We start from the raw sequence: 142,306 nt of genomic DNA, 5'->3' as shown, positions 1-142,306 counted from the left end.
TGATTTAAAATACGGATTCCATATGTGAGTACTGTATGTATACATGCAAATATAACTAGTTATGATTTGGAGAAATTGTAATGTCAAGAAGAATGCATCATTTACTTTGATTTGTTTTCCTTTCAATTTTTGAAAGAATATCTCAAATAGATTTACTATACTTATGTATTTGATTTATTGTCTTTTTTTCATCAAACAAAATCAACCAAACAAGTTGTAATTGGGAAATGGGAACCTTTTTTCAGATTTTTAGAGGACAGCTTTAATAAAAAAGTCATGAGAAAACCTTTTTGACTTAAAAAACAAAAAAACAAAAAAGACAAAGACATGGAAGCGTGTGGACTGAATTTAAAAAAAAAAAAAGACCAAAAAAAGAAGCCAAACAAGGACAAAGTCAGCTTTCAGGGAGGAGTGTGACTTTTTGTGAGGGTCATAAATATTTATAAGTCCTGACTGGAGGGCAGTGAAGAGACTGCATGAACTTTTAATGAGCACTCAGGTTAAATGGGACATTTTATGTCCATAAATGGCTCATTTTAGTCTGGGTTAAACACCCACTGAATATAAATAAGGACAGAATTCTTCTTTTTAATTCTGCAGACTTCCAGAGACTTTACTACCAAATTGATTTGACTCTTTTCTGTGCAGCTTTTGAATGCTCTGTCATCAATGGAGCCATCGTTGCATCACAGCTCCAGAACCGCCTATAAACTGGATGACAGCGTATTTAGCAGTGCTTCATAGCTTTCATAAACTGCTTAATAAACGTTTTTAATGAGGAGTTTCATGCTTCAGCTTTTACTGGATGAGGATAAATCAACAGTTTTTTGTTTTTTCTGTAAAGATCCACATTAGAGCACATCCACTGGACTTAATGCATCTGTGTAAAAGCTTCACGACTTCCTGAATTGAAACTGAACTTTTTGGTAGTTACATTACGCAGAGTCACTTAATTGTGCATTATCGTTTTTTTTATAAAACAAAACAAAAAACACAGACACTTTTTGTACAAAGTACACCTTTTATTTGCTTATTGGCCACAGTCATAATTTGGTTGACCTTACAAAACTTGTTTCGGTAAGGTCATGGGGTTGGAGTGAGCGTGTCCGCTATGGTGGCCCCCGGGAGGCTGACTGTTGGACAGACAGAGAACCACTGCGGCGTGGAGAGGCTAAGGCCTCCAAAACTTCATCAACTTTTTCTTATTTTCATAATAATAATAAAAAAGATCCTTTAACTTTAAATTTGTTTTCATTTTTCCCCTCTCGGATTCTTGCGGGACAATAAGTATTTAACCCTTGTGCTATCTAGGCACTTTAACATTGGGAGTTGGGTCATCTAGACCCACTAGACAGTGCGCTGAACCTTTTTTTCTTCAATGATTTGTGATCTTCTCTGGTGTCCATGGATTACATGAAATCTTTCCACCTTTGTCATGGTAGGGAGAACACGTCAAAGTAAGGGTGGGGTCATCTAAGACAGCACAAGGGTTAAACTGGTTCATTTGTTAAAAAAAAAAATAGCATTTACTTTATTTTATTTGTTTACATCAAAACAATTAAAAAAATTATATTTTATGAATCAAGAGGAGCAGAGAAAAAACTTAAGGTATCTGCCCCATCATCTGATTATTTTAATGATTATTTTAATTTGAGCAACAAAAATTAATCTTAACAAAACGTGCAAACATTTGCTAAGATATGGCAAAATAAAGGCCGCAAAGGCATTCCTTTGCAGAGTATAGAGTCGAAAGAGACTGTTCTTTCCCAGGAGTCGAATAGAAAGTATCAGCTGCTGAGAGGGAATTGAAGTGCCAGTCACTAATATATTTTATACACCTCACTTAACGTGAAACATTTGTTTTTTTCAGTAACGTATTTTTCTATTATGCGCTGCATGTTTTGATACAAAAATATGTTATTTGTTCCTCACTTCACGTGACCTTGAGGGCGCTAGGGAGCTGTCCAGCTCTAAAACCTAAACGAAAAAGCGAATGCTCTGCCCCTGTTTTCTGTCACGTCCTCGGAGAGAGTGGTCTGAGGCCTTTATTTTACCCTTTTTCGGTCTCGGGACTCATTTTTACCCCTCTTGGTGGATTAACGTGGATATATATTGTTGCTACTTCAATGCAACAAAGATACGTTTCGGTTAAATTGTGGCATTTGATCAACTCACAAGGTAACGAATTCAGCAGTTCGACAGGACCGAACTACCAAGACCGGCCAATTAAATACGAGCAACGACGCACAGTGGCCAATCAGGACGCTGCAACAGCACAGTTGGCTTTGCTTACAAAGGGGATAAATAAGGAATCTCGGTAGAACCAGCAGTCATCTGTGTCGAAGCGGAAAGACAACATGCCTGAACCAGCCAAGTCTGCGCCCAAGAAGGGCTCCAAGAAAGCCGTGACCAAGACCGCCGGCAAAGGAGGCAAGAAGAAGAGAAAGACCAGGAAGGAGAGCTACGCCATCTACGTGTACAAGGTGCTGAAGCAGGTCCACCCCGACACCGGCATCTCCTCCAAGGCCATGAGCATCATGAACTCGTTCGTCAACGACATCTTCGAGCGCATCGCCTCCGAGGCGTCTCGTCTGGCTCACTACAACAAGCGCTCCACCATCACCTCCAGGGAGATCCAGACCGCCGTGCGCCTCCTGCTGCCCGGGGAGCTGGCCAAGCACGCCGTGTCCGAGGGCACCAAGGCCGTCACCAAATACACCAGCTCCAAGTAAACGGACTGATGTGATCCACACAAACGGCTCTTTTCAGAGCCACACACCTGATCTGACGAGTCTCATTCCTCTATGTGGAAGAATAGAAACTGTTAAATGTTCTCAATATACAGTAGTATTTCTTCTGTATATATACACTAAACCATGCTGCAAGAATATGTTGAAAGCAAAAATGATCATTCTAGTGGGTCTGTCGAATTGTTTTGACTTGTCTCCTAATTACCCTAAATCAACTGGAATTGAAATAAAACTTGGGAGATGTGAGTCGTTCTGCTTCGGTGCACTATACTTCCCATGATGCATCGGGTTAAAGCGTCTGTTACAGCGTTGCTGTTTAGCACAAGCACAAACATGGTACAGACTTTAAGCGAGCTCTGAAGTCAGGTTTGAATAAAAGTAATAAACCAGATTATAGTTAAGTGGCCAACAGATGCATTTAAACAAAGTTGAAAATAATTTATCAAATCAAAACATTGGTACATTTAACAATTTTTTTCTTTTAAAACTTAAGAACAAACTTGGAACATGTCAATCTTTTGTGTAAAATTGTTTAGGCGGGTCATTGCATTGTTTTTCAATAATTGCAGTTGCTTTGGCATAAACAAAAATTTCTATAAATCACTTTTTGGGGAAAGAAAATATTTTTTAAATTGTGTGTAAATGTGTTGCATCAAATGTCATTGTAATAAACTGGCGGTAAAATAACTACCTGGGTACATCTTCAACTAATATGAAAACTTTTAGAAATAAAACTTGTGATATTCCCAGGCAAGTTACAGACTTTAAATTGTATATTGGGTTTTTTGTCCCCTATAGTGGTTAGGTTGTGTACTGACTTTTCTCCAGTTTCGTTTTTAAATCTCTTAAGGACCAACTCCAATGAAAATCACGTTTTTGGTGGTTTTAACGTGTTCTTGTAGCACTTTTCTAATGATGGAGGACATAAAATTATTTAGGATCATAACTGTTTCCGAGTATCTCTCTACTCTGTTCTGACTCATCAACTTGCAGACAATAGATTCATTTACATTTTTGTTTTCCTCATCCAAGCTGGCATCTGGTTCAGAACTGTACGACTGAAGAGCTCCAATGTTGATGGGATGATGGGGCATTAGCGGACATTGGTTTATCTAAATTGTCCCTAGGTGTGAATGTGAGTGTGAACGGGTGTTTTAAAACCCCTGTGCTATCTTAGGCCGCATTTACACTGCAGGTCTTTATGCCTACAAATCCCATTTTCTGACTATATCCAATTTTTTTGACGACCCGCTTACATCATCTTTTAAAAGTGACCCATATCATTTACTGCATTTACACTATACAATGCTGAACTATCAAACGTAAACGTTCTGAGGACTACGTAGCAGTATTTCCACCTTCCGTGGACCTTTTACGGACTTTTGTGATTGCGGTTGTCATGGAGGCAAGGCGGCGACAGAAGGAGGCGTTGCCTTGGGCGCTCCTGAGGGGATGCACGGGAGAGGAAAAGGGAGGGCTGCTCGGCTCTCTCTGAGTTTTGAATGAAGAAGTGTTTGCAGAAGTGCTGTACTAACAGTTTGATCCAAGTGTTGAACCTTTCCTGCGCGATGACTTCTCTTTGCCGACCGTAGTCAGAAACGCACGGGAGATTTCCTCAGTGTTCACTTTTCCATTCTGAACCCTCAGCCTCCAGAGGGGGTTAAGAAAGACTCCAAAACTTTTGGGGGAGACACCTTATTTTTAATTTACGGTTCTCCGACAGTCCCCCGCTCCGCGGTCACACCCGCTCTCGTTACACACACACGCAAGTACACGCGCTCACACACACGGTCCCCATACACGCCCCCCAAAGAAATAAACGGCTTCTAGCCTGTTCCATAGCAACGGTGTCCCGCTTCATTAGTTACTGTTTGCGTCCCGACCGGGACCGGACCGGACATAACAGCGGTTTCCAACTACGGTGTGAAGCCTGAGGCTGAAAGGTAACACGCTGACAGCAAAATCAGCACAAAAGCACCTTAGTCATGTGATCTCAGTTGGTGGTGTCCTGAATTGATGTCACTGAGGTACGACTCGCATTTACTGGGGAATATCCGATTGGTTTGCTTACATGGCAAACACAAATGCACGTATCCGATTCGTTTCCGGTTTATTTCCACATATGAGAGAGGCCTGTATCCTATTTGAGAAAAACTGAATCCATGCGCTTTTGTCCTGCTTACACATTCACCGATCATATCCGATCTGTGCCACAGGAGAGGAAAAAATCGGAATTGGGTCACTTGAACCATGCAGTGTAAAGGCGGCCTTCGATGACCCCACTCTTATTTTGACGTGTTCACTCAACAATGACAAAGGTGGATAAAGGTGGAAAGGTGGAAAGATTTCATGTAATCCATGGACACCAGTGAAGATCACAAATCATTGACGAAAAAAGGTTCAGAGCACTGTCTAGTGGGTCTAGATGACCCAACTCCCAATGGTAAAGTGCCTAGGATAACACAAGGGTTACTCTAAATTGTCCCGAAGTGTTAATGTCATTGTGAACAGGTGTTTAATAAACAAAAGGCAATTGAAAAAACGTGTGGCATTTGCCAAGGTCCACAGCCTGCTTAAAGGATGGACGCTGGAAAAGTGGCAGAAGGTGGATTTCTCAGATGAGTCTTCAGTTGAATTACATCCCAGCCGCCACAAATATTGCAGGAGACCAACTGGAGCCCGCATGGACCCAAGATTAACCCAGAAAACAGTTACGTTCGGTGGTGGAAAAATCATGGTCTGGGGTTACATCCAGTATGGGGGTGTGTGAAACATTTGCAGGGTGGAAGGCAATATCAATAGCCTTAAATATCATGAAGTATTAGCTACCTCTTACATTCCCATCCATAAAAGGGGTCAAATTCTGCAGCAGGATGGTGTTCCATCGCATACTTCCATCTCTACATCAAAGTTCCTCAAGGCGAAGTAGATCAAGGTGCTCCAGGACTGGCCAGCCCAGTCACCAGACATGAACATCATTGAGCATGTCTGGGGTAGAATGAAAGAGGAAGCATGGAAGACCAAACCAAAGAATCTTGATGAACTCTGGGAGGCATGGAAGACTGCTTTCTTTGCTATTCCTGATGACTTCATTGATAAATTGTAAGAATCATTGTCAAACCGCATGGATGCTGTCCTTCAAGCTCATGGAAGTCATACAAGATATTAAATATGGATCTCACAGTAGCACTACTTATTTCACTGATGTTATGCAACATGTTTTTGTTTTTGAAGTAAATTATTTGTTAAATTTTCACATTACTCTCTGTAGGCGACAAAACTTTTGTCTTGCCAAAATGTGACCTTTCAGTGTTCATTAAATGATCAATCTTTCTTCAGTGAAGCAATTTTATTTTACTATGTTGAACATAATTTGGGAGGGTTTTAGCTTTCATATGAGACAGTTCCTAAACCAATGGATTCATTAATAGTGAGGTTATACGCTTTTGTTTCTACAAAATGGATAAGCGACAAGACTTTTGTCAGGGACTGTAGTCTTTTTTTCCCCATAGGAACTCATCCGTTTTCATCAAGAATTTCAACCAATGTTAAAAGCCGAAGAAGGATACGGACCTTCATCTATTGTCTGCAGACATAACAGTGAAAAGAACTATAAACTCTGTTTAAACCCAGAGGAACGGCTGTTAATCAGCAGAAAGGGAACACCACCTTGGACTTTGGACAGAATATGGACCCTTTTTATATTTCAGCATTACCTTTTTATTAAAACATAAATTCTTAATCATTTATTGATGACTAAATTGATTGATTTTTAATATTACTTCACTTGCCCTAAAATATATTCATGATTTTTCCTATTGAAACATAATTTGCACATATTTTTAACTTTCGATACTTGAACAGTTATTGCTATGAAGATTTTTCAAACAGTGTTGTCTATTTTACTGATATAGTATTAGTTTTTTTTTTTTTTTTTTTATCATATGCATGATTTTGATAACATCATTTGCATACATTTTAGATAACTGATCTGCATCTGCCATGTGGATAAATCATGTCATAAAATGGTCACAGTATAACTGGGTGGGATTATAGAAATTCACTTACTTTCAAGCAATATTTAATTTTGTCTAATTATCTTAAGTCTGATAAATCGTTGTCTGAATCTATGACTGATTAATGTTTTTGTGTACCATTATTTGATGACTTTAAATAAACCCATTTCAAATCAAATCACAAACTGTACCGGTATTTCAATTTTAACTTGCTCCAAAAGCTCAATTCAAAGCTAAAGTGTTGTGGAAAGACTTTGCCTTTTGGACATTTTATTAGAGAAAATAATTAGACATTTGAACTGGAGTAACTGTTTTACAACACTTGCGATACTTATGCATTTCAATGTGGGTGTATTGGACTCAAGCTCGTCAGGAGATGCGTTAGTGGCTCTTAAAAGAGCCGTTGTGTTACTTCGAGTTACGGGGTGTTTAAGCTCTCTCCCCACGGATGCGGCGGGCCAGCTGGATGTCTTTGGGCATGATGGTGACCCTCTTGGCGTGGATGGCGCACAGGTTGGTGTCCTCGAAGAGCCCCACCAGGTAAGCCTCGCTGGCCTCCTGCAGAGCCATGACAGCAGAGCTCTGGAAGCGCAGGTCGGTCTTGAAGTCCTGAGCGATTTCTCTCACCAGCCGCTGGAAGGGCAGCTTGCGGATCAGCAGCTCGGTGGATTTCTGGTAGCGACGGATCTCACGGAGAGCCACGGTACCGGGACGGTAACGGTGAGGCTTCTTCACTCCTCCGGTGGCCGGGGCGCTCTTACGGGCAGCCTTGGTGGCCAGCTGCTTCCTCGGAGCTTTGCCTCCAGTAGATTTACGGGCGGTCTGCTTGGTTCTGGCCATTTTACTGACTCGTCTGTCTTTACAGAATCATCTGCTTCAGTAGCGGAGTCTCGCTGCTCTTAAAGCCGCCGAGAAACTGACGCAGCTTAACAGATCTGGATCCTGATTGGACAGCGGCTCCTCCTGCAGCTCAACGAGACGCCTCGCGCCCGAATGAGAGCCGCTGATTGGACCCAGATCCGTTCAAAAAGACCGCTGATTTACAGAGCGGTCTCCTCCCGCTGCTCTGCTGGAAGCCTGTCCTCTGATTGGTCTGGCAGGAAACCGACCCGCGCTCGCGACCATTTAAAGCAGGCAGAGCGACTCTGCAGCTCACTTTCTCTTCTCTGTAGAATCAGATAAGAACCTTAAACATGTCTGGACGTGGAAAGACCGGCGGAAAAGCCCGTGCCAAGGCAAAGACCCGCTCCTCCCGCGCTGGTCTGCAGTTCCCCGTGGGTCGTGTCCACAGACTGCTGCGCAAAGGCAACTATGCGGAGCGTGTGGGAGCCGGAGCCCCCGTGTACCTGGCCGCCGTGCTGGAGTATCTGACCGCTGAGATCCTGGAGCTGGCCGGAAACGCCGCCCGCGACAACAAGAAGACGAGGATCATCCCCCGTCACCTGCAGCTGGCTGTCCGCAACGACGAGGAGCTCAACAAGCTGCTGGGCGGAGTCACCATCGCTCAGGGCGGCGTGCTGCCCAACATCCAGGCGGTGCTGCTGCCCAAGAAGACCGAGAAGCCCGCCAAGACCAAGTAGATCAACGATCCACCAACAACACAACGGCTCTTTTAAGAGCCACACACGTCTCTCATTCAGATCATTTTCTCTATTAAAAATTAGAATAAATGTTCTTCTGTCAAGATGATAAATGTGCATACATTTTTAGGTTGGTTTGTGGGCAACGGCAAATATAAGAGCATGGCCTCTTTACAATCCCTCCATTTGTCATTACCTGACCATTCCACGCTCAAAGGCCCACACTGAAGATTTATAATCTAGATACATTTTTGATAACCAGCATAGAACGGTTTGTTCTAAAGTACAAAGCATGAAATGCAAGTCAAGATAAATTACATTCTATTCCATAGCTCCTGAAAACACTTTCTGATTGTTCTACATCTACGTGCAACAAAGACTAGTTTTAGCCTCACATTCCATCTTTTTGACTCTAATTCACGACAGTCATATCTAGACTTAATTTAAGTATCAAAGCATTTAGCAAAACTTTATTAGTCGCAGCACTTAAGAAGCAGAAGTTGTCCAAAAATTACATCTAGGTGCTAATTCCAAATTTTCTCCTTAACTGTTCCTTTACCACTGTCTTTCCCTCTGCATGCCAACCGTCTGTGTGCCCCAGGTTGCCAACCCCTGGTTCAGTTGATAATGATATGCATGTTAAAATGTGAAATATGTGATGGAAATTGTGTATTTTAGATACAGGATGACTCTCAGCTTGGTATAGTTTGTCAGAAGTTTTCATTGTGAAATTAAATAAATTCTCCGTTGAAATGTATTGATCTTCCTTTTTTATTTACTCCACTATGATTGTATTTGTTTATTAATTTAGAATAATCATTACAGTAGTTTAAATGTATTGGACACATGTAACCACTATTTTAAACGCAATAAAGCTATTTTAAGCAGAGAACATTACAGTTAAAATGCATTTAAAAAGATAATTTTAGGCACTTCTCTGCTGTCATCTGCTGTTTCCAACAAAGAAGCAGGACCCTATTATGCAGCCGAGACGATCGGCCAATTATAAGCAAGAGATGGCACAGTTACATTTGTATGGAAAATATTTAAATACAGCTCCGCCCGTCACTTGTCAGATTATCTCGAAGTAAATTCTAAGGGAATCATGCCTGAACCCGCCAAGTCTGCGCCCAAGAAGGGCTCCAAGAAAGCCGTGACCAAGACCGCCGGCAAAGGAGGCAAGAAGAAGAGAAAGACCAGGAAGGAGAGCTACGCCATCTACGTGTACAAGGTGCTGAAGCAGGTCCACCCCGACACCGGCATCTCCTCCAAGGCCATGAGCATCATGAACTCGTTCGTCAACGACATCTTCGAGCGCATCGCCTCCGAGGCGTCTCGTCTGGCTCACTACAACAAGCGCTCCACCATCACCTCCAGGGAGATCCAGACCGCCGTGCGCCTCCTGCTGCCCGGGGAGCTGGCCAAGCACGCCGTGTCCGAGGGCACCAAGGCCGTCACCAAGTACACCAGCTCCAAGTAAACGGACTGATGTGATCCACACAAACAAACGGCTCTTTTCAGAGCCACACAATTTATCTAAGGAGCTGGTCAATTCTCTGGATTATATAGGTTGGATACAAATTCTGATTTGAGGCTTTGACTGCATTAAGCTATAAACCTTCTGTCACAAGTGAACATGTCTGAGACATGAATAAGTTTTGTGGATCTAAAGAATATATATATATACACCAAATGGTTGTGATTTGAATCAAGTGGTTCATTCGTTAAATTGGATCACTTTGATGCCACGATGGGGAAATTGATTTATCTGTGGCAACGACATTCAGAAATGACTGCAAAAAGAGACCAATTACATTCATTGAATGTTAAATGCAGCTGCAAAAGTGTAAAAAACAAACATTTTAACTGTAAAAAACATGTAAAACTTTGTGTGTGTATGTGTATATGTATATATATATATATATATATATATATATATATATATATATATATATAAAAGCAAGTACTAAAGTACACAACAAAAACAATTAAACAGAGTCCAGGGGCGAATTCCAGAAAGTAGGATATGCTAGTAACCACGGTGAGTTTGAGGTTAAGGAAGATTATAACCTCAGCTTTTGGTTCCAGAATTGGAGGTATGTTTCAGGGTATGTTGAGGTGAAGAGGTGAAGCAGCATGGTGTGTCCATTTGAATATTTAGTTTATGAAGAAGCTCAAATAATACTTTTTCCACTGTGAGAGGGTGATAAGACCACAAATAGATGTTGGAAAAATAAACATTTTACATTGATCTAACTTAATTATTTGCTAGATAGATATAAACTTTATTAATCTCCCGAAGGAGAAATCCAGGGGCCTGTTTCAGAAAGGAGGTTAAGTGTAAACTCTGAGTGCGTTAACCCTGAAATCAGGGAAACCCTGGGTTTTCCGTTTCAGAATGGGAGGTTTGTTAAACCAGAGAAAGCAGAGTAAGTCAAACCCGTTTCTGAAAGAGAGGTAACTTATACTCGGAGTCAGTGTCCATGGTTACTTATGCTGTGAACCTAACTTGGTCGGGAGCAGGTTTTATTCTCTAAACTCAAGGTTTCTGCCGGTCCCCTCCCCTTTTTAAAGACGAAGCGGTATTTTTCGCTTTAACCTTCATTGCCCACATTTCCGTCACACAGAGACGGTCTAAGTGACAAGAATGGCTTGTCCTTTTTTGGAGGACCCAATAGATGAGGAGGCTGCATTAATTCGTAGAGAATTACATTTACGTCGTGCGAGGATTTTGAGAACTATACTCGATTTATTGTCATTTCCCCATACGTTTTTGTTTGAGCGTTACCGTTTTTCGTTGCAGTCAATTACATATACAAAATGAAAACAACATTAGGTATTGCTATGTAGATGTTTCATATGTCAAATATTGTCAACAAAGCCTACATCCATGACATGCTCTAATTTGACCTGATTGAATTATGTTTTTATACTTCATTTTTAGCTGCTGCCATGTTCTTTTAATTCCTGCAGGATTGCATCTACATGAAAATGAAATCAGGGACATTGAATCAAATTAATGGAACAATTACTTTTTGGAAACACAATTTGCTAGTACTGCTTACTTTCTTAATCCCATATAAACCTATACCACTTGATCAATACAAGGGTAGACAAAAGTTCCCTTTGAAAAACACAATTGCATGTATTAATATTAAACCGACCAACGTTTGCAAGAGGGGAAGGTTAACAAAAAAGTCCTCTAAACATTATCAATGTTAAATGCATTTTCCCCCAGATTGGTTCTGTACACTATGCAGCATTTCATGCAATTACACCAGGAATAACACTTCAAAAGTACACCTAAATATCGCCATTTTTTATTTCACACCTTACTCTATTTAAAAAGTTATTACAGCCAATATGAGGTTTGAGTGAGAGTGAGGGAGAGGATGATGAGTTTATGTAGCACCCATACTGTGTAGCGGTGTACTGATAAAGTTGGAGAAATGGTAAATGTTTTCATTCTATAAGTCTATATTGTTTTCTTTTTTTTATTGTTATAAAAATGAGTATATCTACAGGCTCAAACTCAGACATATAAAAGTTCAAGAAGTACAATAAATTAAGATGGAAAATCATGTAATTGAATTTGATTAATGTGACATTTAGTTAACTATGTAAATTTGACTTGTATAAACACTAAATGAGTTTGATGGACGGAAGAAATTAGGTTGAATAAATGTAACTCAATTACTTGTTACCAATAAAAGTAACTCATTGTAGTTGGCAAATTTGGATTCCGTAATTCAGCTGGAATATCTGGCTTTCCAGCGAGGAATGATGTTTCTGTCCTTTGTTGCAGAACTATGGGTATGAACAATGAATGGCGATAGCTTTTACTACTACTACGCCTTACTTTCTAACATCTTTTTTCACGAGCAGCTACTGGTGGAGCTCCTCGTCTGACTGTGCTGACGTCCTCTGGTTACATAAAGTACACGTTTGATCGTTTAATATCATAAAAGATTTGAAAAACATGAAGGACTCAGCCTAAGAAACTGGTATGTTGACATAAGACTTGGAGTTATTCGGTAGCCAATGAGCTTCTGGATGTTGGGAATGTCTCGCCTACCCTCCCCTCCCCTTGACTGACTTCACAGTGTTTTTACTTGTCGACAGGTTTTAGAATCAAAACCGCAAAATATAAAAGCACAACTCAAAAAGACGGTGTCAAAATAAAACTGCAACTCAAAATCAGGATTTCAGAATGGCAAGAAAACAAATCGGCAACAGAGAAATATAATTGTGCTTTGAGTTATAGCTTAGGGTTGCAAGTTATAGGTTTTGGTTCTCAATTTATGCATTTTGATTCGCAGATTTGGGGTTTTGATGTGCGGTTTTATGGTTTTGATGCGCAATTCTTTAGATGCTAAATTGACACCATACAGAACTTCGTATTAATTGTTGTAAAATAAAAAAAAACAAATAAATACAAATAAATCCTAAATGCCTTTTTTGTATTTTTCATCTAAAGCGGTTTAATTAGACTCTGTGCCTATCGAGGGTCTGCAACATCATACATTAGAGTCCAAGGAGAGTGATAAAACCCTACTTTAGTGCTTAAAAATGAATGGCCATTAATTCAGGAAATTATTTCACAACAAAATTACAGCATATATGTATCAATGTCAACATTTTAGTTTAAACAGTAAGCACCTTTAAAATAATAAAAACACTGTCGGTTCAGATCTGCAGCAGATTTCCTTTAAATGTCTGTATGGACTGCGTTTCAGTCGTCAAGTTACCAATGATAGAACTGAAATCTAACGGGTATTTTATTTGCAGTATAACGCAGCTTTGGAATTGAACCGCATTTTTATTATTGGTCACATGGTGGCGTCAAAGTGCCGGTTTTCGTAATACAAAACTTCAGAGCGAACATAAAATCGAAGAAGAAAACTCCCGCCTCTGTCTTCAAACACGTCCTCGAACTACGGATAAAAAGCAGAACTCTCCAGATTGAGCTTCAAATAGTCTTGAACAAATCGACAAAGCAATGAGCGGAAGAGGCAAGGGCGGGAAAGGACTCGGTAAAGGAGGCGCTAAGCGTCATCGTAAAGTCCTCCGTGATAACATCCAGGGAATCACCAAACCAGCGATCCGCCGCCTGGCTCGTCGTGGTGGAGTCAAGCGGATCTCCGGTCTGATCTACGAGGAGACTCGCGGAGTGCTGAAGGTTTTCCTGGAGAACGTGATCCGTGATGCCGTCACCTATACAGAGCACGCCAAGAGGAAGACCGTCACCGCCATGGATGTGGTGTACGCTTTGAAGAGACAGGGACGCACCCTGTACGGCTTCGGCGGTTAGAATATTGTCATGAGTGTCCAAGTAACCAAAGGTCCTTCTAAGGACCACCCAAAGTTCTGAAGAAAAGTTGACTTGAAATTACTGAAAATCTCCTGAGACTCGGCCCATGCGTTTTATGTCCATTATACGTGAAATGTTTTATTTCACCAGTGTACTTGTAAAGAATTAATGGATACTTTTCCAGATCCTACTCTACTCTGTAGAGCAGGGGTGTCAAACTCCTTTTCACTGAGGGCCACATCAGTATAGTGGTTGTCCTCAAAGGGCCAGACATAACTTAAACATGTAACTGAATGTAATGAAAAACAAACGTAACCTCTCAATGTTAACTCATTATTTATTGTAACGTCTTAAATGACAAATACAGCTGCATAGAAAAAGTTTGTTTCTCTAGAATAAATCCGTTTACATTTGATTCAGTCAGGTTATATGGACAGTGTTTAAGTCCCAATGTAAAGTTGCCCAATCTGATATTTCAAGTCTGATTCTCCCTAGATATGAATACACACCAATTTTGATTCTTTATTTTAAGAAATTAAAAATTGTATGCTCTCGCGGGCCACATAAAATGACATGGAGGGCCACATTTGGCCCCCAGGCCTTGAGTTTGACACTTGCTATAGAGGATATATGGGCTTTCCAGTGATGTGTCACGTGATGACAGACATTTAATGAATGTCAACTGTAGTAGACACCAGAACCAGTTTAATGTCTGCGCATTATCTTTAGGAGAAAAAAGTGAAGCAGAGGATTCTACTGGTCTGTTGCGGTGAAGAGAGCTCAGCCAATAAAAGCTCTCAATTTTCCGGTCGATCTTCCTCTGTGGCAGATGGTCCAAGTAAAAGGATGGTTAGAGTTTGAGAACACATTTAATGTTTTTTTGGGTGAATATCACTCTAAAGATCTAAATATCTGATCCTTTTTTTTCTGCTTTCCCAAATTGAGTTCTGTTTTCAAAGGAATATTGTCCTGTTGTCCTCTACAAAGGACCTGTTGTAACTTAAAATAAAATATCCACAAAAAATGAAATTGTAAGGTTTTTTAGATACGCAAAAACAAAATGTAAGACTTTTCCTCGGTTTTCAGGAGGATAGATAAGATTGCAACACCTTGTGATCTCGACGGAGTTGGAAATGAAACGCTGTCTAATTTGTGAAATATAATTCGTTGCTTGGCATCTTAGGTGTGAACACGTCCTGCTGCAGTTACATTTTCTTACGGTGGCCCTGAATGTACAAATCCCTCTATGCATTAACGTAACATAAACGTCAATTAAAAAAAGCAAAACTTTTTATAAATCTAAACTTTTAAGAGAAGTTCTAAAAAGATTTGATATCTGGACACTAAATTTGCATTTTTGTGACTGGGATTATGACGTTGGTCTGTCGTGCTTTCTGAAACGTTTTATTCTTTTGGAGTTGAGATTTTGTACGTGTTGATGTTCAGATTTCTTAAGTTACTTTAGGAATTCACCCCTCAGCATTTGTTCCCCTCACGTATCCATCTGCTAATGAAGCAGTTTGAAGTGATTTATTCCAAATCTGATCAGAGGAATGAGTTGCTGACAGAATAAGTGTTGGCTCTTAAAAGAGCCTTTGGTTCTACAGGATTCTGATGATGTTTCTTCACTTCTTCTTGGCTGCTGTCTTCTTCACTTTGGGCTTGGCTGCCTTCTTAGCAGGAGCTTTCTTGGCTGCGGGGGCTTCTTCACCGCCTTCTTGGGGCTCTTCGTGGCCTTCTTGGGGCTCATGGCTGCTTTCTTGGGCGCTGCTGCGGGTTTCTTGACCTTCTTGGGAGACTTCTTAGCCGCTGCGGGTTTCTTGGCTTTAGGAGCGGCTTTCTTTGCTGCAGGCTTCTTGGGCTTCGTGCTTTCGCTCGTCTTGCTCACCTTGAAGGAGCCGGCAGCGCCGGTGCCTTTGGTGTGGACCAGAGTCCCCTTGGTCAGCAGGCCCTTGATGACGGTGTTGACGCGGGCTTTGTTCTTGTCCACATCGTAGCCTCCGGCCGCCAGAGCCTTCTTCAGGGCGGCGGCAGACACGCCGCTGCGCTCCTTGGAAGCGGCCACTGATTTGACGATCAGCTCGCTGAGGCTGGGACCGGCCTTCTTCGGCCTGGAAGTCCTCTTCTTGGCGACTTTGACCGGAGCGGCGGCGGGAGCTGGAGCTACTTCTGCCATGTTTGTTTTGCTGTCTAGTTTGTCGCTGATCAACGCTGACGCTGTATTTAAACACACCATGAGAACCGCGGAGACTCAAGCAGAGGCGGCGCGCGCGTGCAGGAGGAATTGCGGAACTTGAGTTTTCTTCCTCGAGATAAAAGAGTAAATAATCGGTTTTGGAGCAACACCAAAAACTCTGGATGAACAAACCGACAGCGGACAAGATTCTCTTGAGTTTCAGCTCATGTCCAGCTCTGAATCCATCTGTAGTTTCCTAATGGAGCCTTCAAAGGTCACCCAAACCTCCGAAAGCTGAGCGCTGCTGAGCGACTTTAGCTACTATTTTATGTCCTTGGATGTTTAAAAAACATTCAAACTTTGTCAAAAATATGTTTATAATTGGTGAACATGTTCTTAATTTTGCTTAAACTGATATGAGAGATTTCCTGTTTTTCATTCTGTAAAAAATAGAATTGAATGTTACAACTAACACAAAGATGGCAGCTGATTAAAAAACCGAATTTCAACAAAAAAAGAAAAAGGTCAAAAGAAATGAAAGATTAGCACAAGCCTGCTGTCACCAGGCCACTGTGTCACTAATCTTTTGATACACAGAAAGAGATGCAGAATCCTGCAGATCCCCCTGTTAACCTATAAGCCCTTACATGGACTGGCCCCGTCCTATATTAAGGACCTCATAGTCCCTTACCATCCGATAAGAACACTTCGCTCACAAAATGCAGGACTGCTTGTGGTTCCTAGAATTAGTAAAAGTACGGTTGGAGGTAGAGCGTTTAGCCACCAAGCCCGTTTTATGGAAAAAGCTCCCAGCTCATGGAAGAGAGGCCGACTCAGTTTCTACATTCAAAGTTAGACTGAAAACATTCCTCTTTGGACAGGCTTATTGTCAGACTAGCTAGTATTCAGAGATTATTTAACTTAATGTTAATGTGTTTAAATTAAACTTAATAACAATAACTTTTTGTTTTAAAAGGCTGCTAGAAGTTGAAGCTGGGGTAACTATGGTGCTCCGGGGTTCTGTCCTCTTTTCTCATCTACTTCTACCCTTCAGGCCCGTACACACCGGGACGAATATTCGCCAGGCGTTATTCCCCAGAGTTATTTGCCACGTTTTTTTTTATTTTTTTTAACTTGTCCTGTCCAACAGCTAGGCAGGCAGATGAGAGCTGAGGGCCTATTGTGTTGGACATATTTTACTTTAACAAGAGGGGTTATTAATCTTCAGACAAACCAAAGGTATGTCTGAATAAAAAATTTCAACCATGTTTGAAAATGTCGGGTGTTGGACTGGACGGAAAAGGAAAGAAGGGAAGAAGAGAGGGATGTTAGAGAAAGGGGGGGATGACAGTGAGGGGGGGGGGGACCATGAAGCAGCATAGACAGGTTTACTGGTTGTTTATCATTACGGTAAGGTTAAAATGTAGTACAAAAAGGGCGGGGCCTGTCCACACACACACTGAAATGTTATCAACATACCTGCTAGCTGCAAAAATGTCCACATGTCAACATGTACACACTAGACAATGATTTGTGATCTTCATTGGTGTCCATGGATTACATGAAATCTTTCCACCTTTATCCACCTTTGTCATGGTAGGGAGAACACGTCAATGTAAAGGTGGGGTCATAGGATAGCACAAGGGTTGAGCTTTAATGTAGCCAATTATAATTTCAGAACAATACATTTTATTGAAAAAATGATTTCAGAAATAAGCACCTTGCTTTTCATTTCATTCATTTTTTGTTTTTGTTTTCAGTTATGTGTAAATATATTTAAAATATTTATGAAAAAAAAGACATTTAAAAAGTTTAAGGTGCAATTTTTTTCCCCCCACAGCAGCATCACACAAAAGAAAGCTAAATCAGTTTTTATTGCACATATCGCCATAACTGGCAACTTTATTCTTTGTCTATATGCATACCATGACATTACAAGTTCTTGTTGTCTTTAATGTGCTTTGGTTTACATTTTGCGTGTGTCATGTAAAGCTTTGGTTTTGGTGGAAGTGCTCTTTCAGAAGCTTGGATGTGGCAGAAAATCCAGCAGCAGCAGGCGGCAGATGCAGAGAGTTTAATCAGCAGCTGGTTTGAGCTCTCCTCAAACCTGAAAATTCTCAAACTGAGAACAAGGAGACAGTGGGAGCCGTTTTCAACACTTTGTCTTTGGATAGGAATCATGTACAGGCCACAGTCATGACAGATGGAGCTGAAGGCAAGGCTGGATCTGGTTGTGCAGGTCTGGATGCGATCCGGGGTTAATCTGGAGGTTTTAATCTCTGTGGTTCATTTTCCAGCTTCATTTTCTTTTGTTGGAGTGTAGTTCTTTGTCGGAGCAGAGGTGGTGCACACAGGTCCTCTTCCATTCCTAATGAGCAGGTCGTCTGTGCAATCGACTCAAGTGAAGTGGGGCATTCGGCTGCAGGTTCTGTAGGAGGAGGAGAGGGGACATCGGATGGACCACATTACAGTTCGTCTTTTCACTCTGAGCGAGGAAAAGCATCCACACTGACGAAGAGGCGGCGTTGTTTGGACAGTTTAGTGATCCACAAGCGCTCGCTGAGCACAAACCCCCATCAGCTTCAGTGTACTGATGTCCAGTAGAAGAAATCTGCACCTTACTTCATTCAATGTGTTTCAGTCACTTAGAAACACGTCTGTGCAAATGTCGCTTTACATTTACTGCACAGTAACATTTAAATGTATTGAGAAATAGTATAATTAATAAAAGACAAATTCTTCTGAAAATTTTCTGTGATTAAAAAAATGTGTAATTCAGCAGACTTTATGAACGGATAATATGGAAAGGAAAGTTGTTTTTTGGTCATACAAGCCCATTGTTTTCATTGATGGGGGGGTTCAGCATCCATCCATGCAACATAAGCCATATTTACCGCTTACGTGGCCTTTGCTACTTTTGTGCGCTTCATCCTTTTCCTCCTCATGAGGGTCACCTGAGGCCTCTTCAACCCCGCGATCAGCAGCAGCAACCTGGGCCGCGACTTGGTGAGCCAGCTTCTCAGTAGCGTCCCCTTGGGAAACCTGCAAGCAGACAGAAGGAAACGTTTAAATGTTTCTTACGCAACTTGTGACAAAAACCAGGAAGGCACAGTTTGAACTCAAAACCAGTTTGAGATTCTTTTCTTTAGAAAAAACAGCTAAAAATGTACGTTACAGTAGCTCGTAGCGTGAAGCGTACTTAGCTGAAGACATTTTAATATCATTATTTCAAAATGTTTATTTCAAAAATAAAGAAAAAAGAAAAGTAATAATACCATTACCAAGCTTAACCTAAGGGAAATAAGGACAAGAAATCATCGAAACTACCATCTACAACAATGATATTAAAATGGTTGAATCTACATGCAGACTGCTGGCAGTTCATGGTGGCATTGTCTCTTAATAGAGTGACAGATGTGTGATTCATAAAAATGTATTACTTTTATTTTAGACTGGAATATAAACAGTGCTTTGCTAGGCATTAGTAAAGCAATATTTTCAAAATAAGAGTTGAATTAATAAGAACAGGAACCACCAATCCATCTGTTTGGTTGGTCTGGGAAAATAGACAGAAAACAACCTAATAAACATCGGAAGCTAAACATCAGCGAAATTTCTGAAAGAGGATTTTAAAACGTTTTTAACAATAAATTGTGTTTCAAAGATTTTATTCTGTTACCTACAGCTCATTCATGATACAAAGGTTTCACACAGTTCAACCTCAGAATGGAGGAAGAATGGTCCATCCATCCATCCATCCATCCATCATCCATCCATCCATCCATCCTCCATCCATCCATCCATCCATCCATCATCCATCCATCCATCCATCCATCCATCCATCCATCCATCCTCTCATCAGAGATGTTAAAGTTCTTTGCAGTCCTTTGTTCCCTTTCTGGATTTGCTTTTCTGTTATTTTCTTCACAAATGTATAAATAACAAGACAGACTAACTTTAAAGACAAAGAGGTTTACATCACCATACCTCTGACATGCCCTAGGAGTTTACTTAACTCTACTTCCAGTAAACTCCTTTCTACGCACCAAGACACTCAGCCTCTGACAATAGTCATTCCCAAGTTTGACAGAGAAAATCGGAGTGTCATCTCGCTCTCCGCCTCCTTCGAACACAAACTCCTCAACCGGCAGCAGCTTTTGAGAAGCAGCGACCGCTTCGTCTCTCTACAAGACCTTCTGGGCCCGATGGAAACGGGAGAACCTCTCAATTGTTTGGACTCAGTGCTGTTCCAACAAACTGAAACCAGCCAGAGAGCAATCTAGCACTGTGCAGAGGTGGAAGGGCCTTTGCTGATGCTATTGTTGTCGCCCGCTGGGCTCCATGTTAAATGTACCGAGGGTAACATTGTTTGCGTAGCTGAACCTGAACCCCCCAGCACACTCCCTCCCCTTCCCTTTCATTGGCCTCACTGGAGGGGCTTCCACTTGAACTTTTCCTCGGGGTTCAAACTCTACATCTTGATTTTTGTTTGCTTTATGTCGGATGTGGCTATCAGATCCCAGCTTCAAATCCTCCTCAGTCCAGAATCCAAAAACCATCCCTTGGTTTTTTATTCCACTTCATATTCTTGAGCTTTAGCTTCTTGAAACGATCCATCAAACAAAACCGGCGCCTTACCTTCTACCAGTTTGATAAAGGAATTTTTTTTTTTTGCATTTTCAATTATTTTCCTTTCTATATATATTTATATTTATATTTTTATTCTTCTCTAAGAGAAACCAACATCTCCCTGATGGACCCCTGCTGATTTCTTCTTGTACTGACCGATGTCGGATCTCCAAAGCTTCAGAGGAACCAGCTAACTTTGACATTCTCCTCGTCAGTCCGCCCTGCAGCAGCATTCTTAATAAGCCAGTGGCCTAATAAACAACCTGGCAGTCCATCATCAGCAATGTGACGTTTGCTCCAGCATCAAAATAACCATTCATCCCAAAACGTAGTAATCCAGGGGAGAAGTTTATTTTTACAGCCACTCTCAAATATCGGAGAGTAGAGGTACTACTAAGTTGTTCAAGTGGGTCAAATCAGATCTATAAATATAAAAAAAACAAAAAACACTTGCCCCAAATTCATCAGGAGTCCAAGTTCTCACTGTGAGGCTCTGAAATACATCGAGTTTAAAAGTTAGCGGTTTAAAGGAGGAGTCCCGATAGATGTTTCCAAATCCATTTTCCTGTCTCCTCCACTCTTCACCTCAGCGCACAACTTAGCAGTACTCCCTATCTCTGCCCAAGGAACACAACAGAAAGCAGTCCTTACCAATTGACCCCACACATTTGTTAGGTTATGCCCCCGTCGTCCCTGCAGAGGCACATATATGATCCCCACTGCAATTTTTTCCCCGAGCGCTAGAAAGTTCAGCCAGGATGCAAAAACAAATCTGCTAAATAATAGGAGGCCATGAAGCGTTCGGGTGGGGAGAGGAAGGGCGGGGCCAGACCTTTTAAAAAGAGAGGGTCCACTCAGCAGTTCTGACCGCCGCAGAGAGCCGTCCCGGCACAAACAGCCAACTCTGCCACTTCAGGCCCCCACTGCACAGCAACGGCCCGTCCTGTTTGAACCCCTCACTCAGAATTACTGAGGAAAAGTTCAAACCCAGCTGAAGAACATGTACAGTCCAGCACTTCTACAACTCACAAAATCAATGTTTTGCCCCCAAAAATGCAGAGAAAGAGTCAACTTTAAAGAAAGGTGTTTAGTTTCAAGAAATCTATCTAAAAAGTATAAACATCATATTTTGATACAATTTTAACAGAAAAAAAGGAGGAGAAAACATAAATGAAAACAGCTGTTGGTCAAATTGTCCATTAAAATGACTTTCTGAAGGAGAGATGTTAAAAGATCAATCTTTCTGCTTATTTTAATAAGTATTTTTGCCGGTACACAAATGTGGATTTTTTTTTTAACCTTGGTGCCTATATTTTAAAATTAAAATAAGAAGTTTTAGCCTTAAAATACTTTTCTGCAATAAGAATAAATTGATAACAAATATAAAATCCAGATTGACAGTTTTTTTCTGTTTTATTGTAATTAACAGAAGTAATCACATGTACTAGCGATAATGAGCCTTTATTGTGTGAAATAAAACTATAATAACAGTTGGTTTGTGTTGAAAAAAAGGGTAATAATGTTCACCAGTGACCATCTTTTTGTATTGTGTGACACAATAGATTTTAGATGAAAATTCAAATACTTTTCCTATTTTGGGGGTTTGGTAGAGTGGATAATTTGGACCCGTGATCTAAAGACATGTTTGTGGAAATCTATTTTTAAAATATTCATATCATGTTTATTTGTGTATTTATTTATTTAACTTCAATTTATTTTCAATTAAATCAACAAAACCGAGTAGCACCGTGGTTTAACGCTGAAACTCGTTCTCTTAAACAAGAAACCCGTAAGTTGGAAAGGGAATGGCGCCGCTCCGGTTCAGAGCAGTCTCTGAATACCTGGAAACATAGCCTTTTAAATTATAAAAAAGCCCTGCGTAGAGCTAGAAGCCAGTACTATTCAACCTTAATATCAGAGAATGGAAATAATCCAAGATTTCTTTTTGGCACTATTGCTAAATTAACTCGCAGTCAGAGCTCAGTAGAACCACATGTTCCTGTTTCTCTCAGCTCTGATGATTTTCTTACATTTTTTGATAGTAAAATCTCAAATATTAGACATAAGTTAAATCAAGTTATTCCTACTATCAGCCCAGAACAGGCTGAAGCGGTAGAAATGGAGGCATCCATAGAAACCTCTGTAACATTGGACTGCTTCACTGCTGTGGATCAAGCGGAAATAACATCAATTATTACGTCCTCCAAATCCTCAACTTCTCTGTTAGACCCAATTCCCACTAGACTTTTTAAAGAAACTTTTCCCCTAATTAATGATCCCATATTAACAATGATAAATGCCTCTCTGGAAACGGGTTACGTGCCACAGTCTTTTAAATATGCAGTTGTTAAACCTCTTCTGAAAAAGCCCAGTTTGGATCCTAGCATCTTGGCCAACTATAGACCGATATCAAACCTGCCCTTTATTTCTAAAATCCTAGAAAGAGTTGTAGTTAAGCAGCTTTACTGCCACCTACAGGACAACAGCCACTTTGAAGACTTTCAGTCGGGGTTTAGACCTCACCACAGTACGGAAACTGCACTAGTTAGAGTCTCTAATGACTTGTTATTGGCCTCAGAAAAGGGACTACTTTCTATTCTGGTCCTGTTGGACCTCAGTGCAGCCTTTGACACTATCGACCACGGTATTTTACTCCATATATTAGAGCAGGACATAGGGATCAGAGGATCTGCTCTCCAGTGGTTTAAATCCTATCTGTCCGATAGGTATCAGTTCGTTAATGTAAATGGCCATTCCTCTCAGTGCACTCGAGTCAACTATGGAGTCCCACAGGGCTCAGTCTTGGGACCGATCCTGTTTACGCTTTATATGCTACCCCTAGGAAACATAATCAGGAAACACAGCATTAATTTTCATTGTTATGCCGACGATACGCAGTTGTATTTATCCATGAAGCCTGACCAGAATGACCAGATAGAGAAACTGAACGCCTGCATCAGTGACATCAAGACCTGGATGACAATTAATTACCTCCTCTTGAACCCAGAAAAAACTGAGGTCATTATACTTGGTCCTAAAAACCTCAGAGATACTCTGTCTGCTCAGATAGTCTCCCTGGATGGCATAAGTATAGCCCCCAATTCCACAGTTAGAAACCTTGGGGTTTTACTTGACCAGGATTTATCATTTAAGGCTCACATATCTCAGGCGTGCAGAACTGCCTTTTTTCACCTGCGGAATATTGCTAAGATCAGAAATATACTTTCTAAGAGTGATGCTGAAAAACTCATCCATGCATTTGTTACGTCGAGGCTGGATTACTGTAACTCCTTGTTAGCAGCGTGTCCTAAGAGTTCCTTAAGAAGTCTCCAGCTTGTTCAGAACGCAGCAGCTAGATTGTTAGCTGGAACCAGCAGAAGAGATCACATCACTCCTGTGTTAGTTTCGCTCCATTGGCTCCCAGTTGATTCCAGAATCAAGTTCAAGTTCCTCCTGTTAACCTATAAGGCCTTACATGGAATGGCCCCGTCCTATATTAAGGACCTCGTAGTCCCTTACCATCCAATGAGAACACTTCGCTCGCAAAATGCAGGACTGCTTGTGGTTCCTAGAATTAGTAAAAGTACGGTTGGAGGTAGAGCGTTTAGCCACCAAGCCCCTGTCTTATGGAATAAACTCCCAGCTTATGTAAGAGAGGCCGACTCAGTTTCTACATTCAAAGCTAGACTGAAAACATTCCTCTTTGGACAGGCTTATTGTCAGACTAGTTGGTATTCAGAGATTATTTAACTTAATGTTAATTTGTTTAAATTAAACTTAATAATAACTATTTCTTTTAAAAGGCTGCTATAAGTTGAAGCTGGGGTAACTATGGTGCACTGGGGTTCTGTCCTCTTTCCTGTTTTTACTTCTACCCTTCCTCTCCTCTATTCTTGATCATAATTTATTATTTAGTTCTCCATGCCTCTGTTTGGTGCAGTGCGATTCATGTATTGTCCCTCTTTTCCTCTCCCCTCCTGGGGAGTGGGAGTGCTTCCAGACTCCAGTTGGCTCATCCGTGCTCCAGTTCCTGACCGTTTACCTCGCCTTTGCTCCTGCTCCTACACCTGGCTGTGGATCCTGCCTCTGGCTCATCTCTGGCTCGTCTCTGCTCTGTGCCTGACCGAGTACCTCGTCTCTGCTCCTGCTCCTACACCTGGCTGTGGTTCCTGTCTCCGGCTCGACTCGCGCCTTTGACTGTCCCGATAACCACGGCTGGATGAAGCTCGTCTGCTGGACTTTTATATATGTAGTTGTAGATTTAGATAAGTTAATTCTTCTCTAAGATTTCTGGTAAATCGCCTGTCCGTCCTGGGGGAGGATCCCTCCTTCATGTGGGCACCCCTGAGGTTTCTTCGTTTTTTCCGGAATCCGTTTTTTTTGGGAGTTTTTCCTTACCGCGAAGGGGGGTCTAAGGGCAGGGATGCCAGTATAGCTTAGTCAGTTTGTTAGTTCATTTTAGTATTTTTCTATTGAACTCTTTGTATTCGTGATCCTTTTGATTTCATGTTTTACTTCGAAGCCCATCGAGACGACTGTTGTTGTGATTTTGGGCTATACAAATAAAATTGAATTGAATTGAATTTTAATCCTTTTTTTTCATCTGTAATGTACATTTTGACCATTATTGTATTAAACCTACTGAGGGCACGTGTTTATGTGTGTGTATAGGTGTTTGCACCGACATGGTTTCGGCCAAATCTAATTGTTCATGTAATAATAATAATAATAAATATAATAATAATAATAATAATAATATACTTTATATAGCACTTTTCAAAATCAAGATTACAAAGTGCTGTGCAATTAACATAAGACAAAGACCAGGATTAAAAACAGTATCGAGGTGTTTGACAGTACAACAAAATAAAACACAACATGCACACAAAACAGCGATAGCAGTTAAAATCAATCAAATCACTAAAATCAATGACATCATAAGTTTAAATTTAAGACCCAGTAAAATCATTAAAAGCACTCCTATAAAGAAATTTAAAAACTGGTCGGGACTCAGCGAGTCTGATCTCTTCAGGGAGACTGTTCCAGAGTGTTGGGGTTCTTACAGCAAAGGCCTCTGTCTCCCTTGGTCTTCAATCTGGATTGTGGGATTGTTAAAAGGCCCTTTACCGAAGATCTAAGATTGCGACCAGGTACATAAGGAACGAGGAGATCGGCGATATATTTAGGGGCCAGACCACAGCGTGCTTTAACCCTTGTGCTATGCAATGGGGTCAAGATGACCATTGACGTGTTCCCCCCTACCATGATAAAGGTGGAGAGGATTTCATGTAATCCATGGACACCAGTGAAGATCACAAATCATTGAAGAAAAAAGGTTCAGCACACTGTCTAGTGGGTCTAGTTGACCCAACTCCCAATGTTAAAGTGCCTAGGACAGGACAAGGGTTAAAAGCAATCATTGAAATCTTAAAATCTATTCTAAAATGGACTGGGAGCCAGTGCAGAGATACTAAAACTGGAGTAATACAATCTCTCATTCTGGTTTTGGCTAGGAGTCTGGCGGCAGCATTTTGGACTAACTGGATTTTCATACACACTCAGCTTTGAAAGGCATGTGTAGAGTGTTACAATAGTCCAAACGGAATCACCATCTTAAGAATTCCTTTAGATAGGAGAGGGGTTATCCTGTATAATCTGATTATTTACCAGAAACACCGCTTTGACATGTGTCTCCAAATTCAAATCAGTATCAAAAATCACCCCCAGTTTGTAAAAGCATTCTTAGACAGAGACTTCAATTTCTGAGCCACACCGCTTTGGGCCTCAACTGATCCAAAAGTAATTACATTAGTTTTGTCCACATTCAACTGCAGATAATTTTGACCATCCAGGTTTTAATTTCTGCAATGCAGCTATTGAGATTCTTTAGAAGACCAATGTCATCAGGTTTAAAAGATAAGTATAGTTGAGTGTCATCAGCATAAAAATGAAAATTGAGGCTATGTCAGCGTATTATCTCCCTTCTGTGGTAGCATGTAAATTGAAAATAACAGAGGTCCGTATACCGAACCCTGGGGAACGAATGTAGTATTTGTGAGGCAAAGGAAAGTTGCACCAACTTATGTCCTACAAATGTCAGCGGGGCATCCAGTTTCAATGTTAAGTTAATGTACAGATGGTTTCAGAGGAACGATTTGAGCTTTAAGCGCAGCCCATCAAGAGTTCAAAAACCTATAACCTTCTTGCTGTGAGGCAAGAGCGCTAACCACTGCGCCACGGTGCAATTATTTTCAATGATGAAAAAAATATGTTGTTGCTTTTGAGTAGATGCTAAATGAATGTGAGTTTGGAATATTAGTGGTTTGATGCATTTTTCCATCCATAGGATATATATCTAACCTTTTGTTCTCATATTTAGTTCCATATATGGGAACAAACTGTCAACAGTCTTTCTTTTTCCAAAGTGCTGGTTATTCTACCCTGAGGTGTAAATAGTTTATGTCTCTGCTGTAACTGCTCAGCCCTCAATCCTCCCTCTATACCTTCCTGCTGTTAGATTTACTGTTAAATTTAGCCCACAAATTAGTTCAAGAGTAAATGACTCTGGTAATGGAGTCTTATTTTCATAGTCAACCTTTTCTGCCGAGACGTGACCCTTTCATAACTGTGCATCAGCAGGCTACAATAAAACTCAATTCTGCTTCATTTCTCACATTAAAAATGTTTACCGGGTTCATTGTGGGGCCTGATGACGATGGAGACCTTTTAGCCAGGAGGAAGAAATCATCAGAGATGTCAGGCAGCTCAGTGTGCTTTGTTTTCTGCACTGTAGAGGGCGTGGTAGCACCAGGGGACCACAGAGGAGGAGCAGGGAGGAGGAGGAGGCAGAAGGAGGCATGCTTCCTCTCTGACAGGAGAAAGCGCTGCTGTTTGTTCAGTGCCGCAGAGATCAACCTGGAGGAAAAGAGAGAGGGGGGGGGGCAACGGCTGGCACCGCAATGCAGATCGTCAAATGAGGAGGCGGAAGAAAGGAGAGAGAGGGGGAGGAGGAGAAAGAGCTCTGCAGAAAACCCAAGGGGAGGTTTCAGGGATTCCCTGATGGATGGAAAAGATCTAGAATGAGGAGAAGCAGCTGATGTGAACATGAGAGATGCAGCTGGAAACAGACGAAGGCTGCAGCTTGATGCATCTGTGATATGTATGGTGCTGTTTGGATTGATGCTGTCTTGACTAAACGTGTAGCTTTTACTTTTATTCAACCATCAAAGAGGTTAATATTGGATCTATTTTTTTAAGTCCAAATAATATGCTTTAAGATTTACAAACTAGAAATTTTAGTCCATCCTCTTTTGGGCACAAGGACTGACTGAATGTCCGGCTGCCTCCACCCTCTGCCGATGGTCCATAAGAAGTTTTTTAGGGAGTGATTTTTGTGCCATTATTCTAAGCGCAACATTCACTGTTTTGATTGTAAACGTTAAAAATTTTGTGAGCTTAAAAAGTAATTTTGCATCTGAAACAGAAAAAAGCACTTGAAGTTCAAAAATACTTACAATAAAAACAATGTTCACTCGATAGAAATTCTCTCTCTTCTGCGCTCGAAACAGAGCAGGGCAACGCGTTGCAAATGTGCCACGGAAGCCAGCCAATCACAGACATGAAGGTTGATGCTAATTGGTCAGAAATTCTTCCAATCAGCTGGTAGACTGGTTCAGGTTTGCGCTCGATTGGAAGTCTATGTACGTAAATGTGTGCACATGCGCGTTTTGGGTTTCCTCATTCAAAACTCTCAGGACACAAGTTTCCATGAGTGTTTTCACGGCCACTGAGCACGTGTTGCAAGTTGAACTTTGACTAAACAAGGACTCCAATTTTGTAGTCACGTATGGATTGGAGTCCCCCTTTAATATACGGAAGTGCCGACCATATGAAAATTGATTATAGAGGAGAAATTAATAATTCTGGTTTGTGCCCAACTGGCATTATATGACAACAAGTCTTTCATATGTTGGAATAGAGGCGTGAAAGAAAAACTCTGAGCAAAATTCGCGAGGTTTGCACCACTTCAACATTTTGCACCAAGCCTCTTTTAGCTGTAAATGGGGGGCACGCGCCAGTAAACAGTAAAAAAAAAAAGAAGAAGCCCCTCCCTGCCTCTTCAGTGTGAACACCGTGGGCTAAATGTACGTTCAACAATGCGCATCACATGCCCAGTGTGTGCGTAGCTTTAGACCGGCAAAGACTAAGTAACAACTGTCCTTATGGGTGAATGCGAGCTGCAGGTGGCCTTCAGGATATATCAAGACCGTAGACCACTTGGTGAACCGGTAGAGAGAAAATATGAATACAGATTTTTTCCACAGGCACTACAGAAGTAAGTGAAACACAAGTGTGTCGTTCTGATATTTCTTTTTTTAACCCCCAAAATCCTGGAGCCTGCACAAGGAACCAGTTAGTGCTGTTCCCATGATAAATGTGCCCTCCGTGCATTCAGTGTGACTGTTAGAAATGAGGAAATTAGACAATCAGACTGTAGTTTGCATGGGAATCCTATGGGAACTTACATATAGTAATAATAATAATAATATTAATTATTGATACTTTACTTATCCTACAATAGGGAAATTCTTCTCCGCATTTTGACCCATCCCTGGGGGAACGGTGAGCTGCAGACTAGCCGCGCTCAGAGTGCAACAGCTGAGCGGGGATCAATGCGCCTACCCTTCGGTTGTTGGACGACTGCCTGAGCTAAACTGCTGTCACCTGTACACCATGAGTGTGTGCATTTGCGTGCCGTCAGTAATGACTAGAGCAGTGTTTTTCAACCTTTTTTGAGCCACGGCACACTTTAACCTTGAAAAAAATCCGGCGGCACATCAGCATCCATAAAAAAAAAAGAAAAAAAAAAAAAAGGCTCATAGTCTGTTTTGATCTACAGTCCGTCTGCAATCTCACATGCATTTTTGTGATAATTGTTGCAGAAAAAGCTGGAAGTTGCAGCTGTTTTTTTTCTAAAAGATGTATTAAAAGTTAAGTTAAAATATTCAAAAACTGTTTGATGTGTGTTTGTTGTTTTAAGACGTTAAGAGGAGAGACTCATTGTGAGCTAAGACAGTCACTTAACCCAATGCATCATGGGAGATGTAGTGCCGAAAATCCGCCGACCGTAGACAGACAAACGTCTCTGAGCTTCATTGTTTTGTTCACTTATTCCACGGTCTGATACCGGATTCTATGGAAAGCTACACCGCTAAAGACGAGCTTTAGCTGGTATTTTTGTTAGAAATGAGCGACTTTTTGAGCTAAATCGAAACAAGGAAGTGAAGACTTTAACTACTTCTGATTGGTCAGACTGATGACATGTGATCAAGCCGTCAAGAATGATTGGTGGAGACAGTTAAAGGGGCGGGACTTTTCCGCAAACAGCTTTAGATGCAGCTAAATCGCGGTACCGTCATTCTCATCAAAATGTCTTAAATAGAATCAAATAAAGACAAAGTAAAAATAATTTTATGATTTTTATATTCCTAACTACTCAGTGTTTTATCAGGGCCTGTTTGGATGAACAAAGAGCTGATTTCCTGGAGATGGGAAATGTTTTAAGATCAGTTAATGAAGGCAATTTCCCACGGCACACTAGTGTTGAAAAACACTGGACTAGAGTGCGGCGTAAGGACACCATACAACAGCATCACCTGTACTTGTAACCCTTGTGCTATCCTAGGCACTATAACATTGGGAGTTGGGTCATGTAGACCCACTAGACAGTGCGCTGAACCTTTTTTCTTCAATGATTTGTGATCTTCACTAGTGTCCATGGATTACATGAAATCTTTCCACCTTTGTCATGGTAGGGAGAACACGTCAATGTAAGGGTGGGGTCATCTAAGATAGCACAAGGGTTAAATGTGTGTAACTTACATTAGCCTAACGAATACTTTACAATACACTTACCACACGCACTACAACTGTATGTTTCATTTTCATGACGTTGCTTAAGGTGAACGTACAATCATCAAGGGAGCTATAAGATAGCTGTGCTCACCTAAAGGTGTGGCCTCTACTCTCTACAATCCTCAAAAACCACCCAATCCCACAGCACCCATTTAGGTCAACTCCCCATTTGGGTGCATGTGTCTTGGCTTAAGTTTGTCAGGGAGGATGGTGGTTAGATCACCCTCCTCTGTAACCAAGGTTTTGGGGGCAGCAGGGACTTAATGAGACTCCAAACAAGTTTCTCAAAACACGTCATCGCCGCTGGAGTGACAGAAACACTCAGGCTAGAGATGGTGGATTTGTTTGGCAGGGGCACTATGGTGTCAGACTTTAGTCATAGGAATAAGAAGTCCTTAATTTGTAGCTTATTGTATTGTATTGTTGGACAGCAGAAAGCGAAATGGTGGTAAATGATGGTAGAGAGGACACGACCAATGCCAAATGTTCTGTGCTGTCATTCTGCCATCTGGTCTAGTAGCCTTCCTTTGTTCAATAGACCTCAGCGTACGCCTTAACCCCATTCTCCTGACTGTGAGAGGAACGCTGCTGTGAGCCTCAGGTGTGTCAGAGCCAATAGTAGAGGCTAAAAAAGGCAACAAAAAGATGGCGTTCTTCCATTGTAGTGGTGTCGCCTTCAGAGACTCCGAGGTTGGTTTTGTAGTTGATGCTAGAGTCCCTGCCACATCTCCCAGTGATTGTTGTATTTTTTCCTCACTGATGCCACTCCTCGCTGTAGTGAGCCTGATCTCCAGATCTGAAGGCAATGTTTCTCTAGAAAGCGGAATAATGAAACAAAGGGAAGGAGTCAAAAAAGTTCTAAAAGTTAAAGTATAAAAAGTTTATTATTGATTTTTCTTTTGCAAATCTTCTTCATCTCGATACAGTCGGATTTCCTGTCTAATGAGAATTCAAACGTCGTTTAAGCAGTAGCTTCATCCACACTGGTGCGTTCTCATTTTAAAGTTACAGCCTGAAGCTCACACCGCTTCCCAGGTTTATGTTACGTTCATGTTTCTGGAAATGGATCCATTTAAATGTGATTTATGAAAAGAAAAGACTGAGTCACAGAGCAGCTTTTGTTTTTGCTTCATAAATGGCTAGTGGACGACGACAATTGTGTGTTTCTGTGCAGCTGAGTGGAGCGAGGTGTCTACCAGATGAGCGATGGGTTTTCCTCTCTTCATTTGGAAGCATAGTTTGCAGATTATTCCTGCAGTTATAAGTGCTTTGAAAAGTGGCTCAAGCAGCTGCTTTAAGACTGTTGAAAGTAGGGAAGTTGTGTCTTTTTGTGAGTTCTTTTGCAAAGAATGAAGTAGGAGATAACTTTTGACCGCTAGAACTTCTCCTGACGGAGATGAAAGTCTGTGATTTGTTGATGATGCGGTCACACCAACATTTCTGGTGTTTCAAACTCATTGTAGAGCTGCTTTTTTGTGTTAGACAAATGTTCACTTAGAGGGATAATGCTTTTCCAAATACGTGGTCAAAATTGTTCCTGTAATTTCAAAATGAAAGCACATCAGAGTGGTTGAAGCCAAGACATTTGAACCCTGCATATGTCGTAACCATGGATACTGTTATATCACAGAAGTGCTCTTCATGCGCAGACAACATTCAGGACATACGGTTGAATGGCTGCAGGAGGGCAAAAGAAGTGGCAAGGCAGGTTTTCTGTCTTTGAACCTCAGTGTCATGCAGCTGAACCAGAACTGCTCTCCACTGAGATGGTTCGTTGCATTAATTGCATATCATTACAACACATTATCACACATCTAGATGACAACTGTGTCAGGAAAGACAGATGTGAAATCATGGGCACAGTTCCTCTTATTCACACAAATACAGCGTGATGTCATTAGATCATTACAGTTTCTATGGAAGCTTTTCTCTGTTCTCATGTTGGCTTTTTTGTTGTTTTATTAAATAAAAAAATAAAATGTTATTTAAAAAGAATCCAAAAAGAAAAGCTGTGAATGAAGTGATATGTTTGTGTGTAAATGTTAATTAATTTAGTTTCCTTTTTCTGACTAAAGGAGATTTTGGTCCATAAATGATCATCATGAAAAAAAAAAACAAAGTCTAAAGTTCATGTTGGTGTAACCTACAGGTGTAGAATGATAAAAAATCCCTGCTCTTCCATGTGCAACACGTGGATGCCATAAATGAGAAGATATGAAGTGAAATTCCTGGGGCGATCTGCTCACATCGGCGTCATCATGACACTAACTTTGTCCCAAACAGCTTTTTAGTGACTCCACCCACAGCTTCAAACACCTCCATCCTTCAGGTGTGGGTACCAAGAAGGTTTGGGGCTGTCAACTGAGTCTCCTCTTCATCTACTTTACTGACATGGAAGAATATGAGAGCCCTAAGTGCAGACACACACTCCCGTTAAAAGTTCCCAGTGTGGATCAGAAATATTGGCATTTGGAAAGCCGGGAAGTGGATCCAATGAAAACAGTTTCTTTACAGAAGAAGTGTGCTGTAACCCTTGTGCTATCCTAGGCACTTTAACATTGGGAGTTGGGTCATCTAGACCCACTAGACAGTGCTCTGAACCTTTTTTCTTCAATGATTTGTGATCTTCACTGGTGTCCATGGATTACATGAAATCTTTCCACCTTTATCCACCTTTGTCCTGGTAGGGAGAACACGTCAATGGAAGGGTGGGGTCATCTAAGATAGCACAAGGGTTAAATAAACAGAGGAACTGATGGTGTGCTGTTTTTTGTCACGGTTTCTTCATCATAAAGTGTGTTCCATATTTAGTAACTTCATTGGTTGTTCAACAAGTCTTTCAAAGTGGTAGCCACATCGAGAGGAGCCAGTTAAGCCGGCCCCCTAGGCATGTCCCACTGGGTGGAGACCTCGGGGAAGACCCAGAACACGCTGGAGAAACTACGTGTCTCTACTGGCCTGGGAACGGCTTGGAGTACCCTGTGGAGCTGGAGGAAGTGGTCAGGAAGAGGGAAGTCTGGGCATCTTTGTTTTTGCGTTAGTCACAAGTGTCTGTGAGTGAAAAGTGGGCAAACCTGTGCAGGATACACAGGTGGCCTGCATGACATTTTAAGATTATAGACCTCTCATTGAGCCCGTACAGTAGAAAATGCTTGTGTACATTTTTTTGTCTACAGGCATGCTGTGGGTGACAAGTCGAAGCCAACACTTATCCAGCATGTACGGGTAAGTAAGGGTGAAGTAGTTGAATTGCAGGTATGTAGCACGGTTATATTTTACTTTAACGTCCCAAACCCAGCGACTGTGCAGGGAGCCCTTAGTGCTGTGTACGTGATAAGAGCGTGCTTCTTGCCGGCAGCCTGACTGCTATACTACGTTCACACCAGATTGGAAACGGGCGTTAAAGCCTCCACTTCCAATGAAAGGTATGTAAACACGTGTATACGTCCATTTCGGGCTTCTATGTTCAAAACCCAAGCGTTCACGCGTAGCTACTTAAGTTTAAAAGTTTGTTTTTCGGGTTTTACGGGAACTTGGACTTTGTTGGAAAGTGCCACCCCTTTGAAATTTGATTATAGAGAAGAAATTGCAGTTTGTGCCCGGATGGAATTTTATGACGTGAAATTTTTCATCTATCAATGAAATTAAAAGCATTGAGAAAGATATGCGACACTACGACATTTCGCACCAGCCTCCTCAAACCGTAGATACATACGCTAGGATCAAGTAGTGCTTGTCCACAATATGCTAAAAGCTCGATAAAGAACATGGACGTAGTATTAGTAATGAGGGCACTTATGTATTGCACACGCCATGTATTTGCATCTTACTAACCACTAGAGTGTGGCATAAGTGCCTGCAACGTACATTATCCTTACAAATACTTCACGGTTATTTGCCACACACGACATTCCAGTTTTACAACGTTCCTTCCAGATGATCGTACGAGCCTCAAACGAACTACCAGGCTCACCTGTGCGCCTCTTAAGATGCAGCTGCTCCACTCTATGACCGTCCACGGGCCTGGAAAACCCAAAAACCCACAGCACCAATACGTGTGCATGTGTCTAAGGCGTTACACTGCTGGCCCCACAGCCCAGTCCTGGATGAGCCCAAGAAAAGTGGTAGCAGGATGGGAAATGTGCCATAAAAATCAACCTGATATGGAAGCAGAAGAACCAGGTCCAAGGAACCGTGAAACATGACCAAAACCACAAATGTCAGAGTGGCTGCCTTTGACAAAAAAAACAAACAGATGTTAGTACATGTGAGTGTAAGAGTATCTACATTGTAAGATAATCAGTAACAATGGATAATAGATTGTTCAAAAACCCTGTAATGCTGCTGCTGTTTTCACAGATATTTGCATGATTTCATGACTGAGCAAGAAAAGAGCAAACAGCAAAGTCAGTACGAGGCTAAACTTCCCCAAATGCTCTGAAAAGAAACGCAAATTCCACTTTAGTGACGTGAACTGGCTTTTTTCTTTCTCACAGTGTGTTCCTTCACATTTACTGGCAATAGAAAACAAGACCGCTGTGAAAAGTTAAGGTTTTGAAGCCTGTGCACAGTGTTGAGCTCTAGTAAGGACATTCATCAGTGATCCTTTGTATGAAGTCAAAATGTTCAGATAACGTTGGTTTGGACGGAAACCACAAAGAGACGCTAATGTGAATGAGATGACCCGATGTGAAGAGGAAAAGTCCGACAATGCTAACCTTGACCAGCGATGGAGGCTTCATTGCTTCAGTAGCAGAAGGTTGAGAACAGTTAAGCAGGCTTCATCAGAGAAAAAAAGGCATCCGATAAACGGTCATGACAAAATGCCCTTCATCACAGTGCCAGAGTCCAGCTAAACTACGGTAAAGCCAACACTTATTGCTGATAAGAGGGGGAGGTCGGACAGTCTCAAACTCTCCTGAGAAGTAAAGGTGCAAGCAGAACTGAGGCGACTCCTAACGCAAAAATAACAATAGTCATTTCAGTTCAAACAGTTGAGTGCAACAATATCAGAGGAGTCGCTGTCCTCCATGTGATCAGCAGATGTTCTTTGTTGACATCTGGAGACTCCGTTTGATTCCCTCAGATTTCAGGTCCATTTTGAGTCAACAAGCCCTGTACACATGGAAGGTGGAGCCCATCCGTGTTAAGATAGGCTGTCTTTGTCGGAATCTGGGGAAGGAGGTCGAGACGCTTCAAAGAAGCAGCCAGACGACTTCCTGGATTTGAGAAGTCCAAGCAGCTCAGCAAGCTGAGTCTCCAACGTCGCCATGCGGCTATTCAGAGATTTGATGTCTGCTCTTAATTCCTGTTTTAGCTCGAGGAAAGAGGCTTGCACGCTTTGCTCTGGTATGGAACAGAAAACCTTCTTCTCCTCAGACTGGACTGGACTCCTCTCCTGAGGAGTCCGAGCATCGCCGACATTGTCCAAGCGGAGGTCGCTCTTTGTGATGCCGCTGTCACAGGAGTCGGTTTTTTTCAGGGACATTCCATCCTGAGACTTAGTTCTATCGGGCAGCGTTTCCATGGACTCCGCCTTGGAGACGCTGCTCCACGATTCAGCTTTCACCACCGCCTCCTTGAACCGTCCCCAGCCTTTAGCTTTGGGCGGCTCCACAGACTTGCATCCGGCTATGTTACCGTTTTGGACCACAGAAGTTTGGTGAACGACTCGGTTGGCGCTCCTGCATGAGAGCGATGCTGTAGATGAGGCGGAGGTGGTAGGTGTGTCAGAGCTCTCAGTTACCATGGTAATACTGGTGGAGGCTAGTATTTGTGGCCCTCTGGGCTCCGGGTGAGCCACACCTTTCTCCACATCCCCGCTACTCAGACAGACACGCTCAGCGGCGAGCCGAGCCTCCCTCTGCTGCCGAAACCGCTGGAAGAGCCGACGGACCGGGTGGTCAGGAGGAAGATTCAGAAGAGCTTCATCCTTTCTTTTCAGCTTTTCCTCCTCTTCACGTTTCACATCAACGATTTTACGGAAGATGATCTGTTGAAAAAAATGACCAAATGAACATTGCAAAACCTAAAGAAAGTGACCTAAACGTTACAAAACATCAAGTTCCTACAAATATGCAACACAATGAAAAAAAAACAGAAAATAACCTGCTGTAAGCCTCAGTGTCAACAAACTGAGGCGGGGTTTGAATGGTCTTTATTCAGTTACCACGAAGCCTGCACCTTATGATTTCAAGTTTGACCTACCAACTGAAAGAAAGTTCTTAATATTTTAGTTCTCAAAAGACCACCAACACTGGTGTCAGAAAGGAACAACTCTCCACTGACTATTATTTAAAAAAAATTCATTTAAACTCATACACAGCCTGTCTTCATTGACCTTTTCTGTTGATTGATTCATTTTATATTGATGACAAATGTAGGTGGGGTCATTTGGATCTGATTAGAAGTACTAAAAGTGGTTTTTGATTGCCAGTTAAGCTCAGCAAACTTCTAACTTTGGTTTGTCCCTCCCAATCAGCGTATTACGGCACATGGTAGAGGTGGGCGGAGCTAACTCTGATCAATGTGGAATTTCGGGTTTAAGTTTTTAATTTAGAATCCAATGAAAGATATCAGAAATTATTATCCAGTGTATAGGTCTATGTCTTTTAGCATGTCTGGACTGAGTGACCCCTCCCAACATCCAACGTTTAGAACATTTGATTGACAGATTTCAGGTAACCCGCTTTCAAGTGGGAGGGGTGTGGACTTCGAACAGGCTCATTCCTGATTGGTGAGAGTGGTTGCCATAGAAATGATGGCTCAGACTGACACAGACCAATCTGTTTACTTGGGTGGGGGGTCCCCAAAATATCGTTTCCCCATTTCAGGACGAAGCCAGGTCTCCACATTCCATCATTTTATCACTTTTTTATCATGGTGTGCGTATATGTGTGTGTGTGTGCGTGTGTGTGTGTTGGGGGGATGTCGGCACTGTTTGTCTTGTCATCTTGTTTTTAAATTTTATTGTATTTTATTGTATATTGTATTTTATGCACAGCACTTTGAGTGACATATATTGTTGTAAAAGTGCTATATAAATAAAGGTTGATTTGATTTGATTTGATTACTGATGACATCTGGCTCTATGATGGCGGCGTCAGAAAGCAAGAAAATGCTGAATGAGTTGACTTCATTTGGTTGAAGCCAGAAATACACCATTTTCAATGAATGATGTCACATTCACTCAGCTCAGATCTAAGCTACAGTCAATGGACTGGATTTGTAAAATATCAACAAAAACAGCGAATGCTTACAAAAAAATTAAAACTACAAAACAATTAGAAATGTATTTCTATGTTATGCGTCTAAAGTCAGGGCAGATGCTGCTTCTTATTCGGCTGCTGTAACGTGTGACCTGACGCGGCTCTGAGCGCCGTGACCGCGCAGAAACAGCCCTCTGATGGTTTGGAGGCGAGAGCTGCTCTGGCAGGTCGTTTCTTTTCTCCACCACCATTACAGTGCACAGCCAAGCAGAACAGGGCACGGAGGCCTTCCAATCGATTTTACAGCAGAGGGAATGGACCAAGGCAATGAACTATCCAGAAGAAAGAGGGGAAAAAGCTGGTGGCCAGAATTACAGATTATTTTTTAATAGCTTTTTCCCCCAACTCATCTAATTCCTTTCATCTGTCAAAAATTGCTGCTGTCTTCAGAGAAACGCCTCCATCATTATACAGGCTGAAACTAACGTGTTGGTGTCATGTCTGCATGACCTCTCTAGTACGTTACGCTAACACCTTGGTTCTGGTCACACACTAATTCAATTCAATTCAATTTTATTTGTATAGAACAAATTCACAACAACAGTCGTCTCAATGGGCTTTTCGCGGATAATTGTAAGGTTAACATACAAACAAAAAGGATCATAAATGCATAGAATTCAAGAGGATAATACTAAAACTTTAACTAAACTGACTAAACTAAACTAGACATCCCAGCCCTTAGACCCCCCCTTCGCGGTAAGGAAAAACTCCTAAAAAAACAGAGAAACCTCAGGGGTGTCCACATGAAGGAGGGATCCTCCCCCAGGACGGACAGGCGATGTTTAAAGTCCAGCAAATGGACTTAAGTGTCATATATATACAGTACAATATCTGTACTGTACTGTACTGTATATATATATATATATATATATATATATATATATATATATATATATATATATACAGTACAGACCAAATGTTTGGACACACCTTCTCATTCAAATGAATGAGACCAATAATCTCCAGATCATAGGTCGACCACAGTACTGCTGCATCACTGCCATACATTTTTTAATTATAAAACGGCTTTTTAATTATTTTTTGTTTTGTTTATTTTGTTAGCTTCAACAAAAGTCCTTTACATCATGTCTGAGCGAAGACATTATGGGCTGTTGTTTGTGGGTCTTGCAGACAGACAGTTTCTCTCTGAAGTAGCTGGACAACTAAAGCAGTTAATGCCAGATGAGCTGCTGCGATAACTGGACTCTATCTCTATCATATCTCTATCGGTACCATTAGCATCGTAAAGCACATTCCAGAGCTGTTCTTGTTTGTGTTTGCTTCCCCCCATGAAGAAAGAGGTGACCCCCTCTGTTGTCAGTGCTTTCTGACTCACCCTCTTCCTCAGGTTATAGGTCAGCACCAGGTTTCTGGCAAAGTGGTTTGCAAAGTTGGAGTAGAACTCCAGAACCTTCTGCAGCTCGTCGCGCTTGATGACGTGGAGGTCGCAGTAGGTCAGCGCTCTGACGTTCGCGCAGGACTGAGCCAGCGTCATCTCCTTCCAGAACACGTCCCCGAAAACGTCACCTTTCCCTGCAAACACACACAAACACACACAAACACGTCACTGTGTAACCAAGGCCAAACGTATCTGCAAAATGAACTTCAGCAAGCACAAATAAAAGGTTTTAGGAGGAAACAGAGGCATAGTGAGGTCAGTGTCATCATTTGCATGAAGCTGTGTTTTCCATGTAGGAACCTCAGTAACCAAAAGCCTTTTTATTGTCTATGTCGTCCTGTCTAGTCTATATAGGCATAGACTAGATTGTTTTTTAATTTATTTTTACTTACTGCACCTTTGAACAAAAATGTTGCCACACATTTAAAATCTGCTAGTACCCGGTGAAAATGAATTTCGGGTGTAGTGACAACCACCCCTGCAAAAAATGATGACATCACAGCAGGAGAAACCTTTAAAAAATCATTAAAGGGAACAAAACCTCTTATGGGGCTCGGAAATATATATTTCAAAATTTACTAATGAAACCAAAACACAAATGTGGGGGATATCAAAGGAACTTTTAAAGTTATTATGGGATGGCCACAGGACCTACGGCTTGACAGGCAAAGTCTGAAATTTGGCAATTTTTACATTTCTGCACAATGTGGGAATGTGTTGCTCGCACATTTCTACCAGAATATTGTGAAAATTTAATACATGGATCGTTGGCTCAAGATGAATCAAACAATATTTTTTACAATATAAACATAAAAAATGTGGATGTGGTTAACTAAAAAACCTCAGTTACCAAGGAAATCCAAAAGTTTACCTTTGCAAATGCTTCTAAAAGTTACATAGACCTCTTTGTCAGCCCCAGGCGACCAAAATATAAAATAGTTGCTATGGAGATAAAAACAAACAGAACAGCCACCATTTTGAATCAAACTTTTTTTTTTTTTTCATTTGGTGCAGCTCTGACCAGGGTATCAGAGGCAGAGGGGGGGAACTAAGGTGAGTGTAGCACCCCCTCTGCCAGTGAGGGCGGGTCAAAGGGGGGCAGCAAAGGTGAGTAGTACCTGCAGGACAAACCATGCCTCTCGCGGCTTTATTATGGCCCGCAGCAGTAGCTATTTTTTATTGTTTTTGTTAGGGTAGGGTAGGATAGAGTAGGGTAGGGTAGGGTAGGGTAGGATAGAGTAGCGTAGGGTAGGGTAGGGTAGGGTAGGATAGAGTAGCGTAGGGTAGGGTAGGGTAGGGTAGGATAGAGTAGGGTAGGGTAGGGTAGGGTAGGATAGAGTAGCGTAGGGTAGGGTAGGGTAGGATAGAGTAGCGTAGGGTAGGGTAGGGTAGGGTAGGATAGAGTAGGGTAGGGTAGGGTAGGATAGGATAGAGTAGCGTAGGGTAGGGTAGGGTAGGATAGAGTAGCGTAGGGTAGGGTAGGGTAGGATAGAGTAGCGTAGGGTAGGGTAGGGTAGGATAGAGTAGCGTAGGGTAGGGTAGGGTAGGATAGAGTAGCGTAGGGTAGGGTAGGGTAGGATAGAGTAGGGTAGGGTAGGGTAGGGTAGGATAGAGTAGGGTAGGGTAGGGTAGGATAGAGTAGGGTAGGGTAGGGTAGGATAGAGTAGCGTAGGGTAGGGTAGGGTAGGATAGAGTAGCGTAGGGTAGGGTAGGGTAGGATAGAGTAGGGTAGGGTAGGGTAGGATAGAGTAGGGTAGGGTAGGGTAGGGTAGGGTAGGATAGAGTAGCGTAGGGTAGGGTAGGGTAGGGTAGGGTAGAGTAGGGTAGGGTAGGATAGCGTAGGGTAGGATAGGGTAGGATAGCGTAGGGTAGGGTAGGATAGGATAGGCTAGGCTAGGGTAGGGTAGGGTGGGGTAGGGTAGGGTAGGGTAGGGTGGGACTTTATTGATCCCCGGGGGAAATTGAGTTGTTACAGCAGCCAAATGAGAAATATAACAATTAGAAAAAACAAATGCCAAGAGTAAGAATAAAAATAGTAGTAAAAAATAAAAAATGGTAGTAAAAGTACATTACATGTCATAAGTAAATAAGTGAATACAGCAGCAGTTTCAGCAGTCCTACACTGTATCATTGTAGAGTCTAACTGCTGTTGGGACAAAGGAGCTCCTGTAGCTTTCCTTTTTGCTCAGGGGCTGCAGCAGACTGCAGCTGAACGAGCTACGTGTCAAGTTGTATACTGATGGAATTTTAGTGGTAAATTTAAACTAGAAACTACAGTCAAAAAATATCTGAATATCTAACAACAGGTTATCATTTCAGGAACTGCCGTTGGGGAAAATGGTGAAAAGGGAAGCCAACATCTGCCATGTGAGGAAGTGAAAATCCATGAGAAGTTAGAAAATGAAATGAGTGAAGGAGGAAAACTGAAACTGACATTTGTACACAGCAGGGAAACGGAGAGCATAAAAACTCCTGTGCAGTGAAGTAGAGCATATCTGAACACGGGCAGAGACTTCGGTGGAGAGGAGGAGGGAAAGCAGTGCAGGGGGTGGGTGGTTGTAAAAATCCTCCTTTTGTGTTCAAAAAATGCTCTTGATGGATGAAGAGCTGTGATGTCCGCAGAGACAGCAAACAGCAGGATCACAGATCCTAAGAGAGATAAATCCACGCTTCTCCAGACTAAATGACCCGACACACTTCTCATGTAAACAACAATTCCAGAGTTTCTGTAGATCCACAAAACACTAAAATATTTGAAAGGTTGCACAAAAACATCTCTCTTTTGACATGAAATGACACAAAAAAATGTGTTAATACTGAGAGTATGGACAGTGTTCACCCCCGATTTGCCCTAATGCTGACAGCTCCTGAGCGGCTGCTGCTAACGGACTGATGGAACCAAATCTGGTTCAAAATCTTTGTTTTGATATCTCTGCTTTCTTCTGAGTTCCCAAAGGTTTTTGAGATAGAGACAGAGTGGAATATGCTAACACAATTTTGATTGATAGTTAAATGTTTTTACAGGACTTGTTCCATGTCAAGTTACAGTCACAGCCTAAGGGATGAATTCCTGCTTTAACAAGAAGAAGAAAAATGGAGATAATTGTGTCAATCAAAAGTTTTTCCATAACATGAATGTGATTCTCACTTAATCTGACTTTACTCACATAAGAGAACACTTTTAACCTGTTACTTTATGTGTTTTACTGCATTTGTTTTATTTGTGTAAATAATTCTATTGAAGCGTGATTGAAAAGCAATGTCAGACTTTCACTGGTTACAATTGATTGAATTTGTATTTATTGTGAATCTAGTTATTTCTTTGACTATTGTGAGTTTTGCTGTAATTAGCTGAAAGGTACCAATGAGTTTTTCTATGTGTGTAAACAACACAAACTATAGATTTAGTTACATGTGAAAAACAACATAAAAAAACAAAGAAATTGATTAAAATTCTCCCTGTGGTGAGTTATTTATCACTTTTAGTTTCAAAGTTAAACATTAAGTAGGGCTGTTTCTATAAGTAATTTGTATTTTTCAACACAAAAATCAGCTTTTGGAGCGTTTTTGTTTTTTTGTGGAAGATTTCATATTCTATAGAAATAATTTCCACCTTTAAAAAAACCCAAAATTTTGCTAGGTGTGTTCCCATATCTAAAACAAACAAATTAAATGGATATTAAATTAATTATGAAATTGTTAAATGGACTCAATGTTTTAATAGTTACTCTCCCATAAACATTTGATTCAACTGCACAGATGTAAGCATTCAACTCTCAAATCCAAACAGCTGTTTTCTAAATAAAAGTCATAGCCAGTGGACTAAATATGCCTTAAACTAATCACATCAATAGAGAGGAAGACGTCTAATGTTTGCCACTAAGCCTGTCATCTATTGTGTTGTCGTATCACATCATAGATTAACACATGATTAGCCATTAAATTCACTTCAATGTTCTTGTTTGCTTTTCATTTGAGTATTCCTGTGTGAAAACTTGTGGGCGCGTAATTATGGGGTGGAGCATTAATCCTTCAGCCTTTGTGGGTTCTGCTTGATTTTTCTCCGGAGAACTGAAATGGACCATAAATCTTTTTAGCCTCAGAAGAACCAAAATAGCATCACAGCTAAATGGCACGTGGATCCTACTCTCAGGTCAGACCACAGGTTGGTAGTTAAGTAGAAAAGACTGGACGGCCCTTTAAAGTTCCCTCCGACTCCCTTAAGGCTTAATTCCCCTGCAGGATTTTCACCAAAAAACAGTGATTCTCATGTTTTTGAATGAACATACAGCCGTCCATTTATCAATTCAGCTCTTATATATTCTTATTACAAACCTGACTTAAATGGATACATTTACTCAGGTGTTACTTTCCTTGTAGTCTTTTTGGGTTTGGATTTACGGTTTTACCGGTTTTTGTTGTCTGTTTTCTGATTTCATTTCCTTTGTTAAGACAGGCCTCTTCTGTGTTCATGTTCAAATCTCGACTTAAAACATTTCTGTTTAGCCGTGTATATGACTGAAGGTCCTATCTGCACTTTTCCTTCCTTTCCTTCCTTGATTTTTAAATCAATTTTCAAAATGTTTCTTTTCTTTTAAAGTAAATTTTACGTTGATTATTTCTATGATGTATTGTGATTTTAATGCATTTTTCCTGTTTTGTGAAGCACCTTGAATTACTTTGAGTACGAATTGTGCTATACAAATAAACTTGCCTTGCCTTGCCTTATGCTATGTACAGAACTTTGACCAAAGCTCTTTTTAAAATAATTCACAAGTTATTCAAAAACATAATAGGAATGACTAGTGGTGTTAATAAAACACTGCAGCATTTAATTGCTGAAAATTAAGTTTGATAACGCTTAAACCAAATTGATAAGATGTGACAGATATGATAATTAAATCAGATACATTAGTTTGAAAGTTGGTTAAGAGCTCTTTGAGCTAAATTTAGCAGTATAACAGATCAATAATAAAACTAAAGCTAATTTATTTCCTAAAAGCATTTTTATACTCTATATTTACACCGAATCAATGATTTCAAGATATGAGGCAACCTTTCACGCTTTCTTCCATGCATTATAAGGAGGCTGATTATTATTCATTTTTTTTGTCATGCAGAATTCAAGAGTTTCCTTCACATTACTGGAATCTTCTGTTCCCGCTGAGTATAGTTGGCGTCGCCACCGATGAAAAGGATGAGCTCATTTAGTCAGGACTTTTCTGAGAAGCAGATGACTCTGCAGGGTTTAGTGATTTATTTATTTGAGCCTAAGTGGTTACCCTGGATTTAGAAGTGGTAGTGGGAGTTAAAAAAAAAATCTTGTCCAGCTCTCAGTTTCACTCTCAGGCTGAGAGTGCGACATTTCCTCTCTGTTCCTGCTGAGGCCGTTTTTATAAATCTCAGAGACATGTTAATGGAAAAACTTCCAGAATATTGTGCAGAACCGAACTGACATGCGATTCCTTCTCCTCTGGAAAAGACATCTCTGCTCTCATGGTGAAGGACACGTAACACGACTGGATGTGACATATTTATACATTTTTGCGCTTTTACACTCCATCAGTTTAACGGGTGGCTGACAGAGCTTTTGGATTGTGTTCAAGATCAACGTTGATGTTGTTGTTTTTTTCAGGTCTCATCAAAGACCACGGGCTCTCTATGATTCCGTTCAATGTAAATGTTGCGTCTGTGTTGACATTAAAAGCTCAAAAAAATTTCTGTTAAATAAAAGCATCAGAGATTCCAGTGACTTTATCTAGCTGTCAGTTAAGTTCAGTTATCTAAAAATATCTTTATTTATACCCAAAAGGAGAAAAAAAAACCTGTTTAAGCTATACCTGCCCTTAAATCTATCTTAAACCAGAATTTTCCCTCTTAATGGTGGACAGGATCGTTGGAATGGAGCAACCCCGCCCCCCTTCCCTTCCCTGTTGCTGAGAGCTCAGAGCAGAGAGTTTGAGGCTCAGCAAACCTCACAAATCAGCTCTTTTTCAAATGGCAATTTCTCATCTGCTCCTGACTCACAATAATTTGTATATAGAAATACTCAGAAATGGATTTTTAAAATTAATTTTCTTTACATGTGTCATCACAAAATGCCATAAGAACATGTTAAAAACACCCAAAACCTGATTTTCATCAGTGGGTCTTTAAAGAAATGCCTTTTGGGTTTTCGTCTGTTTGTTTTGTTCACTGTACTTTTTACTCTGTTTTGAGTATTTTCTTTTTGTCAAATGTTAACAAATGTCTCACCTAAAATGGCCACCACCTCATCATCCTGGATGACTTCCAGCGATCCCGACACCACAAAGCAAAGGCTGTCCACGCTCTCTCCGGCGTGGTAGATGAGGTCACCCGGCGCACTGTGGATGGTCTGGAACTCCATGGCGAGGGCTCGCAAACAGCCGTCACTGGCCAACCGAAACGCTGGGTGCTCCTTGAACACCTTCCTGTTGAGGTGGACACAGATGTCCGCCCGCATGTCCTTGGGACAAATCTGCAGCACCTGCAGGCAGGCGAGACGAACAGAAATCAAACCAAGCCAATGGAATGCAGCCTTTCTGCCTGAAGCAGGAATCTAGCCTGTATGACCTTGAAAGGATAATGAAGTTCAGCAGCCTCCAGCTAATAAATGCATATATTTTCTTTTTATAATGAATCTGGATGAGAAACAACATGTGCAATCCTATTTTTAAAACAGAACTTAAGCTAAAAAAGTATGTCATTTATCTACAGAAGTCAAAACATCACTTGGCCTGACTGTAGTTTTAGCCTTAATCACATGACCTATACGGGTGCTGCGGGTTTTTGGGTCATCCGGCCCTGAAGAGGGTCGTAGAGAGGAGTGGTCACATCTTGTTTGTTTCGCAGGTCTCTGGATGGCGCAAGTGTTGCCTCCAATTCAGCAGTTAGAAACCTAGAGCTTTTATTTGACCAGGATTTATTATTTAAGGCTCAAATATCACAGGCTTGAGGGGGAGACAGCTTTCACCTGCGCAATATAGCTAAGATCAGAAATATACTTTCTAAAAGTAATGGGGAAAAACTCATCCATGCATTTGTCACATCTAGACTGGATTACTGTAACTCTTTGTTAGCAGCGTGCCCTAAAAGTTCCATAAAAAATCTTCCACTTGTTCGGGATGCAGCTGCAAAATTGTCCACTTGTGACGTACAGGTGATGCGGTCATCCTCTAGTCGTTAGTAAGGTCAGAGGACTGGCTCCTCACTGCTACACGCAAATGCTGCAGTTGATACAGTAAGACGACCTTTCGCTCACATTATGCCCGTAGAAACGTGCGTGAACATTTTCTCTCTATAAGCTCACCGAGCAGTCTTTAATCTTAAAATTTCCTGCTTCCCCTCAACATGTTCGAACGTTTTTCACCTGCAGACACCTGTAAGAATTATTGTGACTATTACTTTGTGTTCTTTTTGCTCTCGTAACTATAGGTCAGAATGTCACATAAAGACAAAAAAGCCTAAATTAAAAAGTGTTCTGTGGTTTTGAATGTGTTTTAATTCAGACCCTGGTTTATCTCACAAAAAAGCAACTGAATCGAATAGGAGTGTAACGGTACATGTCGTTGGACCGAACCGTTTCGGTACAACAATTTCGGTTCGGATCTCTTTTGTACCGTTTCGGTTTTTCTTTTTTGTTTGTTTGTTTTCCCCCCCAAATGTATTAACTTTGCGCCGAGGCGGAACTAATGTTAACCACGAGTTTCCGCCAAGACGCTTAATGGTGTCTGCACCCGCGCGCGTTTAGGAAGGAGGGGGGGGACAGTGTGGCAGCGCAAGAATGTGTGTGCGAGAGCGCATGTTCAAGGTGTGCTGCTCAGTTTGCCGGAAAAGTAATAAAAACGGTTTCCTCTAAAAGAATGGAGACCGGTTCTTTTATTAACCCGCTCTGGAGGCTCTGAGGGTCCGAAGGAGGAAGTGAACCCCGAAGGAAGATCCACCTTCGGCCCTGGAGAGGATCTCCCCTGCGTTTTCCGACCACGGACAGAAACGTCATTGCAGGAGGTTCAACAGCTATTCGGTGACTGAAGTGACAGTGAGCATGTCAACAGTATCATGCGGACCCCCCCCCCCCATTCTCCTTAGGCTCTCCTGTGTGGGAACACTTTGGATTTGTTTGGATGAAAGGAAAAGACACATGGATACGTCAAATGCTGTGTTTTGACATTTTATTGTTACACCAAGATAGCGTATGCCACAGATTACACATCTAATCTGTTAACGAACTTAAACCGGCATCACCCGGCTGTAAAAATTGGGTCTACAAGAAAGAAAATGTGCAAGTTACTTTTTTTTTTCAGGCCAGTGTTAATTATCCAAAGTTTTTGGTTCCTGAAAGCTAACAGTTGTATTCTTTTGTATAGCAGATCAGCTACATAGGTTAATTTTATCATTGTTATATAAAACCAATAAATGCATTTGGCAAGTAATCTTTTTTTTGCCATTTTTTAACCGAAATAATACCAAAAATGTATCGAACCGAGCCCTATGAAATTCTGAACCGAACTGAATTGACATTTTAGTGGACCGTTACACCCCTAGAATCAAATAAGTCTCCCTTTCACCAAATGCTGCAAAACTGTTGTGATCAGATTGAGGAGGCACAAAGGGTGGTCATGTGGTAAAATTCCTTTAACATACTGTTCCATAAACATGTCCTGGCTGACACTGAAGGATGTTCTCCTCCCACCCAGCTGAGGTGACTTCATGTTAATACTTTATGTTTGGGCTGGGCGTCAAGATCTGTCACTCAAAGGTGATAAAATGTTCAACCTTCTCGCACTTTCCAAGAAGCAGACATTCACTTAATGAAGTCTTTACATTCTGATGCCCGGTCAGCATCAGTCTTGCAGCAGTGACCAATGCGCCCACTGCACCAGAGCCATAGAAAACAAATGCTTCCATTTAATCTATATTCCATACAAGTTTTTTAAATTGTACCTTTTTGCTCTTCTACAGTACTTTTTACTTATATATTCAAACTATGTTACTATAGTTATGAAATGCATTTAAAGACTTTAAGGAAAAAAATCACGGTAAGATTTAAAAATGCTTGTGTCCAAATTTACTCTCTATTTAGGACATTCTCTGATTTTTGAGGCTGTCCAAATCTACAATTCCAAAATCTACTGCTCTAAAAAATTCCCAAAAGTCTCAACCCTTCAAAAGCCAGTCTGCATCTATGCTCAGTAGACCACAATGCACTGCCTTTGAACGAGTTGTCATTTGAAAAAATACTGATTTTAATTGATTTTTTATACAGTGTTCCCCCGCGTATCCAACAGAAGAAACTTAACTCAAGACGCTTGTATGAGACTTTTGCGTCCGAAGGAGGGGAGCGGAGATGAAGAGCACATTGCTAAGAAATATTTCAGTTATTTCCACCGGCTCCTGAATCCCTATAACCGAAGTTTGTCCCCCTGCAGGGAGAAATGGCATCAGCTGACTCAGAAGAAGCCGAAAAATATCCTGAAACGCTGAGGAAGATAACTGCGGTGAATAACTGTTATCCGGATGAATGAATGATGGATGAAAATGGCCTATTCTGGAACAAGATGCCCTCTCTCACTTAACTGATGAAGGAGGAAGCACGGGCTCCTGGTTTTAAGGCACAGAGTGACAATTCTAATGTGCGTTACAAAGTATGCTACGGAACAGGCTATTGTTCTGAATTAAAAAAGAAAAGCTCTTCATGCTGAGCGATGTTCTTTTACACAATGTTTTACAGAGCATCGGAAATGTTTCAGTAGGGTTTTTGATGAGGAAGGATTGGTGGCGGACATTTTTCGGCCGCGGGGGTGGGAGGTAGTTATTTGTATTCGCGGGTGTCTCTGGTCCCTGATAAGGGGGAAATACTTCAAATCATACACAGCAAAAAGTGGAGTGTTGATTCAACTCCCACAGAGTTAATTTCAACACTTTTTCAGGGTTTATATAGCTCCACACTTTACGGAGTTAAATTAACATTTTCAAAATAGTTAAATCATTTAACACCGATTCAGAGTCAATAGTTTAACTCAATAAATATGTTAAATTAACACCGAGTCAGAGTCAATAGTTTAACTCAATAAATATGTTAAATTAACACCGAGTCAGAGTCAATAGTTTAACTCAATAAATATGTTAAATTAACACAGAGTCAGAGTCAATAGTTTAACTCAATAAATATGTTAAATTAACACCGAGTCAGAGTCAATAGTTTAACTCAATAAATATGTTAAATTAACACCAAGTCAGAGTCAATAGTTTAACTCAATAAATATGTTAAATTAACACCGAGTCAGAGTCAATAGTTTAACTCAATAAATATGTTAAATTAACACCGAGTCAGAGTCAATAGTTTAACTCAATAAATATGTTAAATTAACACCGAGTCAGAGTCAATAGTTTAACTCAATAAATATGTTAAATTAACACCGAGTCAGAGTCAATAGTTTAACTCAATAAATATGTTAAATTAACACCGAGTCAAAGTTCCTTTTTAACTCACTAAATTTAGACACTAAAACTACTACCCAAATAAGCGTTTTTTTAAACAATTAACTAAAATGTTTTACCAAGTACTGCAATACGATACAATAGTTGAAATTATATAACCGGCAATGAAATAATTCCCCAAAAAATGTATTTTCAAACATATTTAATATTTTACTCCCATGCAGTCAATTAATACATAACACATGACGGAATAACAAAAAAACTTTCATCTGTTGCTCCATATGAGCTTTGAACATCAAAGGGTTTGTAACATTTCAGTTCTGTTATTTTGATAACACACTTTTCTTCAGTACTTGACACTTTAAAGGCATGGTAATGTTCATCAAAGTACTCCGTAAATAATTTTTGAGTCAATAAAAAAATGGCATCATTAACTAAAAGAATGTCAAGTATTTGAATAAAGATAGGCATTTCTTCCTCCATCAAACTGCAAACAACAAGTCCAGCTCTGTACTCCACACCATTAACTTTAACCCAACTTGTTGTGAAAACATCTTTAGATTGTTCAAGAATCTGAGTGTTTACCACATTTTCCTCTCTCAATGAAAATGATTTAATTGGCCCATATTCCTTCTGTTTGAGTGCTAAGGTTTCCCAGTGATAAGCAATGGCCATCTGATGTTTTTTAGCGAGTGATTTGGTTATGTTTTTGAAATTTTTGAAACAATCTTTTAACAACTTATGTTTAGCCTCAAACCTCATAGACCAGAAAAACAACAAGGGACCAATTTTCCTAATTGAAGACGGGTAATGAATAAGTATAAGTGGAATGTTTTTTACGAGACATAATGTCTGGATGGAGTTCAAGCCAATGCCATTACCTGGACTATCCAAAATAATTTTAGTGGGACGATTTTTTCTTTCTAAAAAACCATAGTCAAAACCATAGATCCTTGAAAGCAAGTTTTGTTCTGATATGTAGTGTTTTGTGAGATATTCAAATAGCAATTTGATCTCATACTGAGCGACACCTTCAAGAAGATCATGCATTATATCAAAAGAGTAGTTACTGCAAACATGGAAATACTGCAAGGAATTTAGAGAAGAATTTCTTTTCATACCATACAGTGACTTTAAATTAACATTTTCTTTAAGAGACTGCCAATGCATGTAAACACATCTTTTCACGAAAGACCACTTTAGGATCATCCTCAGTGTACACTATTTGACAATCATCTTTTTCAACCAAACAAAGGCGACAAAAATGTCGGCTGTTGAATGACTCGTTAAAACCAAGAATGGAATGCATCCCTAGATTATCTCCAGTTATTTGTGAAATTGTTCCATATATTGGCTCATCAGAAAATGGAAGACTTATCCCTCGACTTTCAAGTTGTTTCAAATCACTTATCAGTGGTTCCAGTATAACATCAAAACCGTACTTGTGCAGATCTGGTGTGTGGAAAAGAGATACTAAATGAATGTTCATCAAGATGGAATTAAATTTTGGAGGTAGATTTCTTAAAATGAAATAAATGCAGCCAATTTTGTGAATTCCACGTTTTGACCCAAGGGGATTGGCCGTTTCAAAATCATCATAGAATAGCTGAATTTGTAAAGCATGCTTTTTGGCTGAAAACAGGGGGTGAGTATTAAAGTAACTTCCATCACAAAAGTCATGATACGCATCTGGCTCTGACCTACACTCCCTCTTCAGGAGAGCACAAATCTCTGGATTCTTACACATGAACTTCAGAGATTCCAGAACAGGGACATAAATGAAAGTATCCTTAACAGGTACCTGATCATAAGTACCCGATTTTTGATTACGTCTGGTGTCGTATCTCACTCCCAGTGTTATTTCTCTGGGCTCTACCACTCCCCATTTTAGGTTGAAGAATTTATTTCGTTTCCATTCTGTATTTAGATGAGTGAATGGGTTTTTCAATTTTTCAAAAGATTCATTAATTACAGATATGTTGGGGTCAGTTGCAGGTAAAGCAGAAATAATGGCTTGCTTTGCTTCTGAACGAAGCTCGCTTGTTAGTTCCTCCAAATCACCCACAAGTGAAGATACTAAACTGTTAGAAATGCCACTACCCTGCAGTTTGGCCACAATGGATGCGCACATTTTTTTGGATGAATCCCTGCTAAAATCTGAAACACTAGTTTCTCTACTTTCTGGAACATGGGACGAACTAGACTCTAGAATAACACTGGATGAACTTTGAGAAAGATCTGTTGAATGAAATTGGTCTTCCAAATCATGTGAAACTGGATCACTAGGCAAATTAGTAACAGCTGAAGTATGAACAATTTGTTCAACGTTGCTATGAATAATGTTAAGGTGCTTTCTAAAGCCTGCATATGTTTGAAACTGAAGCCTACAACTTGGCTGACAACAAAACAACTTGAACTTTGGTCCAGGATAATAACCATGTTCACCTCTTATATGTGAAATCAACTGCTGGGGAAAATTTTGTTGCACAGAAAACATGTGAGCATTTTGCTCAAAATGCCTTTAATTGTCCTGGCTTTAAATCTGGGTTGTGAGAAGCACCTCCTGGTTAAGGAGTTTGGCTCTCATGTCTCGAATTCTTGGTGACACCTTCATTTTACCCATATCAATGTTATAAACTGTTGTCTGCAAAAAGGTGTAGAAATTCAGAAGTGCACCATCATAAGACACACTGAAAACAAAATGAGCTTTAAAAAGTTCATCAAATGCCCCAAGGGAGCGGTTTGCCTGGCATGGGATGAGACGCTTGTCAATGGAGATGTAGAATCTGTCGATGTTCCTCTTTTCGCGACCAACGGCTAGGAGGTATGGCTGATGGTTCTGCTGGTTCTGAAGATGTTCTTCCAAACTGCAGCAAGACTGAGGTTTTAAAAGGACATTGGACACTCAAGTCAGAAATAGCACTGCACAAGTGAACACAAGCATTCTATGTTAAAGTAAACTTGCCTACAATTTGTTTCATTTAACTCTTTACCAGTTTTACACATGATCAAAATTAACAAATGTAAAATTACCTTGTGAAAGACAATAACTTTTTCAACTGCATCAGAAGCGCTGATTTTTGGAAACTTTGGTCCCCCAGGTGGTGGTGGAAGGAGATATAACAGCAACAAAAGCGAGGCCATCTCTGCATCATAAGCTATGGACAAAGAATGAATGAACAGCAAAGACTTAAAACAATGATCATTAAAAGGGCAAAAACCAATTACTCTGTTGAAAACGTTGCATATATTTAAAACTCTGCATGTCTCAAGTAGATATGTGCCGCAATAAATAGTAAAATGACAGCTAAAATAAGTTGGCGGTGATGCAATAACTGAGAAACTTAGATATGCCCCAAATAATCTGATTTAACAAACCTACATTCAAATGTACTGCAAATTCATGTACTTCATGATCTTTTAGGTCATTGAACTTTTAAAGACTTACACAAAGCAAAGTACAAAAAAAGTTATGTTAATAAAGTATTGAATTGTAAACACAAGAGAGCAAAACTCACTCATTGCCTCATCACTTCCTTGTGGACTCTCCACTGAATGCAACAACTGACGAAGCTCTGGTGTTGAAGTGAGCTGCTTGGCCTCTTTGATAACGTTGCATCTAAAGATCGGGTCCCATTTCTGAAGCAGCCGGTTGGATACCTCGTCATTAAACAAGAGAATGAAGTCTTGATTTACCTATGAGAAAGAAAATATACTATCACCACATTCTGCACATTTCAAGTAGATCTCAAAATATCATTGCATACTTACCAATCCTTTGGTATCCAGGAATCTTGGGAAGATTGACAGGATGTCAAGCATTTTGTCTGAGTCATTGATGAGTTTTTGCCGATGCTGAAACGTCTCTCTCATCTTTCGAAAAATTTGCGTAGTGTCTGTGGCATAATTGAGCAAAGACATTGCCTCCTGACAAGCATCTCCATCCAGCTGCTGCTCCTCAACTACAACAGATCTCTGGAATTTAGGGCCCCCTGAAGAAAGGAACACACACACTTTAAATAAATTAGGCCCTAGTTGCTAATAGGTAAATGCAAAAAAAATTATATAATAAAAATCAGTCCAAGAGATTGTTCAACCAATCTAGTAAGAGGAAAGTGGCTTTCTAATGTCAGACATACAAACTACTTTTGTGAAAGAGGTGACAGCATACAAACCTAAAACCATCTTTGCTCTCTTCTACTACACTAGCTGACATAAGATGACCAGTTTGCAGATGTATTACCTCCTCCTTGAGAAAGGCCAGTGAGGCTATTTGAAGTGGTAGATTCTCGTCGAATCTTTCTCTGGATGGTCTTAAGACGCCAAGAAATGTATCCTGTACTGCTTGCAGCATCATAGAAGTGTTCCTGAAATGGAAATACATTAACACTTAGTGCATTGTCTGTCATTTTTAAGAATATCAGAAATCAAAATGCCCACCCAGAACCTAACAACACAAAACATAAATACTATCTCAACGAATATTACAATAATAATTATACATACGTAGCCTTTCTCGGAGTATGGGTCTTTCAGGGATGGAAAAAGTGTCACTATCCCAAGAGCATATTCTTCTCTAACAGCTTTAGTGGGGAGATGTCTGGGAAGAGAGTCAATTGGGATTACTATAGTAATAGATAAACAGTTTTGATTCTTTTTTAAGTCTACAAAAACTGGGCACATTACCCATGTTTATCAATCATGTGGGCCACTATTATATTGACCAGCTTTCTTCTGGTAGAATCTTTAAGAGTCTGTGATGCGTGATATTCTTCAAGGACCTCTTCACCACCTGAACTGGCTCCAAGTACAGCTTCGATCAACTTAGGGAAGACAAAAATTGTAATTAAACGGCAAAAAAAAATGTTGACAGAGATATTTGAACTTTGTTCCAACCTTTTTTGCAGAAACTGCATTGATTGTTCCTTCAACTCTTGATTTTTTCCTTGGGATCTCATCTAGAAGTACAGTTGATGCACTTGCACTTGAACTGAAGCTTGAGTCAGACCATTCAGATGGAGAGGACAAGGAGCAATCAGTAAACTCTAGGAGAAAAAATAAATTTCAGAAATAAAAAAAAATGTACAGCTTCGTTCAAATGTTGCAACATTTATTGCATCTTGTTGGATTCCACATTATACTACAAATTGTTTTTTTTTTCTGTAGACTGATTTGAGAGTTCAGGTTCCACCATTTGACACTGAATTGCTTCATGTAACTGACCCTTTACATTTCTCACCATCACTTGGGAAAACTGTTAAAACAACGCTGCCTTGGCTGACAAGGTCATTGAAAATGTCTTCGTCAACTTCTGTCCCTGTTGCATCTTTGTATACTACTTTTGCGTCAGGTGGCAGGCAAAACCTCTCGATGACTGGAAAAGATGAGATATTTCTGAGAGCACCTTTTAAGCCAGCACTATTCTCACTTCACAAATGAATAAACTAATTTGGATACAAAATCACCTACACAAAATGTATTTCCTCTTCAAACGAAATTTAAAAACAAACCTTTTTCATGCAGTTGCATGAAATCAAACTGTCCATCAACTTCATCCAGCTTTACATATTTCTGCTGTTGGCGGTAGCAAACCTGCACCAGCATTTTACTGAACCATACCAAAAAGAAAAGAACATGACAGAAATAAGCATTTTTTTAGCATACAACTTAAACAATTCAAGCTAAAATTAAAAACAGTCATATGGACACAGTAATAAACCTGTCAACTATGTTATCCACTACAGAGTTTTGAAACTTTTAAAACCCATGCAGTGGGTTCCAGAATGAGGTGTGTGTGTGTGAGCCATGTAATATGCAAAGTCAATTATCTAATCACCAAGTCTGGTATATGTTAGGGTGAGCTTTCCATAAAAGAACAAAAAAATAGGGAGGGGGGGCATGCTGACACTGCTAACATGACTATCAAGACTTACCTCCTTCACTTAGGGTTTACCAGCTGAGACCCTCTGAAGCCGAAGAGCAACACCAATTGACCTACAAGAATTAGATTATAAAATTTAGTTACATTTACAATGTGGTGTAAATATTGATTAAAGCAAGGTTGGGTTATAAAATTCAATTATACTTAAGTAACCCCCCACCCACACAAAAAAATTTGACAGCCCTTACCAGCCCACAAAGATAGACTTCATAAATATTAGGTTAAATCATTGTCCATAGCTCTAAATAAAACAATTAAAATACAAAAAAAAAAACTTGTATACATTTTGCTTGTAAAATGCATTTTGCAACACATACAGAGTATAATAAAACGACATTCCCTATTTAATTTCTGGGATAATCTACGTTCACATGACATCCAGCGAGCAGGAAAGGGTGTCTGTTGTGTCTGTCTTAAAATTTTGTCCCACCTGTAAAAATTTGTTTTTTAGTATGTAGTAACTTTTTGCAAAGTGACACTAAAAAATTCCTTCCTTCCACAGGACAGATGCAATTTTGAGTACGTTTTTTTAAGGGATGCCACAACTGGTTAAAAGTCAAAAATAGTTTTTTACATGATTCAAGCATACATGAAACTTGCTAAATAGTAAATAAATAAAATTATATAAATGCAGGAAAACACATTTTCCTAAAATGTAAAATAGTTATCTAAAACCCCTAACTGCATTCACACAGAACGTAATTTCGTGTGTCTGTGACCAAGTTAAGGCTTGCTGTTCCTGTATTAGTTCGAAAGGGAGTAGGCCTAAGCAAACAGGTGGCTTTATCATGTCTGTCTGTCCGCCAAGGTGGATGTGGAGCGCTCCAGCCCCATGGGCCCTGTGGAACAAACTGGCGACCTGTCCAAGGTTTCCCCCACCTTTCCTTAACAGTAATCTGACGTGCTCCGGCAACCCCGCTGCTCCGAAAGGGATAAAGCGGGTTAAGAAGATGGATGGACGGATGGATGGAATTGTGACGTTGAGTCGCCATTTTGGATTTGTACTTCACCTGCTAATCGAGTCCCCGAAAACGTCAAGTCCCAGAGACGAGTCCCAGATTGTTTAAAAGCCACAACCTCGCCAACGGTCTTTTTTTTTTTTTTTTTTTTAAACTCAGGCCGCGCCGCTGAAAACACACTGCGCTCAAATCGCGCCACAGATCCTCTACATTAACTTAACATTGAAACTCGAAGTCTGTGTGTGTAGCATTAGCTGTTAAGGTAAAGCTGCATTTACAACATTTGTGCGTGTAGTGCATTACAGAAGGCCACGGACGGGTTGGATGAAACCGCTGCGTGAAAGCAGCTTAACAGCAACAAAAAAGCGTAGAAAAGTTATACAATTCTCTCTAGATACATTATTGTATATACTAAGGGCCATTTAACAGTATTTTTTCCCCATAAATTAGTTTAACTTACCGCTTGTGAAGAACTTTTTCCAGCACTGATGAAATTGCCGCAGCTCATGGAAAATTACCACGTTGCACTTTCTTGCACAGGGTTTCCGAGGCAAAAGCCCAGGGGCCTTGACTCTCTATAGTGTCAAATGAACTTCACTTGGCCAAAATAACTCCAACACTGAACATCATTTGAATCGCAATGTGTTAAAATAACACTTCAAGAGTGTCAGCACCTTGTACTTTCTTGCACAGGGTTTCCGAGGCAGAAGCCCAGGGGCATTGACTCTCTGTAGTGTTAAATTAGCCTAATTTGGGTAACACTGATAAATAACCCCAACACTGAACACCATTTGAATCGCAATGTGTTAAAATAACACTTCAAGAGTGGAAATCAACTCTGGTTTGTTTAACACCGAAATTTCAACTCTCCAGTTTTTGCTGTGTACGTGTTTTCATCAGCAGCACACAGTGGATTTAAAAATATATATAAAAATGTTCGTTTTTTGTTTTTACTTTGACAAATGGGTGACGTGGTATTTGCTGTTAGAAAAAAATTGGAGGCATGGTGTTCGTATTGTCTTAAAATCCAGGGCACTGGATAGTCCCAAACTCTATAGTTTCCCTAGGGTTAGGGAGTTATGAGAGAATTCGGACAAAGCCACAAAAGTAAATCCCAGTTTTGAAGCTTTACTTCTGTATTTTCTGGTTCTTCAGCTTTAAAGTAGTTCTTTCATTTCTAGGCTCAGGAGGAAAACAAAGTTAATCAAGAAGCTCTCAAGGATCATCCATGAGCAGTCACACAAAGAGTTTCAAACACTTTCCCTCCACACACAAACCTTGTCAGTGTCGATGCCTCTGGTCATGGACCAGGTGGATACGATGTAGTCCATCACTCGCTCACTGAGGCCTTTGGGAACCTGATAGAGTTTGAGGAAGTCTCTCACACTGTTGAGCATCTCGTGGTAGCGGTTGGTGTTGGCGTACATCTGCTGGAAGATGGTGGTGACGTTACCAAAGATAGTCGCATAAAGCAACGCTGCAAGCAAGACGAGAATGAACAGCGGTTTAGTTCATTTGTTGCATGTATTTCTGCCAATTTAATAAATTCGAAAGAAGACAGAGAAAGAAAATGGATTACAGCTTAAAAAAAAAATTAGCCAGGATTAGACAGATAGTTTTGCGGACATAAGATGATTTTTTTTGTTTTGCTGAATTTAGCCTTAAACAGATTTCACTTAGGCTTTAGACAGGATCACTTGAAATTTTAGTGGACCCAGACCAAAACTAAATCAGCTTTGAACTGTTTCAAACAAACGGGAGACTCCAAGATCTGATTCATGCCTTCATTTCAAGCTGGCTGGACTGCTGCTACAGCTTTCAGCCTACAGACAAAGACTCAAACGATCTAATCCAGTCACCAAACAGGTTCAGCTCTGGACACCTGAGACTGAGACCACGTTGCTGGACTGTTTCATGACAACAGACTGGGATGTGTTTAAAGCTGCAGCCACTCTGGAGGACTCTTCTGTCAGCATACAGGATTATGCTGGTTATGTGACCGGGTACATCAGCACTTGTGTGGATGGAGAACATCATGCCCACCATCCAAGTCAGGAAGTTTCCTAACCAGAAGCCCTGGATAAACGGCCACGTACTTCACATGCTGCGTGCTCACTCCACTGCATTTACATCTGGCAATGAGTCCGAGTACAAAGCTGCGAAGTACGGCCTGCAGAGAGTGGTGAACACTGCGTCAGAGATCACCAGGACTCCTTTGTTCTCACTGGAGAGCATCTACAAACGTAAGATCCGCAGGAGAGCTACCTCCATCATCAAGGACCCCACCCACTCGCAACGAGGTCTGTTCACTCTCCTCCCCTCGGGACGGAGGTACAGGAGTGTGAAGTGCAGGACCACCAGACTCAGGAACTCTTGCTTTCCCTCAGCAATCAGACTCCGTAACAGCTGACAGGAGTCTGGAAGAATAAACTGCAGCTTGCACATCCTCATTGTTCGCTACTGTTTATCATCACCGTTTTTGCACATTTAGAATTTGCACGACATCTTGTGTGTTTTTTTGTGTGTGTATGTTTTGTGTGAATTTTCAATTTCCTGTATACTTTTTTGGCATTCGGGGCAGACAGCAAAGTAAGAATTTCATCGTGCAGGGAAACCTGTTTCTTCATATGAGAATAAACTTTTGAATCTTTGAATCTTGAATCTTGAAAAACCCACTTTCAATGCATTCTTGAACGCGCATCACATGCCCGGTCTGTACGTAGCTCTATCCAGCGTACAACAGCCTGATGAGCGCAAATTTTCACTACATGCATTTAGATTAAGTTTAGTCCTTTGTTAAAAGCACTGCACTCTTAATGTGCCTTGATTGCATTGTAGTTTCTTTTTTTTTTTCTGAATGCAGCAAAGCTTTCTAATGTCAGGTGCTGTGCAGATAAAACCCGCTTTGCCTCTATTTGAACATGAAATCTCTTGGAGGTCTTGAACCTTACACTTACGATGGACCCATTCCAACCTCTTAGCTGCCAAAAAAACCTACAGAAAGCAGACCCTCTAAAAGCAGGGCTTCCTCCTGCAATCAGTCTACAACGCCACACTTTTCCATGACGACACAATCTCCCGACAATTCAAAAGCATAGATTTTGACAGTTTCCACAAAATATTCAATCTGTAGTTATGTGGCAAAGGCCATTTCCATTTTTTGATATATTTTTAATTTTTTTTGTTTTGGTGCAGAACAAAGGTTAATCTCTGATGTTGCAGGGGGAGAAGAAAAGAAAACCAAATGAAAGAGGCTATTTTCTCATCCAGAGTCTTCAGATTTCATTGAAAGCAGATTGCGCTGGCAAAGGCTACGCTTTTATTTTTGTATGTTTTGAAAATATTGGGCATCAGTTTCATGTTACGATGACAAAAATATATTTTTTCCCAGGACACAAGTAAACAGTACACCAAGCCTTAGTCATAACTGCCCCTATGGGTGGATACAAGCTCTCGTGAACATTTCTTACACTTTGCTGGTGTGAGTTACATTCATTAGACACAACATATCCAACAAAACAGCAATATATATATATATATATATATATATATATATATATTATAGCTACAGTAACTGTTATTACTATAGCTCTTATTACAATTTTAAACCACCATTACTTTTGCATGCTAGCAAAATAATCTCTCAAATAATACTAGAATCTTTCTTTCACTTTTGGCAACCCTCTCAATCCAACTGGACTTGGGACCGGCACAGCAGCAGAGAAGGGAATAGGGAGCAGCCCGGAATCGAACCCAGGTTTCATAGACAGAAGGCGCTGCAAACCAGCACGAGCTAAACCAGCCGCCACTTGTATAATAGCTATTTTTAACAACAGTGTAATGCTTTATTCAGTAGATCATTTGAAAATTGTTTTTAGTTTTTCTAATTTGTTTTTTCGCTCTAAAAAAGCTTATTTTGCACTACACACAATCTGACTAAATTATTCCTAATTCAAGAACTTGACTGGAGTACAATAGATTAGATTATCTGTTAACCCTTGACTCCAAGAAAGTGTCATTTTTCACAGCCCTCAGCCACTTTTGTTCTCAGGAGTTTGATAGTAAGAGATCTCTGGTTGCAGGTTTAATGAATGTGCACGCCGTGTCCTTGTCAGTATTGACGGATTAACCGTTACTCCTCACAGCCCCAGCTCAGCGCATCAATACAGAATAGTGCAGTCCGTCACTGACAAGCCTCCACCTCCATCACAGCCTGGAAGCTCAACGGAGACGGGGACAATGAATCGATATCTGCCGCTCCATCAGCAGCAGAACACTGCTGTCATGTACTCTGAGCGCAGACACAGCAGCTCAGATTGTGGCGCTGATTGCAGATGTCACAGTCGTTACAAAAGACCAAGAGTGACCTTCAGAAAGGTATTGCACTCGCTCAGCACAGCAGTGGAGCCAAGCTGGTGCTGAACCAGCAGCAGCAGGACCAGAAGCACAGCCAAGTCTGAATCTCCACTGCTGAGAGGCGAGTGGCTTGCTTTGATCTTGTTCTTTTCATCAAAACAATAAAAACATTATTTTCGCGGTTTTTTTTCTCACTTTTCCCTGTTAGTTTTTACACCCTCAACATGATTTTTAGGCAAGTGATTTATTATTAAATGTTTTTTATCTTTTAAACCTGCTTTTTTTTAATTATTTCTAAATAATCCAGACATGTTTATTGTTTAAAAACACACTCCAAAGGAAATCATGATGTTTTTAATATGTTCTTGATTCATTTTTCTCATGATGGAGGACAAATATAAGAAAATTCAGATTAAAAATTACATTTCTGAGTATTTCTTTATTCAAATAGTTGTGAATCTGAAGCAGATGAGAAAATGCAATAGAATAGATTAGAATGGAATTATCTTTATTTGTCATTGCACACTTGTACAATGACAGAATGACCGGCCGTCCCCCAACTCCCTCTGGATGAAGCCATCTGCTGTTTTTAAACGTGTAGTTGTAGAGTTTGATAAGTTAATTCTTCTCTAAGAGTTCTGGTACATCGCCTGTCCGTCCTGGGGGAGGATCCCTCCTTCAGGTGGACACCCCTGAGGTTTCTAAGGGCAGGGATGTCCAGTTTAGTTTAGTCTGTTTAGTTAATTCAGTTTAGAACTTTTCCTATTGAATTCTTTACATTCATCATCCTTATGATTTTATGTTTACTTAACAATTACCGGTACGAAGCCCATTGAGACGACTGTTGTTGTGATTTTGGGCTACACAAATAAAATTGTATGGAATTGAATTGAATGAAATTAAAAAGCTATCCCGTTTTCCAAGTGCAGAAGGCAACAACAGTAAAATATAAAATAAGTATAAAAACAAAAGGCTAGATCTTGAAAGCAGAATCAGGAGAATCTGTCAATCAAATGTTTAGAATATTCAATGCAAGACCACCTCTTTTTATAGGGGCATCTGATTGGTCAGTTTTTAAATTGATTAATGTGCAGAAAAAATATCACGAAAAAACAGAGGATTATGCAGAACATGTTGAAAAAGGTATAAGAGCAAGAATTGTTATCCTGAGCAATAAAATGACTAAGTAACAGCTGTTAATTTCTCTATAGAAGTCTTCCTGAGGCCGCGGGTACTTCCAGTTTGAAAGGGGTCACTCAGTCCAGTTTTCATATATAGTCAATGTATGCAACCCTTATTTCTTATTGTTTTGATAAATATTAAATGCAGATCCTGATGAACACTTTAGGTCCACTAAGGCATTTTGTTTTACAAGCTTTTGTTTCAGGAGCAAAATTGTCCATGTATTCCTAATTTTCCACATTTTCCTAATGTGAGCCCATCCCAATGTCACAACAAGTATTACAACACTTACACACACTACAGTATGCTAATAACCCAAACTCTCTTCCCGGGTCCCAGATGCTGGCTGTCATGGCAACAGATTCCTGTCAGCCCCCAGCCGCTCACAGCCACTTTGAGAGCCAAGAAGATGAGGCTGTGTGTGAGGAGGGCTTGGACCAAAACTCAGCCTCCTTTGAGTGTCCTCCTAAATCTAAATAGTAAGGAGAGGCTTTTATCAGGCCTGCACTGCAGCCCTTAAACTGTCTCAGAGAAGGTTTCTAATAGGAGCTCCGCAGGGATAAACTGTTGAGAGAAATCCCTGTCCGGTTTAGCTTCACTGAAACTAGGTCAGAAGTTTACTTTCAAAAGCCTCTCTGTGCCCCCCTGATCTACTTTGAAGGTACATTTAACCACAGAAGTTAGAAAATAACAGTGCATTTTTGAAATAAAAAATAACATTGATTTACATCTTTAAAAAAAAATTGAGGCATTAAAATAGAAATGTAAGCCTCCTTTTTGATTTCTGCGTCTCCTGAGAGGTTGGATGTCTGACTGTGATCCAAACCAACAGACTGCAGGTCATGATGGAACCCGATGTGACTGTGGATTCCGATCAAGGAGACACATTGTCAACATTAAGGCTCTTCATGCTTAGACTCTGTGAGGAAATGACTTTTTCTATACATGTGCTCTGAGCTCTGGAAGACTTCCACATACTGTCTGTCTCCCTTCACTGTCAGCAGTTATGTAACATGTGGATGGCACAGAAGAAAAGGTCGTGAAGACGTGACAGCCTATAGTACTCATTACATGAACAGATTTATATCAATTAGAATGTTTTATTAACATTACTAGACTACAACATCACAATTATGCAGAAAATAAAAGGGGAAAAAACTGAGAAACTAAAACCATAGAATTCATCCATCCATCTGCGGGACCAACTAAATCTCTGGAGTCAACCCAGCAATTGTTCGGCGAATGCGGGGTACACCTTGAACAAGTCTGCTGCAGTGTCACATGCACACCTATGGGCAATTTGGACTGTAAGAGGAACTGGAGTTCCCAAGAAAACCCACACGTGCACATGGAGAACATGCAGGTCTTCTTGCTGTGAGGCGAGAAAGCTAACCACTGTGCAGCTGTGCAGATGTAGCTATGAAATATACTATTCTTGTGAGAGAACACATAAAGAAACCAACACAAAACTACCGTAATTTACGGGTTATAGAGCGCACCTGATTAAAAGCCGCAACTACCCAATTTAATGAAGTTACGTGACCATTTACACACACAAGCCGCACCAGTATACAAGCCGCATGTTGTTACCGCCACTTTCGGCCGTCATTGTTTAGCCTGACCCGCAGACTGTACTTCTGGCTTCTGTCTCACTGAGGGAGGAGTTAACAGAGCGTCGACTCTTTCATTTGAACACATCCACATCTCCCAAACAGCATGCAGCTCACTTCTGTTCACAGGTTCCTCAGTCGGGAAATTTACCCCCGCGATTCAATCAATCAATTTATTATTTGTATAGAACTTATAAAAGCCAAGGCAACCAAAGTGCTTAACATAAAATCCAATAAAATCACAAACAATATGATGCAATAAAAAAAACAATAACAATAAAACAATAAAATCAATTGAACAATAAAAGCAACAAAACAATAAAAGAATAAAATTAATAAAATGAACAAGTCCCACTAGATACGCTCACTGGAGTTAAAAGCCTGAGTAAAAAGATGTGTTTTTAAAAGAGTCTTAAAATTACTGACAGTTCTAGCAAACCTCACAGAATAGGGAAGAGCATTCCAGAGTTCAGGACCTGCAACTGAAAAGGCTCTGTCTCCCCGAGTCACAAGCCGAGTCCTGGGAACCACTAAAAGCATTTGATCTTCAGATCTTAGGACTCGACATGGACGATAAACATGCAAAAACTCAGAAAGATACTGAGGTGCCAGACCATTCAGACATTTAAAAACCAAAAGTAGAATCTTAAAAGTAATTCTAAAAGACACAGGCAGCCAATGAAGTGAGCGTAATATCGGTGTTATGTGCTCACATCGTCTGGTCCCCGTTAACAGGCGGGCCGCTGAATTTTGAACCAGCTGGAGACGGCGGAGCAGAGACTGATCTATACCACTGTACAGAGAGTTACAGTAGTCCAGTCTGGAAAAGATCAAAGCATGCATCACTTGTTGCAAAGCGTGAGGAGGAAGATATGGCTTGACTTTGCTAATTAGCCTCAAGTGATAAAAACTAGACTGGACTACAAGACTGACCTGTTTGTCAAATTTAAAATGCCTGTCAAGGTTTACCCCAAGATTTCTAATGAACGGAGCATCTGAAGGGTCCAGGGGGCCAACAGCACTACAGCAGCCTGTCAGCAGGTCAGACTTTCCAAAAACGAACACCTCTGTCTTGTTTTTGTTGAGACAGAGGAAGTTCAGCTCCATCCAGGACTTGATGTCTGCTAAGCAGTTCTGCAATCTGTCGAGAGCCTCCGCTCCTCCAGATTTTAGGGGAAGATAGATAGATTCCCCACTTCCCATGAGTCTTAGGGGCTTAAGGCGGGGCTAACCCCCAGGTCGCCACACTGTGTTGTAGATTGAGGAAGTATAATATATGTGCTGAAACCGCGTGCCTGTTTAAGAAGGAGCAGGGATTGGCAGCGGAAGGAGGGGAGAACGAGAGAGCAGCTCTCCTCTCCGACAGCAATATGGTAGTAACAGGGCTGGTTAAAAAAAACATACCCGAAAAAAAGAGCAGCGGTGACTTAAAAGCGCACGCCAGAAGTTTCCTTCTACAACAGTGACACACTGTTGCTCCGGGGACGCCGCGGTCAGGGTAGTTTAAACATGCTTCCTGGAATACCCCCCAGGTCTACTGGATTTTGCCTCCTTCATCCATCAGTTCATTCCTTTTCATAAAAAATGCAACATTTAAAAAGACTCCATTAAACATTTTCAGAAAACCCCTCATTTTAAGGGGCTGTATCCAAATTTTTGTCATAAAAATATTATTCTTCATGTTTTTGGGGGCATTTTTCTGATATTATTTGCTGTAATTATTCAACTCTGATCAAGATGTGGTGTTTCAATCCTAGAAAAATAACTGTTTGTTTAAAATTACTAGAGAAGATGAAATATGAATTTATTGCAGTAGATTTGTTCAATCTAATTTCACTACGTTTTTGTAAAAAACGTTAGTAGTTATTGAAATTAATTAATTATTGTTGCCTTTTACTCTGTTGGTAAGAGTTAAAAGGCAACAAAACTAAAGAAAAGGTTTATTAAAATCCCCTTAAGATGGTCAACATCCAAAATAATTCGTACAAGTTGTTCAGACAGCTTGGAAATGGTATCCAAAACGACGTTATTTATGACAGTATGGCTCCCTGGAAGTACAAAAATAAGACATCCAAAAAGTACCGCTAATGCTTCAGAGAAGTATCACAATCTGTGATGTTGAGTCACTTTTGTTCAGGTTTGAATGATCAGTGCCGTTGCCTCCAGCTTCCCAGCTCGATCCGGCTCTCTCCTGTGCGACTGGATGTTTACAAACAACAGAAGAGAACAGGGAAGACTGAGACGCCAGCAGATATGGAGAGAATAACTCCACTGCATGACACGGGCTGTCAGGTTTCATCACATCACAAAGGAAAAAGGCCGTTACTTTGATGTCATGAATCTGGAAGTATCTAAAAGATTAATCACTGGCAATTAAAGAAATCTTAAAGAGAAGCCGTTACGGCTTTTTTTTTTTTTTTAAAGCAAGCTATCGACACAAAGATTTACACAGAAGCAGCCGTAGTGAGATTTCCACTAAAGATTTGAATTTAGGGTAAAATAACAGGTTAGTAACCTGACTGGAGGTACAAGCAATGACATTGACTAATAAACAGAAAAATAGTTAAAAGATTACGTTTTTCTTTAAAAAAATGATTGGGGCTCTGACCATAATTACGACGGAGTATTAGGGCCACCAAAAAAAAAAAAAAAAAAAAAAAAAAAAAAGCCACCAAAAAAAAAAAAAGTAAAATTACGAGTTTTTATCTCGTAAATTTAGGAGATAAAAACTCGTAAATTTATGAGAAAAAACTCGTAATTTCACAAGATTTTAAGTCTCTGCATACTCACTTCCACTTAATATCGTAAATTTACGAGTGTTTTTCTCATAAATTTACGATATTAAGTGGAAGTGAGTATGCAGAGCAGCAGGTGAACGCCGTGCAGCAACAGAGCAGACCGACTAAACTTTGTTGAACAGGTGAGCTGAATGAGCTTGAACGTTCCAAATATCTGGAACCTCATTTGTTTGATTTACAATTTATTAAAGTTTTATTTATTGATGGTTGGTTTGCAGGATCCCTGCAGCCCGATGAAGCCATCGGTGTCCCTGCAGCTTTCCACTTCAATCCTTTCTTCCTCCACCCAAAACAAGATCTCTACGTTTGTGTGACGCTTCCGACTGAGGAGGAGGATCACTTTTTTTGGCATTTTCAACGTTTTAATGCTAATATAATATATATAGACTATATAATATATATAGACTATTTTCATTCATCTTTGTTGTTTAATGATATAACGGGACGTTTACTTCCGCATTGGTGTTCGGATCTGATGACAGGTTCATGACGTAAGGTGACAGATGAACTTCAGGGTTTGTGAATGAAAAGGAGAATAAAAGCTGCAACGATCCTCTGCACCCAAACGGGTCTCTGAGCTCCTCATTTTACATTTGAAACTCCGCTTTACTGACACTGAACCCCGGAAAACCGGCTCCACTGACAATAATCTGATTTTGAGTCGCCAAAAGTTCAGAATCTCTTTGTTTTAAACCGATAATAAACCTGGAAATAAAGCTTCACAAAAGGCTCCACATCTTTCATCTTCAAGCGATGCTCCGATAAACGGACAACTTCGGTGTTTTCTCCTTGTTAATCTATGACTTTTTTCTCGTAAATTTACGAGAAAAAAACTCGTAAATTTACGAGTTTTTTTCGTAATTTTACTTTTTTTTTTTTTTTTGGTGGCCCTAATACTCCGTCCGACGGAGTATTAGGGCCACCAAAAAAAAAAAAAAAATTAGAGCCACCAAAAAAAAAAAAAAGTAAAATTACGAGATTTTATCTCGTAAATTTAGGAGATAAAAACTCGTAAATTTAGGAGATAAAAACTCGTAAATTTAGGAGAAAAAAAGTCGTAATTTTAGGAGATTACAGTGGAAGTTAGCATGCAGAGCAGCAGGTGAACGCCGTGCAGCAGCAGAGCAGACCGACTAAACTTTGTTGAACAGGTGAGCTGAATGTTTATTGATAACGTTCCAAATGTCTGGAAGGTCATTTGTTTGATTTACGATTCATTAAAGTTTTATTTATTGATGGTTGGTTTGCAGGATCTCTGCAGCCCGATGAAGCCGTCGTCGGTGTCCCTGCAGCTGTTCGCTTGAATCCTTTCTTCCTCCACCAAAGACAAGACTCTACGTCTGTGTGACGCTTCCGTCACACAAAAGGAGGAGCACTTTTTTTTTGGCATTTTCAACGTTCCAAAGCTAATATAAAACACTATTTTCATTCCTCTTTATTGTTTTATGCTGAAACGGGACATTTCATCTGCAGGAGGGGGCGTTTGTAACACTGTTTACTTCCGCATTGGTGTTCGGATGACAGGTTCATGACGTAATGAGACAAATGAACTTCAGGATATGTGAATGAAAAGGAGAATAAAGGCTGCAGCGATTGTCTACACCCAAACGTGTCTCTGAGCTCCTTATTTTACATATTAAACTCCGCTTTACTGACACTGAACCCCGGAAAGACTGCTACACGGAAAATAATCTGATTTTGAGTCGCCAAAAGGTTCAGAATCTCTCTGTTTTAAACCTATAATAATCCGGAAATGAAGCTTCACAAAAGGCTCCACATACTTCATCTTCAAGCTAGGCTCCGATAAACGGACAACTTCGGTGTTTTTTCCTTAATCTACGACTTTTTTCTTGTAAATTTATGAGATAAAAAGTCGTAAATTTATGAGATAAAAAGTCGTAAATTGACGAGTTTTTATCTCCTAAATTTACGAGATAAAATCTCGTAATTTTACTTTTTTTTTTTTTTGGTGGCTCTAATTTTTTTTTTTTTGGTGGCCCTAATACTCCGTCGTACCGTCGTACATAATAGACCTCTTATAAAAAAATAAAAATGTCTCATCATGTGGGGTCAAAATCATTTTCATGAAGAACCAAAAAAAAAAAAAAAAAAAAAAAAAAAAAGATGTATTTACATCCAAATCCTCAGTCTGGTTTTGTGATCTAAGACTCTAAAATACTGGAAAGTCTTGTAAATGTCCACAACATTATTTGGTTCACGACAACCAGCCTAGACCGATATACAGTAATTTCCGGACTATAACCCGCTACTTTTTTCCTGCGCTTACAGTCGTGCGGCTTATTCAGTGACGCGGTTATAATTGGCGGCCGCCATGTACGCATTTTCGGACACAGTGAATGGTTTGTATTCTCCATCTAACACCAAGCACAAGTCATTTGTTTTTCAACGCACCTCTAAGCAGCCAAACAGCATGGACTTGACTTCAGGTCTTAGACACTTCAGTCATGGTTCAACAAAACGAAACACGCATGCCCGGCCGCATCCCAGAATCCTTTGGTGCCATTAGACCCAACGTGCACGTGATCGCCACTACAATATCATGAAGCTTTCAAGTTAAAAGCAATCGTTAAAAACAGCGTGAAAAAATCCACCATCACCATCGGGTTTGGAAAAGCCGGTCAGCTGCGTGACGGAGAGAACAGCGCATGCTCAGGAGTGAATTTACCTCTGAGTCATAGTGACTCAGCTGGCTGCACGTAAATATGTGAGAATAACATCAGCCTTTATTTTGTCGGGACACGACTGGAAACACAAATTGACGTGGTCGTGTTAACGGTTTCTAAGGACTGAGCGGAGTTTTGCATTGAAACGCTCACAGCCTCCGTGTGAGCTGGAGACTGCGTGTCGTGTGAGCTGCGGGGCCGATGGCAGTCTGAAGGCTCCCACACGTAACAACGCATCCGCCCCTCATACACAAAACGTACAGTATTAAGTCCGATTGCTCTGCACAGACACGATTTGCTCCGTTCACCGGTGCAATGGGGACGAAGCGCTCCTCCTTGAAGCCGCCCTGGCCAGAGCTGTCGGAGTAGATAGGAAGGGGAGACAAGGAGTGCGCGGGAGCCATGAGGCGTCGAGCCATTCTGCAGGCTGCAGCCAGGGCTTACTCGAGGCGTCCGCGGAGCAAGTGTTTGTTGTGGAAGGAAACTTCTGACCCATGCGCCGCGAGGAGGCGCGCGTATCGCGCTGAGGCGCGTATCGCGCTGAGGCGCGCGCTTTTCAGTCGTCGCTGCTTTATTTTACTAGTATATTTTTTAACCAGCCCTGTTACTCCCATAACGCTGCCGCGACACAAGCGGAAGGAGAGCTTTACCCGTTCACCCCTCCATGCACTGCTGATACTTGCTCATTCTTAAACATGTACAACAGTATGGCGAGCCGGGCATTGGCCCCGCCTTTAGCCCCTAAGACTCATGGGAAATGGGGGATCGCGGATGTAAATTTCCTCATCATAACTGAGGGATGTAATGTTGATTATATGGTTACTGTTTGTAATTTTATGTATGATACCTAGATTGTCAATAAGTTAAAAATAAATAAATAAAAATAAAAAATAAAAAAAACATAACTGAGGAACTTGTGAACAGAATAGAGGTGCATGCTGTTTGGCAGATGTAGATAAACACAAATTCATGAGCCTGAGGCATAGCTGACTCCACCCACTGTGAGCTAATGAATCACACTTACTCTGGGAGTCAAGACGTGATTTGTCAGGATGACAATATTGCCTGATACATGCGGCTTGTACTCCGGCGCGGCTTGTGTATGTATAAAAAGTAGATAAACATGTGAGAATGGGTGGGTGCGGCTATTCTGGAATTTACGGTACTTTATTTTGTATTAGACATATAACAATTTCTGGCCCCGTTGGACATTTCTACCTGTCCCTAAATATAAATGGAGATTTTCATTCCCCTATGAAAGCCGAAAACGGCCTGCAGTACTGGTTTTGCTTTGTTTTTTTTTACCGTTTCCTTGTGATAACGGATATAAAGGGAGAGGCTGTTGCATGAGACGGAATTAAGGCGTCTGAGAAGCGTAGATTCACTAAAACATCAAATAAATATATTCTTCCTTATCTCATTATCACGAGAAAACAGCCCCAAAAAAAGTCAGGGAGGCCGTTTTCAGCTTCCGTACTCTGCTGTCGCCTTTTGCTTATTTTTGTAACGGTTGCTATAAAAATGCATTTAAGACTATCTGTTGTCCACTGGTGTTTCTATTTGAACTTTTGACATGAAATGACATCAATTTTTAGTATTAGTTTTGTCATATTTTTTGGTTATTTTAAAAGCAAAGTAGTTTCCTTTAGCCATTTTCAGTTTTCACATGTCACTCTGTAAGTGATTTTAAGGTGTGTTGCTAACCAACCACTTAAAAAAAGATGGTTATTCTAACTGTTCCTAACTTTCAGTTGTGTGGTTGTTAATCACTAATGTTTGTGGCTCTTTAACAATACAAGAAAATACTGTGGTTTTAGTAAATCAAGGCTTTAACCTTTTTACTGGCTCAAACTTTATTAGTCTCCACTATTACAGTGTTTTCCAAACGCTTAAACACTGCATCCCATTCTCCAAACCAGCGAACTATTGCTTTAACTCTTTTATCAAAGGTATCTCTCTCTGGTCTAAACCTAGAGCACAAATTTATTAAAGCGCAATTAACACACAATTTGCAAACCACCCCACGCATACTCACTTTTAAAACACATTCACGACACACAAGAAAAAAGTTGACATAAAGAGGCAACAATCAAACTCTGCTTCAACACAGGAGCCAACATCATTACACAACTGATCAAAGCTGAACGCACTTGTTGCAAATCAACTGCAGTAAATATAGGGACAGTTCTGGCTTTACCATTCTTTATAAACCACTTTGGGTACAGTGTCAAGTGTTTTGTGGGGTAGTGTATTGTGGTTGCTGTATGTTTGTTAGTTTTGAGAACAGAGCCTGAGTATTTTGTACGTTTGTACGTTTTGTACCTCAACTATTTTGTATGTTTAGTCAATGTTTTGAGAATCGTGTTTGGTGAAACCGGTCTAATTTTTCAGAAAATAGCAATTAAGGAAAACTGCAATACACTTAATACAGTATTTTCCGGACTATAAGTCGGCCTTTTTTTCATAGTTTGGCAAAGGGTGCGACTTATACTCCGCAGCGACTTATATTAGAAATAAATTGAAATAAATACATTGTTAACCCTCCTGTTATGTTCATTTGTGAGGAACAGAGATGATGTTCCTGGGTCAATTTGATGTATGAGGTATGTTAAGTGTTAAGAGTATGTTAAGTGACTCAGAGAATCAGCAAACTTTTTTTTACAGTAAGATCTTGAAGGCTAACAACATAATATTCTATTTTCCAATGATTTCATAGATTCAGAAATGCAATCAAAATGACAACTGTTTCTACAAATACAGGATGAAAACAGAGTATTAGTTGGCCAATGATGCTTCATGAAAGGAATAAATAAATAAGTATGAGAAAGAATTACTGTGAAATTATGAGATAAACAGTCTGCTATGATTGTGTCATATGAGGTTGTGGAACTTATTAGTTCTTGGTCTCAGATTTTGTCAAATAAATTTCCCGTCAAAATGCGACTTATCTGTGTTTTTTTCTACTTTATAATGCATTTTTGGGCTGGTGCGACTTATACTCCAGAGCGATTTATAGTCCGGAAAATACGGTATCTGCACTGCAAGTACAGCTCACCCATTAATAACGGAGATGTCGCTGGCGACATCAAAACAACACACGCTCTTTGAAATGTTCAACCAATCATCGTGAAACAGCTGATTCTGATGCAGAGAAAAGCAGCTTTTCATATCAGCTTTGTAGCGTTGGGCAACACATTGCTAATGTAAAGTGTTTCATAAAGGCGCAAAGCTGCTTTTTCTCCACTTCCGAATCCGCTGGAATTACGTTAATTGCGAAAACAGTCGATTGTTGACTGTCTGACAATAAAGAATATCAACACTGGAGCTACAGCTCTCGTGTTGAAAAGTTAAATTATCAAACCCTAACACAGTATAATCTTGAGAAATTTTTTAGATTACATTTAAAAAAAAGAAAAACTTAAAAAGGTAGAAAAATCGTTGGGTCCGGGGAATTTGCGGTGTTTTGTTTCTTTTAGAAGTTTAAAAGAAAAGCAGACATCCTCTGTTGAATCATTTCAACTGGTGTGCTGAAATGAAAAAAGAAATAAAATGCAACTCCAGCCTGAGACAAACTATTACCAATACAATGTTTGCAAATATTTAGGTAACAGTTGTACAATAAATATCACAGCATGTAGTACTATGTATGTCTATGTGTGACAGATACAATTTATTTTAAATTCCTAAAGATTTTCACAAATGCTTCAAATTTTACTTTTAGCCAACTTAATGAAGATTTCAAGTAAAAATAAAGAAGAAGAAAGCTGACTTACATCCGATCATCATCATGGCCACAGCAAAGATCTTCTCCCCATCAGTGTTTGGTGCAATGTTCCCGAAGCCAATGCTGGTCAGACTGGTCATGGTAAAGTACAGCGAGGTGATATAGACTGAGTCTTTACTGGGTCCGCCCTCCCAGCGTCCGGAGGAGTTGAGTCTGTACGGTCTCCCCACCGTCTCCCCCAGCAGGTACAACCAGCTGTCCATCCTCACACTGTTGGTCTCCTCATCGATCACTTCGTAGTCTCCGATGCTGTACCAGATACACGCCAGCCAGTGGGCTGCCAGGCCAAACACGCAGACCAGCAGAACCAGTACGGCGGCACCGTACTCTATGTAGTGGTCAAGCTTCCGAGCAACACGGCCTAAACGCAGCAGTCGGACCACTTTGAGTGAACTGAAGAGGCTGCTGATTCCCTGAGGAGGTAAAAGGGAGAGTATTTTAGGAATTTAGTGTCCCTTATTTTTGTTTAATATGTAAGTTTTAATCATGTTTTTAACTAAAACAGTAAAGATATATGATTTACACTTTCACTAATACGTTTAAATAAAAGTACTATTAAAGAATCTCCAGCTGCTTTATTTGAAAGACAATTTGGGGCCTTAAAAGATTTATCTAAAAATGTGTAGTGTAGATCCACATGGTAGACTTAAAGCTGTTTTTAAAAAAAAAGAAATAACCTGCCAGAAACCGAGGCATGTTAAGTGACAGTCTGGCAAGAACAAACGACTCTGCTGGGCTCCACATTAAGGTTATTCAAATCTGCATGGATACACTTGGAATGAAAGATGTATAAACGGGTCTGAAACATGAAGGGAGTTTATGAAACATTTATCCACAAGCTGCCTGTTAGAGAAGGCATCTTGGCTAATGCACCCCCCTTCAGAGCCTCTTCTTGTCTAACTCGACATTTATCTCAGAAGCTCTTCAGGTCAACAACAGCTGCTTCGTTGATTAAAACACTCGGAAAACCCAACTGTAGGTTACAACTGGCAAGTACAAGGAGCAGGACGGATTCTAACAAATCCAGAAAGTTCAAGGGTTTGATAACAAAACGAGCAGCGTAAGTCAGAAAGAAATGGACAAACAAAGAACAGATTCTTAGAATAATACTTGGAAGAATTCTAGAATGTGCAGAAGACACTCCCATGAGAAGAACAGGGCAGAACCCTCCTTAAAAAAACAAATCCTAATCAGATAATTCCAGGTAACTGTGAACATCTTCAAGAGAACCCGGGGAGGGGGCATTAAGGAGAAGTCAAATCCAACCTGCACAGAGCAAATCGAAAGTGAACATGGAAACAAAAACAAAAGGGGCAAACCAAAACACCGTACTCCTTAATGCCTTAGTCACAACTGCCCTGATAGGGTGGATACAGGCGTTTTTCTTCCTGGCATGGCACTAAGTCCAAGTAACAGTAAAGTAGTGAGTTCAATCCCCCTAAGTCCTGCAGGCTGAGCATGAGCCTGTTAGTGCTGTTCACCTGATCAATGCGTGCAGCCTGACTGTTAGAAATGAGGAAATGGAACAATCGTAGTTTGCGTGGACGAGCACTTCCATATTACATGCGTACCCCGTATGTGCGATACTTGCACAGTCAGTAAGGAGGCAGTACGCGCACCTTACCAACAACTGGAGTGTGGCACTGTACCACGGCATCACCTGTGCGTCATAAGTGGACACAACAATGGTACATTCCATTTTTATGACATTCCCTGAGGTGGCTGTACGAGCCTCATGTGACTATAAGGCCTTATTCATGTTTCAAATGTTTGAAACTACAGATATTGTAAGCAGTTTCAAATTTCTGATCAACAAACAGACAGATTTTGAATTGAAATGGTTAAAACACATGAGAACTGTTTTGTGCGTCTTCCTAGTTTTGCACATTTAAAACTAACAGAAAGTGAAAAAATATATATTTCAGTTTTGTAGTTTACCATCTAAGTCAAATTGCTCTGATAAGGGGGTGAAATCACACAAACGGCAATCTAAAAAAGGTTCAGAAATCTCTAATAGAAAACAGAAGTGTTTCTTCCTTTTATGCAAAGAAAATGTCATGTGATTTCAGTCCCTGAAGCTTTTCCTTCATGCAGCCAAATGCTGTCAGATGAAGCGGTGTCTTGGCAGACCTGCTGTTCAGAGCAGTTTTTAGCAGCTTACGTTAAAACATTTTCTAAAAGAGGATCTTTTCTCTCATACATTCTGAATAAATCATTGAAATGGCAAGGCAGGTTGTCAGAGCATTACTGCATTCAAGCAGAAAAGTATGTGTTTATTTATTTGCAAGTTGATAGTTTTTTTAGTGACCTTTCTCTTTGTCTATGGGAAGTAATTACATGCTGTTAAGGCAGGAAATAAAAGTAAAATAGTCCACTCCATCACCCTGATTAGACTCACAGCATCTACACCCTGCAGTCACGGCTATCTTCTTTCATTTCACACCTCAGCAAGATGGACTGTGATTGCTGCTGGTAACATGACTGCACACAACCGGACACGCCACGGTTTCTAACGTGCAGCACTGAGGTCCCCTGTTTTAAAAAACACATGAGGGGGGGGAAAAAAGGACCTTTTCTTTCACGCAGGGACTTGAACCGCAGAGCAAAGATTTCAAATGTCTCTAAATAGAATCATTCATCAAAGTCAAACATATAATAAAAATTAAAATCAAAACATTTTGAAATCTCCAACGTACAGTTGTGTCCATCTCTGTACATGAAACAACATATACAGAGATTTTTGTAAGTTTGCAAATGGTTTATTGTATTTGTTTTGTTTTTGCCAACATATGGCATCAAATCACCAATAAAAACCTCCTATATGATATATTATTTTCTTCAAACATACGTTTGCATACTACAAAAACAATAATTTCAGATTGCAAACTTTTATTCTATGATTCTTGTATTTTATGTTATGAACAATAGTAATAAAGAAAAATAGAAGTTTTACTTCACTGAAGATGTTTTAACAGCCTTTTGTGCAGACAGAAGTCGTGTGTTGTACTAGCCACACAGCATGACTGCTTCACTGCACTAAACAGCTGCACAGAGCCAGGATTACAATTCACTCTGAGTGATCCAATCGGGAGCAGACAGAATCAATGCAGATATGAAAACACTCAGGACACATTAGATGCATTTTAACCAGCAGCTTTCAGCACAGGCATATCTTTGTTTCTTTTATTTTCAATTCAAAAGTTAAAGTTAATTTCCGATTGACATTAACTCTGTGTTTGGTTTACTTTAAGCATCCTCTGGGCTTCTGTCATTTCCTATTTTATTCTTACGGGGTTTGTACTTTTTTTTGCCATCTTTATAGAATTTCTGGTTGCTTTTGATGTAAACAACTTGAATACATATTGTTATTGTCAGATAACTGCAAAAAAACCATAATTATTGGAATTGGCAGCTATGAATATTACTGCCGATAAGTCCCACCAGTAAATTTCAACTTTACAGCCGAGATGATGAACACATTATTATAGCTATAAAGTCTTCAATAACACGGCCAAGTTGACAAACTGTCTTTTTTTGTTTTTACTTTAAATTATTACATCCTTCACTATCACTGCCTTTTACGCTCCACAGGAAGCCGACCTTTATTGCCAGGATTCACCATCAGTTCCTGGAGTTATGGAAAGTTCTGCCTGCCTGACAATAATTGCTTGTCTGCAGAGCGTGCACAGCTTTAGAAAACCCTGTTTTCTAAAGGAGTTACTGAAGCAACATCACCTGGAAAAAATGTGTCTTTAAGGGATCAGAAAGTAAAAAGGTTAATGGGGAAAATGTCTTTAGTTAATTTCCATCAAAAGCTTTCTGTTAATAAACTGAGAAGTGAATGTTGTGTCCTCATATTTTAGTCTCTGCACCACTTATAGGTGAAATATTTGAATAAACAAACTGATAGTCAAAAATAAAAGAGACTGATCTGCTTTAAATCATACAGGTGTTCTTATGAACTCTCTTGACAAACATTAAATAAACCCAATATAATTTCACTGTACATTAATTTACTGTAGAAAACATTCAGTAAACTGTTTTAACCATGACCATTATTTTTAGAAAATCTGAAGTATTTTGACAAAGATTGTGACCCTAAATGCACATTTTAGTAACAATATTTATCGTATTTGCTGAGAAGAAGTGAGAAGTCACATGTGTAACAAACGTCACTTCAGGCAACGTTGACGTATCCACCATCAAAGTTTTATTATTCAAATTGTGCCGCTGTCAGCAGTCACATTTCAGCCCTTGTAGCACTCAAGCTGACCTGACTTTAGTGAAAACTTAGTGGATCTATAATTATGCTTTAATTTAAAAAAATAGAACACATTTTCCAACAACAAGCTTAAAATAATTCAAATGCTGCAACTCTTTTTTGGGTATATATTTTATAGAAAAAATTCTGTTTTTAAAAAAAAATAAAAACAAACCAAGTTTGAAATAAAAGGGGCAAAGTTCCAGCTATATATCTAGATGATGAATCAGGCCAAACAAACCAACTTTTTCCAGTTGATTCTGCAAAAATGACCCAACGGGTGTGCAAACAACAAATATTTAGCATCTATGCTAAACTCTGCACTCTTGCATCTTTTAAAACAAATCAAAGCCTTTGTTTCCAGCGGCTGCATTTTTGTGACAACTAAAACCAAAGCTCACTCACCTCGTCGACGTTCTCAAAGGCATTAATGACGTCGTAAGGCAGACAGGACAGCAGGTCAATGACGAACCAGGTCTTCACGTAGTTCATGCGGATGAGCTTTGGATCTGAGATGACTTCCCCGGCTGGACCAACAAAGGTGGTGTGGAAGTTGAGAACGATGTCCACAAGGAAAATGACATCCACAATGCTGTCCACCACCAGCCAGGTGACATTGTTCTGCTTTGTTTTGAATGAGACATTGTAGGGCACCATGATGGCGGTGTAGAAGGTGAGGATGAGGATGACCCAATCCCAGGTGGTTTTGAAGAGGCAATAGTGCAGGATGATGTGCGGTGGTGTCTTTGGAGTTTCCTGCTTGTATTGAGGCAAAATGTCTGAACCAAGCTGGAGAACCTAAAAAACACAGAACATACTCTTGAGTTAATAACAAGAATGGATTAGATTTATCTGCGCTTTTCCAGATGCTCAAGTGTCCATTATTCATTCACTCCTCATTCATACTTGGTGATGGTAAGCTACTGTTGTAGCCACAAGGAACCACAAGGAGGGTGAAGTGTCTTACCCCAGGAAACAACGACAGTTGGCTGGGGGGAGTGGGGATCAAACTGCCGACCCTTCGATCATTGGACAACCTGCTCAACCGCCTATGCCACTGCCGCCCAAAGCTTGGCTTTTACAAAAATGTAATTTCCGGTATGTTTTTTTTTATCCAATCATCCTTAAAATGAAATGGTTCAATACATTAGATGTATCAGCAAGTAATAGCAGAATTATGATTTAATTAAATGCGGTTTCTTAAACGTTAGATCCATTTCCTCTAAGTCCCTCTTAGTAAATGAGTTAATTCATGATAACAATCTCAGTCTACTAGCCTTAACAGAAACTTGGCTCCAACAAGGATGACTATGTTAGACTGATTGAAGCTATCGACTACTGTTTTAGATTCTGATCAAATTATAATATTGGGGATTGTAAGATTCATGTTGATGACCCCAGTGACAGTCTAGGAAATGCTTTTGCAGCTTTATTAGATGATGTTGGTTTCACCCAAAATGTAAATGAACCCATTCACTGTCACAGGCACACTCTGGACCTTGTTTTAACCTATGGTATAGAGATCAGCCAGCTGAGTGTCCTTCCTCATAACCCCATCATTTCTGATCACTTTCTGATTACCTTCCAGTTTACATTAGAACATGCTACTGCTCCAGTGAATAAAAAAGAGCTTAGAATAACCTTATCTACTGTTCTGTGTCTGAGTTTGAACTCACAGTTCAACCAAAACTTAGTAACATGCTGAGCAAATAGACCAGCCCCCATACCATCAGTCCTAGTATAAACGACCAGTTTGTTACTGATGCCTTACAAGCCCTCAGGAGTACACTCCATGTTGTTGCCCCCCTGAAAGCTAAGTTTGTTAGACAAAACCGAGTAGCACCGTGGTTTAACGCTGAAACATGTTCTCTTGAACAAGTAACCCGTAAGTTAGAAAGAAAGTGGTTCCACTACAGAGGAGCGGTTTTTCCTTACCGAGAAGGAGGGTCTAAGGACAGGGATGCCCAGTTTAGTTTAGTCTGTTTAGTTTAGTTGAGCCATTACCGATTAAATTGAATGAATTTATGTTCTTTATGATTTCATCTTTACTATACAATTGATGGTGTGAAGCCCATTGAATTTGGAGTCCTATACTGTTCATATTTAAATAAATAAATATGACCTCATGCAAATGCACAATCAACCAATAAATCTCTCATAAATATATAAAAAGATCATGAAATGGTGAAAAAGCTGCACACAGATTTTAAATTAGCTATTACATTATTCAATATATTTCATTTTGCGTTAAAAACCTGTTCATTATTTTAAACAGCATTTTAAAATATTCATTTTTAATCATGTGGAATATTATTATAATTCTACTTCTTTTTTCAGAACCTCCGATTTCAAAATCAATATTTTCCTAAGTAGCTTTGTTTTTATTTCATGTTGCTGTTTTTCACAATGGCTTAATTATTTCATGAAGAGCTTTTTCAGGAGAATGAGTCTATCTGTCAATCAGTGAATGTGGGCCGGATCTAAACGCTCATTTGCTGATCCATGGAAATCGACTCATATTCCTCGATACCCGCTCTGCGGTGTGCCAGTCAGATAGATGGCATATTTATGAACAAGCCTGCTCGGGCCTCCTGAACCTTATGATATGTTTTCTATTTTCATTGAGACAATGATTATAAATCAGGGGCCTCATTTATAAAACTTTGCGTAGGATTTCCATCAGAAGTGGCGTACGGATGAAACATAGGACGTGCGTACGCACAGAAATATTTGGATTTATTAAACCGTGCGCACGCACATCCTACGCATCTTTCCCTTAATAAATCACAACCGATTCTAAATGCAGCGCAGCTTTTGCGGCTTCATGACACACCCATAGTTGCACATAAATAGTCCGCGAAACGCCCACAAATTAATATTCATGGCTTGCGAAATCAAGGCAAACACAGAGAGGAAATCAAAAAAACGTAACTTCACTCAATGTGAAGTAGAAGTTATCGTTGGCGATGTGGAAAAGAGGAGAATAATGTTGTTTGGAGGGCACAGTGTGGGCATTACTAATGCCAAAAAGGCACGTGAGTGGCAAACGGTGGCAGACGGCGTAAATGCTGCAGCCTCACAACCTCGGACCGTGGCCGAAATAAGCGACTCGTCGCATTTCGGGCAGACACTCGGCAGAATTGCAGGTTACTCCCCTAGGGCGGGTCTGTTAATTAACCCACCTGCTTAGCGTCCTATTTAAGTCAGGTGTACAATTGTTCATTCTCTCTTACCTTCAGCGCTCATTCTTCGCCGGTCTCCGAGCCCGCGGGTCTCCTTCTCTTTCGGCGTCTTGCCGTGTTCCCCCGTCCTTGGGAAGGATGATCCCCATCTTTCTGATGTGGGGTTTTGGTTTCGCCGCGTCTGCTCTCCTTAATTTCTCCTCCGATCCGCGGGCGGCTGCCGATCCGCGGGCGGCTGACGGCGCACGGCGCGTTCGTTTCGCCGCGGTCGCGTGCATCTGCAGGGGGTGTGCTTTCCGCAATGTTCGGGATGTCCGTGCCCCCCGATCAGGAGTAGTCGGGTCTTCTCGTCTGCCGTGGTCACCCCAATTATCCACGGTGAGCGTCGTGCGGTACTGTTCCCATGTAGTTTTCTATGGCTGCGTCTCACTTCCTGTTTACTTCGGTGACGTCACGCCCCTAAGGACCCTGGGAATTGTAGTTTTTTCCGGGTCCTTTATGATGCACTTCTGATTCTTTTTCTGCTGCGTAGTTCTGCGTCGTCCGGTTGTTTTATTTTTTTTTTTTTCAGGGGTCGTGGGGTCCTTTCTGTGGTTGTGAAGGCTGGCAGTCCTTGTTTGGACAGGTTTCTCATGCTGGCTGAATTTATCGTGGCTTTTAGCATTTGTTTTCTATTGCTGTTTTGTTCTTTGGGAGCTGTGTGTAAATCTTGATTGTCTTTAATTTGATGCTGGCTTTATTATTATGGCGGTTCTTCTGTTTGTTTTCTTCGTTGTTGTAGCTGCTGGTTAGTTGGAATGTGAATCAGTGTTTCTTGGACCCGTCTCTGCTCTATGGACATTTTCCCTTATGATTGGTCTCTCTTATGCAGCGTCTATGGCTCATTTTATTCACTCAGCGATCCTCATTCATTGCCCCGCACGTTCTGCTCCGCCTGTTTTTTCCCTGCTCTGTGTACCCCAGTGGGTCCTGCCCTGTCCTCAGGGACTTGCGTCGGCCGCATTAGTGAGTGTGTCGGTCTCGTCGCGGCCTTGTTTTCTCGGCTGGGGGTAGTTCGATCCTGGGCCGCGTGTTCCTGTTCTGGATTTTCGTGTTTTGCGTTTGATCTTTCCCTCTCTATGCCTGGAGTGGTTTTGTGATGACTGTTGTGTCTTCAGGCTTCCTCCACTTGTTCTCCTGTGTCTGCGCCTTCTGGTTTGGGGGAAAAGGATTTAAGAAGAGTGGTTTGTGTTTGACCGGCCGCCAGAATCTACAGCTCTGATGGTTCTTAAGGGGTCGTCCGGTTATTTCATCCTTGGAGATTATATTAAGGCTGTTTCAATATTGAATGATAGTATTGTGTCATCGGTTGACTTGGTTAATTAACACTTTGAGCAACTTCTACCCTGACCATAGGAAATATATCACTTGCGCTCTCAAGCTTAGTTCAAGAGTTAAATCTTGTGTCCACAAGTCAGTCTTCGGTCTGCCTTTTCTAAGCAGATGGCACTCTGCTAGATGCATCCCCATTTGGAGGCTTGTTATACTCCGCCTCTGAATGCTTAAGGTTCAGTCTAGCAAAAATAATATCAAAACCATGATCCCTCATGGCTCTCAAGTTCTCTTTTGCAGTATCCAGTCGCCCTTGGCTAAATAAAAAATTTGAGAACCATTAATATCATATACAAGGCATCAAATCCAGCCGAGCTGTAATCCTCTGCTACGTGGGATGTTGACCTTCCTCATCTACAAATCTCCTTGGCTACTCTTCCCATCTACTACTCCTACTCCTCGATGGCCTCCTGAAGGTGCGTCCCTCTGAAACTGTCAAAGGTTACTTTTATCATTGGAATATATAAAACAAAAAATTGGTGTTAAGATTCCGTGCAGGTCATATATTTCACTATTATTTCACTGTTGGAATTTGTAATTATGGTGGTTTCTAGGGTGCGATAAATCCACAATGGGTCTTTACCTTAACTATCTACTAAATTTCACTTTCTCAGATTTGTTTTTAAAAGCACTGTTATTTAATTTATCTCAATCATTTTGAAACTGATCAATTTCTGGGTTATTTATATATTCTTGTCAAGACTAATACTGCTTTGTTTTTTTTATCTATGCATCGCATCCTGAGCCTGCGAACCCTCACGCCCCGATCAGCTTCTCCGTTTCCAGGAAATGATGTCACCCATGCATTCCCTGATCTGGTGCTGCAACGATGACTGCTCAACGTACCTATTGCTGCACTGAAAGTGAAGGGGTGGTGGACCTCCTCTGCGTTCCAAGGACACTTCTGGCTTGAATCAATCTATGTCAGCTGCAGAATGAGTGTGAAATTCTTGGATTATAAATGTTGAAAGAAAATTATTTGTCAGGTGGAAGCCTCAAAATTTAGGTTGCTCTAAGTTGTATCAATTCAATCATTTTAATTGGTATGCCAAATGGGAGAAAACTTTGTGGCCGTTAAGCTCGTTGTGGTATTGTCGTTGGAGTTCGTAATAATGGCAGTTATTAAGCCTGCGTGAGTAGCATGCATGATGTGTATATAATGGCGTCGAGCCCGTCATAGTGTGATGGCAGCTTAGAATAATGGATTTTACTAAGCTTGTGTGAATATTATGCCAGATGAAATGTTTATGGCCGTTAACCCCGTCATAGTATGTGATGGAAGCTTCAAATATGGGGTTATTTCATTCATGGCATAGGATGTCATCGGGAGCATTGTATTGGATGTAAGTTTGTGTCATCCTAGGGTCGTCCATGGCGGCTAAAATTATAGTTCCGCCAGCGTTTTGCGGACGTGGGCTTTACGTTCTAAGATCAGGTAGGAGTACTTCTTATGTCGGCTCCCATTTCATTTCTTTCCCTCTCTCTTTGAGGTAGTATGCTCCCCTGGTGAATGGGAGCGGCCCAACGGTCAATGGTGCCGGGTAAACACATAGCAGATACACTAGATAGCATGTTCCCTTCGTAGAGTGGTTCTCGAAGGGAGCGGCCAAACGGTCAATGGTGCCGGGTAAACACATAGCAGTCATACTGGAAAATGAAATGAAGTGAAGTGAAAATGGAATGCAGCCGAAAACACACCTCATCTTATTTACACACTGATTATACATTCACATTTTCTCTTCTGGATGATCTTGGCGTTGGGGGTTTTTGTTACCCTAAAGCGTAAGGAAAATAATTATCTTAAGAGAAGTCCTCCCTCAAGTAGAAGCCGCGAATGATGAGTATAAAATGCATGGTGTTTAAATTGAATCAGGTTGTGTAATCTTGTTGGCTCCCCTCCAGTCTTCTTTTTCTCTCTCTCTTCAGATAGTATGCTCCCCTGGTGAACGGGAGCGGCCCAACGGTCAATGGTGCCGGGTAAACACATAGCAGATACACTAGATAGCATGTTCCCTTCGTAGAGTGGTTCTCGAAGGGAGCGGCCAAACGGTCAATGGTGCCGGGTAAACACATAGCAGATACACTAGATAGCATGTTCCCTTCGTAGAGTGGTTCTCGAAGGGAGCGGCCAAACGGTCAATGGTGCCGGGTAAACACATAGCAGATACACTAGATAGAATGTTCCCTTCGTAGAGTGGTTCTCGAAGGGAGCGGCCAAACGGTCAATGGTGCCGGGTAAACACATAGCAGATACACTAGATAGCATGTTCCCTTCGTAGAGTGGTTCTCGAAGGGAGCGGCCAAACGGTCAATGGTGCCGGGTAAACACATAGCAGATACACTAGATAGCATGTTCCCTTCGTAGAGTGGTTCTCGAAGGGAGCGGCCAAACGGTCAATGGTGCCGGGTAAACACATAGCAGATACACTAGATAGTATGTTCCCTTCGTAGAGTGGTTCTCGAAGGGAGCGGCCAAACGGTTAATGGTGCCGGGTAAACACATAGCAGATACACTAGATAGCATGTTCCCTTCGTAGAGTGGTTCTCGAAGGGAGCGGCCAAACGGTCAATGGTGCCGGGTAAACACATAGCAGTCATACTGGAAAATGAAATGAAATGAAATGAAATGAAGTGAAAATGGAATGCTGCCGAAAACACACCTCATCTTATTTACACACTGATTATACATTATACATTTACATTTTCTTCTTCTTCTGGATGATCTTGGTGTTGGGGGTTGTTACCCGAAAGTGTATGGAAAAATAATTGTCTCAAGGAATTGAACGGAGCCTTATGCCAAAACGAAGTTGTGAATCAAATTGTGAATGTCATCCTAAAGATGTTGTGAAAACCTAAAGATGTCGTGAAATAAATGTTCTTCTGCAAGAGTTGTCTGACTGAAATAAGCGACTCGTCGCATTTCGGGCAGACACTCGGCAGAATTGCAGGTTACTCCCCTAGGGCGGGTCTGTTAATTAACCCACCTGCTTAGCGTCCTATTTAAGTCAGGTGTACAATTGTTCATTCTCTCTTACCTTCAGCGCTCATTCTTTGCCCCTCCCTCCTCCCCGGCTTCCACCTGTGGGCTCCGTTACGGGGGTTGTTACCCGAAAGTGTATGGAAAAATAATTGTCTCAAGGAATTGAACGGAGCCTTATGCCAAAACGAAGTTGTGAATCAAATTGTGAATGTCATCCTAAAGATGTTGTGAAAACCTAAAGATGTCGTGAAATAAATGTTCTTCTGCAAGAGTTGTCTGACTGAAATAAAGAAGTAACGGTCGGACATCAAAGTCGAGGCAAAATAACGTCTAGCGCTCCATTGCCAGAGTGTCTCTGCCACAGGGGGGGGGGCACCGGAGCGCCAGATGCACCGGGTGACAGGCGTGGTTCCTCCGAGTGCTCTTCTGTAACGCCGGGCCCAAAAGCCCGCAGAGGTCCAAGAGGACGGCTCGAGGAAGTCGGAACCGGCTCATAAGCCACTCGTCCTCGTTTGCCAGCAAGTCTTCTTGCTGTCTAAAGATGCGTTAACTCCGAATTCTTCCATTTGCCACATCTTCTAAGAGCGCAAGATCAGCCATTGTGCGTCATTACGCATTGTGATGGGGCATTTTATTTCCCTCCATTTAATTACATCTGACAAGCTGCAGATGTCGGTAATAATCGACGTGGAAATGGGAAATTGATCAGCGCAAATGTAATTTCTTGTTGCTTTGTGAATGGTTGAGACATACACCATACATTGTTTTATCAAAAATAAAACAAACTAAAGGCATATGCATGAATACAATAATTCAGTAGCTTATGAAGCTTATGAAGAAATGTTTTACTATGAAAACAACTTTCCCCAGTGGACAATTAGTACGTCTGTCCGTCCGTCCGCACGCCCGCACCTATATCCGCTCCGCCACGGAGATCGGTGCAGAGTCTCTGGAGCAGCAAATACATTCATTTCTCACATTTAAAGGGATTTCCCTGGATCTCAATACCATCGAGACCTGCCACCTGCTCCCCAGGAGAAAGGAGACGGATAAACCAGCGATCCTCATCAGGTTTGTGAATCACAAACACAAGCTAGCTTTGATGACCCAAAGGAAACACCTGAAAGGTTCGGCTGCTTATCTGAACGACCATCTGACCAGAAGGAATGCTGAAATCTCAAAACAGGCACGGCTTCTCAGGAAGCGTAAACAGATTGAGAACACTTGGGTTAAAGGCTGCAGGATTTACGTCAAACCGCTCGGTCCAGAGGACCGGTCCAAGGTTTTGGTTGTGAGCACCATGAAGGACTTTGAGAAGTATTTGATCACGGTCGTCTGAAACAACATGGAGTAATAAACCTAAGAGCCAAATAATTTCAAGGAATATGACACGTGGATTCATCACTTTCTCTGTATGTCTGACGTAACCTGAATAACAGCAGAGCTCTGACCTGCAGAAAACTTGACGTTAACTTTCACCGCCGCTGATATCAGCTGAAGAAGGATATGGACCTGAATCTAATGTCTGCAGACATAACATCGAAGAGAACTATTAACTGTTTTGAACCCAGAAGAACGGCTGTTATCAGTAAAAGAAGAAATACCAACCTTGGACAATCGACAGTTATGGACCCTTTTTACTTTTCCCCTACAGCATTACTTTATTATAAATAAAAAAATACAAAAAAAATATTTAAAAAAGTAAAACAAATGATTAATCACTTATTGAAAATTGTTAAATTGATTGACTTTTAATGATATTACTTCACTTTCTCCAAAAATTGATAAATTGATTCAAAAATCTTTCCTAATGTAGCATAATTTTGCACATGTTTTTAACTTTTGATACTTGATGAAATTTTGCTATGAAAATTCCTGAAACAGTGTGTCTACTTTACTGATATAGTATTATGTTTTATTCATATGAATGGCTTTTATAAGTAACATAATCTGCATATATTTCAGATGACTGATCTGCATTTGCCATGTTGATTTCTAAAATAGTTATTTTTGACGTAATACTTAAGTAATTCATCTTTGTCATGTGCTTTATCGATATCTTATGATTTTTAATTCTGTCTGATAAAAACTGGGAACCGGATATTGATAAATCATGTAATAAAATGGTTATAGTATAACGGGGTGGGATTATATAAGTTCGCTTCCTTCCACTCCCTTTCAAGCAATATTTATTAATATGTCTAATTATCCTAAGTTTGATTAGTTACTGTATGAATGTATAACTGATGTTTATTTTGCTGTTGTGTATTATTTCTACTTAATTGCTTGAAATAAACCATTTCAAATCAAATCAAAAAAATCAAACACACTTATGTGCCGGGCTCTCTGATTTACACGTAATTTAAGACGTAGTTTGACTGCAGGACCTGAAGCAGAGCCTCTCTCTGGGATGATCTCATGAACTCAAACATGGAAACATTGTTATCATGTGAAACTATTCAAAATAAATAAACCTGATCTTTTAACACTCTATGTACATTGTGCATCCATGCATTTTTACTAAGATAAGCACAGGCAACCGCTCCAAGTGGCTATCAGGCTAAAAACATTAGCTGGTAGCCCCTCCCACAAGCGGCATGTTGCGTTTATGGAACTCCAGTTCATAGAAGTTTTGTGGAACTCCAACAGCCACCCAGCCTAACTTAGACCACTACTAGATGTTAATGAGAAGATGAAAATTGCCAAACCGACCACAAAATCACCCGAATTATGCACACTCGCCCAAAGCCACTTTTATCCGGAAATTTAGAACCAAAACTGCCCAATTTATGGTAACACTGTGGATGTGTTGAGGTGCATACTCCCCCTAGTGTTGAAGAGAGTGCATTGCGCCGTCACGTTCGCTGAAGCATCTTCGATCAATGTAGTCAGGGTGCTGCTGCTCATGTCTGAGTAAAGGAATAGCCAATCACAAAAGTGTCTCCGCCTTGTCTGGTTTGATTGACAGACAGAGACAGTCTCCTGAAAAAGCTCTTCACGAAATAAATCAGCCATTGTGAAAAACAGCAACATGAAATAAAAACAAAGCTACTTAGGAAAATATTCATTTTGAAATCCAAGGTTCTGAAAAAAGAAGTAGAATTATAATAATATTTCACATGAATAAAATGAATATTTTAAAATGCTGTTTTAAAATATTGAACAGGTTTTTAAAGCAAAATGAAATATATTGAATGATATAATGGCTAATTTAAAATCTGTGTGCAGCTTTTTCACCATTTCATGATCTTTTTATATATTTATGAGAGATTTATTGTTTGATTGTGTATTGTGATTGTGAAAAATAAAAGCTAATTTGGTTTTGGACAAATTTTGCTTTGTTTTTGTTTTTTTAATGGAAACAACAGATTAACAGCTTCATTTAAATTCAATTGTACTGATATAAGAGATACTGTATTTAGTAAAAATGTTTGAGCACATAAACAAAAAATTAGAATTTTGAAAAATAATCATAAAAAGACTGCATTTTAAAATCCAATTACATTTTCCATGATAACCTTGCCCTAGTGGATGCTCCAGCTTAATGCTTAAATAAACTATATGAACATAGATTACTGACATTTTCCATTTGCAGTTTAATTATTTAAATTGTTGGTTTCTGATAGTCATTGTTTGACTTTAAAGGAACAAACAAATGAAATAAAATAAAAAAGTGAATCAATTTATCAGTCTCTAAATAGACAAAATTACATAGTTTCTTATTAACTTAATTGAAAGTGTTGTCAAATACAAAACCATAAGAGCAAAACACATGGAAACCATTTTATTTTATATCTAACATTTGCAATCCAGCTATCGTGACACAACTGCTTCCATTATGCCTTAACACAGAGTCAAAGGATTGAATGAAAAGCTGCGCAGAGCAGCTTGTTAACATAATTCTGCTGCGTTGTCTTTTGGACATTTGTTAAAATCATGTTCTTTAGTGGTTAAAAATGTGGGGAAAGGCAGCTAAAACTGTCTGATTGATGCTTAAAATTTAAAAAGTATACAAACCAATGCTTGGTTTGTTGAGCATAACTACACTTTTCTAGTGAGCTCAGGTGAAAAACACCTTTTCTCTTTTTACTCCACAGTCCTATCAACCGAGTATCCTCAGCGCAGCAGCTTTTGTACAAACCGCAGGCACAAAAAAAAAAAAACAGTAAGATATGCTTCCTATCCAGAAGTAACAAATGCTGGATGTGCCAGCACGATGACTGTGCCAAGTGGAATAAATCTGTCAGCAGAGATAATTTCAAAAATCTACTCTTTGAGATTTTGATATTGACAGCAAACAGCAAATCACGCTCTGAGCGGAATATTTGAAAAAAGTAAAAGAACAAAACAAAACTGTAGAAAACATTCAGTAAACTGTTTTAACCGTGACCATAATTTTTAGAAAATCTGAAGTATTTTTGACAAAGATTGTGACCCTAAATGTACATTTTAAAAAAAACAACAATCAAAAACAATCTCTTTTTTTTTTTTACTTCGAGGCACTAAAGTCACTGGTTAGTCTGTAGTACTAAAACTGCAGTAGGAGTGAAGAGATAAATATGAATGAAACCATAACTTTAATGCTTAAACAAAATATCATCAAAGATAATTGCAGGAATTGATGATGCCCATTGGAATTCAGCTCAGATAAAAGGCCTAATGATAACCAAATAAACAGATGAAACACGTCTCCCAGTAATCACCATACCTGAATGTATGCTGACGTAAAACAAAGGAGCTCAGAGACTAAAGAGTGTGCAGGAATGACCGTGGTGTAACAGATTAAAGCAGAGCAGGCCCAGCAGCAGATGCATGATCCTCACCTCTCTTAGTGTGTCTTGGTTGGAATGTTTGAATCTCATTACCCAGCATTCCAACAACAGAAGAAAAAAAAAACAAGTCTGATCCTTCATGTTTTATTAAGCAACATGCATCTCATGCAAATGTGATTTCACCCACAACCTTTCATTTCGGAGCGTCTGAGGTTAAGCCTCCACATAAACACTGCCTACCTTGAGTATCTGAATAAAAAGATGTCTATTTCAGTTTAACAGCTGGCGTGCAAGACACACCTAAATCTATCAGTCCATTTTAGCGCTCACTTACACCTAAGAAGAGGATGTCAGCTGCACTTTCAGCTACTCGGCTGTCACAGAATCAAATGTTTACGGCAGCATGTGTTGCACTACCGTTTCTTTTTAGTGTCCAATTGGGTTAAACGCTAATACTGTCGTTAGTCTCATGGTTTATTCTGATGTAAAGTGCAGTCATTCATGATTCATCAGCTTCTCCCACTCAGACGAGAGGCTGGAGAGGATCATCTCTTCAACAAGCAGAAAGCTTTCCTGATAGCACACAGCAACCCCTTAATGGAGGTGTGGCCAACTACAGTCCTGACCGCATTCACAGAGAGAAGGACACTCTTTAAAATTTTGTTGTATTTTTTCATTTAGCTTGTTAATCTAATCCCTTTTGTTTATTCTGTTAAAGACCCACTTCCATGACAAATGTGTTTTAGGTGTTTTTAACATGTTCTCGTGGCATTTTTTTTCTATAATTAATAAGAAAATTAAGCTCAAAATGTTTTTCTGAGTGTTTCTTTATTCAAATCATTGTGAATCAGGAGCAGATGAAGAAATGCAGTTGAAAAAAGTATTTGTGATGCAGAAAATCCACTGGGAGGGCCACAAGCTCCCTGATCCATTCTCATGCATCCACTTGTAGACGAATAGATCCTCGTACGTCTTTGTTTTCCTAATTTATGTTGCACAGCTGATGTGTGAGGTTTAGGGTGGGTTTGGTTAAGTTAGGATGGGGGTGTGAGGGCCTGTAAGTTAGCAGGAGAAAGTGTAAACAGAGAGCTCTCAGCAACAGGGGTGGGAAGGAGGGAGCGGGGTTGCTCTGCGAAATGGACCCCCCCACAACTCATAGGTGAATTTCTAAAGAAATATTGCTGTTATGCAGAAACTGTGTCGTGGAAAACAATACAGCTTTTTTGTTGTTGTTTTTTAATGGCTAAAAACTGGATAATCATAATTAAAAGACCACTGGCAACACTTTGAAAATAGCTCAAAAGATGATCAGAGTGGGTCTTTTCATGGAATAGATAGACTTACTTTTCACATTTTTTTCTAAATGTATATTTTTGAAACATTATGATGAGCTTATGTGTGTTAATTTCAGAGAGATAAATAAAAAAAACATCTTGCAGATACAAAAACAGAGCGTTACCTCTGCAAGCCGGGAGTGTTTGTGAATGCTCTCTCCCTTGTGGACGGCTGGAGCGAGCTGCTGAAGAACTCCACGACTGCTGGTTAGCGCCCGGGTCAGACGGGCAAATTTACCCCAGCCTGCCATTGAGAGACAAGGATGGAGTCAAACACCAAATCTTTCACATCAGGCCTTTTTTAATATGCAAACAAAACATGAGGAGGGATCACAGAGGAGATGGAAGACTCGATGGAGTGTACATAACACCTTCGAGTTCCACAGGAGAAAATGGGAACTATTGATTAGAAGACAGATGTCTGGGATTTTTTCCTGCCACAATAACCTGAACCTGGATAAGCAAAATTATAAGCAATTATTACATAATTTCATTGACCTACATTTTTTAATTCTAGATCTACCTGACTACCAGTTTACAAGTAAAATTCTTATATGGTATGAAACAATACAGAAAAGCTGTTTCTCCCCACATGGCTTTGATGCTCCTTATTTGTTAGATTACAGCATTGTATTGAATACTTGTTGCCCATTGGACATTTACTAGACATCTACCACATCTCAACAGCGTTTTGTTTTTTTTAAATTAAAATCAGTTTCCCTCATTCCTAATACAGGTGGTGAGCAAAACGTCTAGCTGATCCTTAGAATATTGGCTTTGCATTCAGCTTTAAATAACCAGTCACTAGTATTTGTTAGATAGTAAAGAGTATTTTATTACTGTTTTGATTACAGTTACTGCCTACTTTGCAAAGTTTTAACAGCTTTTGTATTTTATTTATTTATTTATTTTTTTTAAATGGGGGGTTTGCTCTGGTTGTGCTCAAACTCATAAGCAAGAACATTCTTGAAACGGTAGGTTACCGGGCCTGGAAGAGATAGTGAGTGCACATCCAGCAGTTTATTCGGGTCAAATGGACCCAAGCTGTGCGTGCCCCTGAATCTCAAATCCTAGAAAATGTGAGACAGTAGCATGTCCTATTTTCCTTTGCCCCTTGGAGTTGACAAATTGACATCTTCCATTCATAGACTTTCTCATGTTCTCCTGGGTTTAATTAGTCAAAAACACCCAAAAAGTATAAAAAGAAATGTATGTAGGTGTAACAAAATCTTAACATCAGAGAGTTAAGCAAAGACAATATCTGGTTATTTTAAAAGAAATAACCAGTGGTAAGCGCTTTTGTCTCACAGCAAAACAGCCCCAGTTCAAGTCCCAGCTGTGGGACTTGAATCAGAACATCAATGGGGGACCTTTCTGTGTGGAGTTTGCATGTTCTCCCCGTGCACGCGTGGGTTTTCTCCGGCTTCCTCCAACCCTCCAAAAACATGCTTCATAGGTTAATTGGTTACTCTAAATTGTCCCAAGGTGTGACTGTGAGAGTGCATTGGCGTATGATTCGTAGCCCTATGACAGACTGGCGGCCTGTCCAGGATGTCCCCTGCCTTTGCCCACGAGTGGCCAGAATAGGCTCCAGCAACCCCCCCGACCCCGAAAGGGACAAAACGGATTTAGAATTTGAATGAAATAATATACATGAAGTTTGACCAAACTTGTAACTCTAAAAACTTAAAAAAAAGATACAAAACAGCCCCTGAAGTACTGAGGAGATGAAATCTAGAACAGTGATACAACTGTTACACATGCCCTTCTCTCAGCTATCTATCAATTACCCTCACAGAGGTTCAGATCAATAAGCATCCCATACTGGCAGCTGAGGTTTTAGGTGTGATCAAAGTCAATAATGAGAGCTCCTGGAGCCTGAACAAGGATTTTACAATAAGAAAAAGGAGGTTTATCACCTTGTCTGCGTCTTAGAAAATATATAATAGAAATAGAAATGTTGATTTATTTATTTTTTGGTCACAGCACAATGAATTTTGTTCTTCAAAACACATCATCACCACATCAATTTTCTGTTTGATACCCCAGATAATTACATAATTATTTCTATGTCTGTTTCTTCTTAATAAGTCTGAACATTAAATGAGTGATTCAGACTTCTTTATTCTCTAGCTGAATCGCCCACACTTCAGGAACAATAACTCACTCCCTGACAGAAGTGTAATGAAGTGCAACACTCGGCATTCATGAACGTGACCGACCTTTTGATGACTCATCCTCTATTGGCTGCTTGAAGGCGGTGATATCACTGAAGGTGCAGAGAAAAAGCACAACTTTGTCCTGCTCGTTCCTGATGGGAGCAATCTTGACAAAAAACCAGACTGGCATTCCTGAAAGATGAAAAAAGGGAATCGGAATTGAGTTTCCAAAAGTTTCCCGTTTTAAGCCTTAAGGCCTGTTCACACCGGGACGAATTTCGCCGGCGATTTTCGCCAACGTTTAACGCCTCGTGACTAAACAAAGGGCACCAATGAGAGTGTGCACACCGACGCGAAAAAACGCCACGCGACAAAGCTTCAAAAAAAAAAATGCCTCGGGTTCGTTTTTTTTTTTCGACGCGTCGCGTCGAAATCTATTCGACCAATGAGAATGGCGCTTTTGCACACGTGTCTGGAGCTTCTGAAGTTACAGTAAAACACAACTTGGGGGCGCTCAAACACAAAACTGCCTTGCTGAGCACACATACCAGCGAAGAAGATAGACGCCAAGTAGCGTCAACACTGCCGCAAAGAAATAATGACGGACATTCTTAAATATCCCCGAACCAAGTACCAGTTGGAGCTACTGATGCTTGAAATATTTATGTTTTCTTTGTATAATTCTGACAAGCGCGTAAATACTTGCTCTCTTCTTCTGAGTGAAAAGCGACTTTAAGAAGCGTAAAGTTGCGCAGCGCCACCTTGTGTACAGGAGTATTTCTGTTTACATTAAGCGCCATCTAATGTCAGGGAATGAAATTGCATGTTCGCTCGGCTCACCGTCAGCGAAAATCGCCTGGGTGTGAACACAAAAAACGTGTCGAAAAACGCTGGCGAATAACGCCTGGCGAATATTCGTCCCGGTGTGTACGGGCCTTTAGTCACATGCACCTGTACAGGGGGTTTGGGTTATCCAGTCATAGAGAGGAGCGCAGGTGTGTCTTGTAAGTCCCTTACGGCTCATACGGCCACCTCAACAGACGTCATGAAAATGGATTGCTTAGCATGGAGTAAGTGTATTGTGAAGTATTTGTAAGGCTATTGAAAGTTGCTTACACTTGTGAAATACGGGTGATGATGTATTTTAGTGCTTTTGCACCATACTCTGGTCATTAGTAAAGTGTGCATACTAGCCCCCTTACTGACAGGGTGTACATGTGATACCTTAGTGAACGTAGGACGTCCACACAAACTGCACACACAGGGTACATACTTATCACCTGAACAGCACTAACGGGTTCCTTGCACAGGATTTAAAGGAGTTGAAAAAAGGCAAAATTGGTACAATGTGCCTGCATCACTACCTCATCCTTATGTGTTGTATAAGTGTTTGCTACAGCATGACCAGGATATTTCCTGCGCCACCTGGTGGCCCCATACTGGTTTGCCAATCTTTGACCCAACCCGTATCCACCTGTAAGGACAGTTGTGACTAAGGCTTTGATTATACGGGCTTAATTATCAGATTTAAGCAAACCCATATTTTTTATAGTCAGCAGAGTAACCTAAAGGACATAACATTACTTACTGTTCTTCTTGTACATCAGAACCTCAAAAGAGTTCATCTCATAATTCTCAAAAGTCAGCCGCACTTTTTCCGTTGTCTCCTTGTCTGTCAGCTCTCCATACATAAAACTGCAGAGAGAAAAAAACATATTGATAAAAATGGATTGGATTTATCTGCGCTTTTCCAGACGTGCAAAGCGCTTACAGTGTGTCCATTATTCAATCACACTTGGTGATGGTAAGCTACAGTTGTAGCCCCAGCTGCCCTGGGGCAGACTGACAGAGGAGTGGCTGCCAGTTCGCGCCTACGGCCCCTCTGACCATCACCGGGATCATTCACATTTTCACACACCGGGCTGGGGGGAGCAGGGATCAAACCGCCGACCCTTCGATCATTGGACGACCAGCTCAACCGCCTGAGCCACCGTCGTTTATTGAAACATAAACTTTCACAGCAACCAAAAGCTCTGAATCATAGACAGTGGGCTGATGTACCTGCATGTGCTGCTCTTCTGCATGACCTCAGCTCGATGGTAACCAGAGAGCTTGCAGAAGCCATCGTTGCTGTAGACAATTGGCCAGTCCACAATCTGAGCATTCCCCAGCACAAAATTTGTATCTGATCACAGAGAACAGGTTATTGACATTTCCCCCTTTTTTTCCCCTCTTTTATAAACCAACTCTTTAGTCTTTGGTGAAATGCAAAAAGAAAATAAACACAAAAACTTGAGATGTTTTCTAGAAATAAAAATCTGCAAATCAAAAGGCACTTTCACGCTGGCACGTTTAACTCACACCTAGTTTGGCAGGTGTTAAAGCTCAACTGAACTCTGAGGAAGGCCAAACAAGGGAATCAGTAGTCAGAAGGAGTTCCCTTCTGAATGCATTCTGATGCTGTTCACTTTAGTGGGAACGCAGATTAACTTTGCCAGGACCAGAAAGCAGAAACAAACCAAAGGAAGTAAATGACATCAGATCAGAATTACAAGCAGCAAAGAAAAATTAACCTAAAGCAAGAACATGTAAATCACAAAAAAGGTCTTATGTTTCACTAACATGGGTTATCCTAGCTGCTTCAGTTGTTCGAAATGGGATAATTTAGAGGATCGAATGCCAGGAAATCAAAATCTTACAATTAATGCTTATAATTGGTATGGTCCTACCTTGAACCAAACTATAAAACCTATTTTAAAAGATATTTCATCACCAATATGTGCTTCTTATTCAAAAATGCATGTTAAAAACATGGCGCTCTGCAGAAACTATCAAACGGCACAAGTTTAATTTCATTAATATTATTTTGGCTAAAAACAACATAGTTATTCACTATGATTATGCTCATGAGTATTAAGTTAAAGGTTAAGAAAAACACTTTAAGAGTAGTTTTTCTGTACGAATTTAGGCAAATTTGGCTTTATTTGTTAGTTTGTTTTATTTGTGTTACATTTATATATATTTTTTTACATATTAAATAAACAAATATATACTTTAAATCCAAAATATAGTCAACAAGATTGCGACTCCGCCTCTAACAATAAGGCAATTCCTCTGATTTGTGTTCATTTATTTTTACAATGGGCACAGTTTTTTATTTGCTTCGTCAGATTTATTTAGGTTCTGTTCACCGTCACCCTGAACTCTAGATGCTGGTTTTTAGTGTACAAGTCCCTCCGAACCGAACTCGAACGAGGAAGGAATTAAAATGAACAAATCAAGTCCTACCGTTGGAGCGGCGGACGATGTTTTCCAGGAAGGTGTTCTGAGGAGCCACCAGACCTCGTCGTCCTCCCGCCATCCTGCCGTTGTCCTGCAGCGCGAGGCACAGCAGCTTCCCGCCTCTGACATCTGAGGAGGCACGCGTCCGTAGTGGAGAGAGGGAGCACCTGCGCGCGCGCTCTATGTGTAACCAGCCACCTGTCTGTCTGTCTGTATCCCTCTTCTCTCCCCTCCCGCTGTCTCCCTTTCAGCGGGATGGCCGGCAGCAGATGGTTACTGCACGAGCTGTGAGATGAGACATGGGGAGGTTATGTGTGGTGGAGTGAGCTTCACTGGTACAGTTAGTGAGAGACATAGATACACAGTCATGACGTCACCCCGTTGATTGGAATATGGAGTGATACAAATGTCACCACATTGCAAACAAAACTTTCTAAGTTGCAGATGAAAATATTCAATTTTTTGCTACACTTTTAAAGCAAAACCCCCAAAAAAAATTTAAAGCAAAAAATGTTTGAAAAGCACAAAAAAATTGAGAGCAAATATTTTATATTTTCATTTGCAATTTAGAAAGTTTTGTTTGTATTGTGGTGGCATAAATATTACTCCATACAATGCACTTGAAATATTAGTGTTGCAAACACAAAGATGTTTTTGAAAGCATTAAATAATGTTTAAAAGCATTAAAAAAACTTTTTTAAACAACACAAAAGTTTTTGAAAGTAAAAAACAGGTTGAAAGCAAAGAAAAAATATTTAAGGGCAATGGTTTAGTATTTTCATTTGCAACATAGAAAGTTTTGTTTGCAATGTCGTGGCGTAAATATTACTCCACAGAATAAGTCGTATAGTTTCTAAAATTAAAGTTTAAGAAATCGATCTCAAATGTTTTCATTCTTGTTTTTTTGTAGTAAACAATGGATTCTTACAAAAATTCTAAAACCTACTATACTCACATTTGGCAATTTAATGTTTTCTTTTAACATTTAAATTAGGGCATATTAGCAAAATCTCAAAATAAATAAAGTCAATAAAGTCCCACTCCAATAAAAATAGTGTTTTTGGTGTTTTTAACATGTTCTTGTAGCATTTACTTCCAAAGGAGGACATGTATAAAGAAAATTAAGTTAAAATTGTATTTCTGAGCATCTTTATATTCTAATCCTTGTGAATCAGGAGCAGATTGAGAATGCTGTTTGAAAAAGCCCAGGACATCCAGTCAACAGGCCACAAGATCCCCTCTGTTTCATTTTGATGCATCCACTGCAGACGATAAGATCCGTGTACGTCATGGTTTTCCTCGTCCGAACTTGTTCAAAACTGTACGGCTGGATTGCTCTGATATTGCTCAACATTTTTGTTGCTCCGATAAGGTTAGCTTGTTGGTTTTGAGGGGCTGTAAGCTAGCGGGAGAGAACATAAAAAAAAGAGATGATGGGAAATGGAGCAGGCTTACTCTTCGCCAACAGTCCCACCCACAACTCAGAGGTGAATTTAACACAAACTACTGCTGCTCTGCAGAAACTATGTCCTGTAGAAATCAGCACAGCTTCTTTGTTTTTGACTAAAAACAGCATAATCCTAATTAAAAGAACACTGGGAACACTTTTACAACAGATCAAGAGGAAATCAGAGTGAGAATTTCCGGACTTGGTCCCATTCACTCGTCAGTTTAATATTCAACCAGTGTGACTCAGATACAAATACCTGGTACTGAACAGTGCAGGTAAAATTTTCCAGATTCCTTATATTCTTGCAAGATGAACAAATTTAAATTAAATATGTGTACAAACAAACAAGTAAAGAAGAAAGAATTTCAAATCAATTCACATTTTAGTTTCCTAAAGTTCAGCCCACTGTTGTTTTTCCACATCCAAATACATTAATACAAATGGAACATTATTACAACATCCTTCAACACGCTATGGTCACGAGTCTTTGCCAACTTCAACGTGTTTCCACCTATTGGACTATAATTATAGTTGATCCTGTTTTTTCTGCCATCACCTCTCCGCTGTGATGAACCTGATCATTTTTACGTTATAGTAAAATAAACCTACTGCATGTGCCTCAATCCAAATGCTATTTTGCAATATGGATTACAACTGTTTTATTTTATTTTGAAAAGGTTTTATTATGGTTTAGGTCGATTTGATTAACAACTTGCCTCGGACAGCTCAATCTGGTTGGATCGTAGAAATAAGAGTCAATTCGTTGATTATGTTGATTAATTTTTTCCACAACTAGTAAATATGTGTACCAAAATTTCAAGCTTGTGTTAATTTTTATAAAAGAAATTGAAGGATGTGAACCACTGTTTTACAAAGTTATAGTAAAGACTTTAGGAAGTCAACATCAAAAGTAATAAAAATAGACAGAATAAACAGTATAATTCGTGACATTTATAGTTCTGAAATGACAGCGATGATTAAAAATAGTTCTGGTGGCAAAAGAAAGCACCAGTCTTGAATACGCTCATCTTTTTTATGTGTGATGCCTAAAGGTGACATTCTAAAAAAAAAAAAAAAGAGTTTTCTCTCTCAACATGTTTAGGTTTTGTCTGTTAATAATCATAAAACAGTGTCAAATTTGAAAGTTAAAATCTAAGAATAAATGGAAAACATTGATCACATGCTTTTTATCATTCAGACGTAAAATCGTTAAAAACAAACAAATATTTCTATTTGCTCAAGCTTGAAATTACTTTGATATGTTTTTACAGTGATAATTTACTGCCAACTCCTTTCACATTAAGGCCACAAGAAAGGCACCTGTTGAAAACGTGAAAGAAACGTAAAATAACTACTGAGTAATTAAAATGTTGGAACTGTGAAGTACAAAATGTCTTTCTATAATTTTGTATATGTGGTTAAATACTTATCCCAAACTGTAAAGCTGACAATCTGACATGTAGCAATACCCAGAAATCCTAGTCTGTTATATATTATGAGTTTACCTTATCAAAAAAGCTCATATGAAGTGATGTTTTGTGCTACTTAAGTTTTCTTTTATAAGAAAAAGAATCGTGTTTTCATGTATTTATTATTTTGGTTCAATCATGTCAATGTTGTATTGTGTCGCCCTCTTCTGGTTAACACGAGCTACTGCACAAAAACTTACAAAAAAGTAAAACAACAAATGATTAAAAAATTTGTATTTTTGACAAACTATTTGTTGATTCTAGCACAAAGTCATACATTTTTTCAGTGATGGAAATAAAAGTTATATTGAAGTTAAAATATAGGATAATTGCTTGTATTAGTGTATTGAAAAAAGATCCTCAAAATAGAAGTTTTTATGGTTTTGTGCTGTTTTCATTTTTATTCAAACCCATGTCTTTCTTTTTAATGACCTGTGACTATATGTTTTTTTTAGTATTTTACTGAATATAAAAATGTGTGGAGTTTCTTTCGTGCTTGGATCGGCGGAGGGATCTCAAACCATTGGATCCTCATCACCAGGAGGTGCACTGCCACCACAGGTTGCGTAAAAAGCCTTCCGCCGCGATGGTTAGACCCACTTAAAACACGAATAGGAAGAGAAAAGGGCACATTAGGAAAAATATTCCATGTAATTCGCATTTTCTGATTTATAATTGTCTGTTTGTTTATGGTTTAGTACATATCAGAACATGATGATAGTTTGTAAACACGGCGGGAATGAAGGGAAAAGCGCCACAGCGACACGGGCAGAACTGCGGCGGGTCAGCGATCGGCAGCACAGGACGTCCCCGTTGCTGACATTTTCTATCCCGACACAGCGCACCGAAACCGTGAATTCGATCGTAGAGATGCCAGGGATGATGGACAAAGGATCGGAATATTTGGGGAAAGGCCGCACAAACGGGACCAAGAGTCCGTCCAACGCCTCTAACGGACATTTTTCCGACGAGAGCGGCAGCGACGACGAACACGGTGGGTATCGCCTCGGCTCGAACAACGCTCATCTCCCTCCAGCGTCTGCATTTTTATTTCAAATTTTCTACATGTTAAAGCTTTTTTATTATTTTTTTGTGTCCTGTCCGTCGCGTGTGTCTTCCAGATGTGGGGATGCGGGTCGGGGCTGACTACCAGGCGACCATCCCCGAGTATGAGCCAGGTGAGGCTTCGCTGGGTTAGCGGAGCGACGGCCGGCGGTCGCCGCGCTCATGAGCACGAACACGGGGAGCGTCTGCGTCTGCTGCCGCGCGGGGGCTGCGGAGCGACGGGGACGCTCGCGCGGAGGCGCCGGGGGCTCCCCAGTCCTGTCACAAACCCAAAAGACCCACAAACTAACACAAACTCCTTCCAAACACCCAAACTACACACCGAAAAGATGATTTAAATGCGTTTACTGCATAAGCACAAAAAAACCAAATTGTATTGGATTTTTTGATCTTCGGTTTCATACATAAATCTGTAATAAGCACATTGTCAAAAAGAGAGGCTAAAAAATGTTGAGCAGGCTTGTACTTGTTGTAAAGTCATGCACACTCCTCCTGCAGATCAAGCTGCTTCACTCAAACACTCATCTGTTACAAACTGATTTTATTTCATTTTTTGTCTTTTCGTGTAAATGAAAGACCACCACAGTGGCCTAGTGGAAGAGTGTCCAGCCCAGCGTGCCCCTGCTTGACACCATTGACTGTAAATAAAACTGGATGAAGGATCCCTCCTTTTTGCCTTCCAAAGAGGAAGAACCCCGCCGACTCTAGAAGCCAAAATCCAATAGACTTCAATAGAGAAATAAACAGCTGCCACTCAGTCAGAATAATATCTTCTTTCTATGTTTTTTTCATGTGATTTTTTTTAAGTTATTCAAGTCATAAACTGACCAATTAGATATCAGAGTAAAAGCATGTGGTGCCCGCTGGCCCCCACCTCGAAGGTTTGATTGACAGATTCTCCTGAGCCCACTTTTGGGGAAAAGATGTGGACTTCAAACATGCTCAGTCCTGATTGGCAACATTAGTTACCATAGGAACGTCGACTGGCTCCAACATGGCGACGTCCGCATCGCAGAAAATGGCGACAGAATCTGAAGGTAGCGCATTTTGTACGGGCGACGTCACACGCGATCCGTCCAGTTCCCTTTTATACGGTCAATGCTTGACACTCAGCATGAAGGGCTTGGATTTGGATGGTCAAGGAGAAAGTAATTTACAAACCCATGTGTGTGACAACGGACGAGACTTAAACTGTTAGAATTGTGTTTTTTCTAATGTTGGAGGACATACACTGACCAAAAATATAAACGCAACACTTTTGTTATTGGTCCCATTTTTTATGGTATGAACTCAAAGATGTGAAACATTTTCCACATACACAAAATAACCAAACAACCAAAATATTGTTCACAAATCTGTCTAAATCTGTGATAGTGAGCACAGGTGTGCCATATCAAGATGCTGATTAGACAGCATGATTATTGCACAGGTGTGCCTTAGACTGGCCACAAGAAAGTCCTAGAAAACGACTTTTTTTGGTGGCTAAAAACAGTGCAATCCTAGTTAAAAGACCACTTGGAACGCTTAGAAAATAGTTTAAATAATGATAAGAGTGGGACCTTTCTCAGTTAGGTAGAAATAAACGGGCTGCATGATGGCGCAGTGGTTAGCGCTCTTGGAGCGAGTGAGTGTGACATCACTCACATCACAGGAAATGACTTAATTCAGGCTCCAATGAAATGAAGTCAATTCAGCCACCATTTTTCGCGATATGGACACTGCCATGTTGGAGCCAGTCAGTATGGTAAGCAGCAATTGGTCCAAAATCAGTTGGTCAACGTTTGTTATGATTCAGTCCAAATCTCGATTCTGGGTCACGGTTTGGTTTCAGTTTTACATATGATTTGTGTATAAGACAACAACAACAAAAAAGCAAAAACAATATAGCGCTCTTGCCTCACAGCAAGAAGGCCCCGGAGCACGGTGACCTTAAACAGAACACCAATGGGGGACATTTCTGTGTGGAGTTTGCATGCGTGTGTTTTCTCCGGATCCCTCCCAGGGTCCAAAAACATGCTTAATTGGTTAATTGGTCACTCTAAATTGTCCATAGGTGTGAATGTGAGTGTGCATGGGTGTGTTTTTTTGGCCCAGCGACAGACTGGCGGCCTGTCCTGGATGTCCCCAGCCTTCGCCCACGAGTGGCCGGGATAGGCTCCAGCACCCCCGTGACCCCGAAAGGGACAAAACAGGTTTAGAAGATGAATAAATAAACATGGATCACTAAGTAGTAGGATGCAACCATATCTCTATTTAAAACCAATCCGTATGCTACACCATTGTACTCAATTTTGGGGATAGTGAATCGTTGCATCCCTACATGTTTTGCAAATGTTTACATTGAAAGTGTCAAACACACGTGCTGAATTTAATATATTTAATTTCGATATATTACATTAGACCAGGATTAGTATGACCCAACTGAAAGCTTTTCTTAATTGTTATTGGCTAACTTGCTTAGTTGTTGTTGTCTTTTTCAATGTATTTTTCAGAATTTTTAGCTCTTCGTTGTTGCTTTGCATTGCATAAATCATATATCGAACCGAAAAAAAAACCGTGACCGAAAAATTGAGATTTGAACTGAACTGTGGGGAAAGCGAATTATTGCATGCCTACTAAAGAGTATGAATAACTAAGGTCTGTAATTGTATCTGTGCTTTCCTTTGTGTCCTGAGCTCAACAGCGAGTGAACAATGTCGATGAAATGAGCGTCTAGAATCGGTTAAAGAACAAAGCTGTAATACAAGCAGTTTGCAGTCACTGTACCTCTGCACTAAGCAGACCGAGGTGGTTGGCCAATGGTCAGGATGCTTCCTGGAAATATTCCCGTTAGAATTCAGAAATCTCTCTGGGAGGAGGCCTCAATCTCCCCAGTAAGTCAGGAATTACAGGACAGACTGAATCAGCTCAGCTTTTCTACAGGAGAGACGTCAAACAAGAAGACATTTACCTTAATGTTTAGGCAAATGAGAAATATTAATCATTTTCAATTTGTTTGGCATTATTTTATGAAAAAAATGCTGATCACTAAAGACTAAATTCACGATAGAAAACAATCTGAGATGAGGATTGATACTTTATCGTTGTAACAGTTTCATGGATGCGGCTAAAGGAAGTCTTGTTTGTGATTTAGTGATGGTGCAGTCAGATGACTTGGTTGACTGCCGTAGGGCGGTCGACCTCTGATCGGAAGATTCAGGTTCGATTCCCGCCCATAAAAGTGTCCTTGGGCAAGACACTGAACCCCACCTTGCCTCTTGGTTGGTCCCAGTGTTCGGCAGCGGTGGGTGAATGGGACTGTGACTGTAGAGGGAAGGTAGAAAAGCGCTATATAAGTATACGCCATTGACCATGATTGTGTACATGCAGGTTCCACCAAGTACACAGACAAAGACAGCGGAGGGATGCTGGTCTGGTCCCCATATCACACTATTGTCGACTCTAAATGTAAGTGAAGCGGCTCGGCTTCAAGTCTCCGTCCTCTTCAGGCCACGGCTCCACTTTGAACTAACAGCAAGTGCTTTTCCTCCACAGTGGATGAATACATCGCCATCGCCAAGGAGAAACACGGCTACAACGTGGAGCAGGTCGCTCAATCCGGTTCAACTCTGCTACCAGATGTTTCCAAAATACAGAAGCCGGCTCGTCAGATAATGATTTTCTATGTTTTGTGCAACTAAGCCATTGTGTTTTATGAAATAATGAATGAGAGATTGTAAGCGAGGATTTTTAAGACAGAAAAGAGAAGTTGAGAGTACGTGGGAGAAATGTTAATATTTATCCGTCTGTTTGCTTGCAACACATTATGTTCTAAACATAAATGTGAAATTTTTATGTAAAAAAAAAACCCAGCAGTGGCTGCAGTCTGGTAAAAATGGTAATATTAGTTTCACTAAATCCAAATCAGTTATCATTACTAAAGCTAAATTTGGAAACTGATAGACTATTCTAATCTGGGCCAGGACTCCCTTGAAAAAGCAGTGAAGTAGGTGAGACAAAGACACACATGTCTCACTTATGTCCCCCTCTGCTCAATTTAATGCGGTTAGTGTGATAAGTGTGTGCTTCTTGCACACAGCCTGATGTTGGTGTCCTACAGGCGCTTATGTAACACATGCACACCCACAAAAGACCAGAGTGTGGCGCCAGAGCACCGTAAAACAGCATCATATATACATCAAAGTGGCGTGCAACTTCCCTTAGCCTTACGAATACTCTACGATACACTTACCACACGCACAACAATGGTATGTTCCATTTACATCATGTACATTGAGGTGGTTGTAGAACTACACCATACCCCGTACATAATGAAGAAATAAAAATCCAGGTTTAGTTCTTACAGATGCTAAAACATAACCTTTTTAGTCATGTTAGCACAACATCTTTGGTAGTTTTTTCATTAATTATTAGTCATTTTAAGGCGTCTCTGCTTGAAGCACTTTAGTTCACCAGGAAAATTAACTTTTTTAAATAAAACAGCTAAGTTTTTTGATTACTTTGGCTTTTATAAAAATAAAAAAGTTATTTTTTTCATTCTGAAAAAAGTAAATCAAATTTGAAAGCCCGGGTTTACATCACAGAGTAAATGAAAACAAATAATTAGAAGCCCAGTGATAATGCTACGTACACACCGGGCTTGTGATGCTGCTGAAGGTTCTTGAATGTGCTTTTAGCATTGGGTGTTCACACTGGACTGTTGCTACTCATACTAGCGCATGTGCTCCCAGTTGGAAAAGGCTTGGTGCAAAATGTCGGAACGGTACAAACCCGGCTTTCATTCCAGCCGGGCAGAAACCTCAATTATTAATTTCTCCTCCCTGATCGATTTCCATATGGTTGGTACTTCCATGTTTCGAAAAGGACGCTACCCGTCTGTCACCATCAAATCAGAGTCCCTGATTGGTTAAAGTTCAAAGGCTGTGCTCTTTCTACGTAGAGCCCAAAAACGGTCTTTAAAATGTGCGTAGTGACACCTTAAAGCAAGAGTTTTGAACACGGACAGTCCAGTAAAACTATTTCCCTCTGAACCGTGAAACCTCCATATGGAAGTCATGAGATCAGTTTGCACCTCGGACATAAATACAGGCGCTGTGTAAAGGATACATGTACAGTTTGGCATGTCAGACGCTGTAACATATATGTGCCTTTAAATATAACACACCAGGTCAGCTGTTAGACGCTGTATAATACCAGTTCGTATCGCAGAGTTACTGTGAAAACTGTCGACTTTTTTTACTCAAACTTCTGTTTGAAATGAACAGCAACTTAAAGAAAAAAACTCGTTGTTTGTTGTGTTACAGGTTTTACTATCAATTATATATAGAGAGAAATAAAATCAATATGGAAATAAGTTTTTATCAGTATAAAGGTTTTGAGCTTCCAGAGGTGTCAGTGGTGGAGCAGAAGCTTTTTGGAAGGACAGTCTCTGTTACTGGGACAAAAATATTGAAGAGGGGGGGGGCTACTTAGAGTGAACCTGGGAGGGTTTAGTGTTGTCAAAGTCTGTCATTCCAAATTTAAGAGCTTAATTCTGTTAAAGCAGCTTCCTGTTTTAACATACTAGATATGTGCCTCAGAGGGATTTCAACTGATTGAATTGTGTAAAAATACAGTGTTCCCTTGTTGATTGTGTGAGTTGCATTCTAAAAATCCACTGTTATAGATATTTTCAGGCTTTAAACACCTCTCTGCGCACTTTTTACACTTTTCTCTGGCAGACGTGGACATTTTTAACATTTTTCTCTCGCTTGTTTAAACTCTCAAACCTTGAAATAAATCTGGTATCAAAGAATAAAACCAGAGATCTGATCGCGATGGCAGTTATATGTAAGTTTGACAAACTTAACCAATTCTGTACAGGAGACATGGAGGAGGTTGACTGACAATAGTCAACAGCCAATCAGGACACCGAACACAATGCACTGTACAAAAAAAAGCACTAAATTTCCATGAGACTGCAAAAGTGAACCATGATATAGAGAGGGAATACTGTTTTTAATTGGGTAAAGGCACATTTGGAGTGACTAGCTCTATCCATCTGTTTAACAACTTAGAGAAAATAAAATACATTTTTTCACGTTAGTGACGCTAGAACAAGACGATGCGTTACGCTCTTCAGTTAAGGTGTTTGATTGAAAGGACGTAGTGGAGCATCTGGGTTTGTGCAGCTCTCATCATGGTTGTGTTTGTCTGTCCAGGCTCTCGGCATGCTGTTCTGGCACAAACACAACATCGAGAAGTCTCTGGCCGACCTGCCCAACTTCACCCCTTTCCCTGACGAGTGGACAGTGGAGGACAAGGTGCTGTTCGAACAGGCCTTCAGCTTCCACGGCAAGAGCTTCCACCGCATCCAGCAGATGGTAAACATGCGGCAGAACTGCTGCACCGACAGTGTGTCTGCAGCTGATTCCTGCTCTCTCAGTCATCTGAGTTAGCTTTCTAAACTTTTAAAATACCACAAGACATGTTTATGTCCTGACTCATTCAGATTCAGAACTGTGGCGTTCACAAGACTCCAAATGACTTATTCTTCTCAGTAGGCTCTGAATTATGTGATTTCTCTGTGTGTTCATTCAGCTACCAGATAAATCCATCTCCAGTCTGGTGAAGTATTACTACTCCTGGAAGAAGACTCGCTCCAGAACAAGTCTGATGGACCGACAGGCCCGCAAAATGGCCAGCAGGAGCAACCAGGACGACAGGTACAGCGGCCTCCTGGTCTGCTCCTCTGCTGAAGCAGAGACTCCTACTGTGTTTAGTCAGAACCCGTTTGGGTTGTTTTAGATTATGTTTCACAATGCTTCACATTATCGCTTTTAAAAGTGTCAGCGGGTAACTAACTTGATTCATGAAGATCTGCTACCAAATTTGAGTTGCTGAGTATAAAACTGGACACTGCTTGGTTTGTGAGGCGCCGGTTCATTAACGCCATAAGCTCACAGACTTATTGACTTCCATCCATTGACTGCATATGAAAACTGGAGCGAGTAAATGTGACATCACCCATAGAAAATGGTTTCCCTCCAGCTCAAAGGAAATTAAGTCGATTCAGTCGCCATTTTTTCACGATACAGACACCACCATGTTGGAGCCAGATGTCATCAGTAAGCAGTGATTGGTCTGAGTTATCGTTTCTATACCAACCACTCTGGCCAATCAGGATCGAACTTGTTGGAAGTCCGCACCCCTATCCCTTGATAGCTGGCTGCACAAAATCTGTTAAATGTCTGGATTATTGGACATGAGGGCCAACAGGCACTACTTACTTTTATTGAGACATCTGATTGGTCAGTTTATATTTTTACTACAAAATATAGCAAGAATGGTTATTGTGACCAATAGAATTACTGAGTAATAGCTGTTTAGTTCTCTATAGACTTCTGTAGAATTTTGTCTTCTTGGAGCCACTGTGTACTTCCTGTTTGGAACGCCAGGAGGGGAGGAGTCACTCAGTGGTCATTCAGTCCAGTTTTCAAATACAGTCTATGCTCCCATGTCAGGTTTTCCCAAAACATGGCTTCAGCTCCTAACTGTTTTCCTTGGGCAGTTTGTGTAGCACTCAAATGTACAGCAGTAATCAAGTTCTTTAATAGTGCTAAACAAACTAAGCGTAGTTAACTGTTTTTACCCACTACTTTGATTGAATCGGCCTGGAAGAATAAGAATCTATACGGTTATATAATGATAATGCAGAAATCTAAATTTAGAACCAAAGTTCTATCTTAATGTCGCATTCACACCGGATGCAATTTGCGCGTCAGGAGCATTGAGTTTCAAACTTAAGTCAATGTTCAGACGCGATCTCGGGCGCCAAGCAGCGAGCAATCAGGGACTCAGATTTGGGCACTTGGCGTTTTCAGTGACAATAGATAAGTAAATCCAATTTGGCAGCTCGTTGCGAGGATATTCGTCCTGAAATTCCATCCATTTTCTTAAATCGCTGGGGCTGCAGGGTTGCCGGAGGCTGTCCCGGTTACTGGTGGGCAAAGGCGGGATTACACCCTGGACAGGTCGCCAGTGATCGAGCCTGCCACGACGGCACCTGCGGTCTGGCCGAACCCTGGGCTGCGGCGTTAACCAGCTCAAGCTCCATGGACTCTTTAACAGGCTGGCGACCTGTCCCACCTTCGCCCAACTGTAACCGGGACGGCCTCCATCAACTCTGCGTAGCAAGCGAACAAGCAGAAGAAGAGGACCTGCTGGCACGCGGGCGGTTAGCTGCCCGGCAGACGGAGAGCGGGCTCGGCTCCATGGGCTTATGATGTTCATCTTATTTTGATCGAGACAACGTTAAAAAGACCCCCCCCCCCCCCCCGTTTACTTTTCTCCTCTCTGGTTTATGCTCAAACTGGTTCAGGATCTGGTGAACCCAGACACTCTGAGCCCTCTGTAGAGCTCTCCAAAGCATATAAACCCAGGCTACTCGCTCAACATCTTCCATGTTTTCCATGATGTGCAAACGAAAGAAGTACAGAAAAATCTTGGCGGTTGCTGAAGACACTGAGCAGTAAATTTGAGGCGCATCAAAAAAGAGGTGTGAATGCAGAATTAGACAAAGTTTCAATAGTTTTATCTCCAGTTTAAGAACAACATAGCATATATTTAAACTTTTACAGCTAAAAATGACTGCAGGAGATTTAATAAATACAGAAAAAAGCGTGTCTTGGTTTCTTTTTAGTGTCAGTGTGCCTTTAAGGTCAGAGCAGGGCTTCACCCCTGCTGTACAATTCCCTCTTGGGGGATGAATGAAATACTTTTCGATTGAACTGTGGTGTCAGTGAAGTGTGTTGTTGTTTGGGATTCCCATAGTGATGAGGAGATGGAGGAGGCCACGCCCATTGAAGCAAACGACAGTGACTATGATCCCAACAAGGAGGCCAAGAAGGAGGTGAGGCATCACTTGACCCACAGATGATGACACACCTACGGCCCCCAGAATCTGCACAGATAATGCGAATCTACTCACTCAAAATACACTGTCGCTACATTTTTTTTATGTCTTTGAGCACAAGTGACTTGATTTCTTTTTCTATTTGAGAGAAATCTGTATCCATCTTCTCTCTGCTTCCTGTTCCCTTCAGAACCAAGTGGAACCGCCCCCTCCAGGCTCCAAAGTGGCTTTGGGTCGTCGAGAGCACCAGACTCTGCAACATCGACACCACCAACGCTCCCGCTGCCGTCCCCCAAAAGGCATGTACCTCACCCAGGAGGACGTGGTGGCCGTGTCCTGCAGCTCCTCCTCCGCCAACACGCTCCTCCGCCAGCTGGACATGGAGCTGGTGTCCCTCAAGAGACAGGTAGGAGGCGCTAAACCCCACCTCCCTTAAATGGGTCTGGAGGACAAATTACCGTGTCTTGTTTTGGTTTTAAGCCACGAAACCAAATAATTCTTTATAAGTGTGATGGAAAGATGAAAGGAGAACTAAAAAGCTGATGAAGGAGGAGCATGTTGGAGGGCACAGAGGAGAAGAGGAGGCTGTCGTGGAGCAGGAAGTATCAAGGATCAGTACCACAGAAGAGGATGAAGAGTGGAAAGACAGTTGGTTCGGTGAAGATGGGGACGTTTTTGGGTGAGGTAGCAACAGAGTTTCTCACTGTTTACCAAGATCTTGGCGAGTGAGAGGAGACCTGAGGAATAAAGGAGAAATCCATTTCTTATGAGCGGAGACGTGCAGAGTAGTGGAAACCACTGAAGAATGAAGCCGATGAGTCGCAATAAAGTTATGGGAAAGAGTAGAAGAAGCTAGACGGATGTCAGACGTGAGCAGAACAACCGTATGATTTAAAACAGAGAAAGAGAACCACTGATGTAATATTTGCCTTGAGGATGTTTCTGGAGAAGAACAGGATCTGCATCGAGTCTTTGTAGATTTAGAGAAAGTCTATGACAGGATCCAGAGAAGAGCGTTGGAGTTGTTCAGGACATGGATGAGAGCTGAAAGACAATGATGAGATGGGTGTGAGTTCAAGGTGGAGGTGGGACTGCACCGAGGGGAGAGGGACAGACTAACAGATGAGGCTGAGATGAGACGGAAATCTATGTTGACCACGATGAGGAGGAACAGTGAGGATGATGAGACAGGAGCTACCAAAGAGGAAGACCAGAGTGGGGTTTCATTGATGTAGAGAAGGAGGACATGGCAGATGTGAGTGAGGAGGATGCAGATGTTTGGCATCAGCGGCCGCCTTTAAGGAGCAATTTAATGATCATTAAACGCGCTAAGGTTATCCTGGACAAAATCATTATTTGACCATTTTTGGACAATGGTTGATCATCATCCGTTACATTATTAGGATTTAAATAAATATATAATCATATTGTGTCATTCTGAGAAATGACTCCAATCTCAACAAACACATTATAGACTCTTCTGTTATGAAGTGTCCTCCTTTCATGTTAATCAAACTGAAAGTCTTCTCTGAGTCTTTTGTGGAACCTCACCAGAATCTTTTCATGGTCTTTTTTCTCAGGTCCAGAATGCCAAACAGATGAACAGTGGACTGAAACACGTGTTGGAGTCAGGAATCGATGAGCTCAGACTGTCAGAGGTACAAGCAAACTTAAAACCTTTAAAATTCCACCTTAAAATCATCAGCTGTGTCTGAGAACTGCAGCGAGAGAGTGTGACGTCACCCATGGAAAAAGGGTTCCAACAACAGGAAGTCCATTCAATGGATTATTTTCTCGTGATACGGACGCCGAAATGTTGGAGCCGGAAACTGTCACTTGGCATTGAGCGGACCAATTCGCCTGAGTCATTGTTACTATGGCAACCATTCTCGCCCATCAGGTGTGAGCTTGTTGGAGGGCCACAGCGCTACCACTTGAAGCGGGCTACACCAAATCTGTCAATCAAACGTTTTGAATGTTGGACCTGGGGACCAGCAGCCTCTTTTATTGAGGCATCTGATTGGTCAGTGTCTAACTTGATCAACAGAGCAAGAATGGACATTCTGACCAATTACAGCAAGAAGTCTATGGAATTGTTGCTTCTTGGAGCCAGTGGATACTTCCTGTTTGGAACGCCAGGGGGAGGAGTCACTCAGTCCAGTTCTCATATACAGTTAATACTTGAAACCCATCCCGTGTTCCCTCAACAGCTTGCGTTTTTCATTGCAGTGTCCTGAAAAACAGAGTAAAACCTGCTAAAACTGTTGTGCTCCTGTACAAAAACTGACGCTACCTCTACTGTTGCAGGGTAATCAGAAGGTGAACGCACGCTGGACCACAGACGAGCAGCTCCTGGCTGTTCAAGGTGAGCTTCACCGCTCTCAGAGACCAAAGTTTAAAGTCATTCAAACTCAAGTGCTGGGCAACTCCTAAAACGGATCCTATCACTTCCTCGGATTAATTGCAGCATTGCTGACTGCAAATTTTGAATCTGAAGAATAGTTTGATGGGAGGAAAACAAAGATTCTTTGCTTCAGTATTTAAACCGTGATCAGTTCGTGACAGTCACTGTTTGGACATCAATATGTCAACAATCATTTTGTTTATTCGATAGCTAGAACCAGTAAAGTCTCATTCATCCAGGTTGATTCCATCACAGTAGTGGGTTTAGAAGTTGTCATCTGGACTTGGTTTTTGAGGTGAAAACGTTTCACCTCTTACCTAAAAAAATTCTGAAATAGCTGGTTTATATGTGCTCAAGGGGGAGGAGTCATACCTGGTCTGACTCCTCCCCCTTGAGCACATATATACCAGCTATTTCAGAATTGAAAAAGCCTTTTGGATAAGTAGTGAATCGTCTTCAACTTTAAAGGCCAAGTCCAGATGACAACTTCTAAACCCACTACTGTGATGGAACCAATAAAGGTTTTATCTTGTATCAGAGAACAGCACAGTCTTGTGTTAAGTATACCTTTCCATTTCTAACCACAGCTGGCTGCCTTTTTTTTTTTGGTTTTGTTTTTTAGAAAGGAAGTTCTAAACCACTTTGCACTTCAGGAGGGTTCAGGCAGGTTTGCAGGGCAGCTGGCCTCATCTTTGTGGCTGCTGACATTTCCGCCGTTCTGCCGGCAGATGTCTGCTAAACTGATGCAGCTGAAGAAGCTGCTAAGATGCTGGTTGCAGTCGACAAAAACGCAAGAATACATCGTAGCTTTATCCTCCGTAAACACAGACAAAAACCTCCTTCTTAGTCAAAACAAAAGTGAGTTTAAACATCGTTGGAAACTGTAACTTCATGTGTTTATTGGATAAACATTTGTGTGGAGACACTTTTGCCCAGAACAGTGTCAAAAATATATGCCAGCATTACTCTGAAAATAGTACGTTTTGGCCTTAAATTCATCAATTAATGGAGCTGACTTGTTTTAGCAGCCTGAGCAAAATCAGGCAAACTCCCCAACTAGACCAGGAAGGCATTCATTAGCTCTTTAGCAGTTAGCTTGTCTGTTTCTGCTCCTCCTCTTCCGATAACAGATATATGTTTCTACAGAAACAATAACTAAGTCTGTTGTTTTTGAAAATGGTGTCCTATATTCATCACCGTCTTCCAGGGGTCCGAAAGTACGGCAAAGACTTTCAGGCCATCGCCGACGTCATCGGCAACAAGACGGTGGGACAGGTGAAGAACTTCTTCGTGAACTACCGGCGGCGCTTCAACCTGGAGGAGGTGCTGCAGGAGTGGGAGGCGGAGCAGGGCACCCAAGCTCCAAACGGCGACAGCATCACGTCTGGAGAAGACGGCAAAACCAGCTCCACCACTGCGTCGGGAAAAAGCACCGACGAGGAGGACGAAGAGGCGAGACATTTAGCCTGAGCGCTTTGATTGAAAAAATGTTTTTTTATTTATTTCAAGAACACACGATGACATCTTCTAATCCATTTTAGACCAGTTTTCCTCCCTAAAAATAACTTAATTTAGTTCAAACTTCATTTCAGTTTATTATCTAAAGATTTTTGTCCATTTTTACCTAAAAATGTTTTACTTAAAGTTGAGTAAAGATCAGAAACAAAAATTCTGAAAGGTCTTTTTGCTAACCGCCTGTTTTTTAGTTCTGCTATTCCATTAAACTTGTAAAAAAAATCCCCTAAAATTTAAATATTCTAAGTGATTTACTGGCATCTCCAGAAATCCATATTTAGACCTCATTAAAAAATGAACATATCCTTTTTTTGTACATGGATGAAACATAAAAAACCTACTTGCAGCTCAGCTGGTGGTCAGTCAGATGTTCATTTGGATCTCTTGTGAGGTAACTCGATGACCTTCTTCTCTCCGCAGGGCCAGGTCACCTCCTCAGGTGCGTCTCCTGCTGCCTCCTCTTCCTCAGCTCAGACTCCTGTCGCCTCCAACGCCTTATCTTCCTCCCTCCACCAGCCCCCTCCGCTCCTGAGGCCCTCCCTGCCGGCGACACCTTCCCTACACCGCCAGCCCCCTCCCCTGCAACAGCAGGCCCGCTTTTTACAGCCCCGCCCCACACTGCAACAGCCTCCGCCTCTCATCCGCCCCTCCAACCCAATGCCGCCCCGCCTCAACCCGCGCCCCGCTCCGGTAACCCTCGGTAGCAACCCTGGGGGGTCAGGTCCGAGCTCCGCCCAGCAGCCGTCTGGCCTGGCTGCTCACCAGTCGGACACATCTTCCTCCTCCTCCTCCTCCTCCCTGCACTAACCAACGTTGGTTACAGACCCTCAAAGCTGTCAGCAGAGTTCCTGCATCCGGCTCCGGTGAAGACATCGTCACTCTGATCCCCTCCTTCATCACAAACCCAGCAAACAACCCGAAAAACGGGTGAAGTCTGCATTTTCCAGAACACTCGATGGAGGACTTGGAGGACTTGGTTTTCAAAGGATGTGGAGATCCGGAACAGGAAATGTACAAACAGTAAAGCTGAATGTTGTGGTGGGGTAGTAACGCTTCCCTTACACTTCGGTTCCTGGTTTCCATTTTGCCCGTAGGCTCGTGAACAGATGCTCGCATGCATTCGCAGTCCGTGGTGCTCGTGCCTTAAGGAGCAGAACTCACAGCTGTCGGCTGGTTCTGCACAAACATTCAAACATTGGAAGCGTCTAAAGGTCGGTCCACACTAGAGGCGCTCAGCTCGTTTTTTTAATGTCAGACTTTGTTGTGTTTCGTTTTTCCACCGCCCTCCCACCATTTTGATTTGGTTTGTTGGCATGCTAACGCTCACTAGTGTTGAGGGTGTTTTGACTTTGTAGATGATCAGGAAAAATGTGTTTATCCTTCAGCTCTCCACCTTTTGTTCAATCTTGTGTCTTAACCAAAAGTCGGAGGTGTCACAAATACTTTTCTTTCTCAGCACAAAGTGGCGTCGTCAGAAAACACTTCAGTTACAGATCAGAATGTTCGTTTACATTACAATAATTTTATACGGAAGCCTCAACGGGACTTGAAGAACATTGTTTATCTAATAATATTCCTGTTGCCATTGTTTCTCAAAGGGTTTTTGTAAACATTTCTTTGTCATAATGTTGAAAGTATCACCACGTTGACATTTCAAAGCGGCTTCAGTTGCAGTTATGTTTGGGTAATGCTGCTCCGCATCGTGTCATGACAGCGTTTCTATGGCAACATAACCTCCCTCACAGGGATAATGATGTTTCAACCAAAAGCCTGACTCTTTACATTACAACTCTGCCCCCCCCCCCCCCCCCCCGCCCCCCTCCCATCATCCCAAATGTCATCTCTGCTCTCCATTCAAATAAAAATAAAATGAAAAAACACCAAAGTTTTACCCAAGTTTTGTATAGAGACCTTTCAAACTTCATTGTTGTTTTACTGGTTTGTTGTTGAAGTTCCAGATTTTTTTTTTTTTTTTTACTCGCTTAACAAACAGAAGAGCCATGTCATTGTCCTTTGCTGTTATTTATTTCCTCATGGGTGCTACCAGTTTGGACTTGGTGTTAGATAACGTATACTGTGGAAGTGCTCTTAATGCTTTTTCAGATGGACATGTATCAGTGTTTAATGTAACTGGAGTCTTACATCTTGTCCTTGGAGTTTCAGTAAAACTTGTAAAGTACTGATGTGAACCTGAAACTGCTCGAGTGTGTCGAAGGTTTTTGGCTGTTCTCATTAAAAAACGACATTTGTACTAAAACGGATTTCATGCATAAGATTTTCCGGATACAAACTGTGTAGCGGATGCACTTTTTTTTCACACGTTTGAGCTCTTTTTCTGTTTTATGTCAGAAATAGAAGCTTTTTTTAAAAAAAAACATTTGCAGTTACAGACAATATTAGAATTTCAGATCAATTATGAATCAATAATTCATGCACACAGATGCAAACTTTACCGTACTTTGCTACTAAGAAGCAGAGAAACAAATAATTGACATACTTAATTTCAAAACTAAATTATTAAAATACAATTAGCTTAGATGTAGACATCCATTTATATCAAATTTAAACTGTATTTAAAAAAAATGCTTTTTCCATTTTTAGCAGCTCAACATGCTTTCAAGTTAAACGGGAAAAAAAAGGCAGCCACCAAAATTTTACTAAAAATCCTCCTCTTTGCCCTCCATCCTATGACCCATCACAGTGAATATGGACATGAAGACGGAGTTGTAATTATTTCATTAAAAAAAAGCTCATTAAAGGAAAATAATGAGTTTCCTTGAGGCACTACCTTGTTTTGCACATGAGCTGCAGTAGTTTTCCAGATGCTGAAACAGAAAACAGGATGTTTTAGATTTAACAAATTCAGTTTTTACAGAAAAAGTAAGTAAGACAAAGTTTAAAGTTATGCATGCATATTTAGTATTTTAGTATTGCCTAATTCATCCTTGTATAGTCCCATAGATTCCGTGCTTAGTTGGTAGATTACATTGAAAACTCTATAATATCTGTTGGTCACTTTTAGAGGCTATAAATCTAAAAAATAATAATTTAGCTCAATGGGAATTATCGGGACTGAAGTGGATTACAATAATCTGGGATAACTATTAAAGCTATTAACTTTAACTATTAAAGCTTGGTTTGATTCTGTTTTTGTATGCCTTAAGACAATTTAAAATGGGAACAGGTACTTTCTAAATAAAATAAATTAAAATAAATAAATTAACAAACTATTCCCTCATTTGATGTGGGAGTTACATTCTAAAAATAACTCATGATCGTTGTAATCCACCAAGTAGGATTATACTTTTTTAAATGCTGAAATCTCCTTACTACACATTTTATAAATTTATTTTAGACAGAATTAAACATTTTCACACTTTTCTCTTTTGTCTAATCTCTCAAAGTTAATAGAAAAATTAGTCCACTATGATAGAATGGAAAAAAAGCTAAGAGCGAAGATTTTTGTATTTTTGCAAACTGAACACATTCTAGAAAAAAAAAAGAAAGAAAAAAAACATACAAAATTGAAAAAACAATGAGAAAATGGAACTGTGATGTAGTCAGTGACTGCTGTAAAATAAAAAAATCCATCTATTTTCTGAACCTGACAAATCCCTTCATGGGATCACAAGGTTGCTGGAGCCAAACCATCTACTGTCGGAAACCCACCCTAAACAGGTCACCAGTCTGTTGCAGGGACACAGTCACTCACGCTTATACATGTACATCTACAAAATAACATTCTTGAAACAAACAAATAAATTCAGAATTCACAATTGAGAAGGCATAAGAGGCCAAATGGCTTAAACTAAAAAAAAAGCATAAAAAAACAAAAACAAGTTCAGATCCCCCCCCCAAAAAAAAAAAGGTTTTTCTGCAATGGAAGCTTCCTGGATGGATGAGAATTGTCACAGATATAAATTAAATTGAACAAAATTACATAAATGTGTTTGTCATCCAATATGTGAGGCATCACATACTAAACTATTAACCTCCACTGTAAAAGAAATATATATTTACAAATATTTAAATGTCAATTGTTTTCCACTCGCGGTAAAAATGACGGCGCATTTTGACTCGTAGGGAGTTCCATACATGTGCTGTCTGCTGCGTTCACGCGCGCCGGCAGGAGCAGGTTGTCGGTGTTATTCTACTTCCTGTGCTTATTTCCTCCTTTGCTGCTGTGGCGAACCCGTTGCAATCAATTCCGATCGATCAGATCGACCCACTCGGGTTATTCAGTCCCATTTGAGGAGTTTTTTTGTGTGTTTGTTATTGTTTTTCTCTTTAGAGGGACCTGACGGACTGACTGTCTGAGGTGAGAAAACGCGCCTTGAAAAGCAGCGCTCACTTTGTGTGACTGCAGAAATAAGGAAAGCGAAACCGTATAAGGGGGGATCGCGTGACCCCCCTACGGACGGAGAGCGGGGAGGGGGGTGGGGCTTGAGGGAGCCGTTAACGGGCCTTTTGAACGCGAAACCGACCTGAAATGGAGCGGAACGCAGGAGAGGCGGGAGCTGCGGGGATTCCCCGCGCAGAATGATCTTCAAACCCACTCCCGCTCCCCCCGTATGTTTGACAGATTTTCCTCATTAATGTCCTTCATAAACCGTCGTCGGTGCGTGCAGAGCGCCGGTCTGACTGTCACCCACGCGGCGGCTGACAGCAGTCACACCGCGTGGCAGAAACGTCAGGGGTCTCGTCTGACTGAAGCCTGAAGTTCCGCATGAAGGAATGACTGAAAAGACAAAAACCCATGTTGTCAACAGTCGACTTTTATTTTGAAAAGCCTTAAATCTTCAAAGACCAGATGAAAATTGTGTTTTTGGAGTTTTAACGTGTTCTCGTGGCATTTTTCTGATGATGGAGGGATATATGTGAAGGAAATGAAGCTCAAATTGCATTTCTGAGTATTTCTTTATTAAAATCGTTGTGAACTAAGAGCAGACGCAAAAAAAAAAAAATCTTTTGAAAAAGTCGCATTTGTGACGTTGAAAATACGCTGAGCAAGGCCACAAGCTCCATGCCCCCCCCCCCCCATTCTGATGCATCCACTTGTAGACTACTCCATTCTTCGCTTTCCTTGTCTGAGTATATGGCTCCAAACCATACGGCTGGATTTTTGCTGCATCACTCATGTTAGGCTGGGGATGTAAACAGAAAGCTCTCAAAGGTAGGTGATTGGAAGGTTGCTCCATATCAATATCCCCGCCCACATCTCAGAGGCAAATCTATAGAGAACTCCTGCCGCTCTGCAGATACTATTGTCCAAAAAAAACAAAAGATTCTTTAAATTTGGCTAAAAATGTCATAATCTAACTGAAAGACCACTTTTAGAATTGATCAAAAGATGGTCAGAGTGGGACTTTAAAGATCCACTCTGATATAAAATCGTATTTTTGGTGTTTTTAAAATGTTCCTGGACCATTTTTATGATGATGGAGGACATTTATAAAGAAAATGAAGCCCAAATTGCATTTCTGAGCATTTATTTAACCAAATTTGGTTTGGGAATCTTGCCGTCACAAAGCAGGAGCGGAGCTACAAGGGGGGCAAAAGCTTTGCCACTCTCCCTCCCCACCCCAGTTAAGGGGCGGAGCTACAAGGGGGGCAAAAGAGTCATATTAGTATCTTTTTTGACAAACAATAAAAAAATCGTCAATACAAGCTCTTTTTAAGCATTGCAAAAATAACAGAAGCAACATTTTTACATAAAATAAAACCAATAACAATAAAAAATAAAAAAAACTGTGTTAGAATTTCTTATTACTAAATGAAGAATGGGTCGCTTGATAAGGAAACCCTTTTGGAAAAAAACCTTTTTATAGATTTTCAACTGAAACGGTTTGATTATATCAATAAAGTATGAAGATTATTTTTTTTAAATATCATGTTTGTACACAAACCTATGACAGAGTTTTAGGGCCACCCAAAAAAAAAAAAAGTTAAAATTACGAGATTTAAATTTGTAGATTTGCAAGATTTTTTCTCGTAAATTTAACAGTTATGACTTTTTTTCTCGTATAGTTACGAGTTTTTTTTCTCGTAAAATTTTACAACTTTTTACTCATCAATTTACGAGATTTTAAGTTGTAAATTTACGCGTTTAATTTAACAGTTATGACGTTTTTGTCTCTACAATTTACGACTTTAAAGTTGTAATTTAAAAAACAATTTTTGGTTTGTAAACTGGCCCTAAAACGTTTTCTGTAACAGCAGCACAGATCTGCTCCTCGTGTTATCAGAGAACTCGCCACATACATACACCGTTTGAAAACGCTCATCATACTGCAACAAACATGTCTATATTGAATCATGTTATTTGCCTGCTTCCTCCTTGTCTGATCTTTGGAGTTATGCCATTTTTTTTCGTTTTTTTATATTAATTTGAATTTTTCTGGCTGCACATCTTATTTTTAGTTATATGTGTTTTAACTGATTGTCTAGCAAATGTGTTTTTGTTATTATTTTTTTTCATAAATTCTGGCGCATTGCAGTAATGTTCTTGATGTGCACTGTCCCTTCTGAAACAAACAAGTAAATAAATACAAGCCTCATATCCTCAAAACTCACCGGGATCTTACCAAGTTTAAAGTTATTTTTACTCTATTTTGTCTTTTATGACACCGTCTTGCTGGTCGTCTGCAGACTCATGGCGTCGTCAGAAACCACCGGGGGGAAATCTCAGGAGTCCAGTTTACACTCTGACGACGCGAGGCGGTCTTTGGGGTCCAGGCTGGAGTCCGGGGAATCCCCGATGAGATCGGCAGGTTCCATGGCCTCCTGGGAATCCGAGCTGGCCTCTCTCCAGCACTCCTTGAAGTTTGTGATGAAGCTGAAGGAGGAGTTCATCTGTCCCATCTGCAAAGGAGTCGTTCTCAATCCCCAACAGAATTCCTGTGGACACATCTACTGCTTCCACTGTCTCCAGGGACTTCTGTAAGCCCCTCCCCATTTACCAAAACGCCCAGGTTTCAAAAATATCTTTAATTCTACTGCAGCAACAGAATGTTCCCAAGGGAAGGTTTTTCTCCTCATTTTATCCTCATTGAACTCTGTCATCTACTTGTTTATTAAACCTGACTGCTAACTGTCATTTAGGCGTTTGAAAGACTGACTAACTGTGTCTGACTTTTTTTAGAGAGAGCTCTTTGCTGTCCGGTCCTGTTTGTCCGGTGGAGAAAGCTGCCATCACCCCCTCAGAGGTCAGTGCGTCAGCCCAGATTCCAGCTCCAGGGCGCCATAGTGACGGCTCACAAAGCAGAATAAGATACAGAGACATTAGGAAACAGTCTTTGTTAACTGCAAATCCTTTTTGTTTTATTTTTGGTTTTGTTTCTTCTGCAGGTTTTCCAGGATAACTGCTGTAAACGTGAAATCTCCAGCTTAGAGGTCTACTGCACCAACTCCCCACTGTGCACGTCTGTCCTGGCGTTGAACCAGCTACAGGTAGACTCTAAAATCCAAAACTCCGTCTCAAAATTCTTACATTTGTCTTCCTGCATCCCCACTTTTCTCAACAAGCTTGAATTCTTGTAGCGTATTTTGACATTTCCAATAAAAGTGTGTTTTCTTTTGGACAGAATATCTTGATAGGAATCTCAAAGTAAAGGTTAAACTGAAAAAGATTGGAGTTAAAAACCTAAAGGTTGGGCTAAAGAGGCTGAGGATGTCGATGAAAAGAAGAAACAAAAAAAATCTATAAATACTAACAATTACCAACAATATATTGTATAGTAAATAATAAAAATCAAGAAAAAAGAATTTGCAGATTAATCTCTACGAAAAATAGAGATTAAAATTATGAACATTTTAACAATTAAGAAAATATTACACTTCCCTGTGGTAAATATTAAACTTATAATCTAATAAAATGGCAAACGAATTCCATTAAAATAAAATGTTTTTGGATTTTAATAGTTTTTAAAGTACGGTAGATAAAAAAGACATTTGGCCTCATGAATTTTTTTCCTGGTTGAGTTATATTTCATTCATGTCATAGTGGCTGTTATCTCTGTTTTGTGTGTTAATGTGTTAAACATTTTAAATGATGTAGGTTTAATACAGAATCGACATTTTCAATTGTTTTCTGACACGAACAAAAAGAAAGGAAATCAAATGAAAAATCCAACAACAAAAAGTCAGGTGTGAAGTGGGTTTCTCAGTCGTTTCTTCCTCCTCAGGAGCATCTGAAGTCCTGTCAGTACGAGCAGCTGCTGTGCAGCAACCCGGGCTGCACGGAGCTTCTTCAGAGGAGGCTCCTGCAGGAGCACCTGAACGCCACCTGTCCTCACCGCCGGGAGTCCTGCCCCCACTGCCTGCAGCCGTTCCAGCTCAGCGTCATCCAGGTGAAATTCACTCCAAACTCTCAACTTCCTGTTATGCTGGATGGCAGCAGATTACAGTCCAAGGATGGAGGACAGTTTTGTACTTTGGAAGCAGACTTAATAATTTAAAAACACACTTGAAATGGGTTGGAATGGAACCACCATACCGGTTTTCTCTCATTTTGTGTGTAGTTACACATCGTTTTAATCCTACGGTATAAAAGCTGAAGGTCATTTGAACTCTGAACAGCTTTTAGAATAACAGCAGAGTTAGCCGAGCCTTTCCCTGGTTGCCATGGTTACCCGTCATCGTGCTCACACGATAAGAGTTTGAGGGACGGATGAGTCCCACAAGAACCAACTGGTATCAATGTGAATTTTTGTGTCTAAGGTGAAATAAACCACATCAGTCGATCTATTATGGGATCATCGTTTCTGAAAATCGCAATTTTCAGGCTGCTGTCATTTTTTTTAACCAAAAACTTTAAAAGAAAATTATCAACATTTCTTACCCCCAAAATTATGAAGCTGTGCAAAAGTTTCCTCGTATTTATTAGCAAATGTGGGGCAAAGGAGACATTTTTAGAATGCAATGTTAGATACTTCTCACATACTGGGACATCATTTCCATCACTGGTGTCTGGTTTTTGATCAGAGCTTTCTTTGGGTAGTCGGCTGCCTTTGGGAAGATGTGAAAGTTCATCTAATAAACTCTGGTGGACCAAAAAAAAGCAAACACTGGTCCATCTGAAAATTAGGATGATTGTAGATAAACTGCTGGTTTTTAGTGGAGAAGCTGAATGCAGCTACTCCCATGTTTGGTTTTGAATCTGGGAACTGACAAAGACCCGGTCCAGGCCCAGATGACTGGAGAGGTCTGGCTGGTCCATACTGGGTCACCTTTAAAAAAAAAAAACGTTTTCCTCTTGTTGAAAGCTGTTACATAAACAATTTGTTTAGCAGATGAGGAAGCGTGCACAGTATGCATTTATGCTTCTTTTTTTTTGCACATACTTTTAGGATCATGTGCAAAGCTCCTGTCCAGAGGTGAAGGTGGGCTGTCCTGATGGCTGCTCCACTCTGGTCCCCAGAAACAGGGTGAGCTCCAAATCGACACCTTGAAATGCTGGAAAATAGGATTTTCTATAGTAAAAAAAAAAAAAAATGTTTGTGTCTTCCAGCTGACGGAGCATGGCGAGTCTTGTCCTGAGGTTCACACCGACTGTTCCTTCAAGATGTTTGGCTGCTCTGTGAAGGTGGGTGTGTTTGACAGCACAGAGAAGACTCACCTGAATCCCCAGGAATCATGGGATTGTTGTTGTCCTGCAGGGTAAAAGAAGGAAAGTGAAGCTGCACGAAGAAGCGGCTGTTTGTCACCACGTGCTGCTCGTCCTGAAGAGCAGCGCTCACCTGGAACAACAGGCATGACCTCCGGCTGACAGCCACCTTCGGTCGGCGTTCTTCTGTTGACCTTTGCTGTCCCGGTGTCAGGTGGTGTTTGTCCAGAAGGAGGCGCTGTTGAGGCAGCAGGAGGTTCAGACGGACACCCTGCTTCTGAGTGACCTGCAGGAGCAGCTGGGGTCTGTGCTGCAGCAGAGCAGAAGTCAGGAACACATCGTCGCCACTGCTCAGGTTTGTCCACGTTTTATTTGAAAAGCAAAATTTTTTAGAGGGAAAAATGTGTTTAAACAGGATACATGGCTATTATAAAGGACCAAAGGTGACAAATTCAAATACATGAATGCAACATTAAGTAAATAAATGGGTTGTGAAGTCATTCATAAAAAAATGGATCATTCATTAATTTGAATAACTATTCATTTCATGCAAAAAACACACACACATTTTCTGCACTACAAGGCGGATTTAAAGACCCACTCCAATAAAAATGTTGTTTGTGGCGGTTTTAACCACTCCACCCATTCCAATGCATCCCCTTGTAGACAAATAGACCGATTAGTGTTCCTCCTCTGAGCTGGAATCTGGATCTAAACTGTACGGATGGAAAGCTCCACCGCTAACTTTAGCCTAGGGTTGTGAGAAGCTGTAAGCTAGTGGGAGAAAGGATACCCAAAGGCATCATGGGAAATGAGCACAGGTGACAACGGTCCAGTCCACAACTCACATTTCTATGAACTCCTGCCCTTCTGCAAAAACGGTTTCCTAGAAACCGACAGCGTGCGAGGGAATTAGACAATCAGAGTGTAGTTTGTGTGGAAATCCGATGGCGATACGTCCATCGGCATTCACCTGCGGTTAGTGAGGAGCTAGTACTCGCAACTTACTCCGTACGGACACATTTTGGAGAGTTTAGTCTGAATAATCAGAAATTCACAACTGTAATTGTATGTAAATGTGCAATATACATTTGGAAATGCACACATTTTTGAGCCAAGGCACACTTCATCTTTGACAAAAATCCAGCTGCACAACAGCATCCAAATATTAAAAAAGGAGAAACTCCATCGTCTGCATTGATGTACAGTCCCTCTGCAATGTTTTGTCTATAAGTTGTAATAAAAGTTAAGTTAGTTTTCAGTAATAATTTTCAACTAAATTATTTGACATTGTACCTTGGTAGTGGTTTTTCCCTTCAGTTTATCAAAATGCAATTTTATGTAACCTCACAAAAAAAACAAATATATTCTTTCTAAATAATGATTTATTTATTTGCATTTTTTTTTCAATGTTTGTTCAAAGGCAACTGTAATTTTTGAACAATTATAAGATCAGAATATGTTTGATAAAATTTACACAAAAAAAATAACATTATTTTTATGTTTTCTGCAGCTACACAAAAAGGGAACATGTTGAAATTTTACTAGTTTTTCTTTTGTCTTAATCAAAGATGAAGTCTTTAAAAACTTTAACAAAAATGTTTTATTTCTTTTTAGATGATTAAATTGTTTCAGTTTAGTTTAACTGTGTCTGTTGGCCACTTCACCTTAATCCTGTTTCTTAAATGTTGTTATTATTTCTTCTTAAGTTTAACATCTAAAATAATCCAGAGGTTCTTAGAAAAGTGTTTCAGGTAGAAAGATGACTTGGACCAAACTAACACAAACCTTGAAGGAGAACTAAACTGTTGAACCTCTGACTTCATCAAGAAGATTTAAAAACTCTTTGATGTGTGTTTGTTGTGGTTTCAGGATGTTTAGCAGGAAGACTCATTGTACACTGAGACGCTGTCACTTTAACACAATGCATCATGGGAGATGTAGTACAAACAGCCACCGAACGCAGACAGACTTGCTTCTCTGAGCTTCGTTGTTTTGTTCACTTGTTCCACGGTCTGACACCAGTTTCTCTGGAAAGCTACACCGCTAAAGACGAGCTTTAGTTGTTATTTTTGTTGGAACTGAGCGACTTTATGAGCAGAATCAGAACAAAGAAGTGAAGACTTTAACCACTTCTGATTGGTCAGACTGATGACGTGTGATTAAGCCTCCAAGAATGATTGGTGGAGACAGTTAAAGGGGCGGGACTTTTCCACAAAAACAGCTGAAGCTGTGGCTAAATCGCGGTACCGTCATTCTTATTAAAATGTCTTTAATAGAATCAAATAAACACAAAGAAAAAAGTATTTTACCATCTTTCATATTCCTAACTACTCAGTGTTTTATCATGGCCTGTTTGGATGAACACAGAGCTGATATCCTGGAGATGGAAAATGTTTTTAGATCAGTGAAAATGGGGAATTTCCCACGGCACACAGTGTTGAAAAACACTGGTCTAAGGGAAGTGTAAGACACGCCTGTGCTCCCTCTAAGATACAGCTGCGTCTCTTTTTGACCCCCCCTCAGAGCCGGACTACCCAGAAACCTGCAGCTCCCATACGGGTCATCCCCGTACGGATACATGTGACTACGACATTCACGTCCTCATTTAGTCAAACTAAGTGATTTTATTTTGGTCAACAGTGTCACAGCAGCATTGTGATAGTATGTGTCTGTGTGTGGTCAGAGGACTCTAAGCAGGCAGGAGGACGCCCTGTCTTCTGTCCAGCTGGACCTCCAGCAGGTGTCCTGTGGGATGGGTTCTGGTCTGGACGAGCTGAGGCGGTTCAAGACATCTCTGGATGGAGTGATGCAGGAACTGTTGGCAGCCGAGACACTCAGAGAGCACATAGGTAACCAGACTGGAAACTCAAGTCGGCATCTTTATCGTGAACTACTCTATTACGAAACTCTAGAAGTCCAACTCAGATGTTAGTAAATTTACAATTGGTACTTTATCCCCTAAAGGTCAAAACTTGAAGATTTTGAGTTTTTACAGTATTTTTCTTAACTCTTCATTCATTTTTTTTTATTTGTGGAAAAAAAATGGTTACATTTTTGAGTATCTTTTGAAGTATCTCTAGGGGACAATTTTGGGGGATTTCTCCCCTGAATGTTTGTCAAACAAGCACTGGGTGGATGTTCTCCAGCTTCACCCTTTGGATTCTTAGCTTCAAAAGTGAAGTTGGAAGTGGGTCTGACATAATGCTGCATGGTATTAGGAAAACGTGCGATATGCGATATTAATGATCAACATTGCGATGATGATACATAAATAAATAGCGAAACGATAATTTCCCTTTCATTGCAACAGTTTAATTTAAATAAGAGTCAAAATAACTTAAATTATACTCCAAATGACCCTAGTCTACAAAGGGGGGGGGGGGACATCTAACATAAAAGGGCTCCATCCGATTGGTCAAATGCATAAATGGATTTATTTGATTTGTTTAATAATTCAAGCTGCCGTAAGATTGTTTTAGCACATTTAACCCTTGTGCTGTTAAGATGACCCCACCCTTAAGGCCCGTACACACCGGGACGAATTTCGCGCGCGATTTTCGCCGACGTTTAACGCCTCGTGACTAAACAGAGGGCACCAATGAGAGTGTGCACACCGACGCGAAAAAACGCCATGCGTCAAAGCGTCAAAAAAAAAAACGCCACGCGACAAAGCGTCAAAAAAAAACCGCCTCGGGTTCGTTTTTTTTTTTTGACGCGTCGCGTCGAAATCTGTTCGACCAATGAGAATGGCGCTTTTGTACACGTCTCTGGAGCTTCTGAAGTTACAGTAAACACACAACTTGGGGGCGCTCAAACACTAAACTGCCTTTCTGAGCACACATACCAGCGAAGAAGATAATCGCCAAGTTGCATCTACACAGCCGCGAAGAAATATTGACGGACATTCTAAAATATCCCCGAACCAAACACCAGTTGGAGCAACTGGTGTTTGAAATATTCATGTTTTCTTTGTATTATTCTAACAAGCGCGTAAATACTTGCTCTCTTCTTCTGAGTGAAAAGCGACTTTAAGAAGCGTAAAGTTGCGCAGCGCCACCTTGTGCACAGGAGTATTTCTGTTTTACATTAAGTGCCATCTAATGTCAGGGAATGAAATTGCATTTTCACTCAGCTCATCGTCAGCGAAAATCGCCTGGGTGTGAACACAAAAAACGTGGCGAAAAACGCTGGCGAATAACGCCTGGCGAATATTCGTCCCGGTGTGTACGGGCCTTTACATTGACATGTTATTCCTACCATGACAAATATGGATAAAGGTGGAAAGATTTCATGTAATCCATGGGCACCAGTGAAGATCACAAATCATTGAAGAAAAAAGGTTCAGAACACTGTCTAGTGGGTCTAGATGACCCAACTGTGCCTAGGATAGCACAAGGGTTACGGTAACCATTTATTGCAATTTTCTGCAGTGTTTTGTGATATGCATATTACACAGCTTGGTATCGCGATAACGATAAATCTGCAACTTATTGTGCGGGCCTAGTCAGACACGTTGTCTGGAATTTGCTCCGCCCACTTCACCTATATTCAGAAGGAAATTGGACAGAAGCAAGTAAAATGGGAATCCTGTTGAGTCTGTCCAGCAATCTAAAGAAACACCTTTAGCTTTTCAATTATTCATAAATGTGATTTGTAACCCTTGTGCTATCCTAGGCACTTTAAAATTGGGAGTTGGGTCATCTAGACCCACTAGACAGAACTCTGAACCTTTCTTCATCAATGATTTGTGATCTTCACTGGTGTCCATGGATTACATGAAATGTTTCCACCTTTATCCACCTTTGTCATGGTAGGGAGAACACGTCAATGTAAGGGTGGGGTCATCTAAGATAGCACAAGGGTTAACAAAAAAAAAAAAAAAACATAAAGCAGATTGTAGAGTTTGTCTCAATTTACAGTTGAAGTTTTAACATGGGTCTCTGTGGATTTTATGTATTTATTTATTTATTTTTATCTGGAGTTTTGCCTTTAATTTAGAGAAAAAGGGTTGGAGAAGACTGCCTGTTGGTCAGACCTTCCTTTTCTTTGTCCTTTTAGACAAATCACAAATGAGTCACATCTGAGCAGAAAGTCTAATAGAAAATTTAAATTCTAAAGATTCTGTTTATATAAAATATTATACTATTTCAGTTCATTTAGATCGACTTATTTATAGGTCAGTGGAACTTTTATTTACATAATTTTTCTCCAATCAGCAACTCTGGAGGAGAATAGGAAGCGTCACTCGGGTCTCTTGGAGCTCCACGTCGCTCAGCTCGCTCTCAACAAGCAGCACCTGCAGGAGCTTGAGCTGACCTCCTACGACGGCAGACTCATCTGGAAGATCAAAGATTTCCAGAAAAGAAGGGAAGCCGAAGCCACGGGTCAGCATCCGTGTCTGAGCAGCGTGCCCTTCCACACCGGACGCTGCGGCTACAAGATGGCCATGAAGGCCTACCTCAACGGAGACGGGGAAGGACGAGGAACTCACCTGTCCCTTTATGTCGTTCTGATGCCCGGAGACTTCGATGCTCTTCTGCCGTGGCCTTTCAAACAGACCGTGTCTCTGTCTGTTCTGGACCAAAGCGGCGCCAGGAACCACCAGAGTTTTAATTTCAGGCCTGACCCCACAAACACATGCTTCCATCAGCCGGCTGCAGAGTCGGCGAGCAACGTGGCCGTCGGCTTTCCGTGCTTCATTTCTCTGGATGCGCTGGAAGCTCCAGGAAATGCTGTGTACGTCAAAGACGACACGCTGTTTGTCAAGGTGAAGGTGGACACGACGGGCTTGGAGCTCTGAGAACGTTTCAGTCATATTTCACTTTGATGTGACCTGGATGTAAAACATCCTTTTTCACTGAGTTTGCAGCTAAAACCATTTGCATAAATGTATTTTAGTAAAAAGTCCCTTTGAATGAACAGTTTAAGGTATATTCAAGCATTTATTCTATCTTCATCCCATCTGCTGACTCCACGTATATTTTCAATCGTCATTCCGTTGCTGACTGTAGTGTCATTTTTTTAAAGATTATATTTTTTATTATTTCAGTAATTTATGCACGAATAAATTATTGCCTGAATTACAAACATTAATAAAAATAAACAATTTTATAAAATGTACAAAAGTGTGTCTGACTGTATTAAATAAGAGGAACTCATGTGTTAGCACTAGTTTTGAACAGATACAGATACTTTTAATAGAAATTTGTACTGGAGTGAAGACATTTTTTGATAAATTGAGCATATTTTGCTATCCTGAAAACAGTTTAAATCAGCCTTCTTTGTTAAAAACAAAATGTTATTAATAAATTTAAATTATCTTATCCTTTAGTGTAGTTTTCAACAGCACAAAGTTCAAACACATTTTGTTACACCGAGATGGAAACTCCTGGTGATGTTGGGCTGCTGCGCCTCCTACTGGCATTGCTTTGTAACCGCAAGATGAAGGATGAAGCACAGATGGATATTAAGATTAAGATTAATTTTAGTAATCCCTGTAGGGAAATTCAGTTTTAGTAGCAGCACCATAAAATAAATACGAAATATACAGGGAAGAAAAACTCTTATTTACGTGTGCATGTACACACACGGGGTGAATGAGTCTACTGCTAAAGCTGCTTCTCAGTTTGTCCACCACTTTGTAGAGAGGATGCATCATGTATTGCGTGTTTTTAACATGTTCTTGGGGCATTTTCCTGATGATGGAGGACAAATATAATGAAAAATAGTCTTAAAATCATTACAATTTGTTCTAGAAATTTGTAAAAGTTAAAGTCCCACCATCTGTCACACACCTAGGTGTGTGGCATTTGTTTTCTGCACTTGACCCATCCCCTGGGGGAGCAGTGAGCTGCAGACACAGCCAGCACTCAGGAACCATTTGGTGGTTGAACCCCCCCAAACCAACCCCTCAAGCAGGGAGGCATTTTTAGAGTCTCTGGTATGACTCGGCCTGGATTTGAACTCATGACCTTCCAGTCACAGGGCGGACACTCTACCACAAGGCCACTGAGCTGAAGATTGTATTCATGAGTTTATCCACGCCATCGGTCAACTCAGAGATGAATTTCTCATGAACCACTAACGCTCTGCAGAAACTATGTCCTAGAAAACAACACAGGTTTTTGAAAAAACGACTTAATTACAATGAAGACCACCGTGAAGGCTTTAAAAATTGTTTAAAAGATGATCAAGTGGACTTTAAATCTTTAAAGCTACAAGTTGTTGTAGAGAACAACAATAAAGATGACCTTTGGGCCATAGCAAAACCTTTAGCTTGAAGAAAAACTACATGAAGTCGCCTGTTTGACCCCCTGAGCATCAGAGACAGTTATGTCAAACGTCACAACAATAATCTTCTGAAAGAGTTTTCAGATTTTTTTTTTTAATCTCTGTGAATTCACAAGACATGGAGCCTGAGGTCAACAGAATTAACACGTGTGCTCCTCAAACTATTTTCTCACAGTTTTCAGGTGCAGCCAATGAAAGACGAGGTGCACATCACATGACATACGTGAAGTCTTTTATTGAACATCTAAGCTAAGTAGTTTTAATTGCCATTCAGATTTCTGTGGTGTATATTATAACTTTTTTTTTTAACATATGAACCACAGTAATTTCTCCGTTTGCCGTCAAGAGGCCGTCATTTTAACACGCTGTAAATTCAACACATAGGAGAGTCATCCTCCATGGGAAAACCTGGAATGTGACTTTTGTGAACCGTAGTGTATTTTTGGCGTCAATTTAAAGATGATGGCGTACAGTCTGGAGGCGGAGCCTCCTTTCTTCCAAACAGCTCTTTAAAGCTTTAGTTATAAAAAGACTGACATTGTTGGGGCTGTAACCGGAGCCCTGCAGGCTGCAGCAGGAATCACTCAGGCCTATTATGACTATTCTTAGACCTTTTGTTGCGTTGTCAGTGGTCTGCAGTCCCAGATCAAGCTGACGACATGTGGAAGGTCAAACGTGAGTGTCCCATCATTTTTACTGCATGCCTCTGTCATTTATTTATTTAAAAAAAAAAAATAACCTTTAGGTTTTGTTGTATTTGATTAATTGTGTCAGTGGGATCATAAAGGTGTTCACAGCTTGTAGCTTCCTCCCTCAGACGTCACTTCTGTAGAAATCTCTACTGGTTTGATTTCTGACGTCTTTACTTTACTTAATGTCTTAAAACTTTCCTAATGTGTTGGCAATGCAACAAATAATTAAGAAAATATTTGAATCCCTGGACAAACTGCTGTGGTTTTATGCAGCTCCTGTTGTGTTTCCCATGGAGACGAGGTACCGGTGCATCTTGGAGGTAAACATCTCTGTCATTTATAGGTTCAGCTTTACCAAACGGAATTCTGTTCCTGTTTAATTAGGTATTACTACACATAATAACAGCTAAAACAGCAGCAGAAATGCAAGAATTTAGTGGATGAGAACTTTCGCAGTGGAGGCCACAACCACTGCACTTTTAGACCTGCCAACGTTCTTACAACAGTTACAAAGTGTGAATTATTTTTGAGTGTGGGGCACAAATGTGAGTTTGCAAGCGAAATAACGCTGCTTGTTGTTTCTTATTGGGGTCAACTAATGATCACACTGCAAACTATTTGACACTCGCAAAGATTTGTTTTTATATATTTAAGATATTTTACCAGGTTTTAAGTTGTTTTCATTCATCTTTGCTTCACACCTTTACAAGCTTTGCTTAAAAATCAAGTCGAGAAGTTTTTTGTCTCACTAAGACCTCAGATCTAGAAATTAAAAAAATCTGGCGAGGATTTCTTAAGATGAGTCAACTTGTACTGAAGATGGTATTCTCATTTTGTTTTACGTTTTGTTCAAAATGTGTAATTTTTTGTCACTCTAATCAAAATGAACCACAACTAGGTTCACAAGAACTCAAAGAACACTAACCATTTGCTTAGAACTGGCACCAAACATCTATTATTGGGCTGCATGACATTCAGTTTGAAGTAATTCTATCTAACAGTTCGCATTTTTAGCGCATTTTCTTCTTATGAATATTTTTGACATTATTTTATTTCTTGTTGGCACAATAACTTCTACATTTTGTCCTCTAAAAACTTGGACTCAGAACTTGGTTCCCCCTGACCCCATGTCCCAATTCCACCTGAGGAGGGGTTCTCCAGAAGAAGAGTTTCCTGACCTGTGCAGAAACTTTACCTGGATGGGGCGGATCCTCACGCCTGCCATGTACCGCCGACAGTTCGACCGCTGCACCCCCAGTGGAGTCATGTTTGATGATGTCATCCGTCTTGGCATCGAGGAACCAGGTAATGTCACTGCTGACACTGAAAAGAAAAATCATAGAGGAAATGTTGACCGTTAAACAAAAACTTATCTATGAGCAGAGGTTGCCAAATGAAAAACATCAATGCCAATTATTAACATTTTAAAGTTGCAACGACTTTTATTTTGGTTGCGTGAACTCTTATTTTGGTAACCCAAATCCCCCAAACTCCTCCATGTGCAAAAGTTTCAGGTGATGCCCAACCCACATTGAAGCTACGTGGTTTTGATTGGTTAGCATTTACAAATATGACAAAAAATGTGGGCTAACTTTCATATCAACTCATCATCTACATCCTCTGAGAATAATAAACTGCATCCACTGCTATTCAGCATAATGAAAAATAAAAATGACTTTCCTTTACAGCAAGTTGATAGATCTAAGAAGTCTTGGTGGTTCTCGTTAGCTTAGCAGAAAAATGCCAACCCTTCTGCTGTGTGCTATACTGCCCCCTGGGGCCTGCTTGGTTCATTGCAGCCCATGATTTACTGAGAGAGAAACTGTCCAAGAAAAATGAAACGTGGCAAATTAAAACAAGGGAATTTCAGAGGATGGGGAAACAAATTCAGGGAAAGTTATATTCAGGAACATCGCACATTTAAAATTTTCTATTAGGACAATGTTGAAAATTAAGTATCAAGTGCTTTTAGCAGGTATTAAGCTAAAACATGTGAAATTCATAATAGGTCCTCTTGACTGAGCGTCTGTTTTCCGTAGGTGAATGGTGCGGTCCTGTGACGGTCGGGTGTCTGGCAGGCGACGCCCAGTCCTACATTCTGTTCTGCGACTTCTTTGATCGAATCATTGAAGCCTATCATGAGCACAAAGTCACCAGCAAGACCCCAGAGAGTGACTCCAACTATGACAACTTGAAGGTAACAAACACAAGATACAATTGCAGGCATGTCCAAAGTCTGGCCCGTAGGTGAAAAACCGTTACTGTGAGGTTTGAACGTCTGAAGGGGCCGTGTGTTTATTTATAGGGAGGTGATGATCTAGACAGATCCTTCGCGGTCTACTGTGAGGTTAGCGTCACACGAGCAGTCGAGGACTTCTGTTTTCCGTCACACTGCAGCCGGGGAGAGCGCAGACACCTCCTCTCACTGGCCAGGAGAGGTACTGCTCCTTGCTTTTCAACACTTGTGGATTGAAGTAATCTCTGCAGCAGCTTAACCCTATTGAACCATTGATATCATATTTGATACTTGGATTTATATCCTATATCCTTAACTTGATCCAAACTTTCCTTAGAAACCCATTGTGAAGAATTTGGTCCGTGTTTTCTGCCCCATAGATCATCATCTACAACTAGGGGCAGTAGAAGGGCTTTTCCTGCTCATTCAAAATGGCTGCTTTTGGCGGGAAAGTTTTTGCCAATTTATAGTTATTCATTTTTTATAAATGACTACTTGTAATTAAATAATTCAGAATTAGTTGATAATTATTTTAATACAAATACACCACGTTAAATATGTGGGGATCAGATCTGAGACAGTCAGTAAATAAGGTGCTTTTTACCTAATCACCCAATGAATTATAATTGACACCATTTATATTTCATTTAAAACAATGATATTGCAATTTTTTAATGTGGATTTCATCAAAGGGGTTCAAAAACAATCTTAATTACAGAAACATTTCTGTCAATTATTGTGTGTAGTGGGCTTTACAGGGTTAAACTCCTAATCAGACTGCAGCTTTTTCCAATCAGAAACCTGCAGCTGTCTCTGCTCCTTCCAAAAAAACGCTTGGGATATTTCCTAAAGTTAAGTATCAGGACTGCAGGAATCATCTTATGGTCTCAGCTCTGCAGAAACTCGAGGCTGAACTTCCAGGACAACTCTTCCTATTGGAGGAGCTGAGCCGGCAGCAGCAGGCGGAGATGAAGGCGGCGTCTCCAACCTCCTTGCAGCTCCGTTGTGGAGTGGCGCGGGACTGGCCTGACGCCAGAGCAGTCTGGTCAGTCTGATTTAATGCAGATGAAGAAGAAGAAGCAGAAAAGGCAGGAGCCCATCAGAAACGTTTGCATGTGCTTATCTGCGCGTTTAAGGATGTGTGTTGAACCTTCATGCAGGTTAAGTCAAGATGGCAGGTTGGTGATCTGGGTCAACATAGACGATCATCTCAGACTGGTGTCACATCGGGACGACGCCAACGTGGCTGAAGCTTTTAAAAGAGTCTTCATAAACCTGCAGAAGGTCAGCAAATGGCGGGAAGCTGCTTTTTTCCCATTTACTCGCAAAGGAGAATAAACAGTTGGCACCATTTAGTCGTTCCATCTATGCTCACACCTTTCGAGAAATAAAAACAAATGTGACCATTTGAAGGTAGAATACTTAGTGGCACGTTTGTTGTGTTTTAAATGAAACTTCTTGGGATTTCATTATGATCAAATCCTGCCTTTGAAAACACTTTGACCAAATCTTTTGTCATAGAGCAGAATCTAGATACAGGATGATACAAAAACGTATGTTTCAAAATTAAAATAATGGAGAAAAAATATTCCTCTAACAGTCTTTAGATCTGTTTTTTAAAGTGTTCCCAGGTGTCTTTCAATCATACTTATGCTGTTTTTAGCCAACACCTAAAAACCTGTGTTGTTTTCTAGGACATAGTTTCTGCAGAGTGGCAGTAGTTCATCAGAAGTTCACCTCTATTGTTGCGGGCGGAACGGTTGTTGTAGAGCAAGCCCACCTCGATTTCCCACCATTCATCTGTTTACATGCTCTCCCGCTAGCTTACGGCCCCTCGCTCCCGCAACTTAGCATTAGCGGTGAAACAAAAATGTCAATATAACAATATCGGAGCTTTCCAGCCGTAGTTTTGAGCCAGATTCCAGCTCAGACGAGGAAAACAAAGACATGGATCTATTCTACAAGTGTATCCATCAGAATAGAGCAGAGCAGGGAGCTTGTGGCCTGTCAATTGTAGCACCTACATCACTGCTACAGGCTTTTTCCTACAGCATTTTTTCGTCTGCTCCTGATTCATAACAATGTGATTAAGGAAATATTCAGAGATAAAAATTTCAACTCAATTTTCTTTATAAACGTCCATCATCAGAAAAGGTCCACAAGAACAAGTTAAAAACACCAAAAAACACCATTTATCTTGGAGGAAAGTCAAACTGGAGTTTCTAACTTTGATACGATCTGTCTTCTCTTTGCCCAGCTGGAGGACCACTACAGAGCGCTGAAACACCCGTTCATCTGGAAGCAGCAGCTGGGATGGGTCACCAGCTCCCCAGCTGATGTGGGAACAGGTCTGAAAGTCAGCATCCATCTGAAGCTGCAGCTTCTTCCCCAGCACAAACGTCTCCCTGACGTCCTGACGAGACTGAAGATCTGCATGGAAAAAACAGGTGCAAAAATTCCTCAGCATGTGATATAAATGTGATCGTTCCATCCATCCATCCATCCATCCATCCATCCATCCATCCATAGCCACTGAATCCATTTTGGGGTAACATAGTTGTTGAAGCCTGAACAGTTTAATCAGACAAATCTAAATAAATATTTGGCTTTAATTCTTGATTCAATCGTTGAAAATGGCAGAATTCAATCATTTAAATTGTTTTTTAGGTAAAGCCTCATTTATTAAAATCTTCCTTCACCACAATGGTAAATGTTCTGGTAATATAGATGGTAAAAACCCGAATGTGTGAAGCGGCTGGGATGAGGGTCGGCACAAATCTGAGGCCATGGTTCTCGACCGGAGAAAGGTAGTTTGCCATCTCTCGGTGGGTGGAGCGTCCCTGCTCCAGATGGAGAAGTTTAAATATCTTGGAGTCTTGTTCACGACTGAAGGAAGACCGGAGCGTGAGATTGACAGGCATCAAGAGCAGCATCCATAGTTTTGCGGTCGCTATATCGGTCCGTTGTGGTGAAGAGAGATCTGAGCCAAAAAGCAAAGCTCTCAATTTACCGGTTGATCTTCGTTCCAATCCTCACCTATGGTCATGAGCTCTGGGGAAACTCCGGCAGACTTTAATGTTTTAGGAGGTTGGAGACGGACCTTTCTTCATATCCCCCAACAGAAGCATCGAAAGGCCAAAGAAACAGTTGAAACCTCACTTTTCTTCTTCTTTTTTTATAAAAAAGAATCCCCAGAGGTCTACAGCGTGAGAAACATTGCGACCTTTGGGCAGACTGAGGTGGAGCTGACTCAGCTGGTGGTGGACGGGGTCAAACTGCTCATCGCCATGGAGAAGCGGCTGCAGGCCAGCGCAGACATCCACGAGCTCCTTCCCTCACACAAGTAGATCTGGAGGATTAATGAGCGACTCTGAAAGGACTGAAATTCCCAAATATCATTTGTGTTTTACTCGTCGTTTTGTAGCAAAAGAATCACACGGTTACTCACGAATATGAAAATCAATTAGAAATTTTACAAATAAAAACCACATTTGTGAGAGTTTGCACCCTTTTTTTCCAGTTTTTGATGAAAAACCAGTCTTTTCCTCATTGGTTAAAGCAGTTTTCTTCACTTTTAAGCTTTTATTTGAATCCTTCATTCAGTTTCAAGTGTTTTTTTTTTTTTATGTTTACAGCTGAACTACTGTGACAGTTTAATGTGAACCCGGTCTTTTTAGGTCTGCTATCTTGAATTTTCAAAAAATAAAAATAATAATATTCACTTTAAGAACCTTTTCTAAATTGAAACTCCTCGTTTCGATTAATCACCACATGATCTCTCAAGCATCATTGGGAAGCTACTAATGTTGGTCTTTGTAGTTTTAGATTTGAACTGTTGCTGCAAACTCTGTAAATGAGAAAATTGTGCTCATTTGCATGGTGAGCTCTCAGAAGTGGCTTTTTCCAGTTGCTCGCACATTTGTAAGAAATGTAATACATGAATTGTTGACTCAAGCTATAATAAATCATATGACATATAATATAACTTTAATAGGAATGAGGGTATGGTTGACTAAACAACCTCTGTTGCCAAGGAAATCCAAAAATTTAGTTTTGCTGATTCTTCAAAAATTTGCACAAATCTGTCCGTCAGATCCAGGCGACGAAAAAAATGAAATGGTTGCAATGGAGATAAACCCAACAGAAACATGCCATTTTGAGAAAAAAGCTTATAAAAAATGTTTTGTTTCCGAATTCCTTCCCTACTCACTACATAGTGCACTATAAAGTGCGTTCACTATTTTGTAGTGCTGTCTGAATCTACAATTCCAAAATCCAGTGCCCTAGAAATTTCCCAGAAATCTCTGCGAAACATCAGTGTGCATCGATGATCACTAGATCGGCGAATATAGACCACAATGCATTGTGCTGGAACATTTTTATCCAAAACAATGTATTATAATGTATTTTTTTAATAAACCATTAACGTTTTAATCTTCAGAAGACAGCGGAGTCATAAATAATTGTTATGTGAGGGGGGCTGGAAGAGAATAGAAGGGAGAGAGGTGGAGAAAGTGGAGGATACAAGCGCTGATTTGAATAAGTTAATATTTTTTTTTTTCCCACAACTTTTTATTTAAAGAATTAGTCATGACAACACAGCAACTTCAATAATACCAGTTACGTTTTCCTTATAAAAAGACAAAAAGCAAAAAGGAAATAAAATAATTAAAAAAAAAACAAAAAAAAAAACAAACAAAAAAAACTAAACTGTATTGTATGACATTTCACTCAAAACAAATATCTGCACTTAAACAAATAAAAATTATAATTACATAAAACAAAACTTAACAACGAACATTGCTTCTCTTACATGATACCATCACAGCTCTCCTTTTCAAAAGCTTTTAAACTGAGGTTGCAAAATTCCGTGCGGTTGAGATCAAAAATCTGTTGAATCATCTATTAGTTCTAATTTTTGAATATAATTAATAAAGGGTCCCCAAATTTCCTCAAATAGGTGTTGTTTGCTTTTATGGATATACATTATTCTTTCCAAAGGAAGGCAATACAACATTTGTTTTAGCCACTGATTTATGCTAGGTCTGCTCATGTTTTTCCAAGCCTGTGCAATACACCTTTTAGCCGTTAAGAAACTGATATCAATAAATGTACTCTCTGTATTACTAAAATTATGTTTCACTGGATATATAGTCAAAAGAAATAGGGTAGGGCTCAATGTAAGTTGTTTAGAGATTATTTTTTCTATTGTAATTTTAACTTCTTCCAAAAAGATTTGTATTTGGTGACATTCCCACATGCAATGCTTCAATGTGCCTTTAAATCCACATTTTGCACAAACATCTGGTATGTTCTTATTATATTTATTTAGTTGCACTGGTGTCGTATATAAACGCATTAACCATTTAAATTGTAGTATTCTCAGTCGACTGTTAATAGACATAGAATGAATCTTACAACATGCCCTTGTCCAATCATTTTCATTAATATTGAGTGATAAGTCATCATTCCATGATTTTAATTTACCATTTGAGTTCTCTGATGTATTAGATGTCAATAAGTTATAGAGGTCCGAAATTATGCCTTTTCTTAATTTGTTTTTCATCATCTGGGTTTCCAGCTGTGAAAAAGGAATTTTGTTAAGACTCTTTTGGTTTGCATTCACAAAGCTTCTTAACTGAAGATATTTAAAGTAGTGTTTTTTATCCAGGTCGTACATAGATTTTAGCAGCTCCTCAAAGGACATAAAGGTATCAGACTGTGAGGGGTACAAATCTCTAATTGTTCTAAGTCCTTTGGATGCCCACGTTTTAAACGTTGTATCCATTCTTCCTGGTACAAAACACTGGTGACCCCAGATTGGGCTGAATTGTGATAAAGAATTTACTTCTTTTAAATAGTTTTTGACCTCAAACCAGACCTTTATCATGTGTTTCAAGAAAGGATTTTTGATTTGTCTTTGTAACTTTCTTATTTTATCGGAGTATAAGAACGACGGTAAAGGTATTTTTAAATTGTGGGACTCCATTTCCACCCAATGTGGATTATTCTCATTAGAGAAGTAAAACATAATGGAGCGCAGATGTGTAGCCCAGAAGTAATGCTTAAAATTAGGGCATTTTAGCCCCCCTCCATCAAATGGTAAGTATAGTAAAGTAAGACGGAGTTTAGGTTTTCTGTTGTTCCATATAAAGGCTACTGTGATTTTCTTTAACCAAGCAAATAATTCTAGAGGGGGTGCCAGAGGGATATTTTGGAACAAGTATAGCAGTTTTGGCAATACGTTCATTTTTAGGATATTTATTCTTCCCATTATAGTTATGGGCAGCTTCATCCATCTGTCTATTGAATCTTTGATTTTTTCTTTTAAGTAATCATAGTTACGTTGGACAACTTGATCCAGCTTTGGTACAATTACCACTCCTAAGTATTCAAAATGTTCAACTACTTTAAAGTGAGATGTTTTGGAAGTGGGGTTTTGCCTTTCCATAGAATTTAGCATTAAAATTGAGGATTTTGCATTATTCACTTTATATCCTGAAATACTTCCAAATATTTGAATCACTTCCAGCACTGCTGGGATTGATGAAGTAAGGTTACTCAAATATAAAATGACATCCTCTGCAAACAAAGAAATTTTGTGTTCAGTGGGTCCTATTGTGATTCCAGTTATCTGTGTATGTGCACGAATCGCTGCTGCAAATGGTTCTATTGCTAAAGTAAAAAGCAAAGGAGAGAGAGGACATCCTTGCCGACATCCTCTCTTAATTTTAATTGGCTTAGAGAAATTTCTATTTGTTAAAACTTCCGCTGTCGGGTCTTTATACAATATCATGATCCATTTTATAAAGTTGGATCCACATCCAAATCTTTCCAAGATACTGAAAAGATAGGGCCACTCAACCCTATCAAATGCTTTTTCTGCATCTAATGACAGGAGAGCAGTATCTCTGTTTTCTTTTTTATGATGAATGATATTTAAAACTCTTCTCACATTATGAGATCCTAGTCTTCCAGCAACAAAGCCATTCTGATCTCTATTATATGTGGCAGAACGTTTTGGAGACGCCTTGCTAACAATTTGCAAATAATTTTAAGATCAGAATTCAGTAAACTAATAGGCCTCATATTCTCGCATTTGTTAGGTGGTTTACCTGGTTTTGGCAGTAATGTGATAAGGGCTTGATTCATGGAGAGTGGAAGACATTCTTTTTCAAATGCCTCAGTAAACATTTCCAGTAGGGGTGTTAGCAATTTATCCTTAAATTTTTTATATATTTCAATCGGAATACCATCTGGACCTGGACTTTTTCCTGATTTCATGTTTTCAATAGTTTGTGCGACTTTTATGTTATTAAACTTTAAATTCAAATTGATCTTATTCTCATTTGAGATAACTGGAATATTCAGCCTATTTAGGAAACTATTAATGTCAGTAGGATTACAGTTCCCTTGAGCGTCATACAGTTTCTGGTAATACTCTCTAAAGGCGTCGTTGATATCTTTTGGATTGACTAAGTTTTGTTCATTTTTTGTGATACATGTGATAGAGGTTTTAGTTTCCAGTTGTTTTATTTGCCATGCCAATAATTTTCCAGCCTTGTCACCTTGTTCATAAAATGTTTGTTTTAACCTTAAAAGGCTTGATGCAGCCCTGTTACTGGACTGTTTGTCATATTCTGCTCTTAGGAGTAATAACTCTTTTTTTGCTTCCAGATCCCCATTTTCATAAATTTTTTGTTGTGTGTGTTTTATTTTGTTCTCTAGTTGTGCAAAATTTTGTTTGTCTTTCTTATTTTTATAGCTTGTGTAACTAATTATTTTTCCTCTAAGAAATGCCTTAAAGGCATCCCATCTAATGCAGGCTGAAGTTTGATCTGTGTTGAAGTAGAAAAAGTCATCTATTTGTTTTCCTATGTATTTAACAAACTCTCCGTCCTGCAGCCATTTGTGTTGGAATCGCCATCTAGGAGGGTCGCTGGATATTTTTTCATCCCTGTATACTAGGCAACATGGAGCATGGTCCGAAATTACAATATTGTCATATGTACATTTTTGGATTTTGGACATCAATTCAGAAGAAATTAGGAAATAATCTATACGTGAGTAGGTTTGAAATGTTGCAGAATAGCATGAATAGGCCTTGGTTTGCTGATTTAATTCCCTCCAAATATCTAGCAGTTTTAGTTCTTTCATTGATCTCAGAATACTCAGTCTACAGTTGTTATGAGTTTGGTTGGTTCCTGTGGATCTATCCTGGCTTGGATTTAAGGTACAGTTAAAGTCCCCAGCTATTATAAATTGCCCGGGCAGCGCTGAAAGTGTAAGGAACAGGTCTTCATAAAACTTAAAATCATCAGAATTAGGACCGTAAATATTAACCAAATTTAATGTTTCCAACAATAATGATCCTTGTATTATTAAATATCTACCCCTCTTGTCTTTAATCACATTACTGACATGGAATGGTACAGATTCATGAATAAGAGTCATCACTCCTCTTGCTCTTCTAATTCTTTTTTCGTCTTCCTCTAGAACAGGGGTCGGGAACCTATGGCTCGCGAGCCATATATGGCTCTTTTGATGGTCACATGTGGCTCGCAGACAAATCTTTAATTATAGTTTTTTTTATCATTAGTCCAGTCCTTCTCGGGCGCGATGCGATGCCAGAGGCGCGCAGTAGTAGCAGTGCTTGGAGAGAAAAATCTGCGCCAGCGCTATAAGTTTACAATTATCTATAATTTCACAGAGTTTGTACCAACTGGTAACCTGTGAATTGCCGTGCCTAAAAGTGCGCGCTCCCGTCTCTGAGAAAGAGCGCGCAGTTGCGGGGATGGGATGTGTGAGGGAGAAAGCAGAGGGTGGGGCTGAGGTGTTGTGGGGACAGGCAGCAGGTGAATCGCGCAGGGATTGTAAAAACGTAAAACCCAATGCCCGTCACTCACTGCAGCGTGTGAGTGTGTGTTTGGCTCCCCGTCTGCATGTGAGCAGTCTCTCACATCTACAGAACATTCAGACCTACGATCACGTTAAAGTCTCAACGCCTGCATGAAGCAGAAACTCACCACGGATCAACCAGACTAGACCATCAGCAAAACTACCACGAGAAATACTCATCATTTATTAGAAACAGAATAACAATGTTATTAAAAATAATCCACAGACTTATTGTACTTTAAAAATGTTGAAATTACATCAAATGCACACATTCACTTGTATATTTAGTTTTAAACATATTGTCGCGGACTGAGTTGGATGGCTGTTGGGCCGCGTTATAAGCACTCCGTGCTTTATCCCCAATCTGCGCAGACCCTCTCGAACCGAGTCGAACTTTTTCTGAAGCTGGTGCACTCCCGCCGCGAGGTCCGGGTAGAATCGGATCCGCTGCTCCTTGTAGCGAAGATCCTTTTTGGCCCGCGCCGCAGAGACAACAGCCAGCTTATCCTTATAGTTAAGGAATCTCATGATGAGAGTGCGAGGTGGAGCGTTGCCGTCTCTCCGCGGTCCGATTCGGTGCGCTCTTTCTATGGTCAGCGGAGTCTGAAGCATTTCGGTGCCGAGCGC

The 142,306-nt window shown here is 40.4% G+C and overlaps 10 protein-coding genes, 1 long non-coding RNA gene and 1 pseudogene across 16 annotated transcripts; 7 read left to right on the top strand and 5 right to left on the bottom strand.

Annotated features, from left to right (window-relative positions):
• Positions 1-2,174: 2,174 nt before the first annotated feature.
• LOC111947380 (histone H2B 1/2) lies at positions 2,175-2,996 on the top strand. Its single transcript, XM_023954411.1, has one exon. The coding sequence runs from the start codon at positions 2,358-2,360 to the stop codon at positions 2,730-2,732; it is 375 nt and encodes a 124-aa protein (XP_023810179.1). The 5' UTR covers positions 2,175-2,357; the 3' UTR covers positions 2,733-2,996.
• Positions 2,997-7,183: 4,187 nt separating this feature from the next.
• LOC101171054 (histone H3) lies at positions 7,184-7,655 on the bottom strand. Its single transcript, XM_020705953.2, has one exon. It carries the CDS (start codon positions 7,604-7,606, stop codon positions 7,196-7,198), a length of 411 nt encoding a protein of 136 aa, XP_020561612.1. The 5' UTR covers positions 7,607-7,655; the 3' UTR covers positions 7,184-7,195.
• Positions 7,656-7,938: 283 nt separating this feature from the next.
• LOC101171134 (histone H2A-like) lies at positions 7,939-8,422 on the top strand. The gene has a single exon (XM_011480632.3). The coding sequence runs from the start codon at positions 7,960-7,962 to the stop codon at positions 8,344-8,346; it is 387 nt and encodes a 128-aa protein (XP_011478934.1). The 5' UTR covers positions 7,939-7,959; the 3' UTR covers positions 8,347-8,422.
• Positions 8,423-9,419: 997 nt separating this feature from the next.
• LOC101170898 (histone H2B 1/2) lies at positions 9,420-9,877 on the top strand. Its single transcript, XM_023954407.1, has one exon. The coding sequence runs from the start codon at positions 9,452-9,454 to the stop codon at positions 9,824-9,826; it is 375 nt and encodes a 124-aa protein (XP_023810175.1). The 5' UTR covers positions 9,420-9,451; the 3' UTR covers positions 9,827-9,877.
• Positions 9,878-13,315: 3,438 nt separating this feature from the next.
• On the top strand, positions 13,316-14,085 carry LOC101170646 (histone H4). The gene has a single exon (XM_004065527.4). It carries the CDS (start codon positions 13,346-13,348, stop codon positions 13,655-13,657), a length of 312 nt encoding a protein of 103 aa, XP_004065575.1. The 5' UTR covers positions 13,316-13,345; the 3' UTR covers positions 13,658-14,085.
• Positions 14,086-15,053: 968 nt separating this feature from the next.
• On the bottom strand, positions 15,054-15,932 carry LOC101170398 (annotated as a pseudogene).
• A 14,407-nt stretch (positions 15,933-30,339) lies between these two features.
• LOC101170816 (potassium voltage-gated channel subfamily H member 1) lies at positions 30,340-96,571 on the bottom strand. 2 transcript variants are annotated; one of them, XM_023954290.1, is made up of 11 exons: positions 96,167-96,569; positions 94,940-95,063; positions 94,467-94,573; positions 92,942-93,070; positions 90,845-90,963; positions 77,486-77,878; positions 72,809-73,232; positions 57,683-57,882; positions 45,300-45,552; positions 38,982-39,178; positions 30,340-31,190 (listed from the first exon to the last, which is right to left on the bottom strand). In XM_023954290.1, exons 1-11 carry the CDS (start codon positions 96,237-96,239, stop codon positions 31,131-31,133), a joined length of 2,079 nt encoding a protein of 692 aa, XP_023810058.1. In that variant the 5' UTR covers positions 96,240-96,569; the 3' UTR covers positions 30,340-31,130. The 2 variants fall into 2 exon arrangements, with proteins under 2 accessions (XP_023810058.1, XP_023810050.1); XM_023954282.1 differs by lacking the exon at positions 30,340-31,190 and adding an exon at positions 33,028-36,369 and having other exon boundaries at positions 96,167-96,571.
• On the bottom strand, positions 51,454-55,113 carry LOC111947367. Of its 2 annotated transcripts, XM_023954349.1 has the most exons (10): positions 55,016-55,113; positions 54,745-54,879; positions 54,402-54,550; positions 54,192-54,328; positions 54,012-54,105; positions 53,749-53,872; positions 53,277-53,497; positions 53,024-53,201; positions 52,539-52,663; positions 51,454-52,383 (listed from the first exon to the last, which is right to left on the bottom strand). In XM_023954349.1, the coding sequence occupies exons 1-10, from the start codon at positions 55,107-55,109 to the stop codon at positions 52,042-52,044; spliced, it is 1,599 nt and encodes a 532-aa protein (XP_023810117.1). In that variant the 5' UTR covers positions 55,110-55,113; the 3' UTR covers positions 51,454-52,041. The 2 variants fall into 2 exon arrangements, with proteins under 2 accessions (XP_023810117.1, XP_023810122.1); XM_023954354.1 differs by lacking the exon at positions 54,745-54,879.
• Positions 96,572-99,729: 3,158 nt separating the features above from the next.
• Positions 99,730-115,213, top strand: rcor3 (REST corepressor 3). 2 transcript variants are annotated; one of them, XM_023954322.1, is made up of 12 exons: positions 99,730-100,073; positions 100,201-100,257; positions 103,514-103,591; positions 103,679-103,789; positions 106,345-106,506; positions 106,724-106,848; positions 108,956-109,034; positions 109,228-109,443; positions 110,618-110,695; positions 111,345-111,402; positions 112,649-112,893; positions 113,377-115,213. In XM_023954322.1, exons 2-12 carry the CDS (start codon positions 100,201-100,203, stop codon positions 113,761-113,763), a joined length of 1,596 nt encoding a protein of 531 aa, XP_023810090.1. In that variant the 5' UTR covers positions 99,730-100,073; the 3' UTR covers positions 113,764-115,213. The 2 variants fall into 2 exon arrangements, with proteins under 2 accessions (XP_023810090.1, XP_023810088.1); XM_023954320.1 differs by having other exon boundaries at positions 99,733-100,073; positions 103,679-103,731.
• Positions 115,214-117,064: 1,851 nt separating this feature from the next.
• On the top strand, positions 117,065-128,683 carry LOC101170323 (TNF receptor-associated factor 5). 3 transcript variants are annotated; one of them, XM_004065606.4, is made up of 11 exons: positions 117,065-117,274; positions 119,605-119,895; positions 120,098-120,161; positions 120,304-120,405; positions 121,140-121,304; positions 122,304-122,381; positions 122,465-122,539; positions 122,613-122,705; positions 122,775-122,915; positions 125,247-125,412; positions 127,780-128,683. In XM_004065606.4, exons 2-11 carry the CDS (start codon positions 119,609-119,611, stop codon positions 128,361-128,363), a joined length of 1,755 nt encoding a protein of 584 aa, XP_004065654.2. In that variant the 5' UTR covers positions 117,065-117,274; positions 119,605-119,608; the 3' UTR covers positions 128,364-128,683. The 3 variants fall into 3 exon arrangements, with proteins under 3 accessions (XP_004065654.2, XP_020560866.2, XP_020560889.2); XM_020705207.2 differs by lacking the exon at positions 117,065-117,274 and adding an exon at positions 117,313-117,525; XM_020705230.2 differs by lacking the exon at positions 117,065-117,274 and adding an exon at positions 117,543-118,129.
• On the bottom strand, positions 121,315-122,808 carry LOC110015724. Its single transcript, XR_002873197.1, has 4 exons — positions 122,694-122,808; positions 122,573-122,606; positions 122,298-122,426; positions 121,315-122,183 (listed from the first exon to the last, which is right to left on the bottom strand). It is a non-coding gene; the product is annotated as an uncharacterized LOC110015724 (long non-coding RNA).
• Positions 128,684-130,388: 1,705 nt separating the features above from the next.
• LOC101169907 (creatine kinase M-type-like) lies at positions 130,389-136,772 on the top strand. Its single transcript, XM_004065526.3, has 9 exons — positions 130,389-130,528; positions 130,819-130,865; positions 131,652-131,850; positions 132,585-132,742; positions 132,851-132,983; positions 133,673-133,826; positions 133,942-134,065; positions 135,039-135,228; positions 135,968-136,772. The coding sequence occupies exons 1-9, from the start codon at positions 130,513-130,515 to the stop codon at positions 136,126-136,128; spliced, it is 1,182 nt and encodes a 393-aa protein (XP_004065574.1). The 5' UTR covers positions 130,389-130,512; the 3' UTR covers positions 136,129-136,772.
• The last annotated feature ends 5,534 nt before the right edge of the window (positions 136,773-142,306 follow it).

Source organism: Oryzias latipes, chromosome 1 (genome assembly GCF_002234675.1).
Source record: "Oryzias latipes chromosome 1, ASM223467v1".
In the NCBI taxonomy this organism is placed as follows: Eukaryota; Metazoa; Chordata; class Actinopteri; order Beloniformes; family Adrianichthyidae; genus Oryzias; species Oryzias latipes.
Note: the sequence above shows the minus strand (reverse complement) of the source record. Positions and strands in the feature narration are given on the sequence as shown.

Excerpts from the sequence above, each read along its gene's own strand:
- LOC111947380 (XM_023954411.1), top strand. The coding sequence starts at position 2,358 with ATGCCTGAACCAGCCAAGTCTGCGCCCAAGAAGGGCTCCAAGAAAGCC.
- LOC101171054 (XM_020705953.2), bottom strand. The coding sequence starts at position 7,606 with ATGGCCAGAACCAAGCAGACCGCCCGTAAATCTACTGGAGGCAAAGCT.
- LOC101171134 (XM_011480632.3), top strand. The coding sequence starts at position 7,960 with ATGTCTGGACGTGGAAAGACCGGCGGAAAAGCCCGTGCCAAGGCAAAG.
- LOC101170898 (XM_023954407.1), top strand. The coding sequence starts at position 9,452 with ATGCCTGAACCCGCCAAGTCTGCGCCCAAGAAGGGCTCCAAGAAAGCC.
- LOC101170646 (XM_004065527.4), top strand. The coding sequence starts at position 13,346 with ATGAGCGGAAGAGGCAAGGGCGGGAAAGGACTCGGTAAAGGAGGCGCT.
- LOC111947367 (XM_023954349.1), bottom strand. The coding sequence starts at position 55,109 with ATGCTGGTGCAGGTTTGCTACCGCCAACAGCAGAAATATGTAAAGCTG. Across the intron at positions 54,329-54,401 it reads ATGCAGTTTCTGCAAAAAAG|TTGATCGAAGCTGTACTTGG; the intron begins GTTGGAACAAAG and ends GTCTTCCCTAAG. Across the intron at positions 54,106-54,191 it reads CACATGATTGATAAACATGG|ACATCTCCCCACTAAAGCTG; the intron begins GTAATGTGCCCA and ends CTCTCTTCCCAG.
- LOC101170816 (XM_023954282.1), bottom strand. The coding sequence starts at position 96,239 with ATGGCGGGAGGACGACGAGGTCTGGTGGCTCCTCAGAACACCTTCCTG. Across the intron at positions 73,233-77,485 it reads CCTTTGAGAACGTCGACGAG|GGAATCAGCAGCCTCTTCAG; the intron begins GTGAGTGAGCTT and ends TTACCTCCTCAG. Across the intron at positions 39,179-45,299 it reads TGAGGTGGTGGCCATTTTAG|GGAAAGGTGACGTTTTCGGG; the intron begins GTGAGACATTTG and ends GTGTGTTTGCAG.
- rcor3 (XM_023954320.1), top strand. The coding sequence starts at position 99,791 with ATGATGATAGTTTGTAAACACGGCGGGAATGAAGGGAAAAGCGCCACA. Across the intron at positions 106,507-106,723 it reads TCCACCGCATCCAGCAGATG|CTACCAGATAAATCCATCTC; the intron begins GTAAACATGCGG and ends GTGTTCATTCAG. Across the intron at positions 106,849-108,955 it reads AGGAGCAACCAGGACGACAG|TGATGAGGAGATGGAGGAGG; the intron begins GTACAGCGGCCT and ends GGATTCCCATAG.
- LOC101170323 (XM_004065606.4), top strand. The coding sequence starts at position 119,609 with ATGGCGTCGTCAGAAACCACCGGGGGGAAATCTCAGGAGTCCAGTTTA. Across the intron at positions 119,896-120,097 it reads CACTGTCTCCAGGGACTTCT|AGAGAGCTCTTTGCTGTCCG; the intron begins GTAAGCCCCTCC and ends GACTTTTTTTAG. Across the intron at positions 122,540-122,612 it reads TGTTTGGCTGCTCTGTGAAG|GGTAAAAGAAGGAAAGTGAA; the intron begins GTGGGTGTGTTT and ends GTTGTCCTGCAG.
- LOC101169907 (XM_004065526.3), top strand. Across the intron at positions 131,851-132,584 it reads TCTTGGCATCGAGGAACCAG|GTGAATGGTGCGGTCCTGTG; the intron begins GTAATGTCACTG and ends TGTTTTCCGTAG. Across the intron at positions 132,984-133,672 it reads CCTCTCACTGGCCAGGAGAG|CTCTGCAGAAACTCGAGGCT; the intron begins GTACTGCTCCTT and ends TTATGGTCTCAG.